The 144,179-nt window shown below is 39.1% G+C and overlaps 4 protein-coding genes across 4 annotated transcripts; all 4 read left to right on the top strand.

Moving 5' to 3' along the window:
• The first annotated feature begins 28,966 nt into the window (after positions 1 to 28,966).
• On the top strand, positions 28,967 to 32,558 carry LOC138199082 (chitotriosidase-1-like). The gene is made up of 11 exons (XM_069151003.1): positions 28,967 to 28,991; positions 29,082 to 29,108; positions 29,188 to 29,392; positions 29,617 to 29,673; positions 30,731 to 30,896; positions 30,973 to 31,097; positions 31,182 to 31,305; positions 31,392 to 31,574; positions 31,659 to 31,775; positions 31,862 to 31,994; positions 32,302 to 32,558. Exons 1-11 carry the CDS (start codon positions 28,967 to 28,969, stop codon positions 32,556 to 32,558), a joined length of 1,419 nt encoding a protein of 472 aa, XP_069007104.1.
• A 491-nt stretch (positions 32,559 to 33,049) lies between these two features.
• Positions 33,050 to 40,434, top strand: LOC138200096 (chitotriosidase-1-like). The gene is made up of 9 exons (XM_069152545.1): positions 33,050 to 33,085; positions 33,611 to 33,692; positions 34,072 to 34,276; positions 34,681 to 34,827; positions 35,758 to 35,865; positions 35,920 to 36,022; positions 36,579 to 36,684; positions 37,571 to 37,738; positions 40,382 to 40,434. Exons 1-9 carry the CDS (start codon positions 33,050 to 33,052, stop codon positions 40,432 to 40,434), a joined length of 1,008 nt encoding a protein of 335 aa, XP_069008646.1.
• Positions 40,435 to 42,732: 2,298 nt separating this feature from the next.
• Positions 42,733 to 52,149, top strand: arfrp1 (ADP-ribosylation factor related protein 1). The gene is made up of 7 exons (XM_069152854.1): positions 42,733 to 43,103; positions 45,013 to 45,100; positions 45,224 to 45,306; positions 49,702 to 49,783; positions 49,919 to 49,989; positions 50,233 to 50,333; positions 50,585 to 52,149. Exons 1-7 carry the CDS (start codon positions 43,011 to 43,013, stop codon positions 50,670 to 50,672), a joined length of 606 nt encoding a protein of 201 aa, XP_069008955.1. The 5' UTR covers positions 42,733 to 43,010; the 3' UTR covers positions 50,673 to 52,149.
• Positions 52,150 to 64,202: 12,053 nt separating this feature from the next.
• LOC138200264 (3'-5' exoribonuclease HELZ2-like) lies at positions 64,203 to 137,079 on the top strand. Its single transcript, XM_069152841.1, has 20 exons — positions 64,203 to 64,340; positions 67,832 to 69,293; positions 71,182 to 71,365; positions 94,330 to 94,437; positions 94,759 to 95,273; positions 95,640 to 96,266; positions 96,363 to 97,161; positions 97,861 to 97,936; positions 98,314 to 101,683; positions 101,812 to 101,897; positions 101,994 to 102,116; positions 102,199 to 102,354; positions 102,437 to 102,581; positions 102,656 to 102,787; positions 103,160 to 103,352; positions 104,000 to 104,146; positions 104,531 to 104,740; positions 111,248 to 111,404; positions 111,613 to 111,780; positions 135,686 to 137,079. The coding sequence occupies exons 2-20, from the start codon at positions 67,960 to 67,962 to the stop codon at positions 135,796 to 135,798; spliced, it is 8,643 nt and encodes a 2,880-aa protein (XP_069008942.1). The 5' UTR covers positions 64,203 to 64,340; positions 67,832 to 67,959; the 3' UTR covers positions 135,799 to 137,079.
• Positions 137,080 to 144,179: the final 7,100 nt, after the last annotated feature.

The following is a 144,179-nucleotide window of genomic DNA, read 5'->3' as shown; positions in this document are numbered from 1 at the left end:
GTAGTATGAAGTGTGTTGTATAAACAGTGTTGTATGAAGTGTGTTGTATGAAGTGTGTTGTATGAAGTGTGTTGTATGAAGCGTGTTGTATGAAGTGTGTTGTATGAAGTGTGTTGCATGAAGTGTGTTGTATGAAGTATGTTGTCTGAAGTGTGTTGTATAAAGTGTGTTGAATGAAGTGTGTTGTATGAAGTGTGTTGTATGAAGTGTGTTGTCTGAAGTGTGTTGTATAAAGTGTGTTGAATGAAGTGTGTTGTATGAAGTGTGTTGTATGAAGTGTGTTGTGTGAAGTGTGTTGTATAAAGTGTGTTGAATGAAGTGTGTTGTATGAAGTGTGTTGTATGAAGTGTGTTGTCTGAAGTGTGTTGTATAAAGTGTGTTGAATGAAGTGTGTTGTATGAAGTGTGTTGTATGAAGTGTGGTGTCTGAAGTGTGTTGTATGAAGTGTGTTGTATGAAATGTGTTGTCTGAAGTGTGTTGTATGAAGTGTGTTGTATGAAGCGTGTTGTCTGAAATGTGTCGTTTGAAATGTTTTGTATGAAGTGTGTGGTATAAACAGTGTTTTATGAATTGTGTTGTATGAAGGGTGTTGTTTGAAGTGTGTTGTCCGAAGTGTGTTGTATGAAATATGTTGTATGAAGTGTGTTGCCTGAAATGTGTTGTACGAAGTGTGTTGTATGAAGTGTGTTGTCTGAAGTGTGGTGTATGAAGTGTGTTGTGTGAAGTGTCTTGTATGAAGTGTGTTGTATAATCAGTGTTATATGAAGTGTGTTGTATAAACAGTGTTGTATGAAGTGTGTTATATGAAGTGTGTTGCATAAACAATGTTGTATATAAGATGTGTTGCATGAAGTGTGTTGCATGTAAGATTTGTTGTATGAATACGTGTTTTATAGACAGTGTTGTATGAAGAGTGTTTCTATGAATTGTGTTGTATGAAGTGTGTTGCATGAAGTGTGTAGTATGAAGTGTGTTGTATAAACAGTGTTGTATGAAGTGTGTTGTATGAAGTGTGTAGAATGAAGTGTGATGTATAAACAGTCTTGTATGAAACGTGTTGTATGAAGTGTGTCGTCTGAAGTGTGTTGTATGAAGTGTGTTGTATGAAACGTGTTTTATGAAGTGTTGTATGAACTGTGTTGTATGAAGTGTGTTGTATGAAACGTGTTTTATGAAGTGTTGTATGAACTGTGTTGTATGAAGAGTGTTGTATGAATTGTGTCGTATGAAGAGTATTGTATGAATTGTGTTGTATGAAGTGTGTCGCATAAACAGTGTTTTATGAAGTGTGTTGTATGAATTGTGTTGTGTGAAGTGTGTTGTGTGAAGTGTGTTGTCTGAAGTGTGTTGTGTGAAGTGTGTTGTGTGAAGTGTGTTGTGTGAAGTGTGTTGCATGAAGTGTGTTGTGTGAAGTGTGTTGTATGAAGTGTGTTGCATGAAGTGTGTTGTGTGAAGTGTGTTGTATGAAGTGTGTTGCATGAAGTGTGTTGTATGAAGTATGTTGTCTGAAGTGTGTTGTATGAAGTGTGTTGTCTGAAGTGTGTTGTATGAAGTGTGTTGTCTGAAGTGTGTTGTATGAAGTGTGTTGTCTGAAGTGTGTTGTATGAAGTGTGTTGTATGAAGTGTGTTGTATGAAGTGTGTTGCATGAAGTGTGTTGTATGAAGTATGTTGTCTGAAGTGTGTTGTATGAAGTGTGGTGTCTGAAGTGTGTTGTATGAAGTGTGTTGCATGAAGTGTGTTGTATGAAGTGTGTTGTCTGAAGTGTGTTATATGAAGTGTGTTGCATGAAGTGTGTTGTATGAAGTGTGTTGTCTGAAGTGTGTTATATGAAGTGTGTTGCATGAAGTGTGTTGCATGAAGTATGTTGTCTGAAGTGTGTTGTATGAAGTGTGTTGCATGAAGTGTGTTGTATGAAGTGTGTTGTCTGAAGTGTGTTATATGAAGTGTGTTGTCTGAAGTGTGTTGTATGAAGTGTGTTGTATGAAGTGTGGTGTCTGAAGTGTGTTGTATGAAGTGTGTTGTGTGAAGTGTGTTGTATGAAGTGTGTTGTATAAACAGTGTTGTATGAAGTTTGTTGTTTAAACAGTGTTGTATGAAATGTGTTGTCTGAAGTGTGTTGTATGAAGTGTGTTGTATGAAGCGTGTTGTCTGAAATGTGTCGTTTGAAATGTTTTGTGTGAAGTGTGTGGTATAAACAGTGTTTTATGAATTGTGTTGTACGAAGGGTGTTGTATGAAGTGTGTTGTCCGAAGTGTGTTGTATGAAATATGTTGTATGAAGCGTGTTGCCTGAAATGTGTTGTACGAAGTGTGTTGTATGAAGTGTGTTGTCTGAAGTGTGGTGTATGAAGTGTGTTGTGTGAAGTGTCTTGTATGAAGTGTGTTGTATAATCAGTGTTATATGAAGTGTGTTGTGTGAAGTGTGTTGTATGAAGTGTGTTGTATAAACAGTGTTGTATGAAGTTTGTTGTTTAAACAGTGTTGTATGAAATGTGTTGTCTGAAGTGTGTTGTATGAAGTGTGTTGTATGAAGCGTGTTGTCTGAAATGTGTCGTTTGAAATGTTTTGTGTGAAGTGTGTGGTATAAACAGTGTTTTATGAATTGTGTTGTACGAAGGGTGTTGTATGAAGTGTGTTGTCCGAAGTGTGTTGTATGAAATATGTTGTATGAAGCGTGTTGCCTGAAATGTGTTGTACGAAGTGTGTTGTATGAAGTGTGTTGTCTGAAGTGTGGTGTATGAAGTGTGTTGTGTGAAGTGTCTTGTATGAAGTGTGTTGTATAATCAGTGTTATATGAAGTGTGTTGTATAAACAGTGTTGTATGAAGTGTGTTATATGAAGTGTGTTGCATAAACAATGTTGTATATAAGATGTGTTGCATGAAGTGTGTTGCATGTAAGATTTGTTGTATGAATACGTGTTTTATAGACAGTGTTGTATGAAGAGTGTTTCTATGAATTGTGTTGTGTGAAGTGTGTTGTGTGAAGTGTGTTGTGTGAAGTGTGTTGCATGAAGTGTGTTGTGTGAAGTGTGTTGTATGAAGTGTGTTGCATGAAGTGTGTTGTGTGAAGTGTGTTGTATGAAGTGTGTTGCATGAAGTGTGTTGTATGAAGTATGTTGTCTGAAGTGTGTTGTATGAAGTGTGTTGTCTGAAGTGTGTTGTATGAAGTGTGTTGTCTGAAGTGTGTTGTATGAAGTGTGTTGTCTGAAGTGTGTTGTATGAAGTGTGTTGTATGAAGTGTGTTGTATGAAGTGTGTTGCATGAAGTGTGTTGTATGAAGTATGTTGTCTGAAGTGTGTTGTATGAAGTGTGTTGTCTGAAGTGTGTTGTATGAAGTGTGTTGTCTGAAGTGTGTTATATGAAGTGTGTTGTCTGAAGTGTGTTGTATGAAGTGTGTTGTATGAAGTGTGGTGTCTGAAGTGTGTTGTATGAAGTGTGTTGTGTGAAGTGTGTTGTATGAAGTGTGTTGTATAAACAGTGTTGTATGAAGTTTGTTGTTTAAACAGTGTTGTATGAAATGTGTTGTCTGAAGTGTGTTGTATGAAGTGTGTTGTATGAAGCGTGTTGTCTGAAATGTGTCGTTTGAAATGTTTTGTGTGAAGTGTGTGGTATAAACAGTGTTTTATGAATTGTGTTGTACGAAGGGTGTTGTATGAAGTGTGTTGTCCGAAGTGTGTTGTATGAAATATGTTGTATGAAGCGTGTTGCCTGAAATGTGTTGTACGAAGTGTGTTGTATGAAGTGTGTTGTCTGAAGTGTGGTGTATGAAGTGTGTTGTGTGAAGTGTCTTGTATGAAGTGTGTTGTATAATCAGTGTTATATGAAGTGTGTTGTATAAACAGTGTTGTATGAAGTGTGTTATATGAAGTGTGTTGCATAAACAATGTTGTATATAAGATGTGTTGCATGAAGTGTGTTGCATGTAAGATTTGTTGTATGAATACGTGTTTTATAGACAGTGTTGTATGAAGAGTGTTTCTATGAATTGTGTTGTATGAAGTGTGTTGCATGAAGTGTGTAGTATGAAGTGTGTTGTATAAACAGTGTTGTATGAAGTGTGTTGTATGAAGTGTGTAGAATGAAGTGTGATGTATAAACAGTCTTGTATGAAACGTGTTGTATGAAGTGTGTCGTCTGAAGTGTGTTGTATGAAGTGTGTTGTATGAAACGTGTTTTATGAAGTGTTGTATGAACTGTGTTGTATGAAGTGTGTTGTATGAAACGTGTTTTATGAAGTGTTGTATGAACTGTGTTGTATGAAGAGTGTTGTATGAATTGTGTCGTATGAAGAGTATTGTATGAATTGTGTTGTATGAAGTGTGTCGCATAAACAGTGTTTTATGAAGTGTGTTGTATGAATTGTGTTGTGTGAAGTGTGTTGTGTGAAGTGTGTTGTCTGAAGTGTGTTGTCTGAAGTGTGTTGTGTGAAGTGTGTTGTGTGAAGTGTGTTGTGTGAAGTGTGTTGCATGAAGTGTGTTGTGTGAAGTGTGTTGTATGAAGTGTGTTGCATGAAGTGTGTTGTGTGAAGTGTGTTGTATGAAGTGTGTTGCATGAAGTGTGTTGTATGAAGTATGTTGTCTGAAGTGTGTTGTATGAAGTGTGTTGTCTGAAGTGTGTTGTATGAAGTGTGTTGTCTGAAGTGTGTTGTATGAAGTGTGTTGTCTGAAGTGTGTTGTATGAAGTGTGTTGTATGAAGTGTGTTGTATGAAGTGTGTTGCATGAAGTGTGTTGTATGAAGTATGTTGTCTGAAGTGTGTTGTATGAAGTGTGTTGTCTGAAGTGTGTTGTATGAAGTGTGTTGTCTGAAGTGTGTTATATGAAGTGTGTTGTCTGAAGTGTGTTGTATGAAGTGTGTTGTATGAAGTGTGGTGTCTGAAGTGTGTTGTATGAAGTGTGTTGTGTGAAGTGTGTTGTATGAAGTGTGTTGTATAAACAGTGTTGTATGAAGTTTGTTGTTTAAACAGTGTTGTATGAAATGTGTTGTCTGAAGTGTGTTGTATGAAGTGTGTTGTATGAAGCGTGTTGTCTGAAATGTGTCGTTTGAAATGTTTTGTGTGAAGTGTGTGGTATAAACAGTGTTTTATGAATTGTGTTGTACGAAGGGTGTTGTATGAAGTGTGTTGTCCGAAGTGTGTTGTATGAAATATGTTGTATGAAGCGTGTTGCCTGAAATGTGTTGTACGAAGTGTGTTGTATGAAGTGTGTTGTCTGAAGTGTGGTGTATGAAGTGTGTTGTGTGAAGTGTCTTGTATGAAGTGTGTTGTATAATCAGTGTTATATGAAGTGTGTTGTATAAACAGTGTTGTATGAAGTGTGTTATATGAAGTGTGTTGCATAAACAATGTTGTATATAAGATGTGTTGCATGAAGTGTGTTGCATGTAAGATTTGTTGTATGAATACGTGTTTTATAGACAGTGTTGTATGAAGAGTGTTTCTATGAATTGTGTTGTATGAAGTGTGTTGCATGAAGTGTGTAGTATGAAGTGTGTTGTATAAACAGTGTTGTATGAAGTGTGTTGTATGAAGTGTGTTGTATGAAGTGTGTTGTATGAAGCGTGTTGTATGAAGTGTGTTGTATGAAGTGTGTTGCATGAAGTGTGTTGTATGAAGTATGTTGTCTGAAGTGTGTTGTATAAAGTGTGTTGAATGAAGTGTGTTGTATGAAGTGTGTTGTATGAAGTGTGTTGTCTGAAGTGTGTTGTATAAAGTGTGTTGAATGAAGTGTGTTGTATGAAGTGTGTTGTATGAAGTGTGTTGTGTGAAGTGTGTTGTATAAAGTGTGTTGAATGAAGTGTGTTGTATGAAGTGTGTTGTATGAAGTGTGTTGTCTGAAGTGTGTTGTATAAAGTGTGTTGAATGAAGTGTGTTGTATGAAGTGTGTTGTATGAAGTGTGGTGTCTGAAGTGTGTTGTATGAAGTGTGTTGTATGAAATGTGTTGTCTGAAGTGTGTTGTATGAAGTGTGTTGTATGAAGCGTGTTGTCTGAAATGTGTCGTTTGAAATGTTTTGTATGAAGTGTGTGGTATAAACAGTGTTTTATGAATTGTGTTGTATGAAGGGTGTTGTTTGAAGTGTGTTGTCCGAAGTGTGTTGTATGAAATATGTTGTATGAAGTGTGTTGCCTGAAATGTGTTGTACGAAGTGTGTTGTATGAAGTGTGTTGTCTGAAGTGTGGTGTATGAAGTGTGTTGTGTGAAGTGTCTTGTATGAAGTGTGTTGTATAATCAGTGTTATATGAAGTGTGTTGTATAAACAGTGTTGTATGAAGTGTGTTATATGAAGTGTGTTGCATAAACAATGTTGTATATAAGATGTGTTGCATGAAGTGTGTTGCATGTAAGATTTGTTGTATGAATACGTGTTTTATAGACAGTGTTGTATGAAGAGTGTTTCTATGAATTGTGTTGTATGAAGTGTGTTGCATGAAGTGTGTAGTATGAAGTGTGTTGTATAAACAGTGTTGTATGAAGTGTGTTGTATGAAGTGTGTAGAATGAAGTGTGATGTATAAACAGTCTTGTATGAAACGTGTTGTATGAAGTGTGTCGTCTGAAGTGTGTTGTATGAAGTGTGTTGTATGAAACGTGTTTTATGAAGTGTTGTATGAACTGTGTTGTATGAAGTGTGTTGTATGAAACGTGTTTTATGAAGTGTTGTATGAACTGTGTTGTATGAAGAGTGTTGTATGAATTGTGTCGTATGAAGAGTATTGTATGAATTGTGTTGTATGAAGTGTGTCGCATAAACAGTGTTTTATGAAGTGTGTTGTATGAATTGTGTTGTGTGAAGTGTGTTGTGTGAAGTGTGTTGTCTGAAGTGTGTTGTGTGAAGTGTGTTGTGTGAAGTGTGTTGTGTGAAGTGTGTTGCATGAAGTGTGTTGTGTGAAGTGTGTTGTATGAAGTGTGTTGCATGAAGTGTGTTGTGTGAAGTGTGTTGTATGAAGTGTGTTGCATGAAGTGTGTTGTATGAAGTATGTTGTCTGAAGTGTGTTGTATGAAGTGTGTTGTCTGAAGTGTGTTGTATGAAGTGTGTTGTCTGAAGTGTGTTGTATGAAGTGTGTTGTCTGAAGTGTGTTGTATGAAGTGTGTTGTATGAAGTGTGTTGTATGAAGTGTGTTGCATGAAGTGTGTTGTATGAAGTATGTTGTCTGAAGTGTGTTGTATGAAGTGTGGTGTCTGAAGTGTGTTGTATGAAGTGTGTTGCATGAAGTGTGTTGTATGAAGTGTGTTGTCTGAAGTGTGTTATATGAAGTGTGTTGCATGAAGTGTGTTGTATGAAGTGTGTTGTCTGAAGTGTGTTATATGAAGTGTGTTGCATGAAGTGTGTTGCATGAAGTATGTTGTCTGAAGTGTGTTGTATGAAGTGTGTTGCATGAAGTGTGTTGTATGAAGTGTGTTGTCTGAAGTGTGTTATATGAAGTGTGTTGTCTGAAGTGTGTTGTATGAAGTGTGTTGTATGAAGTGTGGTGTCTGAAGTGTGTTGTATGAAGTGTGTTGTGTGAAGTGTGTTGTATGAAGTGTGTTGTATAAACAGTGTTGTATGAAGTTTGTTGTTTAAACAGTGTTGTATGAAATGTGTTGTCTGAAGTGTGTTGTATGAAGTGTGTTGTATGAAGCGTGTTGTCTGAAATGTGTCGTTTGAAATGTTTTGTGTGAAGTGTGTGGTATAAACAGTGTTTTATGAATTGTGTTGTACGAAGGGTGTTGTATGAAGTGTGTTGTCCGAAGTGTGTTGTATGAAATATGTTGTATGAAGCGTGTTGCCTGAAATGTGTTGTACGAAGTGTGTTGTATGAAGTGTGTTGTCTGAAGTGTGGTGTATGAAGTGTGTTGTGTGAAGTGTCTTGTATGAAGTGTGTTGTATAATCAGTGTTATATGAAGTGTGTTGTATAAACAGTGTTGTATGAAGTGTGTTATATGAAGTGTGTTGCATAAACAATGTTGTATATAAGATGTGTTGCATGAAGTGTGTTGCATGTAAGATTTGTTGTATGAATACGTGTTTTATAGACAGTGTTGTATGAAGAGTGTTTCTATGAATTGTGTTGTATGAAGTGTGTTGCATGAAGTGTGTAGTATGAAGTGTGTTGTATAAACAGTGTTGTATGAAGTGTGTTGTATGAAGTGTGTTGTATGAAGTGTGTTGTATGAAGCGTGTTGTATGAAGTGTGTTGTATGAAGTGTGTTGCATGAAGTGTGTTGTATGAAGTATGTTGTATGAAGTGTGTTGTCTGAAGTGTGTTGTATGAAGTGTGTTGTCTGAAGTGTGTTGTATAAAGTGTGTTGAATGAAGTGTGTTGTATGAAGTGTGTTGTATGAAGTGTGGTGTCTGAAGTGTGTTGTATGAAGTGTGTTATGTGAAGTGTGTTGTCTGAAGTGTGTTGTATAAAGTGTGTTGAATGAAGTGTGTTGTATGAAGTGTGTTGTATGAAGTGTGGTGTCTGAAGTGTGTTGTATGAAGTGTGTTGTATGAAATGTGTTGTCTGAAGTGTGTTGTATGAAGTGTGTTGTATGAAGTGTGTTGTATAAACAGTGTTGTATGAAGTTTGTTGTTTAAACAGTGTTGTATGAAATGTGTTGTCTGAAGTGTGTTGTATGAAGTGTGTTGTATGAAGCGTGTTGTCTGAAATGTGTCGTTTGAAATGTTTTGTGTGAAGTGTGTGGTATAAACAGTGTTTTATGAATTGTGTTGTACGAAGGGTGTTGTATGAAGTGTGTTGTCCGAAGTGTGTTGTATGAAATATGTTGTATGAAGCGTGTTGCCTGAAATGTGTTGTACGAAGTGTGTTGTATGAAGTGTGTTGTCTGAAGTGTGGTGTATGAAGTGTGTTGTGTGAAGTGTCTTGTATGAAGTGTGTTGTATAATCAGTGTTATATGAAGTGTGTTGTATAAACAGTGTTGTATGAAGTGTGTTATATGAAGTGTGTTGCATAAACAATGTTGTATATAAGATGTGTTGCATGAAGTGTGTTGCATGTAAGATTTGTTGTATGAATACGTGTTTTATAGACAGTGTTGTATGAAGAGTGTTTCTATGAATTGTGTTGTATGAAGTGTGTTGCATGAAGTGTGTAGTATGAAGTGTGTTGTATAAACAGTGTTGTATGAAGTGTGTTGTATGAAGTGTGTTGTATGAAGTGTGTTGTATGAAGCGTGTTGTATGAAGTGTGTTGTATGAAGTGTGTTGCATGAAGTGTGTTGTATGAAGTATGTTGTATGAAGTGTGTTGTCTGAAGTGTGTTGTATGAAGTGTGTTGTCTGAAGTGTGTTGTATAAAGTGTGTTGAATGAAGTGTGTTGTATGAAGTGTGTTGTATGAAGTGTGGTGTCTGAAGTGTGTTGTATGAAGTGTGTTGTGTGAAGTGTGTTGTCTGAAGTGTGTTGTATAAAGTGTGTTGAATGAAGTGTGTTGTATGAAGTGTGTTGTATGAAGTGTGGTGTCTGAAGTGTGTTGTATGAAGTGTGTTGTATGAAATGTGTTGTCTGAAGTGTGTTGTATGAAGTGTGTTGTATGAAGCGTGTTGTCTGAAATGTGTCGTTTGAAATGTTTTGTGTGAAGTGTGTGGTATAAACAGTGTTTTATGAATTGTGTTGTATGAAGGGTGTTGTATGAAGTGTGTTGTCCGAAGTGTGTTGTATGAAATATGTTGTATGAAGTGTGTTGCCTGAAATGTGTTGTACGAAGTGTGTTGTATGAAGTGTGTTGTCTGAAGTGTGGTGTATGAAGTGTGTTGTGTGAAGTGTCTTGTATGAAGTGTGTTGTATAATCAGTGTTATATGAAGTGTGTTGTATAAACAGTGTTGTATGAAGTGTGTTATATGAAGTGTGTTGCATAAACAATGTTGTATATAAGATGTGTTGCATGAAGTGTGTTGCATGTAAGATTTGTTGTATGAATACGTGTTTTATAGACAGTGTTGTATGAAGAGTGTTTCTATGAATTGTGTTGTATGAAGTGTGTTGCATGAAGTGTGTAGTATGAAGTGTGTTGTATAAACAGTGTTGTATGAAGTGTGTTGTATGAAGTGTGTAGAATGAAGTGTGATGTATAAACAGTCTTGTATGAAACGTGTTGTATGAAGTGTGTCGTCTGAAGTGTGTTGTATGAAGTGTGTTGTATGAAACGTGTTTTATGAAGTGTTGTATGAACTGTGTTGTATGAAGTGTGTTGTATGAAACGTGTTTTATGAAGTGTTGTATGAACTGTGTTGTATGAAGAGTGTTGTATGAATTGTGTCGTATGAAGAGTATTGTATGAATTGTGTTGTATGAAGTGTGTCGCATAAACAGTGTTTTATGAAGTGTGTTGTATGAATTGTGTTGTGTGAAGTGTGTTGTGTGAAGTGTGTTGTCTGAAGTGTGTTGTCTGAAGTGTGTTGTGTGAAGTGTGTTGTGTGAAGTGTGTTGTGTGAAGTGTGTTGCATGAAGTGTGTTGTGTGAAGTGTGTTGTATGAAGTGTGTTGCATGAAGTGTGTTGTGTGAAGTGTGTTGTATGAAGTGTGTTGCATGAAGTGTGTTGTATGAAGTATGTTGTCTGAAGTGTGTTGTATGAAGTGTGTTGTCTGAAGTGTGTTGTATGAAGTGTGTTGTCTGAAGTGTGTTGTATGAAGTGTGTTGTCTGAAGTGTGTTGTATGAAGTGTGTTGTATGAAGTGTGTTGTATGAAGTGTGTTGCATGAAGTGTGTTGTATGAAGTATGTTGTCTGAAGTGTGTTGTATGAAGTGTGTTGTCTGAAGTGTGTTGTATGAAGTGTGTTGTCTGAAGTGTGTTATATGAAGTGTGTTGTCTGAAGTGTGTTGTATGAAGTGTGTTGTATGAAGTGTGGTGTCTGAAGTGTGTTGTATGAAGTGTGTTGTGTGAAGTGTGTTGTATGAAGTGTGTTGTATAAACAGTGTTGTATGAAGTTTGTTGTTTAAACAGTGTTGTATGAAATGTGTTGTCTGAAGTGTGTTGTATGAAGTGTGTTGTATGAAGCGTGTTGTCTGAAATGTGTCGTTTGAAATGTTTTGTGTGAAGTGTGTGGTATAAACAGTGTTTTATGAATTGTGTTGTACAAAGGGTGTTGTATGAAGTGTGTTGTCCGAAGTGTGTTGTATGAAATATGTTGTATGAAGCGTGTTGCCTGAAATGTGTTGTACGAAGTGTGTTGTATGAAGTGTGTTGTCTGAAGTGTGGTGTATGAAGTGTGTTGTGTGAAGTGTCTTGTATGAAGTGTGTTGTATAATCAGTGTTATATGAAGTGTGTTGTATAAACAGTGTTGTATGAAGTGTGTTATATGAAGTGTGTTGCATAAACAATGTTGTATATAAGATGTGTTGCATGAAGTGTGTTGCATGTAAGATTTGTTGTATGAATACGTGTTTTATAGACAGTGTTGTATGAAGAGTGTTTCTATGAATTGTGTTGTATGAAGTGTGTTGCATGAAGTGTGTAGTATGAAGTGTGTTGTATAAACAGTGTTGTATGAAGTGTGTTGTATGAAGTGTGTAGAATGAAGTGTGATGTATAAACAGTCTTGTATGAAACGTGTTGTATGAAGTGTGTCGTCTGAAGTGTGTTGTATGAAACGTGTTTTATGAAGTGTTGTATGAACTGTGTTGTATGAAGAGTGTTGTATGAATTGTGTCGTATGAAGAGTATTGTATGAATTGTGTTGTATGAAGTGTGTCGCATAAACAGTGTTTTATGAAGTGTGTTGTATGAATTGTGTTGTATGAAGTGTGTTGTCTGAAGTGTGTTGTATAAACAGTGTTGTTTGAATTGTCTCGTACGAAGTGTGTTGTATGAATCGTATTGTATGAAGTGTGTTGTATGAATTGTGTTGTATAAAGTATATTTGGCATCAGAGGAAGTTGTTTGGTGTTTTTTAAGGAGGTCTGAGGATCAACAGGAGAAGTGAATAAAAACGTGAATGAATTTTTTTTTATCACACTTCTGCACACGGCCTTTGAAACTGGCGATGAAGTTATTTTTTCGTGTCATTGATCAAACTGAGATTGATGCAGGCATCGAGGTTTTTAACGATGGTCTCACAGCTGCTGGGTTAATAAACCCGACAAGGAGATGAAAACACTTTGAACTATTTCCTCTTTATGTCATTTAATTGCAGTTCATTTAACCTGAGAGTCTGTCACACAAAGAGAACAGCAGAACCTCGCTGAGGTTCTCATACCAGGAAACTGATCAGGAACCCTGGTTTTAAGGATACGGATCTGAAGAAGAGATGAACGTAGGAGTAGACAAACAAATGTGATTTATAATTCATTTAAACTCGAATAAAAGACTAAGATAAGTCCTTGTCATGTCAATGAGTGTATCAGCCTGATCTGTCGGCCCTGTTTTAAAGAGGATCAAATATTTTATTGTTCAGATGAATGAGTTGTAAATTAATATTAATGCTGACCATGTTCCCTGAGCAACAACAACTTCATCACTTCTTTATCTAAAAAGATTTCTAACATATCAAACCTGAACAGGGAGCTGCTGGGATGTTTTACACTGCCGTAGTTTCGATACGTGTTTAGCGGGGCTGATAAGACGGACTGACTTCAAGGATTCATGTCCTCACTGCCTCACCCTGTTATCACGATTAATCATTCATATGTGTTATCAAACATGAAGCTTTATTCATTAATAAGAAGGCTTCTAATGATCATGTTCCGTGTGTTCGGTCTAACACGGCGAGACAGTCTTCATGTTGGCTCCAAACTTTACACATCAACACTTTTAGGGACAATCGATGGATGTGTGAAGACGTGATCAAATTATCTCCACGTCCTTGGACAGTCCAGCTTTTAGTCGTGTCCCGGAGACAACAGGAGCAGCGGAGTGTGTGTGTGTGTGTGTGTGTGTGTGTGTGTGTGTGTGTGTGTGTGTGTGTGTGTGTGTGTGTTTGTGGGTGGGGGGTGGGGGTGGGGGTTCTGAACATGACCCGAGCCATGCTAGCTGTTTATCCCCAACACCAGTCTTTATGCTAAGCTAGGCTAACTATGTCTTTACTGCTATATGAATCGAATCAGATGATGTCACCCTCAGAACAAACATCTGACCAGGTTTCCTTTAAAGCTGCACTGTAAAATATGGAAACCCTCAATGACTCCTGACAGGTGACCAGATGTTGGTTTGGGTTTGGTGATGGTGTTGAGAAGACAGTGAAGGATTATTGAACCCTTGTTTCTGTTGTTCTGAACACTGCAGAGTCCAGTTTGATCTCTCTGATTTACTTGATGAACATCAGAGTTCTGAGTTGTAAAAAAATGTTCTCGTTCTTTCCCCTCTCCTTATCGGAACACCGTATAACAAAGATTATCACTGTCTGTCACACTTATCTTATCCTTTTTGTTCCTATAGCAGTGCTTCCTCCAGGGGTATGTGAGGCTGACATACCCCCCCCCACACTCCCTCCTTCCCCCTCTATAAATACACCTGTTACACTCAGACACAATGGTTCCTGCTGAGGTCCAAAGCGGAGGACCTGTTGTTTCTGGACTGGAGAGGATTAATTCTCTGTATTAGTTTTAGTTCAACTTTAGTTTAGTTTTCATTAAGTCACTGTTATCTGTCCGGTTGGTTTTTATTGTATGAAAGGGAATTAAAAACTCCAACATCATCATCATTTGTAATGCTGGTGCTATGATTTTCTGAAACAAAGTAAAACAGTTTTATTTATGTCAGGAAACAGTCACACAGTGTTCCAGGGGTGTCAAACTCATTTTAGTTAAGGGGCTACATACTGCCCACTTTGATCTCAAGTGGGCCAGACCAGTAAAATCATAGCATAATAATGCAGACATAACAACAATATTTCTCTCTGTTTAAATCATTGGTGAAGTTTTTTGTGTGATAAACCCTATTTTAAGGTCTTTCTACAATAATCTAGAAACATAAAGACCAAAAACTCAGACATCAGTCCACTGTTTATCTGCCCCGGCTCTCCTCTGCAGATTCCCTCGCTTTGTGACGCGTTTGACGTCAAACGCGTCACAAAGTGAGCAGCGAGCGCTGCTGCCTGTGGCACCGAGCGCGTCTTCCTCCAGAGCAGACGTCGCATTTACGCTGTTTTTGAAGCAATTACTGGATCAATTAAAAAAATTACAAAACGTTTGTACTCATAAACCTCCATATTCTCAGAGAAATGCAATTTATGTCTTTCTGTAATTTTCACACTGAGCAAAGTCATCCGGCGGGCCGAGCTGGACCCACTGGCGGGCCAGATCCGGCCCGCGGGCCGTATGTTTGACACCCCTGCTCTATGCGTTGTACACTGTACCTGAATATCATGTGTACCAAGACTACATACAGTTGAAAAATGGACAAAGAAAGTAACTGTCTGAAAATGCATGTTGTTATATTGTTGAAAACTAAATAAAAAGTGAGTTAAAAAAACAAAAAAAAAACGGGAGTGTTCTGGTGTTAACCGTCACAGTCTAACACAGTGGGTTGAATTACAGGATATGCAGCATGCAGTCATGTGTGACTCCTCCTCTCCTCCTCCCTCAGGAATACGCCATGAAGTACTGGAGAGACAACGGCACCCCGGTGGAGAAGCTCCGGATGGGATTCGCTGCTTACGGCCGCACCTTCCGCCTGACATCATCAAATACCGGTGTTGGAGCTCCAGCTAGCGGCGCTGCCTCCGCTGGTCCATTCACCCGGGAGGCCGGGTTCTGGTCCTACTATGAGGTGGAGTCTCAACATGATGACACGAATATGAACACATGATGTACGAGGGACGGACCTTCAACAGCTTCTCTTTAATGTGACCCTTCAGATCTGCACCTTCCTAAAAGGAACCGCCGTCCAGTGGATCGACGACCAGAAGGTTCCCTATGCCAGCAAGAACAACGAGTGGGTCGTGTTCGACACCAAGGAGAACTACGAGATCAAGGTGGGCGGAACCTCAAATAAGATTGGCAGGTTGATGTGACGAGTTCCTGGTTCCTCACTGAGTTGTGTACTCCCTGTGCACAGGTCCAGTACATGAAGGACATGAAGGACATGAAGGACATGAAGTACGGCGGTGCCTTTGTGTGGGCTCTGGACCTGGACGACTTCAAAGGAGAGTTCTGTGGGGAGGGAAGCCATCCGCTGCTGGCACACCTGCGGTCACTGGTGGATGTTGGTACGTCTGGTCCTGATCTTTGTCATGAGCCAACACATTGAGGAGCGACGACATGAACGAGGTCATCAATGTGGAGATCCCTGGTGGCATCCTCTTATCAATAAACTTTTTGTCTTGTACTTCCCACAGAAACGCCTCCTCCTCCTTCGACCACCCCCAAACCCAGTGGGACCACCACCCCCAGACCCAGTGGGACCACTACTCCCAGACCCAGTGGGACCACCACTGCTCCGTCCACAAGGACCACCATCCCCATCCCAGGGAGAGGTTTCTGCAAGAACAAGCCCGATGGAACGTACGCCAACCCAGAGGACCGGACCAGCTTCTACGTGTGTGCAGGAAGACGGACCTACCTGAGGAAGTGTGGCGTCGGAACCGTCTTTGAAGACGGCTGCAAGTGTTGCGTGTGGCCCTGATGTGCCTTGATGTTCCCTCAAGACTGTCTCACTGACGTCTATCTGAAACATGTTTGTTCATTTTCACCATCAAGGTGACATTGCTGTTTTTATAAAGCAGCTCGTATAAAAGAAGTGAAATTCAAAATGTGAATGTTCCATCTTAATAAAGTTATTACTGACAGTTATGAATGTTGTTTTGACAAATAACTTTTAAAATGTGTTTTTATCTTCCCCACAATTCATTAAGTTGTACATTTGTATGATTTTCTGGGGCTGTCTCTGTCTCTCTGAGGGTGAACGCTCTTTGGTTACAACTCTTCACTTGTTGCACCTCACATGATGACCAATATTCAATATATATATTACATAATACATGACATATATTAAGGGCAAACTCTGATTCAGTGAAGATAGCCACCAGGTAGACAGTAAATCTTGTGATCTGCAGCGTATCATAACTGTGATTGTAGAAGTAGTGAGGTAGATATAACTTCATACAGTAGATATAACTTTATATATTAGATATATTTCATACAGTAGATATAACTTCATACAGTAGATAAAACTTTATATAGTAGATATATTTCACAGTAGATATAACTTTATATAGTAGATATATTTCATACAGTAGATATAACTTCATACAGTAGATATAACTTTATATAGTAGATATATTTCATACAGTAGATATAACTTCATACAGTAGATAAAACTTTATATAGTAGATATATTTCACAGTAGATATAACTTTATATAGTAGATATATTTCATACAGTAGATATAACTTCATACAGTAGATATAACTTCATATAGTAGATATATTTCATACAGTAGATATAACTTCATACAGTAGATATAACTTTATGTATTAGATATATTTCATACAGTAGATATAACTTTATACAGTAGATATATTTCATACAGTAGATATAACTTCATATAGTAGATATAACTTCATATAGTAGATATATTTCATACAGTAGATATAACTTCATACAGTAGATATAACTTTATGTATTAGATATATTTCATACAGTAGATATAACTTTATACAGTAGATATATTTCATACAGTAGATATAACTTCATACAGTAGATATAACTTCATATAGTAGATATATTTCATACAGTAGATATAACTTCATACAGTAGATATAACTTCATATAGTAGATATATTTCACACAGTAGATATAACTTTATACAGTAGATATATTTCATACAGTAGATATAACTTCATATAGTAGATATAACTTCATACAGTAGATATAACTTTACATAGTAGATATATTTCATACAGTAGATATAACTTTCAGTCAGATGTCTTCCCGGGGACAGAGCGGGCGACATTGAATCAAACCTGAAACTGCTGACTAAGGCTAATCGTCAATACAGTCAGATTGTTATTAACGTCGGCAGTAACGACACCCGGTTACACCAATCGGAGGTCACTAAAGTTAATGTGGAATCTGTGTGAAACTTTGCAAAAATGATGTGGGACTCTGTAGTTTTCTCTGGACTCCTTCCTAACCGGACCAGTGATGATATGTTTAGCCGTACGTCTTCACTTCACCGCTGGTTGTCGAGGTGATGTCCCGCTAACAATGTGGGCTTCATTGACAACTGGAATACTTTCTGGGGAAAACCTGGTCTGATCCGGAGAGACGGCATCCATCCTACTTTGGATGGTGCAGCTCTTCTTTCTAGAAACATGGCCATGTCTCTTAACAGCCCTAAAACCTGACATCCAGGGTTGAGGCCAGGACGCAGAGCTGCAGTCTTACAGCTCCTCTGCAGCTTCTTTAGAGCTGTCACTCACCCAAAACCTTCAACACCCTGTAGAGGTTGTGTCTGTACCCAGACCACCCATATTTAAAAAACTCAAGAAAAGATGTATCAATAAAAATTGATCTTACCAAATTAATGGATCAAAAAAATCTGACAATTAAAAGCGGACTATTAAATATGAGATCTCTCTGGTCTAAATCTCTGTTAGTAAATGACTTGATAACTGATCATCAGATTGATTTACTCTGTCTCACAGAGACCTGGCTGCAACAGGAAGAATATGGTAGGATTAATGAAGCAACTCCTCCCAGTCATATTCATTATCATATTCCTAGAGATTCAGGAGGAGGATGAGGACGAGGAGGAGGAGGAGGAAGAGGAGGAGGAGGAGGAGTGGCAGCAATCTTCCATCAAGTTTATCAATTAATCCAAAGCCTAAACTTAGTTATAAATCATTTGAGAGTCTGACTCTTCGTCTCTCACCCAAACTGGAAAGCAGAGAAACGGATTGTATTGTTGTTGTTTATCTCCCACCTGGTCCTTATTCAGAGTTTCTAACTGAATTCTGACTTTTGATCAGATTTAGTGCTGAGTTCAGATAAAGTGATGATAGTGGGAGACTTTAACATTCATGTTGACGTGGACAACGACAGCCTCAGTTCTACTTTCAGATCATTATTAGATTCTATAGGCTTTTATCAGGATGTAAATAAACCCCGTCGCCGTGGTAACCACACCCTCCATCTGGTTCTGTCGTATGGGATGGAAACTGAAAATGTAATTGTATTTCCTTAAAACCCTGTTTTCTCGGACCACTTCTTATTAACATCTGAAGTTCCAATAATGGACTACACAGCATGTGGGAATAAATCCCACTACAGTAGATGTCTGTCAGATGATGTCGTGGCCAAGTTTAAGGAAGCAGTTCCATGTTTATCCTCTTCGATGCCGTGTGTTAAAGCAGTGGAAGACATCTATGTTGATCTTAGTCCCACACAAGTGGATCATCTGGTAGAAAACACTGCAGTATCTCTGCTACAACTCTAGATGATGTCGCCCCTCTGAAGAAGAGAGTCATGAACCAGAGGAAGTTGTCTCCATGGTACAACTCAGAACAACGCTCTGCTAGGCAGCGACTAGAAAGATGGAAAGGAAATGGAGTTCCACTAATTTAGAAGAATTTCACCTGCCTGGAAGGATAGTCTAATATTATATAAGAAAGCTCTTGGTAAGGCCAGAACTTTATATTATTCATCATTAATAGAGGACAACAAGAACAACCCCAGGTTTCTTTTCATCACTGCAGCAGGCTGACAAAGAGTCCCAGTTCTGTTGAGCCCTCTATTCCTTCAGCTCTCAGCAGTAATGACTTCATTAACTTCTTTACTAATAAAATTCTTACTATCAGGGAGAGAATCGGGCCGATCCTTCCTGACACCATCACTGATGTGTTGCTAAGCAACAGCAGCCCTGAAAGCAACTGTAGGACCAGATGTAAACTTGGAACATTTCTCTCCTGTTGAGCTCTCTGAGTTAACTAGAATTATTTCTTCATCTGGATCCTCTAGCTGTCTGTTAGATCTCATCCCAACTAAACTTTTTAAGGGAGTCTTCCCTTTAATTAAAACTTCCATATTAGATCAGATCAACCTATCTATTGTAACTGGCTATGTACCGCAGGCTTTTAAAGTGGCTGTAATTAAATCTTTACTTAAAAAGCAGACTCTAGATCAGCTGTTTTAGGAAACTACAGACCAATTTCCAACCTGACGTTTATTTCTAAAATTCTTGAAAAAGTTGTTGCAAATCAACTTTGTGATCATTTACAAAGGAATGATCTGTTTGAAGATGTTCAGTCTTTAGAGTTCATCATAGCACAGAAACAGCTCTGGTGAAAGTTACTAACGACCTTTTATTAGCCTCAGATAATGGACTCGTCTCTGTACTTGTTCTTCTGGACCTCAGTGCTGCTTTTGATACGATTGATCATACGATCTTATTACAGAGATTAGATGATGTTACGAGGATCAAAGGAACTGCATTAGACTGGTTCAAATCCTACTTATCAGATAGATTCCAGTTTGTCCATGTCAACAATGAGTCTTCCAGACAAACAAGAGTTAGTTATGGAGTTCCACAAGGCTCAGTGTTAGGCCCAATACGTTTTACTTTGTACATGCTTCCATTAGGAGATGTCATCAGGAAGCACTGCATCAACTTCCATTGTTATGCAGATGACACTCAGCTATATCTTTCTATAAAACCAGATGAAACTAATCAGTTAGTAAAACTTGAAGCCTGTCTAAAAGACATAAAGGCCTGGATGACCAAAAACTTCCTGCTTCTAAATTCAGACAAAACAGAAGTTATTGTACTTGGTCCTAAACACCTCAGAAACTCTTTCTGTAATCACTTAGTTACTTTAGATCAGGGGTGTCAAACATACGGCCCGCGGGCCGGATCCAGCCCGCCAGTGGGTCCAGATCGGCCCGCCGGATGACTTTGCTAAGTGTGAAAATTACAGAAAGACATAAATTGCATTTCTATGAGAATATGGAGGTTTATGAGTACAAACGTTTTGTAATTTTTTTAATCGATCCAGTAATTGCTTCAAAAACAGCGTAAATGCGACGTCTGCTCTGGAGGAAGACGCGCTCGGTGCCACAGGCAGCAGCGCTCGCTGCTCACTTTGTGACGCGTTTGACGTCAAACGCGTCACAAAGCGAGGGAATCTGCAGAGGAGAGCCGGGGCAAATAAACAGTGGGCTGATGTCTGAGTTTTTGGTCTTTATGTTTCTAGTTTATTGTAGAAAGACCTTAAAATAGGGTTTATCAACCAAAAACCTTCACCAATGATTTAAACATAGAGAAATATTGTCGTTATGTGTGCTATGATTTTACTGGTCTGGCCCACTTGAGATCAAAGTGGGCAGTATGTGGCCCCTTAACTAAAATGAGTTTGACACCCCTGCTCTAGATGATGTTGTCTTGGCCTCCAGCAAAACTGTGAGGAACCTTGGAGTCATCTTTGATGAGGATTTGTCCTTTAGACACCATATAAAGCAAATCTCCAGAACTGCCTTCTTTCATCTACGTAATATTAATAAAATCAGGAAAATCCTTCCTCAGCGTGATGCAGAAAAACTCATTCATGCATTTGTTACTTCTAGGATAGATTAGATTAGATTAGATTAGATTAGATAGATAGATAGATAGATAGATAGATAGATAGATAGATAGATAGATAGATAGATAGATAGATAGATAGATAGATAGATAGATAGATAGATAGATAGATAGATAGATAGATAGATAGATAGATAGATAGATAGATAGATAGATAGATAGATAGATAGATAGATAGATACTTTATTAATCCCCAAGGGGAAATCTTTTTGCTACAGCAGCATTTATAGATACAGGAAATAAATAAAATAACAGTAAAAAACATCAAATATAAAAATGCACAATATATACAATAAAATAGAATAAAATAAAATAGAATAATTAAATTAAAACTAACTAAACAATAGTGCAAATTTTTTTTATTTTTTTTTTTATATTTAAACAACCAAGAAAAACAGACAACAGACAACGGTGTTATTGTTGTGTGATGGATTTTGCCAGAGGTGAGTTATTGTATACTCTTATTGCGGTCGGCAGGAATGATCTCCTGTATCTGGAATGATCTCCTGTATCAGGAATGATCTCCTGTATCAGGAATGATCTCCTGTATCTGGAATGATCTCCTGTATCTGGAATGATCTCCTGTATCTGTCCTTGTGACAGCAGCTGGAGGAATCTTTTGGAGAAAGTGCTCCGCTGTCTCTGTAGCAGGTGGTGGAGAGGGTGGTCAGGATTATCCAATATGGATAATAGTTTGTTCAGCGTCCTCCTCTCCACCACCTTTTCCAGGCTGTCCAGTTTGTAGCCGATGATGGAGCCGGCCTTCTTAACCAGTTTGTTAAGTCTGTTGGTGTCTCCGGCTCCGGCTTGTAATTCCTTGTTGTTAGGATGTCCAAATTACTCATTAAAAACCTGCAGCTGATCCAAAATGCTGCAGCAAGAGTACTGATGGGATTTAGCAAGAGAGATCATATTTTTCCAGTTGTATCTTCTCTTCACTGGCTTCCTGCTAAATCAAGAATAGAATTTAAAATTCTCTTGATGACTTACAAAGCTCTACATGACCAGGCTCCATCATATCTTAGAGATCTTATAGAACCATATAATCCCAGCAGAGCACTTCACTCTCAGTACGCTGGTCTACTTGTGGTTCCTAGAGTTTCCAGAAGTAGAATGGGAGGCGGAGCTTCAGTTTTCAGGCTCCTCCCCTGTGGAACCAGCTCCCAGTTTGTGTTGGAGGGGCAGAAACCCTCTCTAGCTTTAAGATTAGACTCAAAACATTCCTTTTTGATAAAGCCTATAGTTAGGGCTGGCTCAGGTAGACCTGAACCAACCCTTAGTTATGCTGTTATAGGCCGAGGCTGCTGGGGGACCTCGTTACATGCTGAGCTTCTTTTCTTTCCTCCTACTCTTTAACTGACTCATACCTCACCATCTTTTTCTCTCCCATAGTTTCTTCTTATTATCTGTTGTCTCCATTCAGTTCCCTCGTTTGTGTAGTTTCTGTTCTTTCTTTTGCAGATGTTCCATCACGGAGCTGCATGTCTCTGCTCTGCGCTTGTCGTCTCCACCAACAGTTCTTCTCTTCTATCTCTATGCTGTCCTTTTCTCTATCTGCTCTCCTCTCACCCCAACCGGTCGAGGCAGATGCTCCGCCCACCTCTGATCCTGGTTCTGTTAACAGATGCTCCGCCCACCTCTGAGCCTGGTTCTATTCACAGATGCTCCGCCCCCCTCTGAGCCTGGTTCTATCAGAGGTTTCTTCCTGTTAAAGGGAGTTTTTCTTCCCTCTGTTTGAATTGTTGAATTGTTGGTTTCTCTGCGTAATATTGTAAAGGCTTGCTGTAAGGACTTTAATGTGTTAAGTGCCGTGAAATAACCTATGTTGTGATTTGGCGCTATATAAATAAAGTTGAATTGAATTGAATTGAATTGAATTGAATTGAATTGAATAGATATAACTTTATATAGTAGATATATTTCATGCAGTAGATATAACTTCATACAGTAGATGTAACTTCATACAGTAGATATAACTTTATATATTAGATGTAACGTCATACAGGAGATATATTTCATACAGTAGGTATAACTTTATATGGTAGTTATAACTTCATACAGTAGATATAATTTTATATAGTAGATATATTTCATACAGTAGATGTAATTTTATATAGTAGATATAACTTCATACTGTAGATATAACTTTATATAGTAGATATATTTCATACAGTGGATATAGCTTCAGACAGTAGATATAACTTCATACATTAGATATAACTTTATATAGTAGATATAACTTCACACAGTAGATACAACTTTATAGAGTAGATGTAACGTCACACAGTAGATATAACTTCATACTTTAGATATAACTTTATATAGTAGATATAACTTCATACAGTAATTTTAACTTCATACGATAGATAGAACTTCATACAGTAGATATAACTTCACACGGTAGATATAACTTCATACAGTAGATATAACTTCACACGGTAGATATAACTTTATATAAAAGATATATTTCATACAGTGGATATAGCGTCATACAGTAGATATAACTTCACACAGTAGATATAACTTTATATTGTAGATTTAACTTTTTATAGTAGATATCACTTTTGACAGTAGATATAACTACATACAGTAGATATAACTTCACACAGTAGATATAACTTCATACAGTAGACATAACTTTATATAGTAGATATAACTTCACACAGTACATATAACATTATACAGTAGATATAACTTTATATAATAGATATATTTCATACAGTGGATATAGCTTCATACAGTAGATATAACTTCATACCTTAGATAAAACTTCATACAGTAGATATAACTATATAGTAGATATAACTTTACATCGTAGATATAACTTTATATCGTAGATACAACTACATACAACAGATATAACTTCATACAGTAGATATAAGTTCACAGTAGATATAACTTCATACAGTAGATATAACCTTATATAGTAGATATAACTTCATACAGTAGATATAACTTCACACAGTAGATATAACTTCATACTTTAGATATAACTTTATATAGTAGATATAACTTTACATAGTAGATATAACTTTATATTGTAGATGTAACTTTTTACAGCAGATATAACTTTTGACAGTAGATATAACTACATACAGTAGATATAACTACATACAGTAGATATAACTTCACACAGTAGATATAACTTCATACTTTAGATATAACTTTATATAGTAGATATAACTTTACACAGTAGATATATTTCATACAGGAGATGTAACTTTATATAGTAGATATACCTTCATACTGTAGATATAACTTTATATAATAGATATAACTTCATACGGTGGATATAACTTTATACAGTAGATGTATTTCATACAGTGGATATAGCTTCATACAGTAGATATAACTTCACACAGTAGATATAACTTCATACCTTAGATATAACTTCATATGGTAAATATAACTTCATACAGTAGATATAACTTCATACAGTAGATATAACCTTATATAGTAGATATAACTTCACATAGTAGATATAACTTTATACAGCAGATATAACTTCACACAGTCGATATAACTTCATACGTTAGGTATAACTTTATATAGTAGATACAACTTCATACAGTATATATAACTTCATACAGTAGATATAACTTCATAGAGTAGATATAACCTTATATAGTAGATATAACGTCATACAGTAGATATAACTTTAAACAGTAGATGTAACTTCACACAGTAGATATAACTTCATACATTAGATGTAACTTCATATACTAGATGTAACTTCATGCAGTAGATATAACTTCATACAGTAGCTATAACTTTAGATAGTAGATATAACTTTACATAGCAGATATAACTTTACATAGTAGATATAACTTTATATAGTAGATACAACTTCATACAGTAGATATAACTTCATACAGTAGATATAACTTCACAGTAGATATAAGTTCATACAGTAGATATAACTTTATATCATAGTTATACCTTCATACAGTAATTATAACTTCATACGATAGATATAACTTCATACAGTAGATATAACTTCATACAGTAGATATAACTTTACATAGTAGATATATTTCATACAGTAGATATAACTTTATATCATAGCTATAACTTCACACGGTAATTATAACTTCATACGGTAGATATAACTTCACATGGTAGATATAACTTTATATAATAGATATATTTCATACAGTGGATATATCTTCATACAGTAGATATAACTTTACATAGTAGATGTATTTCATACAGTAGATATAACTTTATGTAATAGATATAACTTCACACGGTAATTATAACTTCATAGGGTAGATATAACTTCATACAGTAGATATACAGTAACTTCACACGGTAGATATACATAACTTTATATAATAGATATATTTCATACAGTGGATATCGCTTCATACAGTAGATATAACTTTACATAGTAGATATATTTCATACAGTAGATATAACTTTATATCATAGATATAACTTCACACGGTAATTATAACTTCATACGGCAGATATAACTTCACACGGTAGATATAACTTTATATAATAGATATATTTCATACAGTGGATATAACTTCATACAGTAGATATAACTTTATATCGTAGCTATAACTTTATATAGTAGATATAACTTTACATAGTAGATATATTTCATACAGTAGATATAACTTTATATCATAGATATAACTTCACACGGTAATTATAACTTCATACGGCAGATATAACTTCACACGGTAGATATAACTTTATATAATAGATATATTTCATATAGTGGATATAACTTCATACAGTAGATATAACTTTATATCGTAGCTATAACTTTATATAGTAGATATAACTTTACATAGTAGATATAACTTCATACAGTAGATATAACTTCACACGGTAGATCTAACTTTATATAATAGATATATTTCATACAGTGGATATAGCTGTATACAGTAGATATAACTTTATATAGTAGATATAACTTTACACAGTAGATATAACTTTATATAGTAGATCTAACTTCACACAGTAGATATAACTTTATACAGTATATATAACTTGATATAGTAGATATAACTTTACTTGGTAGATATAACTTTATATAGTAGATACAACTTCATACAGTAGATATAACTTCGCACGGTAGATATAACTTTACACAGTCGATACATTTCATACAGTAGGTATAACTTTATATAGTAGATATACCTTCATACAGTAATTATAACTTCATACGATAGATATAACTTCATACATTAGATATATCTTCAGACAGTAGATATAACTTTACATAGTAGATATATTTCATACAGTAGATATAACTTTATGTAATAGATATAACTTCACACGGTAATTATAACTTCATAGGGTAGATATAACTTCATACAGTAGATATACAGTAACTTCACACGGTAGATATACGTAACTTTATATAATAGATATATTTCATACAGTGGATATCGCTTCATACAGTAGATATAACTTTATGTAATAGATATATTTCATACAGTGGATATCGCTTCATACAGTAGATATAACTTTATATGGTAGATATAACTTTACATAGTAGATATAACTTTATATAGTAGATACAACTTCATACAGTAGATATAACTTCATACAGTAGATATAACTTCACAGTAGATATAACTTCATTCAGCAGATATAACCTTATATAGTAGATGTAACTTCATACAGTAGATATAACTTCACACGGTAGATATAACTTTATATAGTAGATATAACTTTATATTGTAGAAATAACTTCACACAGTAGATATAACTTCATACAGTAGATATAACTTCACAAGGTAGATGTAACTTGATATAGTAGATATAACTTCATACAGTAGATATAACTTCATATAATAGATATATTTCATACAGTCGATATAGCTTCAGACAGTAGATATAACTTCACGCAGTAGATATAACTTTATACAGTAGATGTAACTTCATACAGTATATATAACTTGATATAGTAGATATAACTTTACTTGGTAGATATAACTTTATATAGTAGATACAACTTCATACAGTAGATATAACTTCACACGGTAGATATAACTTTACACAGTAGATATATTTCATACAGTAGATTTAACTTTATATAGCAGATATACCTTCATACAGTAATTATAACTTCATACGATAGATATAACTTCATACAGTAGATATAACTTCACACGGTAGATATAACTTTATATAATAGATATATTTCATACAGTGGATATAACTTCATACAGTAGATATAACTTTATATCGTAGATATAACTTTATATAGTAGATATACCTTCATACAGTAATTATAACTTCATACGGTAGATATAACTTCATACAATAGATATAGCTTTATATAGTAGATATAACTTCACAAGGTAGATGTAACTTGATATAGTAGATATAACTTCATACAGTAGATATAACTTCATATAATAGATATATTTCATACAGTCGATATAGCTTCAGACAGTAGATATAACTTCATACAATAGATATAACTTTATACAGTAGATGTAACTTCACACAGTAGATATAACTTTATACAGTAGATATAACTTCACACAGTAGATATAACTTCATACATTAGATATAACTTTACATAGTAGATATAACTTTATATAGTAGATACAACTTCATACAGTAGATATAACCTTATATCGTAGATATAACTTCAAACAGTAGATATAACTTTATATAATAGATATATTTCATACAGTGGATATAGCTTCAGACAGTAGATATAACTTCATACAGTAGCTATAACTTCATACAGTAGATGTAACTTCACACAGTAGATATAACTTCATACATTAGATATAACTTTATATAGTAGATATAGCTTCATACAGTAGATATAACTTCATACAGTAGATATAACTTTATGTAATAGATATATTTCATACAGTGGATATAACTTTATAATGGAGATATAACGTTACATAGTAGATATAACTTTATATGGTAGATACAACTTCATACAGTAGATATAACTTCATATAATAGATATGTTTCATACAGTGGATATAACTTCATACAGTAGATATAACTTTATATAATAGATATATTTCATACAGTGGATATAACTTCATACAGTAGATATAACTTTATATAGTAGATATACCTTCATACAGTAATTATAACTTCAGACGGTAGATATAACTTCATACAGTAGATATAACTTTATATCGTAGATATAACTTCACACAGTAGATATAACTTTAAATAGATATAAGTCTCCGCGTCATGTCTCTGTGTCTCTGTCTTTGTGTCTCTGTGTCTCCTTGTCTCTGTGTCATGTCCGTCCTGTCCTCCTTTTTGTGTCCATCCTTTCTTCCTCGTCTCTTATCTATACTATTACCGAAGGTTGCTTCAGATTGTCCTTCGGGGGAACATCTGAAGGTCGACCGTCGGTCGGCTCCACAAAGAGAGCGATAAAGTAATCAAGCTGTTATCATGGACGACAACAGGAGCGTCTTTCATGATGTTTATATGGACCTGTTATTGTCTCGTCAGCTGAATCATATCAGTCATCACTCATTAGTGCTTCATCTATTTTCTTATTAGTTATTTTATTTCATCACTCAATGCATCTGTAAGAATATTATCATATAAACTTTAAACTGGTGAAGTTACTGAAAGGAAACAAAACTGTAGTTACACTGTATATTTTTTACTGGTTGTCTAGTCATACAACATATTGTTATTGTGTTAATTTATCTTTGAATAACTGTATTCAATACAGGAGTATCTTAAAGTGTAGTACCACTGCGGACCATTAGGGGCTGTCTCCATGGACGCCATCTGTAGTACCACTGAGGACCACTAGGGGCTGTCTCCATAGACTACCATTAAAAAGTCATCAAATATTTCTATCATGGTGTCGTTAGATAAACTTCCTCCATCTGATCAGTGTTTCCTTCTGGAAATAATTCATCATTCATGACATATTAGTACTCACATATGTTTTGGGGCGGGGCTCTTTGATTGACAGGTTTGTTGTCCTGGACCAGCTGATGTTTAACTGGGTAAAGAAACCAGTGGAAGTTCTTATTGATTAAATATTGATTATCAGAGGATTGAATGTTCCTCTGGTCCTGTTGCCATGGCACCAGAAACAGTACGTTGCTTATCATCACTGAAGTACACAGGAGACTCTGACCCCGGGTCTGTGAGGTCGATCAGCTGACTGATGATGTCATGATAATGTCCAGCGACCTGGATCTCAACCATGTCGAGTGTTGAGGACACGCTGTGTGCTGCTCAGTAAATTGTCAGATGCTGCAGGATCTTATCATGTTCTAATAATCATTACATTTATTGCCCCAATTCATCACAGGCTGCCCCCCCTCCCCGCCCGCAGGTGTATAAAAGGCCAACCTGTGCTGCAGGTGCTCGGGTCTCTCATCTGGTCCCAAGGTGAGTTCCTGAAGAAAACAGGACGGTTTCTGAACGATCCGTTTAATTCTGATTTTATTCGTCATCGTTATTTTTTTGTTTTACAGTAAGTCGTTAAAATTTCTGACGATGACCAGGCTGACAATCCTCGCAGGTATTCAACACGTGTTTCATTTGTGTTATTCTTCATGAAGTCTTCGTGTGATAAACTGATTTCATTCTTCTGTCTGATGTTGTTTTTCAGGCTTATGTCTGGTGCTCTGCCACCTGGGTGAGTTCTCAAACCCTCAGATAAAATATCTTTCGATAAAACCCGTCCAGATCGTTAATCTTCCTCTGCTGCTTCACAGGCTCTGCCTCCCAGATGGTGTGCTACTTCACCAACTGGTCCCAGTACCGGCCCGGCGAGGGGAAGTACATGCCCCAGACCGTGGACCCCTTCCTGTGCACGCACCTCATTTACGCCTTCTCCATCATCAACAGTAACAACGAGCTGGTGACCTACGAGTGGAACGACGACGTCCTCTACAAGTCCTTCAACGGACTGAAGAGCAAGTGAGTGAGGAGAGAGGTCACAGGTCATAGGTCAGGCTACAGTTTCTCTGGAGAGAGAAGTAGTTCAGTGTCACGAAACACTTAATCATTAGAGTAACCTGCTGTCAGAAGTTTAAACAGAGTAATGTGGAGGACATAAGTCAGAAGTCAGAGGTCAGATGTCAGGCTACAATTCTTCTGTGTGGAGCTGTGTACCGTGTTGACTGTCCTCTCTCTGTTTCCAGGAACCCTCACCTGAAGACTCTGCTGGCTGTCGGGGGATGGAACTTTGGTTCTGCTCAGTACGTAACACCTTATAAATATTACTGTCATCATCAGTCCTGAAAACATCCTGAAAACATCTTGAAAATATCCTGAAACATCCTGAAACATCCTGAAAACATCCTGAAAACATCCTGCAAACATCCTGAAACATCCTGAAAATATCCTGAAAACATCCTGAAACATCCTGAAAATAGCCTGAAAACATCCTGAAACATCCTAAAAACATCCTGAAAACATCTTGAAACATTCTGAAACATCCTGAAAATATCCTGAAAACATCCTGAAACATCCTGAAAACATCCTGAAAACATCCTAAAAACATCCTAAAAACATCCTGAAACATCCTGAAAATAGCCTGAAACATCCTGAAACATCCTAAAAACATCCTGAAAACATCTTGAAACATTCTGAAACATCCTGAAAATATCCTGAAAACATCCTGAAACATCCTGAAAACATCCTGAAAACATCCTAAAAACATCCTGAAAACATCCTAAAACATCCTGAAACATCCTGAAAACATCCTAAAAATATCCTGAAAACATCCTAAAAACATCCTGAAACATCCTAAAAACAACCTGAAACATCCTGAAACATCCTGAAAACATCCTAAAAACATCCTGAAAACATCCTGAAACATCCTAAAAACATCCTGAAAACATCCTGAAACATCCTAAAAACAACCTGAAACATCCTGAAAACATCCTAAAAACATCCTGAAAACATCCTGAAAACATCCTGAAACATCCTGAAACATCCTGAAAATATCCTGAAAACATCCTGAAAACATCCTGAAACAATCTGAGTCCATTGAAGTCTTAAAAACAGTTTTGCTTTTTATCAGTTCACCAAAACTCAGTCACTTCTAATAGAGGTTCTACTTTCTTTAATTTCCACTGCATGTTTAGAATAACTTATAGAAATCCAGATCTGGTTTGGAAACTGTTAAACTTAAAAATTCAGACTGTATTAATGCTAACAGAAGTTTTCAAAAAAAAGATAGAGAACATGAATGACATTGCAGCAGCAGTTACCTAAAAGGGTTCTGACAGCAGACTTCAATCTGTGCTGCAGGTTCTCCATCATGGTGTCCACTCCGGCCAACCGTCAGAAGTTTATCCAGTCGTCCATCAAGTTCCTGAGGACTCACGGGTTCGACGGTCTGGACCTGGACTGGGAGTACCCTGGAGCCCGTGGAAGTCCCCCAGTGGACAAGCAGAGGTTCACTCTGCTCTGTAAGGTGGGTCCACCACTCGGTGTTCAGCTGTGTTGTTCATCACACTCGACTACCTTCTGACTTCACTTCCTGTGTTCAGGAACTCGTTGCTGCCTACAAAGCCGAAGCCAAGACCTCCAGCAATCGTCAGCTCATGCTGACTGCTGCAGTGTCTGCTGGGAAAGGAACCATCGACGCTGGATACGAGGTCGCTGAGATCGCCAAGTGAGTGTTCTGCTTTAAACTCTTCAGACAGAACCCGGAGTGTCCAAAGGTTCCTAAAGTGAACATTTGTGTTTGTGTCTCCAGAGAGTTTGACTTCATCAACGTGATGACTTACGACTTCCATGGAACCTGGGAGAGATTCACCGGACACAACAGCCCTCTGTTCCAGGGGTCCGAGGACTCTGGTGACCTCATCTACTTCAACACGGTAAGTGTCAGCGTGGACCGAAGAACCATCAACGGGAGGTTGTTTTTATTAAAGTCTGACCGGACCTGTTCCATCAACCTTCACAGGACTATGCCATGAAGTACTGGAGAGACAAGGGTACCCCGGTGGAGAAGCTCCGGATGGGATTTGCTACTTATGGCCGCACCTTCCGTCTGACATCCTCAAAAACCAGTGTTGGAGCTCCAGCGAGTGGCCCTGCAGCAGCTGGTCCATTCACCCGGGAGGCCGGGTTCTGGTCCTACTATGAGGTGAACTAAATAGTGATCACATGATGGACAGAGTGGTAATGTGAGGATCAGCTGCACAAGTCTTAGCATCCTGTTTTGTTGCAGATCTGCAACTTCCTCAAGGGAACAACCATCCAGTGGATCGATGACCAGAAGGTTCCCTACGCCACCAAGAACAATGAGTGGGTCGGGTTCGACACCAAGGAGAGCTATGAGATCAAGGTGGGTGGGACGGACCGGATCATCTGGATGTTGTTAACATGTTGACGACAGGTAGTAACCACTTGTCTTCTTTGGTGCCCCGACAGGTGCGCTACCTGCAGGAGCAGAAGTTCGGCGGTGCCTTCGTGTGGGCTCTCGATCTGGACGACTTCGCCGGACGGTTTTGCGGTCAGGGGAACCACCCTCTGATGGCTCACCTCCGCAAACTCCTCAACATCGGTACATGCAGAACTCACTCAGATGCTGTGGTCCTTTAATGCTCTTCATGGACCGGTCCGGATGTCTGTTGTCTTTATTATCAGAACCGTCAAATGACAGTCTGAACGACTGCAGTCATTTATAATAGAAACAGTTTACTGTCAGAATACTGAATCCTCACTGGAGACACACATAGATATATTAAATATTATTCTGTAAATATATTATTCTGTATATACATTAGATATTAATCTGTAGTTTCTGTTAAACGCTTTAATAGACATTTACTGTATCTCATTCATACATTTCCTCTCCTCCCACCATGCAGAGCTCCCCCCACTGCCCCCCACCACCACCCCCAGACCCGGTAACAGCACCACTTCTCCCACCACCACCACCACCACCACCACCACCACCACCCACGCTCCGGGATCCGGTTTCTGCAATGGTAAACCTGACGGCCTGTACCCCCACCCCGAGGACAAGAGCAGCTTCTACATGTGTGCCGGCGGCATCACACACGTGAGGAAGTGTGGCACCGGGTCCGTGTACAACGACGGCTGCAAGTGCTGCGCGTGGCCCTGAGCTGCAGAGTGTAACACAACTGATGCAAATGTCAGCTATTAAACATCCTGCAAAACTTCTCTGGTATCGACAATCATTTACCTTCTGGAGTGTGTCGTTGGTGTCGTGGAGATAATGTGTGTTTTATTGTTAAATATGTAAAATAGATATGAAAACAAAAGTGCTGGTTCATCATTTCATTTTATTCTTATTAGTCATAAACGTGCAAACATGTATTTCTCTATGCAAACATCTAAAAGAATAAATAGAGTTTAGTGTCATCACAATAAGAGCTCATCATGAAACAGTGAATAAGAGTTCATCACCCATTTAAAGGAGCTGTCCTCCAGATGGGTTTTTGAATTTCATTGTCTTTGTAGTATAAAATAAATTAATCTAATGTGACATAATAGAAAAAACTGAGATTTAAAACAACTATAACATATTTATTATCATGAAAATATAATAGGAGTGTGGTGTTGAGCTCCCAGAGACTGTTTGTTAAGGGAACAATGGTTGGAGGTGGAGACACCAGCCAGGCGGGTTATGTAACGTCCTGTGTGGTGACTTCAGGTCAATGAGCTGTCAACTTTAATAATGTGAACATAAAGAGCTTTTAATCTGTTTATCCCTGTAAAATGTTCTCATGTTTAATCCAACGTTTCTCCTGAAATCTGTTTCTATTTGAAGAAAAAGTTGTGATTTACATTTTCTATCAACGTAATGAGGAAATATGAATGAATGTCTTGGAGACAGAAAGGTTTCCTGCAGCATTCAGAGCTGAAAGAGACAGACGGAGTACCGATGTCTCCACAGCTCACCTGTCACCTGCTGCCACTCAACACCTGAGAGGACATGTTCTTTGTCTGTCCAACCCTGACAGCAGCTACATATCAGCTTTACATTGGTGAGTATTAAAAGATGCTGGTGTTGATTTTCAAACTTGGGTTTTATGTCAAAAAGGCTTTTGGATGGAAACGTAGAAGTGGGTCTTACCACGCCGGATGTATGTCACACGTTTTGTGAGGTTTCAAGCATCCTTTGACCTTAAACATCAAGTTCCTGTGTCACAGCGAGCGAGCCGTTTGGCCACGCCCCCTCGCAAAACAGATCAGATGTATCGTCTCACCACGCTGGATGTATGTGACAAGTTTCGTGAGGTTTCAAGCATCCTTTGACCTTAAACATCAACTTCCTGTGTCACGGCGAGCGAGCCATTTGGCCACGCCCACTCGCGACTCCACTAGAATACGAAATTTTTCGCCGGGAGACATATGTGTATCCACTTTCATGAGTTTTTGAATATGATAAAGCCTCCAAAAAGGCAAATCACTTTATGTAAGAATAAGAACGACGACTAACGACCAACATCTTTACGAAATACAATAGGGCTTTCGTACCGATGCTCGGTGCTCGGGCCCTAATAATTCCTTCAGTAACAATAGGGCTTTCGCACCATCGGTGCTCGGGCCCTAAAAAGAGTTTCATCATCTTCAGGACTGTGTGACTGAAAAACGTATTTTTCTTGATGCAGCTACAACAACCAAACTGGTGTGTTACTTAAGGAGCTCGGCACGGTACAGAACTGGAGAGGGGAGGTTCCTTCCAGAGGACATAGACCCTCACCTGTGCACTCACCTGGTTTACAGCTTCGCTGTCATCAACCATGCCAATGAGCTGGATGAGCACGAGTGGAACGACAGAAGTCTTTATAAATCCTTCACTGAGCTGAAGAACAGGTAACACAGGTGGATGGAATTACAACTTTAATGTGAGGTTTAAAATGTGCAGTTTGTTGATTTTCTGAACACCTTACTGTCAGCCAGAGAAGACAGCCACATATCTCAGTGAGTCTATTGTCCATCTGCTGATGGAGTCTGTTGTTTCATCATGTTGACTGTTGTACTGTTTCATTATTGGGACTGTTGGCTGTTAGCAATAATTATCTGCAATTATCTGCAGACTATTGAAGGACTGTAATTCTGAAGACATTTCAGTCTGTAACTTCTTATGAAGCTTCATACTTTAATATTCTTCAGTTCTCATATAGAGTAATATAATAATATAATATGTCAGTACAAAGTCATCGTCATCGTAAGTCCAAAGGTTTCAGTGGACGTTCTCCTCCTCCTCCTCTGTGCAGGTTCTTCATCATGGTGTCCACGCGGTCCAAACGTCAGAGGTTCATCCAGTCTTCCATCAGATTCCTGAGGACTCATGGGTTTGATGGTCTGGATCTGGACTGGGAGGACACTGGATCAGGTAGCAGTCCCCCAGATGACAAACAGAGGTTCAGTCTGCTCAGTAAGGTGGGCCTCATACTGACTTCTAATCTGTGTATCAGTGACCTGTGTGTGTGACTTTGTAACAGTCAATCAGAATGAGTCAGACGTACATGAGTCTCACTGTAGAGTCTCACTGTAGAGTCGATGTAGAGTCACTGCAAAGTCTCACTGTAGAGTCTCACTCTCACTGTAGAGTCACTGTATAGTCTCAGTGTAGAGTCTAAGTGTAGAGTCACTGCAGAGTAACTATAGAGTCTCACTGTAGGGTCTCACTGTAGACCCACTGTAGAGTCTCACTGTAGAATCTCACTGTAAATTCACTGTAAAGTCACTGTAAAATTCTCACTGTAGAGTCACTGTAGAGTCTCAGTGTGGAGTCTCACTGTAGCATCTACTATAGTGAGACTATAGTGACTCTAGAGTCTAGAGTCACTATAGTCTAGACTATAGTGACTAGACTAGACTAGACTAGACTATAGTATAGACTATAGACTATAGTCTAACCCTAACCCTAACCCTAACTCTAAAGTGAGTCTACAGTGACTCTTGGTTCACCGTTGGTTCTGACGGGTTTCTGGACGGAACGAGCACCAACAGGTGTCAGGAGGTCTGATGGAGATATTCACAGGGGTTGTCAGTATTAAACATACTAAACATACTAAACACATTAAAACATACTAAACATGATATCATCTGCTGTTCTCACTTCATTTCAAAGTGTAAATGATTTTCTGCCAATTTTCAGGAGCTCTCTGAGGCCTTTGAAGCTGAGAGCTGAGGAGGTGGGAACGCTCAACTGATGCTCTCTGCAGCTGTGGCAGCTCGTCCAGATGTTCTTCACACAGGATATGAAGTCTCTGAGATTTCAAAGTAAGACATGTGCTGCACGGACATTATTACCTGGTGCCTCAGGATGTGATGTGTGGTGTGTTCAGGTACCTGGACTTCATCAGTGTGAAGACCTTTGATCCCTGTGGTGGTGTGTTCAAGTACCTGTACTTCATCAGTGTGAAGACATTTGATCTCTGTGGTGGTGTGTTCAGGTACCTGGACTTCATCAGTGTGAAGACCTTTGATCTCTGTGGTGGTGTGTTCAGGTACCTGGACTTCATCAATGTGAAGACCTTTGATCTCTGTGGTAATGAAGATGGAGTGACAGCCCACTACATTCCTCTCTACAGGGACAACAATAAAAACATAGTAAGAGCACCTTTTTATTTTACATCACCAGTTTAAAGTTTTCAGTTTGAATGACATCAATATTTTATACAATATTTTAGCTGTATAAACCTGAAACTCTTGCATGTTACTACTGATGATTAATACAACATGTATGACACAGAGCAGAGGTTCATCACTTCACACACTGATAAATGACGTTGTTGACTTTAATTAATGACACTCAGCTTCAGCAGCAGCTTCTCTGCAGAAGATCTTCAACACGTCTGCATCAATGAGCCTGTTGCTGAACGCAGCGCAGTGATGCACACGCAGCAGGAGGATCAATACGTTCAGAGTGTTCCTGATCTTGTGTGTATCACTGTGCTGCGTTCAACAGTGTCTTGTGCTCCACATTATAAAAACCAAGCCCTCCCTCTCCAGGGGTCATAGTTCACCTGATGATCATGTGATCAGCTCCTGTGTTCTACTGTGTATGTTCCTTTTTAATGACAGGAACCTCTGATATGTGCAGCTCCAGTAGAACGTGTGAACAGTTCCTCTGAGGGAACGTCCTCCCTTCATGTGTCTCTGTCAGGATCATCTTCTACAGCAGTGGGTGGTGGGTGGAGCCTCACCTGGCAGGCTGCTGCTGGGTTTCCTCATCTACACCCGCTCCTTCACTGTCTCCACCACTGCAGCAGGTCTGAGTGCAGCAGTCAGCTACTGTATTAATACTGGATTAATACTCCATTACTACTATATTAATAGTGCATTAATACTGCATTGCTACCGTACTAACACTGCATTACTACTATATTAATACTGCATTACTACCATATTAATACTGCATTAATACTGCATTACTACCGTTTTAATAATGCATTAATACTGCTTTACTACCATATTAATACTGCATTACTACCATATTAATACTGCATTACTACCATATTAATGCTGCATTAATACTGCATTACTACAATATTAATGCTGCATTAATACTGCTTTACTACCATATTAATACTGCATTAATACTTCATTACTACTGTATTAATACTGCATCACTACTGCATTACTACATACTAATACTACATTACTACCATACTAATACTGCATTACTACTATATTAATACTGCATTACTACCATACTAATGCTGCATTACTACCATATTAGCACTGCATTACTACCATATTAATGCTGCATTAATACTGCATTAATACTGCATTACTACCATATTAATCCTGCATTAATACTGCATTACTACCATATTAATATTGCATTACTACCATATTTATACTGCATTACGACCATATTAATGCTGCATTAATACTGCATTACTACCATATTAATACGCCATTAATATTGCATTACTACCATATTAATATTGCATTACTACCATATTAATGCTGCATTAATACTGCATTAACACTGCATTACTACCATTTTAATACTGCATTACTACTATATTAATACTGCATTACTACCATATTAATACTGCGTTACTACTATATTAATACCCCGGTGTGTCTTCTGGATGGTGTGTCTCTGTGTCTCTGTCCCTGTGTCTCTGTGTCTCTGTGTCTCTGGAGGACACCTGAGTGAGGAGTCTCTGCTGGTGTTTCAGGTGGACTACCTGAGGAGAAGACAGCTGGGCGGAGCTTCTGTGTGGACTCCAGACATGGACGACTTCTCTGGACGGTTCTGTGGGCAGGGCCAATATCCACTCATATTATATGTTAAACAGAGACTCAGCGAAGGTGAGGCTACTGAACATCACTGCATTCACCTGGTTGCCTGACCTCTGACCTCTGTCTCCTAACACACTCTGCATCACCTGAGGAGACAGGTGTGGAATTACTGACCTTTAGAGCCCAGTCGCCGCAGAATGAAACACTGATCTACATGGAAACTTTACATTTGTACTGTGATGTGAAGTTTAACTTTCTGTTTGTTAAACAGATTTTATAATATAAATAATAATGTTCAGGGAGCGGTTCTGAAGTCCGGTGTGAAGAAGACACGGCCCTGCAGAGTGAAGACAGCAGACAGAGTCTGTAAATCAGACTGCATGTATCACTGAAGAACGTTTTATGGATCAGAACCCGACACATTAAAATCAGAAACTCTCCAATTCAACAACGGAATGTTTGTGTGAAACCTCATGACATTGATCCAACATCTGAACCAATCAGCTGTGAGTCAGGTGAGGTCCCGTCGGTTCCCATCATGTACTGAGGTCATCATGATGTTTGCATAATGTCAGAGCAGGTCAGGATCTAGTCAGTCAGTTCTACCAGGCGATCCGTTCTGCTCAGGTCCGGTTCTTCTGGTTGTGATTTAAAAGTCCCGGTGAGTTCTGACGCAGGTGTTCTGTTCAATGGTAGAGTTATGAATGCTGGTCTCAGGTAGGTCCTGAGGTCCGGTCTGATGTGGTCCAGAACCTCTGAGTGACACACATTATTCTGTGTTATTAGAACTGTAAGACTGATCTGAGTGCAGCTCCGTATCTGTTCCTCAGACTTGACCACCTCTGAACCACCTGGAGCAGACCGATGCAGGACATCCCAAACAGCACCAACCATCAGCGGTCTTTGTTCTTCATGTTGTCAGTGAATACTGTCTGAAGAGTTCTGTGATGAACCATGAACAGAACCAGAACCAGAACTTGACTCAGCAGCTTGTCTGTCCTGAACAGAGATCATCAGTAAGACTCACTGCTCTCATTATACAGTGGGTACGGAAAGTATTCAGACCCCTTTACATTTGTCACTCTTTGTTTCATTGCAGCCATTTGCTAAAATCAAAAAAGTTCATTTTATTTCTCATTAATGTACACTCAGCACCCCATCTTGACAGAAAAAAACAGAAATGTAGAAATTTGTGCAAATTTATTAAAAAAGAAAAACTGAAATATCACATGGTCATAAGTATTCAGACCCTTTGCTGTGACACTCATATTTAACTCACATGCTGTCCATTTCTTCTGATCCTCCTTGAGATGGTTCTACTCCTTCATTGGAGTCCAGCTGTGTTTAATTAAACTGATTGGACTTGATTAGGAAAGGCACACACCTGTCTATATAAGACCTTACAGCTCACAGTGCAAGTCAGAGCAAATGAGAATCATGAGGTCGAAGGAACTGTCCAAGGAGCTCAGAGACAGAATTGTGGCAAGGCACAGATCTGGCCAAGGTTACAAAATAATTTCTGCAGCACTCAAGGTTCCTAAGAGCACAGTGGCCTCCATAATCCTTAAATGGAAGAAGTTTGGGACGACCAGAACTCTTCCTAGACCTGGCCGTCCAGCCAAACTGAGCAATCGTGGGAGAAGAGCCTTGGTGAGAGAGGTGAAGAAGAACCCAAAGATCACTGTGGCTGAGCTCCAGAGATGCAGTAGGGAGATGGGAGAAAGTTCCACAAAGTCAACTATCACTGCAGCCCTCCACCAGTCGGGGCTTTATGGCAGAGTGGCCCGACGGAAGCCTCTCCTCAGTGCAAGACATATGAAAGCCCGCATAGAGTTTGACAAAAAACACATGAAGGACTCCCAGACTATGAGAAATAAGATTCTCTGGTCTGATGAGACCAAGATTGAACTTTTTGGTGTTAATTCTAAGCGGTATGTGTGGAGAAAACCAGGCACTGCTCATCACCTGCCCAATACAATCCCAACAGTGAAACATGGTGGTGGCAGCATCATGCTATGGGGGTGTTTTTCAGCTGCAGGGACAGGACGACCGGTTGCAATTGAAGGAAAGATGAATGCGGCCAAGTACAGAGATATCCTGGAAGAAAACCTCTTCCAGAGTGCTCTGGACCTCAGACTGGGCCGAAGGTTCACCTTCCAACAAGACAATGACCCGAAGCACACAGCTAAAATAACAAAGGAGTGGCTTCAGAACAACTCTGTGACCATTCTTGACTGGCCCAGCCAGAGCCCTGACCTAAACCCAATTGAGCATCTCTGGAGAGACCTGAAAATGGCTGTCCACCAACGTTCACCATCCAACCTGACGGAACTGGAGAGGATCTGCAAGGAAGAATGGCAGAGGATCCCCAAATCCAGGTGTGAAAAGCTTGTTGCATCATTCCCAAGAAGACTCATGGCTGTACTCGCTCAAAAGGGTGCTTCTACTCAATACTGAGCAAAGGGTCTGAATACTTATGACCATGTGATATTTCAGTTTTTCTTTTTTAATAAATTTGCACAAATTTCTACATTTCTGTTTTTTTCTGTCAACATGGGGTGCTGAGTGCACATTAATGAGAAATAAAATGAACTTTTTTGATTTTAGCAAATGGCTGCAATGAAACAAAGAGTGAAAAATGTAAAGGGGTCTGAATACTTTCCGTACCCACTGTATAATCCTTGAACCTTGAACCTCTCACTAAACCTGCAGAGAAGCTGGTTTCAGGAAAGACCGACAGGCTGAAGAACAAAGAACATCAGTAACTCAGAAACACACACACACACACCCGTACAGACAACACGCGCGCACATGCACACGCACACGCACGCACGCACGCACGCACGCACACACACACACACACACACACACACACACACACACACACACACACACACACACACACTCTGATGTTATCCAACCTTTTATCCTCTGGGCTTTTATTTTGAAATTCTGGGTCGCCCGTCTAACCTTCTTCATTGGTTACAGAATCAGACCTCTATTATTCTTATTATTATTCTTATTATTCTTATTATTCTTATTATTGTTATGACAGCAGAACAAACATTCACGAGTGGATTTCCAGCTGACCGAACAAACCTTCTCCCAAAATAAAAGGCTGTTCAGACTATAAATACACCTCCTATAATAAATGTATAATTTAAATGGCATTGTAGTTTATATTATTTACGTTGGTTGGTTTCGTTCTTTTCTGTTTATATTTTCTTTCTTATTGTGTCAACTTGAGTATTGTCACTTGTATCTTCTGTTGTCGTTCACTTGTTGTCATAAAACAAACCGCAATGCTCCTTTAATGTGACGACGCGCTCCAAATACTTTCTGGGAAATGTAGTTTTATATGAGCTGGCAGCCAGTGAACGCACGAGTGTCCTCCCGCTGGAGCAGGAGGTGGCGGTAGTGATGGTGAGATGAAGCCTCATGAGGCATCGAACCACTTCAGCCAATTGGTTCTAGAAAGGGTTCATTTCTCGAAGCTTCATGTGAACACGAAACCACCTACTGGCCAAGTGTATAATGACAGGCAGCTGTATCTGAACCACATGTGATGCATTGAATGTTTGTGTCTGTTATGGCTGTTGGGAATGACTATGAATTACAAAAATGTATGACCAAATAATTTCTGTACATAAATTATCACATATGTGCATAATAAAATATTTTTTGAATGTATTCTGTGTGTGTAAATTTTCCCAAAATGGTAGTATCATATGATATGGCAGGTTGTGTAATCATGTTTTTCTGTCACTTTAGGAAAATGTCATGAGCTTAAGCAGGCAGAGGACAGTGGAAGTGTTTGTGGAACTAGGAAGAGGGGACTGAATATGCTTGTGTAACTTGGACAATGATGTACAGGACAGGGGACATTTTATTCATTTTTATTCAGAAATAACAGTTTCTCAACAGTTTTTGGTTTTGTGGATGTCCACATGTCAGAAGTAAGGTTAACAGCAGCCACTTTTTCCACTTTAGCCTTCTCCTCAGCTGACTCATACTTGGCCTCCACCATGGCCTTCAGAGCCTAAAGGAAAAAAGATATAGTGCTGAACTGTGAGACACAATAAAGTACTCATTTGTTTCATGCATGCACCCATACATACCTGCCTTGTAGGGAGAACATAATTAGGATCCAGTTTGGACACAAATGCCCTGAATCCAACATCATCCACAATACTGAAGGGCTGTGTGTCCTTCACTATCATGGAGACGAGGGCTTCATCCAGCTCTTGTTTTCTGGTGGCTGGTTAAAAGAGAATAAATACAGTGTCTGTTACCTGTCTTTATTTGCACAATAAACAAAAGTGAACAGGGAAAAATTGTGATGGTGCATTTGTAATATTGTAATGACTTACCTTGGCTGGGTGAAGCTCCAGTTTCCTCCTTATTCTCATGCAAGGCACGGTAACGCCTCAGCATGGATGAGGTGTTGTTATTGTACCCCAACTCACCTTTGAATAAAATAAGAAACTGTGAAAAATACAGTTCTTGATAAGCAAACCTAATGTGTCTGAAATAGAGTTAGATTTAGCTTATTAGGAGTTATCAAATCAAAGTGTTCCCACAGGGGAAATCCTCCTCTTCCCAGCTGGCTCCATCTTATCACCTCCTTCTCTCCTCACTCTCCTACATCTCCAAACTATCTCTCTCTCTAACTTCTCCAAACTATCCAAACTCTCAACTGACCTCAACTCTCCACCAACAACCCACATTTTGAATGGAGCCTGAGGGGTTTATATTGCTGTCAAACCTCCAACCAAAATCTGAACCACTTCCCGAAGCAGTCACGTGGTACAGCCGGGCAGCGAGGCTTCGGACGTCATCATTTTTGGCTCCTCCCCTAAATGAAGCAAGCCTCGACACGCGCTTCGAGGACACGCCCCCTCCGTTACTCCACACACGCTTCGAAGCGTCGGCACACCTCGTGACGTCACTAGGTGGCGGTAATGCACCAATGCGCTGGATGACAACCGCCGAAAAACCGGAAGAAGAAGACACGTGACCACTTCATTTCCCATGATTCCTCGGGCCTCGCTTCCTGGTGAGAGCAGCGTCACTACTGTGTAGACTGGAGCACAAACTGCGCAGTTTACCGGCGACTTTTATCAAACTAAGGTTGTTTGTCTGTCGTGTTCACACCGTGTTTGTTTACACGGATGTTTGTGTACTCCTCTGTTTGTTTACATCGATTAGAATGCAGCCGGACTGGCGCGAACCTCTTTGTTTGGATTTCTCTTCATGCTAGGCTAATTTAGCGAGCTAACAGAGCCAGCGGAGAGGACCCGTGTTGTTTACAAACAGGACGGTGTTGTTTACAGTTTCCAACATGTACACCTTGTTATCAGGTTTATATAAATACATGTTCCAGAAGGACGAGTACTGTGTTCTGATTCTGGGGTTGGACAACGCCGGCAAGACGGTACGTCGGTCCACGTTAGTCTCACGGACAGAAATCAATCTGTCTCTGTCCTTCTGTCTGACTGACTCCTCCTTCTCTTCCTCCTCTTCCTCCTCTATCTCCTACTCCTCTACCTCCTCCACCTCTTCCTTCTCTTCCTCCTCCCCCTTTTTCTCCCCCTCCTTCTCTTCCTACACCTCTACCCCCCTCTTCCTCCTCCTTCTCTTCTTCCTCTACCTCCTTCTCTTCCTCCTCCCCCTCTTCGTCCTCCACCTTTTCCTTCTCTTCCTCCTCTACCTCCTACTCTTCCCCCTCCTTCTCTTCCTCCTTCTCTTCCTCATCCTTCCCCTTCCTCCACCTCTTCCTTCTCCCCCCATCTTCCTCCTCTACCTCCTACTCCTCTACCTCTTCTCCCCTCCTTCTCTTCCTCCTCTACCTCCTACTCCACCTCTTCTTCCTCTGCCTTCTCTTCCTCCTCTACCTCCTACTCCTCTACCTCCTCCACCTCTTCCTTCTCTTCCTCCTCTACCTCCTCCTCCTCCACCTTTTCCTTCTCTTCCTCCTCTACCTCCTACTCCTCCACCTCTTCTCCCCTCCTTCTCTTCCTCCTCTACCTCCTACTCCACCTCTTCTTCCTCTGCCTTCTCTTCCTCCTCTACCTCCTACTCCTCCACCTCTTCCTCCTCTGCCTTCTCTTCCTCATCTTCTTCCTCCTTCTCTTCCTCCTCTTCTTCCTCTACCTCCTACTCTTCCCCCACCCCTCTTCCTCCTCTTCCTTCTCTTCCTCTTCCTTCTCTTCCTCTTCCTCCTCTACCTCCTAATCCTCCTCCTCCACCACTTCCTTCTTTTCTTTCTCCCCCTCCTCCTTCTCTTCCTCCTATACCTCCTCCTCCACCTCTTCCTCCTTCTCTTCCTCCTCTTCTTCCTCTACCTCCTACTCTTCCCCCACCCCTCTTCCTCCTCTTCCTTCTCTTCCTCTTCCTTCTCTTCATCTTCCTCCTCTACCTCCTACTCCTCTACCTCTTCTCCCCTCCTTCTCTTCCTCCTCTACCTCCTACTCCACCTCTTCTTCCTCTGCCTTCTCTTCCTCCTCTACCTCCTCCACCTCTTCCTTCTCTTCCTCCTCTACCTCCTACTCCTCTACCTCCTCCACCTCTTCCTTCTCTTCCTCCTCTACCTCCTCCTCCTCCACCTTTTCCTTCTCTTCCTCCTCTACCTCCTACTCCTCCACCTCTTCTCCCCTCCTTCTCTTCCTCCTCTACCTCCTACTCCTCCACCTCTTCCTCCTCTGCCTTCTCTTCCTCATCTTCTTCCTCCACCTCTTCCTCCTTCTCTTCCTCCTCTTCTTCCTCTACCTCCTACTCTTCCCCCACCCCTCTTCCTCCTCTTCCTTCTCTTCCTCTTCCTTCTCTTCATCTTCCTCCTCTACCTCCTACTCCTCTACCTCTTCTCCCCTCCTTCTCTTCCTCCTCTACCTCCTCCACCTCTTCCTTCTCTTCCTCCTCTACCTCCTCCTCCTCCACCTTTTCCTTCTCTTCCTCCTCTACCTCCTACTCCTCCACCTCTTCCTCCTCTGCCTTCTCTTCCTCATCTTCTTCCTCCACCTCTTCCTCCTTCTCTTCCTCCTCTTCTTCCTCTACCTCCTACTCTTCCCCCACCCCTCTTCCTCCTCTTCCTTCTCTTCCTCTTCCTTCTCTTCCTCTTCCTCCTCTACCTCCTAATCCTCCTCCTCCACCTCTTCCTTCTTTTCTTTCTCCCCCTCCTCCTTCTCTTCCTCCTATACCTCCTCCTCCACCTCTTCCTCTTCCTTCTCTTCCTCCTCCCTCTACCCCCTCCTCCTCCTCTTTCTCCTCCTTCTCTTCCTCCTCTTCCTCCTCCTTCTCTTCCTCCTCCCCCCACCCCCCTCGTCCTCCTCCTCCTGTCCCTGCAGACCTTCCTGGAGCAGACTAAGACCCGGTTCAGTCGGACCTATAAGGGGATGAACCTGATGAAGATCACCACCACCGTGGGGCTGAACAGTGAGTGAACCTTTCAGTGTGTCATGTGATGAAGAGGCGGGACTCCTTCCTCTCCTCCTCCTGTGATTGGCTGCTGTGGTCGTCCTCTCCTCTCTCACTGTCCTCTTTGTCTGTCTTCCTCAGTCGGTACCATCGACGTGGGAAAGGCCCGTCTCATGTTCTGGGACCTGGGAGGACAGGACGAGCTGCAGTCTCTGTGGGACAAAGTGAGTTTAATGATCTCCGTCACACTGGAGGATGTCTGTCCTCAGCAGAGAGGACATGTGTCCGCTCTCTGTGTCCTCAGCAGAAAGGATGCGTGTCCACTCTGTGGGACAGATCTTACATCTGATGAGGTTATAAAGTAGAAACATTAAGAGAAAGAGTTACAGAATACAAACACCTGTTAAACAGGTAGAGCAGTCTGTTATATTAGGTGATGATGATGTTGGTGATGATGTCTCTGTGGGTTCACCTGTGAACTCCTCCTCCTCCTCCTCCTCTTCACAGTCTGACAACCTTTAAGAAGTGAATAAATCTCGTTCCTCCACTGGAGCTGCAGTAGAACACAAAGTGGGCGGGCCTTCTGATACATGGCAGCGTTGGACTTGTAGTTTTCTCAGCATGTTTCCAACAGCTGCCAACGTTTCAGTACCTGATCAGTGACCTTCCTCCTGTCTTCATCGTCTCTTTGTTGAGAGACATGACGAAGGGAAGTGAAGGGTTTGGTTGGTTGCAGTGCATTCTGGGACATGAAGTCTCCTCCTCCATCAACAGGAAACCTCTGAAAAATCCACATTGGTGTTTAATATAGCAGCAAGGCGGAGTTTAGAACTTCACAAGGTCCAGGTTCTGGTGTTGTCCTGTGGTCCAGGTTCTGAGGTTCTGGTGTTGTCCTGTGGTCCAGGTTCTGAGGTTCGGGTGTTGTCCTGTGGTCCAGGTTCTGAGGTTCGGGTGTTGTCCTGTGGTCCAGGTTCTGGGGTTCTGGTGTTGTCCTGTGGTCCAGGTTCTGGGGTTCTGGTGTTGTCCTGTGATCCAGGTTCTGAGGTTCTGGTGTTGTCCTGTGGTCCAGATTAGGTTAGGTTAGGTAGTTACTTTATTAATCCACGAGGGGAAAAAATTTTCACGACAGCAGCATACAGGAAGCAATAGATAATAATAGAATACCGTATTTTTCGGACGATAAACCGCACCGGATTATAAGGCGCATTAAGCAAAACAACACAGTCCGGTAAATCAAACTCCGGGTGCGGGCTGCCTCACATGAATGCACTTTTAGTTTAGACATTACATTCCTGTTACGGGCCGATCAGGTCGTGACACGGCGTACCGTAATGCTCCGAATAGCCACTGAGCAGAGCGGCTTCGTTGCTTATCAAAGTCGTACTTACACGTTTCTACAGATTTTTGAGCGCATTGTACGACATAAAATCGATCAATAAGCACAACAAGTAACCATACATAAGGCGCGCTGGATAATAAGGCGCACTGTCAATTTTTGAGAAAATTTAAGGATTTTAAGTGCGCCTTATAGTCCGAAAAATACGGTAATAGAAAGCAATAAAATAGCAGTAAAATAGCAGTACAAATATAAAATGCACAGTTTATACAGTACAGTATATATCTATATATATTATATACAAACAACCAAGAACACAGTCAACAGTGTTATTGTTATATGATGGATTTTGCCAGAGGTGAGTTATTGTACAGTCTTATTGCAGTCGGCAGGAATGATCTCCTGTATCTGGAATGATCTCCTGTATCAGGAATGATCTCCTGTATCAGGAATGATCTCCTGTATCTGGAATGATCTCCTGTATCAGGAATGATCTCCTGTATCTGGAATGATCTCCTGTATCTGGAATGATCTCCTGTATCAGGAATGATCTCCTGTATCTGGAATGATCTCCTGTATCTGGAATGATCTCCTGTATCTGGAATGATCTCCTGTATCAGGAATGATCTCCTGTATCTGGAATGATCTCCTGTATCAGGAATGATCTCCTGTATCTGGAATGATCTCCTGTATCTGGAATGATCTCCTGTATCTGGAATGATCTCCTGTATCAGGAATGATCTCCTGTATCTGGAATGATCTCCTGTATCAGGAATGATCTCCTGTATCTGGAATGATCTCCTGTATCTGGAATGATCTCCTGTATCAGGAATGATCTCCTGTATCAGGAATGATCTCCTGTATCTGGAATGATCTCCTGTATCAGGAATGATCTCCTGTATCTGGAATGATCTCCTGTATCTGGAATGATCTCCTGTATCAGGAATGATCTCCTGTATCAGGAATGATCTCCTGTATCTGGAATGATCTCCTGTATCTGGAATGATCTCCTGTATCAGGAATGATCTCCTGTATCTGGATTGATCTCCTGTATCTGGAATGATCTCCTGTATCTGGAATGATCTCCTGTATCTGGATTGATCTCCTGTATCTGGATTGATCTCCTGTATCAGGAATGATCTCCTGTATCTGGATTGATCTCCTGTATCTGGAATGATCTCCTGTCTCTGGAATGATCTCCTGTATCTGTCCTTGTGACAGCGGAGCTGGAGGAGTCTTTTAGAGAACGTCCTCCTCTGTCCCTGCAGCAGGTGGAGAGGGTGGTCAGGATTATCCAATATGGACAATAGTTTGTTCAGCGTCCTCCTCTCCACCACCTTTTCCAGACTGTCCAGTTTGTAGCCGATGATGGAGCCGGCCTTCTTAACCAGTTTGTTAAGTCTGTTGGTGTCTCCGGCTCCAATGCTGCTCCCCCAGCAGACTACTAGAAGTACCGTTCACTGGCCACAACAGATGGTAGAACATCTCCAACATCTTGCTGCACACATTGAAGGATCAAAGTTTCCTCAAGAAAAAGAGTCGACTCATCCCCTTCTTGTAGACAGCGTTGATGTTGGTCTTCCAGTTCAGTCTGTTGTCATGGAGACACCAGGTATTTGTACTCCTCCACCATGTCCACCTCCTCTCCCAGAACTCTCAGCGGTTGTGAAGCTGTCGCCTTCCTCCTGAAGTCAACCACCATCTCTCTGGTCTTGGCCACATTCAGGAGCAGATGATTTCTTCCTGCCCACTCCACAAAGTCCTCCACTACTGCCCTGTACTCCTCCTCCCATCCATCCCTTATACACCGTCCACTGACTCCTCCTCCCGTCCATCTTTTATACATCCGACCACTGCAGAGTCATCAGAGAACTTCTGCAGATGTCTTGACTCTGAGTTGTTCTGGAAGTCAGTGGTGTAGAAGGTGAACAGGAAGGAGACAGAACAGTTCCCTGAGGAGCTCCAGTACCACTGACCACCGTATCAGACAGCACACTGCCCAGACGGACAAACTCTGGTCTGCCTGTCAGGTAGTCAGTGGTCCAGGAGACGGTGGACATGTCCACCCCCCTCCACCCGCAGCTTCTCACTCAGCAGCAGTGGTTGGATGGTGTTAAATGCACTGGAGAAATCAAAGAAAGTGATTCTCACAGAGTCACCGATTCCATCCAGGTGAGACTGAGCTCGTTGCAGCAGGTAGATGATGGCATCGTCCACTCCCACATGAGGCTGGTACGCAAATTGTAGAGGGTCCAGAGAAGATTTCACCAGCGGCCTGAGGTGGGCCAAGACCAGCCTCTCCAGCACCTTCATCACGAGATGTGAAGGCAACCGGTCGGTAGTCGTTGAGGCCAGATGGAGTCGTCTTCTTAGGGACTGGAACCAGACAGGACGTCTTCCAAAGCACCGGGACCTCCTCCTGCTTCAGGCTCAGGTTGAAGAGGTGTTGTAGGACCTCAGCCAGCTGGACGGTACAGGTCTTCAGGACCACGGGGCTGATGCCGTCAGGTCCTGCAGCCTTGCGCTGGTGGAGTCTCTCCAGCTGTCTCCTAACCTGGCCAGTCGTCACAGAGAGGAGGGTGGGGGGGTCATGGTGTCGATGGAGGAAGAGCCCTTTGAGATTGAGGGCTCTATGCAGTTCACCAGGAGGGGCAGAGGGGGGAGGAGGGAGAGGCAGCAGAGGTGTTTGGGAGGTGTGGTGTGTGGAGGAGACATATGAGGGTGGTGAACTAAACCTGTTGAAGAAACAGTTTAGCTCATTGGACCTCTCCAGGTTCCCCCTGGTTGTTCCTCTCCAGGTTCCCCCTGGTTGTTCCTCTCCAGGTTCCCCCTGGTTGTCTCTCCCTCCCCTTGAACCCAGTAATCTCCTTCATACCGGTCCACACCTCCCTCACGTTGTTCTGCTGGAGTTTATCCTCCAGCTTCCTCCTGTAGGAGTCCTTGCACTCCCTGAGCTTCTCCTTCAGGTGGCGCTGCACTCTCCTGATTTCCTCCCTGTCCCCAGACCTGAAGGCTGCTTTCTTCTTATTAAGAAGCACCTTCAGGTCACTGGTGATCCACGGCTTATTGTTGGGGAATTCTGATTCTGAGATTCTGGTGTTGTCCTGTGGTCTAGGTTCTGGGATTCTGGTGTTGTCCTGTGGTCTAGGTTCTGGGATTCTGGTGTTGTCCTGTGGTCTAGGTTCTGGGATTCTGGTGTTGTCCTGTGGTCTAGGTTCTGGGATTCTGGTGTTGTCCTGTGGTCTAGGTTCTGAGATTCTGGTGTTGTCCTGTGTGTCTGCAGTACTACGCTGAGTCCCACGGAGTCATCTACGTGATCGATTCTACTGATGAAGAACGTCTGTCAGAGTCCAAGGAGGCCTTCGGTGAGATGATGATGATGATGTGGTGTCTGATAGATGATGATGATGATGTGACTGATAGATGATGATGATGATGATGATGATGTGACTGATAGATGATGATGATGATGTGACTGACAGCTGGTTGTCTCCTCTCAGAGAAGATGATCAGCAGCGAGGTTCTGGACGGGGTTCCTCTCCTGGTTCTGGCCAACAAGCAGGATGTTCCGGTACGTTCCACACGTTCCCTTCACAACACGTCTGGCTTCATATTAAAGGAACGTTTCCTTTTATTTCAGTTTTTTATTGGACGTCATGAGAAAAAAATTTTTTTTTTAATTTGTTCTGTTTTTATTTTCATCATTAAATGTTTGTTCAAAATCATCTGATTGGTTAAAAAGAAAAGCAGGAAGTTGTGTCTGGTGTGGGCGTGTCCTCCTGTCCATCATGTCCTGTGTGTCCTCTGTTCTCAGAACTGTCTCTCGGTGCCGGACATTAAGACATCCTTCAGTGACTGTGCCCCGAAGATCGGAAAGAGAGACTGTCTGGTGCAGCCGTGTACGGCCCTCACAGGGTAAGACCAACAGAACCCAACAGAACCCAACATGTTGTGGTTCCAGAGGGTGAAGTAATTAGTTTGTATTTTACAACTGTTCCTGAACGCAGCACGGTGATCAATCAGAGCAGGATCAATACGTTCATGAGGAAGTATTCAGAGTTCATCAGCATCTTTTGTGTTGTTGATCTTCCTCCTGCTCTGATTGACATGTTGATGAGCTGTGATGTCATCCTCTCTACTTCCTGTTTCCTCCTGATGTGATTCAGGGACGGAGTGAATGAGGGCATTGAGTGGATGGTGAAGTGTGTTGTGAGGAACATCCACCGGCCGCCCCGACAGAAGGACATCACCTAAGACCTCCTCGTCCCCTCTGCTTCTGGACGTTGTTTCCTGGAGGACGTTCACCTGGAGTAAGTTGTCTCCTGGAGGACGTTCTCCTGGAGGACGTTCACCTGAAGGACGTTGTCTCCTGGAGGACATTGTCTCCTGGAGGACGTTCTCCTGGAGGACGTTCACCTCGAGGACGTGGTCTCCTGCAGGACGTTCACCTGGAGGACGTTTACTTGGAAGACGTTCACCTGGAGTACGTTGTTTCCTGGAGGACGTTCACCTGGAGGACGTTGTCTCCTGGAGGACGTTCTCCTGGAGGACGTTCACCTCGAGGACGTGGTCTCCTGCAGGACGTTCACCTCGAGGACGTGGTCTCCTGCAGGACGTTCACCTGGAGGACGTTTACTTGGAAGACGTTCACCTGGAGTACGTTGTCTCCTGGAGCACGTTCACCTGGAGCATGTTGTCTCCTGAAGGACGTTGTGTCCTGGAGCACATTCACCTGGAGGACGTTGTCTCCTGGAGAATGTTCACCTGGAGGACGTTGTCTCCTGGAGGACGTTCACCTGGAGGACGTTGTCTCCTAGAGGACGTTCACCTGGAGGATGTTGTCTCCTGAAGGACGTTCACCTGGAGGACGTTGTCTCATGGAGGATGTTGTCTCCTGGAGGACGTTCTCCTGGAGGACGTTCACCTCGAGGACGTGGTCTCCTGCAGGACGTTGTCTCCTGCAGGACGTTCACCTCGAGGACGTGGTCTCCTGCAGGACGTTCACCTGGAGGACGTTTACTTGGAAGACGTTCACCTGGAGTACGTTGTCTCCTGGAGCACGTTCACCTGGAGCATGTTGTCTCCTGAAGGACGTTGTGTCCTGGAGCACATTCACCTGGAGGACGTTGTCTCCTGGAGAATGTTCACCTGGAGCATGTTGTCTCCTGAAGGACGTTGTGTCCTGGAGCACGTTCACCTGGAGGACGTTGTCTCCTGGAGGACGTTCACCTGGAGCACGTTGTCTCCTGGAGCACGTTCACCTGGAGCATGTTGTCTCCTGAAGGACGTTGTGTCCTGGAGCACGTTCACCTGGAGGACGTTGTCTCCTGGAGAATGTTCACCTGGAGGACGTTGTCTCCTGGAGGACGTTCACCTGGAGGACGTTGTCTCCTAGAGGACGTTCACCTGGAGGATGTTGTCTCCTGAAGGACGTTCACCTGGAGGACGTTTACCTGGAGTACGTTGTCTCCTGGAGGACGTTCACCTCGAAGACGTGGTCTCCTGCAGGACGTTCACCTGGAGGACGTTGAGCACGTGGTCTCTTGGAGGACATTCACTTGGAGGACGTTGTCTCCTGGGGGACGTTGCCTCGCCTCCATACTCACAGGACGACCTTTGACCTCTGTAAAGTGATTTGTAAATGTTGGTTTTCAGCTGGCAGCAACGAAAGAGTTAAAAACTGTCAGTATTATTACACTTTATAATAAATCCTCATTTACAGCAAATAAAACCTGTCATGTGACAAAGTTTGTCTTCAGGTCACATGATCAACTTTATACTGGACAGCACACACACACCATTCAGACAACACGCACACACAAACACACCATTCAGACAACAACACACACAAACACACCATTCAGACAACAACACACACAAACACACCATTCAGACAACAACACACACAAACACACCATTTAGACAACAACACACACACCATTTAGACAACAACACACACACCATTCAGACAACAACACACACACACACCATTTAGACAACAACACACACAACATTCAGACAACAACACACACACCATTTAGACAACAACACACACACCATTCAGACAACAACACACACACCATTTAGACAACAACACACACACCATTCAGACAACAACACACACACCATTTAGACAACAACACACACACCATTCAGACAACAACACACACACCATTTAGACAACAACACACACACCATTTAGACAACAACACACACACCATTCAGACAACAACACACACACCACTCAGACAACACACACACACACCATTTAGACAACACACATACAGACACACCTTTCAGACAACAACACACACCATTCAGACAACACGCACACACAAACACACCACTCAGACAACACACACACACACCATTTAGACAACAACACACACACCATTCAGACAACAACACACACACCATTCAGACAACACGCACACACAAACACACCATTCAGACAACACACACACACACCATTGAGACAACAACACACACACACACACACACACCTTTCAGACAACAACACACACACCATTCAGACAACAACACACACACCATTCAGACAACAACACACACACCATTCAGACAACACACACACACACCATTTAGACAACACACACACACACCATTCAGACAACAACACACACACACACACCATTTAGACAACAACACACACAACATTCAGACAACAACACACACACCATTTAGACAACAACACACACACCATTCAGACAACAACACACACACCATTTAGACAACAACACACACACCATTCAGACAACAACACACACACCATTTAGACAACAACACACACACCATTCAGACAACAACACACACCACTCAGACAACACACACACACACCATTTAGACAACACACATACAGACACACCTTTCAGACAACAACACACACACCATTCAGACAACAACACACACACCATTCAGACAACACGCACACACAAACACACCACTCAGACAACACACACACACCATTTAGACAACAACACACACACCATTCAGACAACAACACACACCATTCAGACAACACGCACACACAAACACACCATTCAGACAACACACACACACACCATTGAGACAACAACACACACACACACACACACACCTTTCAGACAACAACACACACCATTCAGACAACACGCACACACAAACACACCACTCAGACAACACACACACACACCATTTAGACAACAACACACACACCATTCAGACAACACACACACACACCATTTAGACAACAACACACACACCATTCAGACAACACGCACACCATTTAGACAACAACACACACACCATTCAGACAACAACACACACACCATTTAGACAACAACACACACACCATTCAGACAACAACACACACACCATTTAGACAACAACACACACACCATTCAGACAACAACACACACACCATTTAGACAACAACACACACACCATTCAGACAACAACACACACACCATTTAGACAACAACACACACACCATTCAGACAACAACACACACACCACTCAGACAACACACACACACACCATTTAGACAACAACACACACACCATTCAGACAACACGCACACCATTTAGACAACAACACACACACCATTCAGACAACAACACACACACCATTTAGACAACAACACACACACCATTCAGACAACAACACACACACCATTTAGACAACAACACACACACCATTCAGACAACAACACACACACCATTTAGACAACAACACACACACCATTCAGACAACAACACACACACCATTTAGACAACAACACACACACCATTCAGACAACAACACACACACCACTCAGACAACACACACACACACCATTTAGACAACACACATACAGACACACCTTTCAGACAACAACACACACACACACACACACCTTTCAGACAACAACACACACCATTCAGACAACACGCACACACAAACACACCACTCAGACAACACACACACACCATTTAGACAACAACACACACACCATTCAGACAACAACACACACCATTCAGACAACACGCACACACAAACACACCATTCAGACAACACACACACACACCATTGAGACAACAACACACACACACACACACACACCTTTCAGACAACAACACACACCATTCAGACAACACGCACACACAAACACACCACTCAGACAACACACACACACACCATTTAGACAACAACACACACACCATTCAGACAACACGCACACCATTTAGACAACAACACACACACCATTCAGACAACAACACACACACCATTTAGACAACACACACACACACCATTCAGACAACAACACACACACCATTCAGACAACAACACACACACCATTTAGACAACAACACACACACACCATTTAGACAACACACATACAGACACACCTTTCAGACAACAACAACACACACACACACACACACCATGTAGACAACAACACACAAACACTCCACTCAGACAACATACACACACATACATACACACACACACACCATTTAGACAACACACTCACACAGACACCTTTCAGACAACACAAACACACACCATTCAGACAACAACACACACACACACACACACACACACACACACCATTTAGACAACACACACCTTTCAGATAACACACACACACACCATTGAGACAACAACACACACACAAACACACCATTCAGACAACAACACACACACCTTTCAGACAACAACACACACACACACACACCATTCAGACAACACACACACACACCATTGAGACAACAACACACACACACACACACACACCTTTCAGACAACACAAACACACCATTCAGACGACAACAACACACACACCATTTAGACAACAACACACACAAACACACCACTCAGACAACACACACACACACCATTCAGACAACACACACACACACCATTGAGACAACAACACACACACACACACACACACCTTTCAGACAACACAAACACACCATTCAGACGACAACAACACACACACCATTCAGACAACACGCACACACAAACACACCACTCAGACAACACACACACACACCATTCAGACAACAACACACACACCATTCAGACAACAACACACACACCATTCAGACAACACGCACACACAAACACACCACTCAGACAACACACACACACACACACCATTCAGACAACAACACACACACCATTCAGACAACACGCACACACAAACACACCACTCAGACAACACACACACACAAACACACCACTCAGACAACACACACACACACCATTTAGACAACAACACACACACCATTCAGACAACAACACACACACCATTCAGACAACAACACACACACCATTCAGACAACAACACACACACCATTCAGACAACACACACACACAAACACACCATTCAGACAACACACACACACACCATTGAGACAACAACACACACACACACACACACACCTTTCAGACAACAACACACACACACACACACACACACACACACACACACACACACACACACACACCTTTCAGACAACAACACACACCATTCAGACAACACGCACACACAAACACACCACTCAGACAACACACACACACACCATTTAGACAACAACACACACACCATTCAGACAACAACACACACACCATTCAGACAACAACACACACACCATTCAGACAACAACACACACACCATTCAGACAACACGCACACACAAACACACCATTCAGACAACACACACACACACCATTGAGACAACAACACACACACACACACACACACCTTTCAGACAACAACACACACACCATTCAGACAACAACACACACACCTTTCAGACAACAACACACACACCATTCAGACAACACGCACACACAAACACACCATTCAGACAACACACACACACACCATTGAGACAACAACACACACACACACACACACACCTTTCAGACAACAACACACACACACACACACACACACACACACACACACACACACACACACACACACACACCTTTCAGACAACAACACACACCATTCAGACAACACGCACACACAAACACACCACTCAGACAACACACACACACACCATTTAGACAACAACACACACACCATTCAGACAACAACACACACACCATTCAGACAACACGCACACACAAACACACCATTCAGACAACACACACACACACCATTGAGACAACAACACACACACACACACACACACCTTTCAGACAACAACACACACACCATTCAGACAACAACACACACACCATTCAGACAACAACACACACACCATTCAGACAACAACACACACACACCATTTAGACAACACACATACAGACACACCTTTCAGACAACACAAACACCATTCAGACAACAACACACACACACACACACACACACACACACACACACACACACACACACACACACACACACACACACACACACACACACACACCATTTAGACAACACACACCTTTCAGACAACACACACACACACCATTGAGACAACAACACACACACACATACACCTTTCAGACAACAACACACACACCTTTCAGACAACAACACACACACCATTCAGACAACACGCACACACAAACACACCATTCAGACAACACACACACACACCATTCAGACAACAACACACACACCATTCAGACAACAACACACACACCATTCAGACAACAACACACACACCATTCAGACAACAACACACACACCATTCAGACAACACACACACACAAACACACCATTCAGACAACACACACACACACCATTGAGACAACAACACACACACACACACACACACCTTTCAGACAACAACACACACACACACACACACACACACACACACACACACACACACACACACACACACACCTTTCAGACAACAACACACACCATTCAGACAACACGCACACACAAACACACCACTCAGACAACACACACACACACCATTTAGACAACAACACACACACCATTCAGACAACAACACACACACCATTCAGACAACAACACACACACCATTCAGACAACAACACACACACCATTCAGACAACACGCACACACAAACACACCATTCAGACAACACACACACACACCATTGAGACAACAACACACACACACACACACACACCTTTCAGACAACAACACACACACCATTCAGACAACAACACACACACCTTTCAGACAACAACACACACACCATTCAGACAACACGCACACACAAACACACCATTCAGACAACACACACACACACCATTGAGACAACAACACACACACACACACACACACCTTTCAGACAACAACACACACACACACACACACACACACACACACACACACACACACACACACACACACACACACACACACACACCTTTCAGACAACAACACACACCATTCAGACAACACGCACACACAAACACACCACTCAGACAACACACACACACACCATTTAGACAACAACACACACACCATTCAGACAACAACACACACACCATTCAGACAACACGCACACACAAACACACCATTCAGACAACACACACACACACCATTGAGACAACAACACACACACACACACACACACCTTTCAGACAACAACACACACACCATTCAGACAACAACACACACACCATTCAGACAACAACACACACACCATTCAGACAACAACACACACACACCATTTAGACAACACACATACAGACACACCTTTCAGACAACACAAACACCATTCAGACAACAACACACACACACACACACACACACACACACACACACACACACACACACACACACACACACACACACACACACACACACACACACACCATTTAGACAACACACACCTTTCAGACAACACACACACACACCATTGAGACAACAACACACACACACATACACCTTTCAGACAACAACACACACACCTTTCAGACAACAACACACACACCATTCAGACAACACGCACACACAAACACACCATTCAGACAACACACACACACACCATTCAGACAACAACACACACACCATTCAGACAACACACACACACACCATTCAGACAACAACACACACACCATTCAGACAACACGCACACATAAACACACCATTCAGACAACACACACACACACCATTGAGACAACAACACACACACACACACACACACCTTTCAGACAACACAAACACACACCATTGAGACAACAACACACACACCTTTCAGACAACAACACACACACCATTCAGACAACACGCACACACAAACACACCATTCAGACAACACACACACACACACCATTGAGACAACAACACACACACACACACACCTTTAAGACAACACAAACACACCATTCAGACGACAACAACACACACACACACCACTCAGACAACACACACACACACACCATTTAGACAACAACACACACACCATTCAGACAACAACACACACACCATTCAGACAACAACACACACACCATTCAGACAACACGCACACACAAACACACCACTCAGACAACACACACACACACCATTTAGACAACAACACACACACCATTCAGACAACAACACACACACACCATTCAGACAACAACACACACACCATTCAGACAACAACACACACACCATTCAGACAACACGCACACACACCATTCAGACAACACACACACACACCATTTAGACAACAACACACACACCATTCAGACAACAACACACACACCATTCAGACAACAACACACACACCACTCAGACAACACACACACACACACCATTTAGACAACACACATACAGACACACCTTTCAGACAACACAAACACCATTCAGACAACAACACACACACACACCATTTAGACAACAACACACAAACACACCACTCAGACAACACACACACACATACACACACACACACCATTTAGACAACACACACACACAGACACCTTTCAGACAACACAAACACACACCATTCAGACAACAACACACACACACTATTCAGACAACAACACATACACACACACACACACACACACACACACACACACACACACACACACACACACACACACACACACACACACACACCATTTAGACAACAACACACACACACACACACCATTTAGACAACAACACACACACACACACACCAGAAAAAGAGGAACCAGAACAGGAGGAACACTAACCCTGTCCTGCCCTGTCCTGTCCTGTCCTGTCCTGTCCTGCCCTGTCCTGTCCTGTCCTGTCCTGCCCTGTCCTGTCCTGTCCTGTCCTGTCCTGTCCTGTCCTGTCCTGCCCTGTCCTGTCCTGTCTCTGTAGAACTGTAAACACTCAGATTCTGTTCATCAGAACCAGCACCAGTCTGAACGGAGGGACACTCAAGACACTGTGGAGCTGGAGACGTGATTTCCTCTACTATCACATGTTCAGTATAATGTCCCAGAACAGCCAGGTGATCCTCCTGCAGTTGTGTTGTTTGTGGTGACGAGGCAGTCCATTACACAACTGCCATGATGTCACCATGGCAACACCCACAGGGGCCATGACAGGCTTCATTTATTTCAGGCTTATCAACACACACAGGCACAATATATCGTACACACACACACACACACACACACACACACACACACACACACACACACACACACACACACACACACACACACACACACACACACACACACACACACACACACACACACACACACACACACACACACACACAGGGTGCAGAAAGGGATAAGGACACATGAATTCAGGGTCACTTGAGGACAACAAGCCTTGTTAAACAGTGATGGTTGATTTAAAGCTGTTGTCTGAGGACATTGAACACATCACCTGAAGAAGCTGCAGCGTCCCTCCTGATCCACCCTGATCCCCCAGAACAGCTGGGTTCGGTGTGGTTCTGTGATGGAGGGAGAACAGATGGGTTCTGTGTGGTTCTGTGATGGAGGGAGAACAGCTGGGTTCTGTGTGGTTCTGTGATGGAGGGAGAACAGCTGGGTTCTGTGTGGCTCTGTATGAAATGACTCCTGAGATGGTTCCTAAAGTTGATTCCAGTTTAATCAGTTCTGTGAGTCCAGTCTGGAGCGTCTGCAGAACATCATTCATTCACTCAGATTTTATGTGTGTGAAAGTTCATCTTCAGTGTTAATAATTAATTCATTCTTCTATAAATACGATGAACTGGAGTTTCAGTCACGCAAATCTCGTGATGTTTACACGTCTTTATGATTCATGTAAACACCGTGTCCTCACGTCCTCCTGCAGTAACACGGTGTGTCCTCACGTCCTTCTACAGTAACACGGTGTCTTCACGTCCTCCTGCAATAACACGGTGTGTCCTCACGTCCTCCTGCAGTAACATGGTGTCCTCACGTCCTCCTGCAGTAACACGGTGTCCTCAAGTCCTCCTGCAGTAACACGGTGTGTCCTCACGTCCTCCTGCAGTAACACGGTGTCCTCACGTCCTCCTGCAGTAACACGGTGTGTCCTCACGTCAGCTGCTCACCAGTTTCCTTTTCTGCGTGTAATGATGGACATGATTTCTTCAGATGGGGACACGTCTGGACTGCATGCGGGCCGGTTCCTTTAAAACTGTCCACAGTCCGTCCCTGCAGCATGTCCAGGATGTGACTGGGGGTTTTCACTGATGGTCAGAACAACGTGTCATTAACTGTGTTGATGTTTCTGGATCCACAGAAAGTTCTGTTCATGGTTTCTCTCACTTTCCCTGAGTTCAGTCCTCAGAGCTGAGTCAGCGTCTTCTTCTGTCTCTCAGCCTGCAGAGACAAGATCAAGGAGACGTCCATGTTGTCTCTGCTTCTCCACACAGACACATCCAACAGCCTCCATCAGTACGAAGGTCAATCTGTCTGTCAGACTGTCAATCTGTCTCTCTGCCCGTCTGTCTGTCTGTCTGTCAATCTGTCCCTGGAGGAGCTCCAGAAGAGGCTGGAGGCAGCAGAGGACAGGAGGAAGGTGAGTGGACGGAAGGACGGACAGAGACACAGACAGACAGACAGACAGATGGACTAGCACTCGCACAACTATATGTTCCCGTGTTATGCGATAATTGTCTATATCAATGAGAGCATCATTAATGAGGATTAATAAGAATATAATGTAGTTTCTGCTTGTTATAGTTCTATTAAATGACCCATTTGGTGAAGTCGGGTCTCTTTTGGTCCTTTTTGGTCGCTCCGAGCACCCGTACCGTAACACCACAGATAGTCACGCACTTACAGTCCTAGAGGAGGCTAGCTGGACCGGTTTGGTTTGAACACATGACACGGAGCTAAAATGTTAAAAACACATGAGAACATGGATATCTTTGTTCATCAGATATCTTTGTTCATCAGATATCTTAGTTCATCAGATACCTTTGTTCATCAGATATCTTAGTTCATCAGATACCTTTGTTCATCAGATATCTTTGTTCATCAGATATCTTTGTTCCAACCAGACTGAACTAGCTGATCAGTTTAGTGTTTCTGTGTTCTGTATTTATTCAGTTGGAGACTAGAACTCCTCTCTGTTGCTAGGTGGTTGCTAAGGGTGCGACTACTTCCTGGAGTAGGAAACATTGCGTACATTACATAAGAGTCTACTGATTGTTTTCCAGTTGTTAGTCATACCCCAAAAAGCTTGATATTTTTAAGAGTGAATTCTTCCACAATATGAACACATTACATTTTTTAATTAGATGGTAACTTGTTGTCTATTCACACTGGAGGGAATTTTTAACTTCAGTGATGCTAATCGATCATCACGTTAAAGCTCCACCCTCTTCTGTAATGTTGCTTCAGGAAACAGTGACAGTAAATGTTCCATATGACACGCGTACTGCCAGGAGTCCAGTTTTTTCCTCCGTTTTGCCCCCGATCACCTCTCCTCCTGTGTCCCCTGTCTTTGTCTGTGGCCACGCCCCTCACCTCCCGTGGCCACGCCCCTCACCGGTCCCAGCAGATGCAGCCACTCACCCCTGATCACCACCTGCAGGTGTGCTGCATCTCCCTGATCACCTCCCCAGACTATATGTAACCTGCCCCTGCACAACTCTGGTTGTCGGTTCATTTTTGTTAGCCACCCGTCTGTCCTCCGTCTGCTCTCCGTCTGTTCTCCATCAGTCCTCCGTCAGTCCCGTTCCTCCGGCCTCTGTGCCTCCTGCGGATATTCCCTGTCAAAGTCACCAGTCGGTGGAGTTGCCCTCCCGGCTCCGAGGATTGTTGACGCCGTCCCTTCCGCTGGTCTGCCGGCTGCCCTGTCGGCCGTGTCCCCCTGGAGCTGTCGGTCGAGTTGCCCTCCCGACTGGAAGTAAGTGGACACGCTCGGTGCCACCTTTTGGTTTGTTGTTTTTGTTTTTTGTTTATTACAAATAAAGACTGTACTTTGGAACTTATACCTCGAGTCTGTGAGCTTGCATTTGGGTCCTGGAAAAACACCCACCACATAACACGTAGAACTGAAGCAGTTCCATCCGAAGGTGAAGAGACTCATTAAAGGTTATTTGAGGTGAGTCGAAACTGGAGGAACAGGTTTTTATTTCAAAGTGAGAGGATCAGTAAATGTTGGAGGTTGTTTAGTGCCACGGAGGCTGTCGGAGGGTAACGGGTTAGGGTTGATCTAACCCTAACCCAACCTCTCCAACTGCACATGTCTGAGGAGGCGACCTTTGACCTTTCTGTTCCTGATGTTCAGTACTCACCAGTCTCACCCTGCAGTCACCTTTAAAAGGACTCCTGTTTGTTAAATTAAAAAATAAAGTATATACCTACCTACCTACCTACCTACCTTGTTTCTGTGACCTCAAATTTGGCGATCTGAATTATTCTGACAGCAGAGCTGAAATAAAGTCGTGAGCTGCACCTGATCTGATGATGTCATCAGAACCATCACGCACGCACTGGGAGAAATAGCAAAGGAGAGGTGAGCAGGAGTCGGTTCTGGAGTTAGGTTCTGGACTTCACACCTGAACTGATGCTTCCTCACTGGGTTTTAAATGGAGTTGTTACATGTAATGAAATGGTCGGGTCAAGTTTGGACACACACACACACACACACACACACACACACACACACACACACACGTGTACCAGGGGATAGCAACATGCTAACCTTTATATGCTAACACCTGTTCAAAACGTGGGTGAAACTATACGAATAAAAAGAAATGGGTTTTAAACTTATTAGTTAACAGCTCTTCATCTATCTGCCAGGTGACAGATCCACAGGGTTCAGAGGTCAACCAAAAGAAGCACAGATTTAGACTTTAACTTGCTGAACTTCTCTGAAACATGTTGCAGGTGCATCAGTGCTTCCTGAGATGGAGGGACTGTGTTGTACTTCAGCCCTGAGTGCTGTCTGGCAGGCAGCACCGCCTCCCAGCTGTCTGAGGAGAGGTGCTGCAGCTCCACTGCTGATGTCCTGATGATCATTTAAACTGAGTTATTTAAACTGAGTTACTCTCACACACTTTCACTACATTCATGGACCTGCAGTGTTTTCAGGACTTTTCACTGGCTGGACATGAAAACACACTTGAACACTTTTAATTAAACATGATTAGAGACAGAAGATAAAACGGTGAATAGTTTATGTCCTTCTAAGTATATTTCACCCTGATTACACTGCTCTGCATACTGGGAGGATTACACCCCCCCCCCCCCCCCCCCCCCACACACACACACACACACCGGAAACAACCAAGTAAATAAAGAGTGGATGGCGACAGATTTCCTGAAGTAACGAACAGGAAGATCCTCAGTGCGCATGCCTATCATGTCTAACCTGAAACTGACTCACAACACCAGAAACGAAACTTAAGTGAGGCGGTGTCCCGGTGATAGTAAGACGGTCCCACTTCGACAATAAACTGCAGGAGAGCCGCCAACAAGCTCCAGCTGTAATCCGAGTCACGGAGGTTCCACTGGGTCCACTCGGTGCTGCTTCGAACCCCGCTGCAAGTCTGAGGTGAGCTGCTGGTACCGCGGAGGATCAAAGTCCGCAGCATTAACGATCCGCCGGACGGCACTCAGTATAATTATGACAACTAGTCGTATGATTGGAACGAGCAGTGTTATAATTACGAGTATCATTAGAACGAGTAGTGTTATTATTACTGGTATTGTTATTATTACTGGTGTTATCATCAGAACTAGTAGTGTTATTATCACGAGTATTATCATCAAAACTAGTAGTGTTATTATTACTTGTAGTGTTATTACGAACTTGTATTATCATCAGAACTAGTAGTGTTATTATTACTGGTGTTATCATCAGAACTAGTAGTGTTATTATCACGAGTATTATCATCAAAACTAGTAGTGTTATTATTACTGGTGTTATCATCAGAACTAGTAGTGTTATTATCACGAGTATTATCATCAAAACTAGTAGTGTTATTATTACTTGTAGTGTTATTACGAACTAGTATTATCATCAGAACTAGTAGTGTTATTATTACTTGTAGTGTTATTATGAACTAGTATTATCATCAGAACTAGTAGTGTTATTCTCACTAGTAGTGTTATTATTACGAGTATCATTAGAACGAGTAGTGTTATTATTACTGGTATTATCATCAGAACTAGTAGTGTTATTATTACCAGTATTATCATCAGAACTAGTAATGTTATTATTACTGGTAGTGTTATTATGAACTAGTATTATCATCAGAACTAGTAGTGTTATCACTAATATTATCATCAGAACTACTAGTGTTATTATTACTGGTATTATCATCAGAACTAGTAATGTTATTATTACTAGTAGTGTTATTATGAACGAGTATTATCATCAGAACTAGTAGTGTTATTATTACCAGTATTATCATCAGAACTAGTAATGTTATTATTACCACTAGTGTTATTATGAACTAGTATTATCATCAGAACTAGTAGTGCTATTATAACTAGTATTATCATCAGAACTCGTAGTGTTATTATTACCAGTATTATCATCAGAACTAGTAATGTTATTATTGCTAGTAGTGTTATTATGAAATAGTATTATCATCAGAACTAGCAGTGTTATTATAACTAGTATTATCATCAGAACTGGTAGTGTTATTATTACTGGTATTATCATCAGAACTAGTGATGTTATTACTAGTAGTGTTATTATTACTGGTATTATCATCAGAACTAGTAATGTTATTATTACTGGTATTATCATCAGAACTAGTAGTGTCATTATTACTAGTAGTGTTATTATCACTAGTATTATCATCAGAACTAGTAGTGTTATTATTACTGGTATTATAATGAGAACTAGTAGTGTTATTACTAGTATTATCTTCAGAACTAGTAGTGTTATTATTACTAGTAGTGCTATTATTACTGGTATTATCATCAGAACTAGTAGTGTTATTATGAACTGGTATTATCATCAGAACTAGTAATGTTATTACTAGTAGTGTTATTATTACCAGTATTATCATCAGAACTAGTAATGCTATTATTGCTAGTAGTGTTATTATGAAATAGTGTTTTCATCAGAACTAGTAGTGTTATTATTACTAGTAGTGTTATTATTACTGGTATTAGCATCAGAACTAGTAGTGTTATTATCACTAGTATTATCATCAGAACTAGTAGTGTTATTATTACTGGTATTGTAATGAGAACTAGTAGTTATTATCACTAGTATTATCATCAGAACTAGTAATGTTATTATAACTAGTATTATCATCAGAACTGGTAGTATTATCACTAGTATTATCATCAAAACTAGTAGTGTTATTATTACTAGTAGTGTTATTATTACTGGTATTATCATCAGAACTAGTGATGTTATTATTACTAGTAGTGCTATTATTACTGGTATTATCATCAGAACTAGTAGTGTTATTATGAACTGGTATTATCATCAGAACCAGTGATGTTATTACTAGTAGTGTTATTATTACCAGTATTATCATCAGAACTAGTAATGCTATTATAACTAGTATTATCATCAGAACTGGTAGTATTATCACTAGTATTATCATCAAAACTAGTAGTGTTATTATTACTAGTAGTGTTATTATTACTGGTATTATCATCAGAACTAGTGATGTTATTATTACTAGTAGTGCTATTATTACTGGTATTATCATCAGAACTAGTAGTGTTATTATGAACTGGTATTATCATCAGAACTAGTGATGTTATTACTAGTAGTGTTATTATTACCAGTATTATCATCAGAACTAGTAATGCTATTATTGCTAGTAGTGTTATTATGAAATAGTGTTATCATCAGAACTAGTAGTATTATTATTACTGGTATTATCATCAGAACTAGTAATGTTATTATTACTGGTATTATCATCAGAACTAGCAGTGTTATTATTACCAGTACTGTTATTATTACTGGTATTATCATCAGAACTAGTAGTGTTATTATCACTAGTATTATCATCAGAACTAGTAGTGCTATTATTACTAGTAGTGCTATTATTACTGGTATTATCATCAGAACTAGTGATGTTATTATTACTGGTATTATAATCAGAACTAGTGATGTTATTACTAGTAGTGTTATTATTACTGGTATTATCATCAGAACTAGTAGTGTTATTATTACTAGTAGTGCTATTATTACTGGTGTTATCATCAGAACTAGTCGTGTTATTATTATTAGTAGTGGTATTTGTACTAATATTATCAGAACTAGTAGTGTTATTATTAATAGTATTATCAGAACTAATAGTGGTATCATTACTAGTAGTGCTATTATTACTAGTATTATCATCAGAACTAGCAGTGTTATTATTACTAGTATTATCATCAGAACTAGTCGTGTTATTATTACTAGTAGTGTTATTTATTACTGGTATTATCATCAGAACGAGTAGTGTTATTATTACTAGTAGTAGTATTATTACAAGTAGTGTTATTATTATTAATATTATCAGAACTAGTAGTGGTATTGTTAATAGTATTATCAGAACTAATAGTGGTATCATTACTAGTAGTGTTATTATTACTGGTATTATCATCAGAACTAGTAGTGTTATTATTATAAAGAAATAATAAAAAATAAAAAAACTTTGCACTATTGTTTAGTTAGTTTTAATTTAATTTAATTATTCTATTTTATTTTATTCTACTTTATTGTATATACTGTGCATTTTTATATTTAATATATTTTACTGTGATTTTACTGCTTTCCTGTATCTATAAATGCTACTGTAGCGAAAAAATTTCCCCTTGTTGATTAATAAAGTAACTACCTACCTCCCTTCCCTGCCTACCTTACTAGTAGTGTTATTATTACTGGTAGTCTTCAGTCTGTCTCCTGTCACATATGTTACTGAAACCTGAGTGTCCCACTCAGGTCGGAGATGTTCAGGTGCATCAGGTAACTCAGCAGTGTGACGTGAAAACCTGAAGAACTGAAATCAAAACATAATAAAAAGTCTGTCTTCACCTTCAGCTTCCTGTCTGACGATCTAAACTGTCCTCTGTCTTTTCTTCCAGACACGGTGGATGGAGGTGGACAGAGGTAGACGGAGGTGGACAGAGGTGGACGGAGGTGGACAGAGGTAGACGTTCCTGGGACTCTGAACACGTTCCCAGTGTGTCTTTAGCGTTGTCAACGCAGCACCATGTCTCTGTCTCCTCTCCTGCTGACGGTCGACCTGCAGCTCGTCTGTCCTCTCTGCTGCTTCAGAGATTCTCTCATCAGCTACCGGCTGAAACCCGTCCAGCACCAGTGTGGACGCAGCGTCCTGCTCTGCAGGACCAAAGGGGACACCAGGTGGAGGCCTGTTTCCAAACGGCCCGCCTTCCCAAACCCGAGTCAGTATGAGGTTTGTTGGTTCTTTGATGAGATTCTCGGTTGCACACAGCACCAGAACCGATGCACGTTTGCCAGAAGTTCTGAGGAGGCTGCAGTTTGGATGTTCGAGAGGCAGGAGGGACTGAACCACATGAACCTCTGTAGCCTCGTCGCTCGGGCTGAGACAGGACCGGCTCAGCAGAACCAGGCCGAGCCTCTGGGTCAGCTCTTGGCAGAGGTTGATATGAAGGTGGTGTGCGATTTGTGCTCGATCAGGCAGAAGGACAGCACTTACTCTCTGCAGTCAGTGGTCCACAGGTGTGGCAGAAAGGTGCTTCTAGCCAAAGGCAAAGGTTCTGACAAGTGGACGCCCATCTCTGAGCGTCCCACAGGGGGACACATGGGTCCGAACGTCCAGTACAAAGTCTGTCACTACTTTGTGGAGGGATCCGGGTGTCCACAGCACACACCCACCTGCAGCTACGCTAAGAGCGACCAAGAGGTGGCTGTGTGGAACTTTGTTAGAGAGAGAAAACTGGACCGAGCTGGGCTCATGAGACTCGTAGCTGAGTTGGAGTCGGCTGACATCAAACCTGAACCTGCAGCTCACAGTATCCTCCAGCAGTTCTCAGGTGAGTTCATGGAGCTCTGTAAAACCTGCTTTCATGAACGTCCACAGAAACTAACAGGTAAAAGGTGGAGTGACAGCTGTGCAGCAGACGCAGCGCACACCTGGGACCCGGTTCTGATCCATCACCTATCAGACAGCAGGAAGCACGTCTACAGCCAGGTGCGCCCTCTTCCCCTCAATTGTCTCTTCAGTTACTGCAGTCATGTCAGGCAGGGAAAGCCCTGTTGGCACCAGGCAGGCCACTGCCAGGCGGCCCAGAGCGAGGTGGAGATGGCCGTGTGGAAGGCGGAGCACAGCGGGCTGTTTGTCCGGACTCACCTCCTCCAGCTGAGCCGGGCCGAGCTGACGCCGAGCCGACAGGTCACCATGTACTGCAAAGTGTGCTTCCTGGTCCTGTCCTCCCCGGAGAGCTTCTACAAGCACTGCTCCTCTGTGGGACACGCTCAGTTACTGGCCGAGGACACCACCACCAGGTGGAGAGGCCGGCAACCTCCACACGACCGCCGGGCCGAGTTCTGGATCTGTGACAGGTGAGACAGCACAAACCCGAACCCTAAACTAACCTAACCCTAACCCTCTAACCCTAACCCTAACCCTAACCCTCTAACACTCTAATCCTCTAACCCTCTAACCCTCTAATCTTCTAACCCTAACCCTCTAACCCTCTAATCCTCTAACCCTCTAACCTTAACCCCAACCCTCTAAGCCTCTAACCCTCTACTCTTCTAACCCTAACCCTAACCCTCTAACACTCTAATCCTCTAACCCTCTAACCCTCTAATCTTCTAACCCTAACCCTCTAACCCTCTAATTCTCTAACCCTCTAACCTTAACCCCAACCCTCTAAGCCTCTAACCCTCTACTCTTCTAACCCTAACCCTAACCCTAACCCTCTAATCCTCTAATCCTCTAACTCTAACCCTAACCCTCTAACCTAACCCTCTAAACCCTCTAATCCTCTAACCCTCTAACCTTAACCCCAACCCTCTAAGCCTCTAACCCTCTAACCCTCTACTCTTCTAACCCTAACCATAACCCTCTAAGCCTCTAACCCTCTACTCTTCTAACCCTAACCCTCTAACCCTAACCCTCTAATCCTCTAATCCTCTAACTCTAACCCTCTAACCTAACCCTCTAAACCCTCTAATCCTCTAACCCTCTAACCTTAACCCCAACCCTCTAAGCCTCTAACCCTCTAACCCTCTACTCTTCTAACCCTAACCATAACCCTCTATTCCTCTAACCCTAACTCTCTAACCCTCTAACCCTAACCCTCTAATCCTCTAACCCTCTAACCCTAACCCTCTAATCCTCTAACTCTAATCTTCTAACCCTAACCCTCTAATCCTCTAACCCTAACTCTCTAACCCTCTACTCTTCTAACCCTAACCCTCTAACCCTCTACTCTTCTAACCCTAACCCTAACCCTCTAATCCTCTGACCCTAACCTTCTAATCCTCTAACCCTCTAACCCTCTAATCCTCTAACCCTCTAACCCTAACCCTCTAATCCTCTAACTCTAATCTTCTAACCATAACCCTCTAATCCTCTAATCCTTTAATCCTCTAACTCTAACCCTCTAATCTTCTAACCCTAACCCTCTAATCCTCTAACTCTAATCTTCTAACCCTAACCCTCTAATCCTCTAATCCTCTAATCCTCTAACTCTAACCCTCTAATCTTCTAACCCTAACCCTCTAATCTTCTAACTCTAACCCTCTAACCCTCTAACTTTAACACTCTAACCCTCTAATCCTCTAACTCTAACCCTCTAACTCTAACCCTCTAACTCTCTAAATCCTTTCAGCTGAAATAGATTGACTCTGTAATTCTTACTGGCTGTAATATTTCTATATTATCTTGTTAAATGAACAAATAAAAGCTTTTGTCATTGTTTACTTGTTGATTTCTCACAACGAAATACATCATTTCCACAACAGTGAGCAGCTCCGCCCCCTTCACACACCTCTGGTTCCATCTGAACCTGGAGCGTTAGTGTCAAACTCCAGACTCAAGAAGCTTTCAGGGGCATTACTGCCAACTTCTGACGGGAGTAACACATTACAGCCGGGTGCTGGTAAAATCACGAGGAACCACAGTCCAATATAGAATTCATGTTTTAAATTTTAAAGACTATTTAAATATTCAAAAAATGTTTCCTCACAAGTATGTACTGATTTGATTTTCATGTTGCACGGAAGAGTCATGTTACAAAAAAATACAATACAGTCAGTTCTCATGTCCTCATTTACTTTAGTGAAAGTACACATGTAAAGATATGTATTAAACATGATTTCATTTGTTTTAATCTGGGAGGGGGGCAGGAACAGATTATATGAGTAGTGTATATGAGTATATATTTGCACGAGACTAAAGTGTCTGTGGCTGATAAACTGCATGTTCTTGTTTTGTTGGTAGACCACAAACATGTGAGTACGGTGTGAAGTGCCCTAAAGCTCACAGTGAGGAAGAGCTGCAGGAGTGGATGATGCGCGCTGCAGAGGAGCAGCAGATCAGACACATCATGGAAGATCAGGGGCTCATGAGTTACAGCGAGCGGCTGCTGGACGAGTACAAGAACTGCAGCAATGAAGTGCACGTGGTGAGTTTGAGTCTGCTGTGTTCTGTCTTTGTGTTGACACCAGCCGACCGACACCAACAGTGTTCCCTTTAAATCACATTATATTGGCTATAATAGAATGATAGATAGAATGATAAATAGAACATGATAAATAGAACATGTCTTAATGATAAATAGAACATGATAAATAGAACATGTCTAAATGCTAAATATAACATGATAAATAGAACATGATAGATATAGCATGTCTTAATGATAAATAGAACATGATCAAAAGAACATGTCTTAATGATAAATAGAACATGATAACTAGAACATGATAAATATAACATGTCTTAATGATAAATAGAGCATGTCTTAATGATAAATAGAACATGATAAATAGAACATGTCTTAATGATAAATAGAACATGATAAATAGAACATGTCTAAATGCTAAATATAACATGATAAATAGAACATGATAGATATAGCATGATAGATATAGCATGTCTTAATGATAAATAGAACATGATGAATAGAACATGATAAATAGAACATGTCTTAATGATAAATAGAACATGATGAATAGAACATGATAAATAGAACATGTCTTAATGATAAATAGAACATGATAACTAGAACATGATAAATATAACATGTCTTAATGATAAATAGAGCATGTCTTAATGATAAATAGAACATGATAAATAGAACATGTCTTAATGATAAATAGAACATGATGAATAGAACATGATAGATATAGCATGATAGATATAGCATGTCTTAATGATAAATAGAACATGATGAATAGAACATGATAAATAGAACATGTCTTAATGATAAATAGAACATGATGAATAGAACATGATAAATAGAACATGTCTTAATGATAAATAGAACATGATAACTAGAACATGATAAATATAACATGTCTTAATGATAAATAGAGCATGTCTTAATGATAAATAGAACATGATAAATAGAACATGTCTTAATGATAAATAGAACATGATGAATAGAACATGATAGATATAGCATGATAGATATAGCATGTCTTAATGATAAATAGAACATGATGAATAGAACATGATAAATAGAACATGTCTTAATGATAAATAGAACATGATAAATAGAACATGATAAATAGAACATGTCTTAATGATAAATAGAACATGATAAATAGAACATGTCTTAATGATAAATAGAACATGATAAATAGAACATGTCTTAATGATAAATAGAACATGATGAATAGAACATGATAAATAGAACATGTCTTAATGATAAATAGAACATGATAAATAGAACATGATAAATAGAACATGTCTTAATGATAAATAGAACATGATAAATAGAACATGTCTTAATGATAAATAGAACATGATAAATAGAACATGTCTTAATGATAAATAGAACATGATAAATAGAACATGTCTTAATGATAAATAGAACATGATGAATAGAACATGATAAATAGAACATGTCTTAATGATAAATAGAACATGATAAATAGAACATGATAAATAGAACATGTCTTAATGATAAATAGAACATGATAAATAGAACATGTCTTAATGATAAATAGAACATGATAAATAGAACATGATAGATATAGCATGATAGATATAGCATGTCTTAATGATAAATAGAACATGATGAATAGAACATGATAAATAGAACATGTCTTAATGATAAATAGAACATGATAAATAGAGCATGTCTTAATGATAAATAGAACATGATAAATAGAACATGTGCTTAATGATAAATAGAACATGATAAATAGAACATGTCTAAATGCTAAATAGAACACGATAAATAGAACATGATAGATATAGCATGTCTTAATGATAAATAGAACATGATAAATAGAACATTATAAATAGAACATGATAAATAGAACATGTCTAAATGCTAAATAGAACACGATAAATAGAACATGATAGATATAGCATGTCTTAATGATAAATAGAACATGATAAATAGAACATTATAAATAGAACATGATAAATAGAACATTTCTGAACGATAAATAGAACATGATAAATAGAACATGATAAATATTACACGTCTGAATGATAAATAGAACATAATAAATAGAACATGTCTTAATTATAAAATGAACAATAAATAATGTCTTAATAATAAATATAACATGATAAATATAACATGTCTTAAGGATAAATAGAACATGATAAATAGAACATGTCTTAATGATAAATAGAACATGATAACTAGAACATGATAAGTATAACACATCTTAATGATAAATAGAACATGTCTTAATGATAAATAGAACATGATAAATAACATGTCTTAATGATAAATAGAACATGATAAATAGAACATGTCTTAATGATAAGTAGAACATAATAAATAGAACATGTCTTAATTATAAAAAGAACAATAAATAATGTCTTAATAATAAATATAACATGATAAATATTACACGTCTTAATGATAAATAGAACATGATAAATAGAACATGATAAATAGAACATGTCTTAATGATAAATAGAACATGATAACTAGAACATGATAAGTATAACACATCTTAATGATAAATAGAACATGTCTTAATGATAAATAGAACATGATAAATAACATGTCTTAATGATGAGTAGAACATAATAAATAGAACATGTCTTAATTATAAAAAGAACAATAAATAATGTCTGAATAATAAATATAACATGATAAATATTACACGTCTTAATGATAAATAGAACATGATAAATAGAACATTATAAATAGAACATGATAAATAGAACATTTCTGAACGATAAATAGAACATGATAAATAGAACATGATAAATATTACACGTCTGAATGATAAATAGAACATAATAAATAGAACATGTCTTAATTATAAAATGAACAATAAATAATGTCTTAATAATAAATATAACATGATAAATATAACATGTCTTAAGGATAAATAGAACATGATAAATAGAACATGTCTTAATGATAAATGGAACATGATAACTAGAACATGATAAGTATAACACATCTTAATGATAAATAGAACATGTCTTAATGATAAATAGAACATGATAAATAACATGTCTTAATGATAAATAGAACATGATAAATAGAACATGTCTTAATGATAAGTAGAACATAATAAATAGAACATGTCTTAATTATAAAAAGAACAATAAATAATGTGTTAATAATAAATATAACATGATAAATATTACACGTCTTAATGATAAATAGAACATGTCTTAATGATAAATAGAACATGATGAATAGAACATGATAAATAGAACATGTCTTAATGATAGATAGAACATGATAAATAGAACATGATAAATAGAACATGTCTTAATGATAAATAGAACATGATAAATAGAACATGTCTTAATGATAAATAGAACATGATTAATAGAACATGATAGATATAGCATGATAGATATAGCATGTCTTAATGATAAATAGAACATGATGAATAGAACATGATAAATAGAACATGTCTTAATGATAAATAGAACATGATAAATAGAGCATGTCTTAATGATAAATAGAACATGATAAATAGAACATGTGCTTAATGATAAATAGAACATGATAAATAGAACATGTCTAAATGCTAAATAGAACACGATAAATAGAACATGATAGATATAGCATGTCTTAATGATAAATAGAACATGATAAATAGAACATTATAAATAGAACATGATAAATAGAACATGTCTAAATGCTAAATAGAACACGATAAATAGAACATGATAGATATAGCATGTCTTAATGATAAATAGAACATGATAAATAGAACATTATAAATAGAACATGATAAATAGAACATTTCTGAACGATAAATAGAACATGATAAATAGAACATGATAAATATTACACGTCTGAATGATAAATAGAACATAATAAATAGAACATGTCTTAATTATAAAATGAACAATAAATAATGTCTTAATAATAAATATAACATGATAAATATAACATGTCTTAAGGATAAATAGAACATGATAAATAGAACATGTCTTAATGATAAATAGAACATGATAACTAGAACATGATAAGTATAACACATCTTAATGATAAATAGAACATGTCTTAATGATAAATAGAACATGATAAATAACATGTCTTAATGATAAATAGAACATGATAAATAGAACATGTCTTAATGATAAGTAGAACATAATAAATAGAACATGTCTTAATTATAAAAAGAACAATAAATAATGTCTTAATAATAAATATAACATGATAAATATTACACGTCTTAATGATAAATAGAACATGATAAATAGAACATGATAAATAGAACATGTCTTAATGATAAATAGAACATGATAACTAGAACATGATAAGTATAACACATCTTAATGATAAATAGAACATGTCTTAATGATAAATAGAACATGATAAATAACATGTCTTAATGATGAGTAGAACATAATAAATAGAACATGTCTTAATTATAAAAAGAACAATAAATAATGTCTGAATAATAAATATAACATGATAAATATTACACGTCTTAATGATAAATAGAACATGATAAATAGAACATTATAAATAGAACATGATAAATAGAACATTTCTGAACGATAAATAGAACATGATAAATAGAACATGATAAATATTACACGTCTGAATGATAAATAGAACATAATAAATAGAACATGTCTTAATTATAAAATGAACAATAAATAATGTCTTAATAATAAATATAACATGATAAATATAACATGTCTTAATGATAAATAGAACATGATAAATAGAACATGTCTTAATGATAAATAGAACATGATGAATAGAACATGATAGATATAGCATGATAGATATAGCATGTCTTAATGATAAATAGAACATGATGAATAGAACATGATAAATAGAACATGTCTTAATGATAAATAGAACATGATAAATAGAACATGATAAATAGAACATGTCTTAATGATAAATAGAACATGATAAATAGAACATGTCTTAATGATAAATAGAACATGATAAATAGAACATGTCTTAATGATAAATAGAACATGATGAATAGAACATGATAAATAGAACATGTCTTAATGATAAATAGAACATGATAAATAGAACATGATAAATAGAACATGTCTTAATGATAAATAGAACATGATAAATAGAACATGTCTTAATGATAAATAGAACATGATAAATAGAACATGTCTTAATGATAAATAGAACATGATAAATAGAACATGTCTTTATGATAAATAGAACATGATGAATAGAACATGATAAATAGAACATGTCTTAATGATAAATAGAACATGATAAATAGAACATGATAAATAGAACATGTCTTAATGATAAATAGAACATGATAAATAGAACATGTCTTAATGATAAATAGAACATGATAAATAGAACATGATAGATATAGCATGATAGATATAGCATGTCTTAATGATAAATAGAACATGATGAATAGAACATGATAAATAGAACATGTCTTAATGATAAATAGAACATGATAAATAGAGCATGTCTTAATGATAAATAGAACATGATAAATAGAACATGTGCTTAATGATAAATAGAACATGATAAATAGAACATGTCTAAATGCTAAATAGAACACGATAAATAGAACATGATAGATATAGCATGTCTTAATGATAAATAGAACATGATAAATAGAACATTATAAATAGAACATGATAAATAGAACATGTCTAAATGCTAAATAGAACACGATAAATAGAACATGATAGATATAGCATGTCTTAATGATAAATAGAACATGATAACTAGAACATGATAAGTATAACACATCTTAATGATAAATAGAACATGTCTTAATGATAAATAGAACATGATAAATAACATGTCTTAATGATGAGTAGAACATAATAAATAGAACATGTCTTAATTATAAAAAGAACAATAAATAATGTCTGAATAATAAATATAACATGATAAATATTACACGTCTTAATGATAAATAGAACATGATAAATAGAACATTATAAATAGAACATGATAAATAGAACATTTCTGAACGATAAATAGAACATGATAAATAGAACATGATAAATATTACACGTCTGAATGATAAATAGAACATAATAAATAGAACATGTCTTAATTATAAAATGAACAATAAATAATGTCTTAATAATAAATATAACATGATAAATATAACATGTCTTAAGGATAAATAGAACATGATAAATAGAACATGTCTTAATGATAAATGGAACATGATAACTAGAACATGATAAGTATAACACATCTTAATGATAAATAGAACATGTCTTAATGATAAATAGAACATGATAAATAACATGTCTTAATGATAAATAGAACATGATAAATAGAACATGTCTTAATGATAAGTAGAACATAATAAATAGAACATGTCTTAATTATAAAAAGAACAATAAATAATGTGTTAATAATAAATATAACATGATAAATATTACACGTCTTAATGATAAATAGAACATGTCTTAATGATAAATAGAACATGATGAATAGAACATGATAAATAGAACATGTCTTAATGATAGATAGAACATGATAAATAGAACATGATAAATAGAACATGTCTTAATGATAAATAGAACATGATAAATAGAACATGTCTTAATGATAAATAGAACATGATTAATAGAACATGATAGATATAGCATGATAGATATAGCATGTCTTAATGATAAATAGAACATGATGAATAGAACATGATAAATAGAACATGTCTTAATGATAAATAGAACATGATAAATAGAGCATGTCTTAATGATAAATAGAACATGATAAATAGAACATGTGCTTAATGATAAATAGAACATGATAAATAGAACATGTCTAAATGCTAAATAGAACACGATAAATAGAACATGATAGATATAGCATGTCTTAATGATAAATAGAACATGATAAATAGAACATTATAAATAGAACATGATAAATAGAACATGTCTAAATGCTAAATAGAACACGATAAATAGAACATGATAGATATAGCATGTCTTAATGATAAATAGAACATGATAAATAGAACATTATAAATAGAACATGATAAATAGAACATTTCTGAACGATAAATAGAACATGATAAATAGAACATGATAAATATTACACGTCTGAATGATAAATAGAACATAATAAATAGAACATGTCTTAATTATAAAATGAACAATAAATAATGTCTTAATAATAAATATAACATGATAAATATAACATGTCTTAAGGATAAATAGAACATGATAAATAGAACATGTCTTAATGATAAATAGAACATGATAACTAGAACATGATAAGTATAACACATCTTAATGATAAATAGAACATGTCTTAATGATAAATAGAACATGATAAATAACATGTCTTAATGATAAATAGAACATGATAAATAGAACATGTCTTAATGATAAGTAGAACATAATAAATAGAACATGTCTTAATTATAAAAAGAACAATAAATAATGTCTTAATAATAAATATAACATGATAAATATTACACGTCTTAATGATAAATAGAACATGATAAATAGAACATGATAAATAGAACATGTCTTAATGATAAATAGAACATGATAACTAGAACATGATAAGTATAACACATCTTAATGATAAATAGAACATGTCTTAATGATAAATAGAACATGATAAATAACATGTCTTAATGATGAGTAGAACATAATAAATAGAACATGTCTTAATTATAAAAAGAACAATAAATAATGTCTGAATAATAAATATAACATGATAAATATTACACGTCTTAATGATAAATAGAACATGATAAATAGAACATTATAAATAGAACATGATAAATAGAACATTTCTGAACGATAAATAGAACATGATAAATAGAACATGATAAATATTACACGTCTGAATGATAAATAGAACATAATAAATAGAACATGTCTTAATTATAAAATGAACAATAAATAATGTCTTAATAATAAATATAACATGATAAATATAACATGTCTTAATGATAAATAGAACATGATAAATAGAACATGTCTTAATGATAAATAGAACATGATGAATAGAACATGATAGATATAGCATGATAGATATAGCATGTCTTAATGATAAATAGAACATGATGAATAGAACATGATAAATAGAACATGTCTTAATGATAAATAGAACATGATAAATAGAACATGATAAATAGAACATGTCTTAATGATAAATAGAACATGATAAATAGAACATGTCTTAATGATAAATAGAACATGATAAATAGAACATGTCTTAATGATAAATAGAACATGATGAATAGAACATGATAAATAGAACATGTCTTAATGATAAATAGAACATGATAAATAGAACATGATAAATAGAACATGTCTTAATGATAAATAGAACATGATAAATAGAACATGTCTTAATGATAAATAGAACATGATAAATAGAACATGTCTTAATGATAAATAGAACATGATAAATAGAACATGTCTTTATGATAAATAGAACATGATGAATAGAACATGATAAATAGAACATGTCTTAATGATAAATAGAACATGATAAATAGAACATGATAAATAGAACATGTCTTAATGATAAATAGAACATGATAAATAGAACATGTCTTAATGATAAATAGAACATGATAAATAGAACATGATAGATATAGCATGATAGATATAGCATGTCTTAATGATAAATAGAACATGATGAATAGAACATGATAAATAGAACATGTCTTAATGATAAATAGAACATGATAAATAGAGCATGTCTTAATGATAAATAGAACATGATAAATAGAACATGTGCTTAATGATAAATAGAACATGATAAATAGAACATGTCTAAATGCTAAATAGAACACGATAAATAGAACATGATAGATATAGCATGTCTTAATGATAAATAGAACATGATAAATAGAACATTATAAATAGAACATGATAAATAGAACATGTCTAAATGCTAAATAGAACACGATAAATAGAACATGATAGATATAGCATGTCTTAATGATAAATAGAACATGATAAATAGAACATTATAAATAGAACATGATAAATAGAACATTTCTGAACGATAAATAGAACATGATAAATAGAACATGATAAATATTACACGTCTGAATGATAAATAGAACATAATAAATAGAACATGTCTTAATTATAAAATGAACAATAAATAATGTCTTAATAATAAATATAACATGATAAATATAACATGTCTTAAGGATAAATAGAACATGATAAATAGAACATGTCTTAATGATAAATAGAACATGATAACTAGAACATGATAAGTATAACACATCTTAATGATAAATAGAACATGTCTTAATGATAAATAGAACATGATAAATAACATGTCTTAATGATAAATAGAACATGATAAATAGAACATGTCTTAATGATAAGTAGAACATAATAAATAGAACATGTCTTAATTATAAAAAGAACAATAAATAATGTCTTAATAATAAATATAACATGATAAATATTACACGTCTTAATGATAAATAGAACATGATAAATAGAACATGATAAATAGAACATGTCTTAATGATAAATAGAACATGATAACTAGAACATGATAAGTATAACACATCTTAATGATAAATAGAACATGTCTTAATGATAAATAGAACATGATAAATAACATGTCTTAATGATGAGTAGAACATAATAAATAGAACATGTCTTAATTATAAAAAGAACAATAAATAATGTCTGAATAATAAATATAACATGATAAATATTACACGTCTTAATGATAAATAGAACATGATAAATAGAACATTATAAATAGAACATGATAAATAGAACATTTCTGAACGATAAATAGAACATGATAAATAGAACATGATAAATATTACACGTCTGAATGATAAATAGAACATAATAAATAGAACATGTCTTAATTATAAAATGAACAATAAATAATGTCTTAATAATAAATATAACATGATAAATATAACATGTCTTAAGGATAAATAGAACATGATAAATAGAACATGTCTTAATGATAAATGGAACATGATAACTAGAACATGATAAGTATAACACATCTTAATGATAAATAGAACATGTCTTAATGATAAATAGAACATGATAAATAACATGTCTTAATGATAAATAGAACATGATAAATAGAACATGTCTTAATGATAAGTAGAACATAATAAATAGAACATGTCTTAATTATAAAAAGAACAATAAATAATGTGTTAATAATAAATATAACATGATAAATATTACACGTCTTAATGATAAATAGAACATGTCTTAATGATAAATAGAACATGATGAATAGAACATGATAAATAGAACATGTCTTAATGATAAATAGAACATGATAAATAGAACATGATAAATAGAACATGTCTTAATGATAAATAGAACATGATAAATAGAACATGTCTTAATGATAAATAGAACATGATAAATAGAACATGATAGATATAGCATGATAGATATAGCATGTCTTAATGATAAATAGAACATGATGAATAGAACATGATAAATAGAACATGTCTTAATGATAAATAGAACATGATAAATAGAGCATGTCTTAATGATAAATAGAACATGATAAATAGAACATGTGCTTAATGATAAATAGAACATGATAAATAGAACATGTCTAAATGCTAAATAGAACACGATAAATAGAACATGATAGATATAGCATGTCTTAATGATAAATAGAACATGATAAATAGAACATTATAAATAGAACATGATAAATAGAACATGTCTAAATGCTAAATAGAACACGATAAATAGAACATGATAGATATAGCATGTCTTAATGATAAATAGAACATGATAAATAGAACATTATAAATAGAACATGATAAATAGAACATTTCTGAACGATAAATAGAACATGATAAATAGAACATGATAAATATTACACGTCTGAATGATAAATAGAACATAATAAATAGAACATGTCTTAATTATAAAATGAACAATAAATAATGTCTTAATAATAAATATAACATGATAAATATAACATGTCTTAAGGATAAATAGAACATGATAAATAGAACATGTCTTAATGATAAATAGAACATGATAACTAGAACATGATAAGTATAACACATCTTAATGATAAATAGAACATGTCTTAATGATAAATAGAACATGATAAATAACATGTCTTAATGATAAATAGAACATGATAAATAGAACATGTCTTAATGATAAGTAGAACATAATAAATAGAACATGTCTTAATTATAAAAAGAACAATAAATAATGTCTTAATAATAAATATAACATGATAAATATTACACGTCTTAATGATAAATAGAACATGATAAATAGAACATGATAAATAGAACATGTCTTAATGATAAATAGAACATGATAACTAGAACATGATAAGTATAACACGTCTTAATGATAAATAGAACATGATAAATAGAACATTATAAATAGAACATGATAAATAGAACATTTCTGAACGATAAATAGAACATGATAAATAGAACATGATAAATATTACACGTCTGAATGATAAATAGAACATAATAAATAGAACATGTCTTAATTATAAAATGAACAATAAATAATGTCTTAATAATAAATATAACATGATAAATATAACATGTCTTAAGGATAAATAGAACATGATAAATAGAACATGTCTTAATGATAAATAGAACATGATAACTAGAACATGATAAGTATAACACATCTTAATGATAAATAGAACATGTCTTAATGATAAATAGAACATGATAAATAACATGTCTTAATGATAAATAGAACATGATAAATAGAACATGTCTTAATGATAAGTAGAACATAATAAATAGAACATGTCTTAATTATAAAAAGAACAATAAATAATGTGTTAATAATAAATATAACATGATAAATATTACACGTCTTAATGATAAATAGAACATGATAAATAGAACATGATAAATAGAACATGTCTTAATGATAAATAGAACATGATAACTAGAACATGATAAGTATAACACATCTTAATGATAAATAGAACATGTCTTAATGATAAATAGAACATGATAAATAACATGTCTTAATGATGAGTAGAACATAATAAATAGAACATGTCTTAATTATAAAAAGAACAATAAATAATGTCTGAATAATAAATAGAACATGATAACTAGAACATGATAAGTATAACACATCTTAATGATAAATAGAACATGTCTTAATGATAAATAGAACATGATAAATAACATGTCTTAATGATGAGTAGAACATAATAAATAGAACATGTCTTAATTATAAAAAGAACAATAAATAATGTCTGAATAATAAATATAACATGATAAATATTACACGTCTTAATGATAAATAGAACATGATGAATAGAACATGATAAATAACATGTCTTAATGATAAATAGAACATGATAAATAGAACATTTCTTGATGATAAATAGAACATGATAAATAGAACATGTCTTAATGATAAATAGAACATGATAAATAGAACATGTCTTAATGATAAATAGAACATGATAAATAGAACATGTCTTAATGATAAATAGAACATGATGAATAGAACATGATAGATATAGCACGATAGATATAGCATGTCTTAATGATAAATAGAACATGATAAATAGAACATGTCTTAATGATGAATAGAACATGATAGATATAGCACGATAGATATAGCATGTCTTAATAATAAATAGAACATGATGAATAGAACATGATAAATAGAACATGTCTTAATGATAAATAGAACATGATAAATATTACACGTCTGAATGATAAATAGAACATAATAAATAGAACATGTCTTAATTATAAAAAGAACAATAAATAATGTCTTAATAATAAATATAACATGATAAATATAACATGTCTTAAGGATAAATAGAGCATGATAAATAGAACATGTCTCAAAGATAAATAGAACATGATAAATAGAACATGTCTTAATGATAAATAGAACATGATAAATATAACATGTCTTAATGATAAATAGAACATGATAAATATAACATGTCTTAAGGATAAATAGAACATGATAAATAGAACATGTCTTAATTATAAAAAGAACAATAAATAATGTCTTAATAATAAATATAACATGATAAATATAACATGTCTTAATGATAAATAGAACATGATAAATATTACACGTCTTAATGATAACTAGAACATGGTAAATAGAACATGTCTTAATGATAAATAGAACATGATAAATATAACATGTCTTAATGATAAATAGAACATGATAAATATTACACGTCTTAATGATAACTAGAACATGGTAAATAGAACATGTCTTAATGATAAATAGAACATGATAAATATAACATGTCTTAATGATAAATAGAACATGATAAATATAACATGTCTTAAGGATAAATAGAACATGATAAATAGAACATGTCTTAATTATAAAAAGAACAATAAATAATGTCTTAATAATAAATATAACATGATAAATATAACATGTCTTAATGATAAATAGAACATGATAAATATTACACGTCTTAATGATAACTAGAACATGGTAAATAGAACATGTCTTAATGATAAATAGAACATGATAAATAGAACATGTCTTAATGATAAATAGAACATGATGAATAGAACATGATAGATATAGCACGATAGATATAGCATGTCTTAATGATAAATAGAACATGATGAATAGAACATGATAAATAGAACATGTCTTAATGATGAATAGAACATGATAGATATAGCACGATAGATATAGCATGTCTTAATGATAAATAGAACATGATGAATAGAACATGATAAATAGAACATGTCTTAATGATAAATAGAACATGATAAATAGAACATTTCTTAACGATAAATAGAACATGATAAATAGAACATGATAAATATTACACGTCTGAATGATAAATAGAACATAATAAATAGAACATGTCTTAATTATAAAAAGAACAATAAATAATGTCTTAATAATAAATATAACATGATAAATATAACATGTCTTAAGGATAAATAGAGCATGATAAATAGAACATGTCTCAAAGATAAATAGAACATGATAAATAGAACATGTCTTAATGATAAATAGAACATGATAAATAACATGTCTTAATGATAAATAGAACATGATAAATATAACATGTCTTAATGATAAATAGAACATGATAAATATAACATGTCTTAAGGATAAATAGAACATGATAAATAGAACATGTCTTAATGATAAATAGAACATGATAAATAACATGTCTTAATGATAAATATAACATGAATAATATAACATGTCTTAATGATAAATAGAACATGATAAATATTACACGTCTTAATGATAAATAGAACATAATAAATAGAACATGTCTTAATTATAAAAAGAACAATAAATAATGTCTTAATAATAAATATAACATGATAAATATTACACGTCTTAATGATAAATAGAACATGATGAATAGAACATGATAAATAACATGTCTTAATGATAAATAGAACATGATAAATAGAACATTTCTTGATGATAAATAGAACATGATAAATAGAACATGTCTTAATGATAAATAGAACATGATAAATAGAACATGTCTTAATGATAAATAGAACATGATAAATAGAACATGTCTTAATGATAAATAGAACATGATGAATAGAACATGATAGATATAGCACGATAGATATAGCATGTCTTAATGATAAATAGAACATGATAAATAGAACATGTCTTAATGATGAATAGAACATGATAGATATAGCACGATAGATATAGCATGTCTTAATAATAAATAGAACATGATGAATAGAACATGATAAATAGAACATGTCTTAATGATAAATAGAACATGATAAATATTACACGTCTGAATGATAAATAGAACATAATAAATAGAACATGTCTTAATTATAAAAAGAACAATAAATAATGTCTTAATAATAAATATAACATGATAAATATAACATGTCTTAAGGATAAATAGAGCATGATAAATAGAACATGTCTCAAAGATAAATAGAACATGATAAATAGAACATGTCTTAATGATAAATAGAACATGATAAATAACATGTCTTAATGATAAATAGAACATGATAAATATAACATGTCTTAATGATAAATAGAACATGATAAATATAACATGTCTTAAGGATAAATAGAACATGATAAATAGAACATGTCTTAATTATAAAAAGAACAATAAATAATGTCTTAATAATAAATATAACAAGATAAATATAACATGTCTTAATGATAAATAGAACATGATAAATATTACACGTCTTAATGATAACTAGAACATGGTAAATAGAACATGTCTTAATGATAAATAGAACATGATAAATAGAACATGTCTTAATGATAAATAGAACATGATAAATAGAACATGTCTTAATGATAAATAGAACATGATGAATAGAACATGATAGATATAGCACGATAGATATAGCATGTCTTAATGATAAATAGAACATGATGAATAGAACATGATAAATAGAACATGTCTTAATGATGAATAGAACATGATAGATATAGCACGATAGATATAGCATGTCTTAATGATAAATAGAACATGATGAATAGAACATGATAAATAGAACATGTCTTAATGATAAATAGAACATGATAAATAGAACATTTCTTAACGATAAATAGAACATGATAAATAGAACATGATAAATATTACACGTCTGAATGATAAATAGAACATAATAAATAGAACATGTCTTAATTATAAAAAGAACAATAAATAATGTCTTAATAATAAATATAACATGATAAATATAACATGTCTTAAGGATAAATAGAGCATGATAAATAGAACATGTCTCAAAGATAAATAGAACATGATAAATAGAACATGTCTTAATGATAAATAGAACATGATAAATAACATGTCTTAATGATAAATAGAACATGATAAATATAACATGTCTTAATGATAAATAGAACATGATAAATATAACATGTCTTAAGGATAAATAGAACATGATAAATAGAACATGTCTTAATTATAAAAAGAACAATAAATAATGTCTTAATAATAAATATAACATGATAAATATAACATGTCTTAATGATAAATAGAACATGATAAATATTACACGTCTTAATGATAACTAGAACATGGTAAATAGAACATGTCTTAATGATAAATAGAACATGATAAATAGAACATGTCTTAATGATAAATAGAACATGATAAATAGAACATGTCTTAATGATAAATAGAACATGATGAATAGAACATGATAGATATAGCACGATAGATATAGCATGTCTTAATGATAAATAGAACATGATGAATAGAACATGATAAATAGAACATGTCTTAATGATGAATAGAACATGATAGATATAGCACGATAGATATAGCATGTCTTAATGATAAATAGAACATGATGAATAGAACATGATAAATAGAACATGTCTTAATGATAAATAGAACATGATAAATAGAACATTTCTTAACGATAAATAGAACATGATAAATAGAACATGATAAATATTACACGTCTGAATGATAAATAGAACATAATAAATAGAACATGTCTTAATTATAAAAAGAACAATAAATAATGTCTTAATAATAAATATAACATGATAAATATAACATGTCTTAAGGATAAATAGAGCATGATAAATAGAACATGTCTCAAAGATAAATAGAACATGATAAATAGAACATGTCTTAATGATAAATAGAACATGATAAATAACATGTCTTAATGATAAATAGAACATGATAAATATAACATGTCTTAATGATAAATAGAACATGATAAATATAACATGTCTTAAGGATAAATAGAACATGATAAATAGAACATGTCTTAATGATAAATAGAACATGATAAATAACATGTCTTAATGATAAATATAACATGAATAATATAACATGTCTTAATGATAAATAGAACATGATAAATATTACACGTCTTAATGATAAATAGAACATAATAAATAGAACATGTCTTAATTATAAAAAGAACAATAAATAATGTCTTAATAATAAATATAACATGATAAATATAACATGTCTTAAGGATAAATAGAACATGATACATAGAACATGTCTTAATGATAAATAGAACATGATAAATATTACACGTCTTAATGATAACTAGAACATGGTAAATAGAACATGTCTTAATGATAAGTAGAACATAATAAATAGAACATGTCTTAATTATAAAAAGAACAATAAATAATGTCTTAATAATAAATATAACATGATAAATATTACACGTCTTAATGATAAATAGAACATGATAAATAGAACATGTCTTAATGATGAATAGAACATGATAAATAGAACATGTCTTAATGATTAATAGAACATGATAAATAGAACATGTCTAAATGCTAAATAGAACACGATAAATAGAACATGATAGATATAGCATGTCTTAATGATAAATAGAACATTATAAATAGAACATGATAAATAGAACATGATAGATATAGCATGTCTTAATGATAAATAGAACATGATAAATAGAACATGTCTTAATGATGAATAGAACATGATAGATATAGCACGATAGATATAGCATGTCTTAATAATAAATAGAACATGATGAATAGAACATGATAAATAGAACATGTCTTAATGATAAATAGAACATGATAAATATTACACGTCTGAATGATAAATAGAACATAATAAATAGAACATGTCTTAATTATAAAAAGAACAATAAATAATGTCTTAATAATAAATATAACATGATAAATATAACATGTCTTAAGGATAAATAGAGCATGATAAATAGAACATGTCTCAAAGATAAATAGAACATGATAAATAGAACATGTCTTAATGATAAATAGAACATGATAAATAACATGTCTTAATGATAAATATAACATGATAAATATAACATGTCTTAATGATAAATAGAACATGATAAATATAACATGTCTTAAGGATAAATAGAACATGATAAATAGAACATGTCTTAATTATAAAAAGAACAATAAATAATGTCTTAATAATAAATATAACATGATAAATATAACATGTCTTAATGATAAATAGAACATGATAAATATTACACGTCTTAATGATAACTAGAACATGGTAAATAGAACGTGTCTTAATGATAAATAGAACATGATAAATAGAACATGTCTTAATGATAAATAGAACATGATAAATAGAACATGTCTTAATGATAAATAGAACATGATGAATAGAACATGATAGATATAGCACGATAGATATAGCATGTCTTAATGATAAATAGAACATGATGAATAGAACATGATAAATAGAACATGTCTTAATGATGAATAGAACATGATAGATATAGCACGATAGATATAGCATGTCTTAATGATAAATAGAACATGATGAATAGAACATGATAAATAGAACATGTCTTAATGATAAATAGAACATGATAAATAGAACATGATAAATATTACACGTCTGAATGATAAATAGAACATGTCTTAATTATAAAAAGAACAATAAATAATGTCTTAATAATAAATATAACATGATAAATATAACATGTCTTAAGGATAAATAGAGCATGATAAATAGAACATGTCTCAAAGATAAATAGAACATGATAAATAGAACATGTCTTAATGATAAATAGAACATGATAAATAACATGTCTTAATGATAAATAGAACATGATAAATAGAACATGTCTTAATGATAAATAGAACATGATAAATATAACATGTCTTAAGGATAAATAGAACATGATAAATAGAACATGTCTTAATGATAAATAGAACATGATAAATAACATGTCTTAATGATAAATATAACATGAATAATATAACATGTCTTAATGATAAATAGAACATGATAAATATTACACGTCTTAATGATAAATAGAACATAATAAATAGAACATGTCTTAATTATAAAAAGAACAATAAATAATGTCTTAATAATAAATATAACATGATAAATATAACATGTCTTAAGGATAAATAGAACATGATACATAGAACATGTCTTAATGATAAATAGAACATGATAAATATTACACGTCTTAATGATAACTAGAACATGGTAAATAGAACATGTCTTAATGATAAGTAGAACATAATAAATAGAACATGTCTTAATTATAAAAAGAACAATAAATAATGTCTTAATAATAAATATAACATGATAAATATTACACGTCTTAATGATAAATAGAACATGATAAATAGAACATGTCTTAATGATGAATAGAACATGATAAATAGAACATGTCTTAATGATTAATAGAACATGATAAATAGAACATGTCTAAATGCTAAATAGAACACGATAAATAGAACATGATAGATATAGCATGTCTTAATGATAAATAGAACATTATAAATAGAACATGATAAATAGAACATGATAGATATAGCATGTCTTAATGATAAATATAACATGATAAATAACATGTCTTAATGATAAATAGAACATGATAAATAGAACATTTCTTAATGATAAATAGAACATGATAAATAGAACATGATAAATATTACACGTCTTAATGATAAATAGAACATAATAAATAGAACATGTCTTAATTATAAAAAGAACAATAAATAATGTCTTAATAATAAATATAACATGATAAATAGAACATGTCTTAATGATAAATAGAACATGATAAATAACATGTCTTAATGATAAATAGAACATGATAAATAGAACTTGTCTTAATGATAACTAGAACATGGTAAATAGAACATGTCTTAATGATAAGTAGAACATAATAAATAGAACATGTCTTAATTATAAAAAGAACAATAAATAATGTCTTAATAATAAATATAACATGATAAATATAACATGTCTTAAGGATAAATAGAACATGATAAATAGAACATGTCTTAAGGATAAATAGAACATGATAAATAGAACATGTCTTAATGATAAATAGAACATAATAAATAGAACATGTCTTAATGATAACTAGAACATTGTAAATAGAACATGTCTTAATGATAAGTAGAACATAATAAATAGAACATGTCTTAATTATAAAAAGAACAATAAATAATGTCTTAATAATAAATATAACATGATAAATATAACATGTCTTAAGGATAAATAGAACATGATAAATAGAACATGTCTGAATGATAAATATAACATGATAAATAACATGTCTTAATGCAGGGGTCTCAAACGATATTTTGTGGCCCCCACCTTAATATGAAAGTTTAATGTTAGTGCGACCCGCGAGTTTTATATGAATGGCACTTTACAGTGTTGTGTGCGGAGCTGAATGAACCTACCAATCACGGTGGGGTATATGGATCTCGGGGGCGGGACATCGACCGGGCTCGATGCAATCAGAGCAACATTTCTCAATGAGTGACAGTTACAGCAGCGTTGCCATGGAGAGTTTACTTCCGTGCCTGGCTGGCTGTCTCGTTTCTATTAGGCAAATGCGGACATTCGTCCCAGCGCGCTGCGTTCACAACACTTCCAAAAAAAAGTTTTTTAAGTTGCTGCCCAGCGGGACATTATACGTATATATGTCTCTCTCTGACAAAATAAATCAAAGTGATGCGTACGCGGCGAGATAAAAGAAAGGAAATAATGTAGCCTAATGTGGTCTGCAGTCACATACCGACACCTGTCCGTCGGCAATAACAGTCCCCGATAACCCGGACCAATTATAGGGTCGCACCGTTATTTGGGGGTCATTATTTTTTTATTTGCATTGCCTCACACGATGAACACTACATATATTTCTATATGATGTCATAAACACGGCTAAACACGACAGTGACACCAAGTGGAATTAAAATATATTCCACAGCCCCAAACATGTCTTTTTCAAAGCCTGCAGTGAAGAGAAAGGTTGGTGATGAGCACAGACAATTCCAGGGAAAGTGGGAGATGCAATATTTCTTTGTTGAGCACAGGGGCACCCCAACGTGTCTTATTTACACAGAGAAAGTTGGGGTGCACAAGGAATACAATTTGAAACGTCATTACACAACTAGACATGCTGAGGAGTATGTAAAATACCAGGGATGCTATGCGAGAGGAAGCGCTGCCAGGTTTCCAGCAGCAAGGAGTAGGCAAGAGAAGCCATGTTCAGAAGAACAGTTCATGTTCTTCAATGTTCCATTCATGTTCAGGACAATTCATGTTCAGAAGAACCCATTGAGGTTAAAGAACTGTTAATAAAGACGTTTAAATCTGAATACAGCAGATATAGAAGACTGAAGAAACCACACATAGTTGCTGACTAGAGAAATCTAATTATTATTATTTTATTTATTACTGATTTATTTACTTATTTACTTATTAATTCTTAATTTGTTTATTTATTTTTTCATCTTATTTTGTGTTAAAAAAATAAAAATAAAGACATTTGAGAAGATTGGAATTTTTTTAACAAAGCTTTTCTTGTGGAATACCCGATGTGGCCCAGCCTCACCCAGACTCTGCCTCCAGCGGCCCCCAAGTAAATTAAGTTTGAGACCCTTGTCTTAATGATAAATAGAACATGATAACTCGAACATGATAAATATAACACGTCTTAATGATAAATAGAACATAATAAATAGAACATGTCTTAATGATAAATAGAACATGATAAATAGAACATGTCTTAATGATAAGTAGAACATAATAAATAGAACATGTCTCAATTATAAAAAGAACAATAAATAATGTCTTAATAATAAATAGAACATGATAAATATACTGTAACATGTCTAAATGCTAAATATAACATGATAAATAGAACATGGTAGATATAACATGATAGATATAGCATGTCTTAATGATAAATAGAACATGATAAGTATAACACGTCTTAATGATAAATAGAACATGATAAATAGAACATGTCTTAAGGATAAATAGAACATGATAAATAGAACACGTCTTAATGATAAATAGAACATAATAAATAAAACATGTCTTAATTATAAAAAGAACAATAAATAATGTCTTCATAATAAATATAACATGATAAATATAACATGTTTTAATGATAAATAGAACATGATAACTAGAACATGATAAATATAACACGGCTTAATGATAAATAGAACATAATAAATAGAACATGTCTTAATGATAAATAGAACATAATAAATAGAACATGTCTTAATGATAAATAGAACATGATAAATATTACACGTCTTAATGATAAATAGAACATAATAAATAGAACATGTCTTAATTATAAAAAAGAACAATAAATAGTCTTAATAATAAATATAACATGATAAATATAACATGTCGTAAGGATAAATAGAACACGATAAATAGAACATGTCTTAATGATAAATAGAACATGATAAATATTACACGTCTTAATGATAAATAGAACATAATAAATAGAACATGTCTTAATTATAAAAAGAACAATAAACAATGTCTTAATAACAAATATAACATGATAAATATAACGTCTTAAGGATAAATAGAACATGATAAATAGAACATGTCTTCATGATAAATAGAACATGATAAATATTACACGTCTTAATTATAAATAGAACATAATAAATAGAACATGTCTTAATTATAAAAAAGAACAATAAATAATGTCTTAATAACAAATAGAACATTTTAACTATAACATGTCTTAAGGATAAATAGAACATGATAAATAGAACATGTCTTATTGATAAATAGAACATGATAACTAGAACATGATAAATATAACACGTCTTAATGATAAATAGAACATGATAAATAGAACATGTCTTCATGATAAATAGAACATGATAAATAACATCTTAATAATAAATATAACATGATAAATAGAACATGTCTTAAGGATAAATAGAACATGATAAATAATACATGTCTTAATGATAAATATAACATGATAGATATAACATGTCTTAATAATAAATATAACATGATAAATATAACATATCTTAGGGATAAATATAACATGTCTGAATGATAAATATAACATGTCTTCATGGTAAATATAAAATCTCTTAATGATAGATATAACATGATAAATATAACATGTCTTAATGATAAATATAACATGATAAGTATAACATTTCTTAACGGTAAATATAGCATGGTAAATATAACATGTCTTGATGGTGGTTGAGGTGGAATCATTTTTTTTATCTCATCAACCTAAATGATGTTTTCACAACTCTGAACAGATGTCTGAACACGTGGATGATGTCATCGTGTCCTGTGATGAAGATATCAGCGTGATGTGTGAGAAGACCAACGAGATGCTGAAGTGGAGCTTCCACGTTGAGACCGAGGTTCTTTTATTTGGATGTTCAGTCTTTTTTCCTGTGTGAGTGACAGTAAGTCCTTCTGACCGCCGTCTCTTCAGTCAGCTGGTCCAGAGGCACCTGACTCCTGACACCTCTCACAGTAACCACGGAAATGTGTTCCTGTGAGAAAACCTTCTGGATCTCATGGGGAACCAACAGAACAGAACCTGTGGGCTGTGTGTCAGCAGGACAGAGACATGCTCATTATAAAGTGAACATTTGTGTTTTAATGATCATTTCCCATCAGCCCCACAGAGCTGCGGGCTGAGTGTTCTGGTGTTCTGACCTGCCTCTCTGTGCCTCCAGAGGACTCTGGTCCATGTGGCGCTGCTGAAGCAGGAACCTGGAGCCTCCTTCTTCCTCGGCGACAGCCCCTCTGACCCCTGCATCTACTCCCCCGGGGAGCGCTTCCTCACTGAGGACACCACCTACACCATCCCCCTGTCCTTCATCTCCATCCACCCGGGCCGGTACCAGCAGTGGTTAGTAATGGACTTTGACATAAGACCGGTTCTCCTGAAGAAACTCCAGGTCAGAGTGGGCCAGCTGTCATGTGACGACCCGTCAGAGCCAACTGTGAACCACGGAACCACCTTTCAGCCCGCAGAGCGCTGGCACCGAGGGAACCGGGTCATCATCCCGTGTTCGTCCAGGACGGAGGAGGAGGAGCAGCTGCTGAACAACTACAAACCTCCACAGATCAACTTCCTGTTTACATCCTCCAGTAGCGACCACAAACCTCTGAACAAGGACAACTACCGGGAACGGATGCACCGGTTCCTTTATGACGAGGAGCAGGCAGAGGACCGGCTGGTGTCAAGGTAACGGAACCAAGGTGGTGGGAAGGTTCAGAGAGTTCTTGAACGCAGCACGATGATCAATCAGAGCAGGATCAACAAGCTTCATGAGGAAGTTATGTGCTTCCTCCTGCTGTGTGTGCATCACCGTGCTGTGTTCAGGAACACTCTTTGATGTTGTTCTGCTGTGTGTGCATCACCATGCTGCGTTCAGGAACATTCTCTGATGTTGTTCTGCTGTGTGTGCATCACTGTGCTGTGTTCAGGAACACTCTCTGATGTTGTTCTGCTGTGTGAGCATTGGCGTGCTGTGTTCAGGAACACTTTCTGATGTTGTTCTGCTGTGTTTTGAATCTCTACAAACTTCTGTCTCTGCTGGTTTTCTTTCAGACTAAATGTTTGTGGAGAAGTTTCTACACGGGACATTCTGTCCAGTCCTCAGTCTGGGATGGACGTGTCTCCTCGGGGACATCTCTTCTGTGTCGTCCCGACTCGTTGTCCTCTGACAGTGGACAGTCCTGAGGGACAGGTCTTGAAGCGGAGCGTCCACTGTGGCCTGATCGCTCCTTCCCCGTCCAGCGGTCCGAAGGTGTATGAAGCCAGCATGCTGAGAACCACCGAGAACCAGATGTTCCTGCTGCTGTCCAAACAGTGTTGCTCTGACCTGTCACTCAGAGCCGACGGGTTGTACCAGATGGAGGTCCAGTTCCAGCTGGACCGCCACAGCTTCTGCACCCTGCACAAGGCCGTGGACCTGCTGCCTGACACACGCAGAGTTCTACCGGACCTGCACAACTGTGCGGTTCCCATCAGTGATGTTCTCTATGAGAAGCTGAACACCAAGCAGCAGTCGGCGGTCCACTTCATCACTGGGAGGTCCGGCGCCCAACAGTTTGTGGCTCCGCTCCTCATCTACGGCCCGTTTGGAACCGGGAAGACGTTGACGTTGGCGACAGCAGCCAGAGAGCTGATTAGGCAGCCGCACAACAAGGTTCTGATCTGCACGCACACCAACAGGTAAATATTCACTCATTCATCGTCAGTCTGAACCAACAGGTAAACGTTCACTCGTTCATTCTCAGTCTGTTTCATGAACGAGGTGTTCCCTGTCAGTTCTGCAGATCTGTACGTCAGAGATCACTTTCATCCCTTCATCAGCGGTGACAACGATTCACTGAAGCCTCTTCGGATCAAAGCCAACAAACACGGAACCGCCGTTTCTGCCACCGACAAGGTCACTCTCAAATACTGTTTCCGGTCTGAAGATGGAACATCTTTTCTCCCACCGACCAAAGCTGCGTTGGATCGCCACAACGTCGTCATAACGACCACAATGATGGCCCGACACGTTCAAGAGCTGCAGCTGGCCGAAGGATTCTTCAGCCACATCCTCATCGACGAAGCCTCCCAGATGCTCGAGTGTGAAGCTCTGATGGCGCTTGGTCTCGGCGGTCCAAACACCCGGCTGGTTCTGGCCGGAGATCACATGCAGATGGGTCCGAGGCTTTTCTCCGTGGAGGACGACCAGCGCTCACATCACACTCTCCTCACCCGCCTGTTCCACTTATACCAGGGCCAGCGGTGTGAAGCAGCCCTCAGCAGCCGCATCATCTTCAGTGAAAACTACCGCTCCACCGCCGAGATCGTACACTTTGTCTCCACCAACTTCTACGTTGGGAAGAACGATGTCATCAAAGCTTCGGGAAATATTCCAGCTCCTGCAGACGGCCACGCCCTCAAGTTTACCCACGTCAGAGGAGAGTGTCTCCTGGACACGGCGTCCATGTCCTGGTACAACAGACAGGAAGTGGACGCAGTGATCGAAGCAGTGAAAGACGTCCTTGAACGATGGCCGCCAACGTGGGGACTGAAAGACCAGACATCAGTGTGTGTTCTGTCGGAGGGGGTTCAGGTAAACCTCTAGCTTACCTCTAACTAACCTCTAACAACTAATCCCTAACTAACCTCTAACCTCTAATGAACCTGTAACTTCTAACCGCTAACAAACCTTTAACCTCTAACTAACCTCTAACAGACCTCTAACTTACCTCTAACCTCCAATGAACCTCTAACCTCTAACTTACCTTTAACCTCTAATGAACCACTAACCTCTAACCTATAACTAACCTCTAACAACTAACCTCTAACTAACCACTAACAAACCTCTAACCTCTAACAAACCTCTAACGTACATCTAATGACTAACCTCTAACTAACCTTTAAGGTCTAACCTCTAATGAACCTCTAACGAACCTCTAACCTCTAACGACTAACCTCTAATGAACATCTAACATCTAACTAACCTCTAACCTCCAACAAACCTCTAACCGCTAACTAACCGCTAACTAACCGCTAACCTCTAACTAACCTGTAATGACTACTAACCAACTTCAAACTAACCTCTAACAACTAACCTCTAATGACTAACTTCTAACCAACCTCTAACTAACCTCTAACCAACCTCAAACTAAGCTCTAACTAACCTCTAACAACTAACGTCTAACCAAACTCTAACCAACCTCAAACTAAACTCTAACTAACCTCTAACAACTAACCTCTAACCAACCTCAAACTAAACTTTTTAATAACAGGATTCTGATTCGTGTTTCAGGTGCGACGGATCCGAGCAGCTCTCTCTAAGAAAAGCTTCAGCCGAGTCCACGTGGAGAACCTGGCCAACGTTCAGGGTAATTTTCTTATTGAGACCTGCTGCAGGATTATTATTATTATTATATTATTATTATGTCAGACATAAAGTGAAGCTGACCTGAACAACTGTCTTACTGTTCAAATGTTGTAATGCTACGAGGGAGAGAGTGTCCCTGAACGCAGCACGGTGCTGCACACGGAGCAGGACGATCAGTCACCTTCATCAGAATGTGTTAAGCGTTCCTAATGTTCTGGTTCCGGCGGTTCCGTTAACGTGTGGATCTGCCGGTCTTGATCAGTAACTCTACTTCCTGCAGGATCCGTTCCGTCTCAGACCTTTTTATCTGCCATTTGATTTCCTTTTATAGACGCTTCTATAATTTTACATCCGAAAATTCTCCTCGTCTGTCACCAGGAAAACAGTTCCGAGCGGTCGTCATGACGGCCGTGCAGACCCGCGACAGCCTGAACCCGTCCCACCTGGCCGGCTTGGAGCTCTTCAACGACGCCCGCGTGTTGAACACGGCGATGACCCGGGCTCAGTCCCAGGTTCTGGTGGTGGGAGACGCTGCTGCTCTCTGCTGCTTTGGGAAGTGTTCAGGAATCTGGAAGAGCTTCATTGACCACTGCATCAGCAGCGGCAGCGCCGCGCCGCAACACTTCACCAAACAGTTCTTCGAGAGAGATGTTCTGGAAACGACCCGGTTTCAGAGGCCGCAGCGTGTTGAGGAGACACTCACGGCCAGCGACGCCATCCTTCAGGAGCTCGAAGATGAATATGAACAGCTGAAGGAGAAATACAGTTGTGATGAAGAGGAGTCTGAAGACCAGAATCAGAACCGGTCCAGAGCATCCCACGCTGACGGGGGCGTTTCAGAGCTGCTTAGAAAACAACCGCACAACTTCCAGCAGGGGACGATGTTCAGAGAGTCGCACAAGAGAGGCTATGTGGTTCCCTTCCACGACCCCAGCAGACACATTGCAATCAAGGGGAGGGAGAACCTGGGGAAGGCCTTCACCGGAGACCAGGTGGTCCTCCAGACAGCCCGGGTGGTCAACATCACCAGGAAAGAAGAGTCGGCCCGGGTTCTGGTGTGTCAGCTGGAGGACGAAGATCATAGCAAGCCGAGGAGGCCGAACTGTAACAGTAAATTCATCAAAAGGACGATGATACCGCTGACAAGAACTGAGCCCAAAATACGCATCCTGATCCACAAGCGGAGGCGCCACTTCCTGCCCATATGGAGGCAGGTGGAGGGACAGTGGGAGATTGAAGGTGAGGAGCGCCTCAAGGAGAACCTGAGGCTGAACTACGTGTTCATGGTGCAGGTGATCTCCTGGAAGGAGACCTGTTTCTACCCGCTGGGCTACGTGCTGCGTGTCCTCCCGGTCGCAGCGAGTCTGATGAACGGACTCCAGATCCTGAACGAAGAGTTCAAAGTTACACACAACACACACAGATCAGACAAAGCCACATCCTTAACCAATGAAGACGAAGACGAAGCGCTCAGACTGGACCTGCGTGACGTCATCACGTTCACTGTGGATCCAAACGGAGCAGAAGACCTGGACGACGCCATCAGCATCCGGGAGGACGGAGACCGCTACGAGCTCGGAGTCCATATCGCCGACGTGGCTAGTTTTGTGAGTCCAGACGGGGAATTAGATCGTGAGGCCAAACAACGTGGGTCCTCGTTCTACCCTGGGAGACACAGGCCGGTCCACATGTTCCCCCAGGACCTGAGCACGGGACACTTCAGTCTGCGGGCGGGAGCCGAGCGCAGGGTGGTGTCTCTGATGTTCACCGTGGACAAGGACACACAGCGGGTGGTCGAAGCGCCAACCTTCCAGCTGTCTCTCATCACCTCCGACCGGCAGCTGACGTATGAGGAGGCAGAAGTCTTCATCTCCGACAGGTACCAGCAGGGACGCAGGTTCGAGTCGGTGCCAGACTGCGTCACCGCCGCTTACTGTTTTGCTAAAGCTCAGCGGAAGGCCCGGCTGGTGGACTGGGCGTACGCTCAGCCAGACGACGACAGGGTGGCGGGGAAACGTAAAGCTCACCTGATGATCGAAGAGCTGAGCATCTTATTTAACAAACATGCATCTGAGACTCTGATCGACTCCCCAAAGACCCGTTACCACACGCCGCTGCGCTGTCAGGCCCCACCTGAGAGGCTGCAGGAGTTCCAGGAGAATTGCGGGGACCTCATCCCTCTCTCGTTTTATCTGCGCCACAGATTTCACCACGACAACCAAAGCCCGAGCTGTGAAACCTTCCGCGTCCTCACCGAAGTGTGGCGAGACATCCAGTCCGCTGCCAGAGCGGGAGACACGGACAAAATGGTGGACCTCGTTGCTGCAGACGACCTCCACCCTCTGCTGCAGCCTGTCATGGAGCAGTTCAGACGCTACTACAGTAAAGCTTACGTCACCCGTTCCAAGTCTGGCCACAAAGCAGAAGTGGGTCACTACTCTCTGAACCTGCCGTCCTACACGTACGCCTCCTCCCCCATCCGGCGCTACATGGACATCATCCTGCAGAGACTCCTCCACGCCGTCATCCGGAACGGGAGCGTCCACTACTCTCGGACAGACATCTCCACGCTGTGCAGTCAGTTTGAACAAACCTTCAAGAAAACCAAGGAGTACGAGCAGAAGGCCGAGCAGATGTCCTACGCAGTGAGCGTGAAGAAACAGAGCGCTTCCAAGCTGGCCTTCGTTGTTGGCGTGGAGCCCGAAGGAGATGGGTTCTCTGTGTCCTTCCCTTTCAACAAGAACATATTCTCTGTGAGTCTGTCCGTCATGTACAAAGACTTACAGCTCGAGGACCAGCCAGTTTATGATAAAGAGCATCGCAGCATCTGTCTGAGGTGGAGGAGGAGAATTTACGCAGCAGACGCCATGCAGATCCACCAGCAGCTGAAACTGATGTCCGACTGGGGTCCCTGCTCCGAGATCCCTCTGACCACGTGGAGGGCGATTGTCGAGGCCATCGACGGAGACAAGCTGGACGATGCAAAGTCTCTCATCCTTGAGGCCAAACCGAAGCAGTTGGAGAGACCGACCGCTGCTCCGGAGTCGCCTGCGGTTCCTGTCGGTCCGACCGAGTCCTCTGAGGAGCAGAGCAAGCACTGGGTGGACATCCAGCACCCTCTGCAGCCCGGGGACACCCTCCACATGCAGATGACCTCGGAGGTGAGGAGAGGGTACCACGTGCCCGCCGTGCAGCTGCTGCACATCAAACCAAAGTTTGAGATCTGCGTGGAGCACGTCCACAGCCCCATCACCTGCTTCTCCACGTCTGCAGACGACCCAACCAGGATCCAGTACAGCGACACGCAGGAGTACATTCGCATCTGGAAACCGCTGTGTGACATGGAGTCAGCCGCCACCGCAGTGGACGAGAGCGACGGCATCATCATTGAGAACCTGGTGGTGGCGTTCAGTCAGGTGCAGGAAGGAATGCTGACAGGAAGCTTCTTCCTCCCGGTGGAGTGGACCGAGCAATGGGCAATCGAATGTGACCTGGCAAAGTGTTTCCTGTGTATCCGGAGACGAGGTCTGAAGCTGAGTCCGACCCTGGAACATTCGACCGCGGTGGACCCGCCTATGTTCACCTGGGTGGCCCATTGCGTCACCACCACGGCACAACCACGTGACCAGAACGGACATCAAGTGAACTTCTTTGTCAGGCACCTGGCAATGGAGACGATTCCTGAGTGCGTGTTTCAGAGGAACACTCGTTTCACGGTGGAAATCATCCCTAAGCTGCTGCCCAACATGTAAGTTCAAAGGTCGTAAGTTCAAAGGTCGTTCATGTGATCTCTTAAGCTCACATCCTCCTGCTCTGACAGACACTTTACAGACAGATTCAGTTGCTGACACTTTCTTTCATTCATTTATTTCGTAGCCGGAAGGAGAGCGCGGTGGTCAACATCACATCCGCCTGTGAACTGGTCCAGAGCGTCGCGCTGGGCCAAAGGATTCCCAGAGAGGGTACGTTCACCAGCAACACTCATCCACCAGCAAATATTCTCTGAGACTGAACACAGACCTACCAACAGATGCTCATTTGTCTTCTTGTGCTTGCAGTACAAGCAGGGTGGCGTGGTGTGAGGGGGGAGCTGGACGGACTCCCGAACCTCAACCCAAGTCAGCACCGTGCTGTGGATAAAGCTCTCCATAGCACCTTCACACTGATCCAGGGCCCGCCTGGTAGGACCAGAACCTCAGCTGCATCTTGATGCTGCAGATTCTCTGCAGAGACTTTAATCCTGTTTCTCCGTTTCTCTCTCAGGAACCGGAAAGACCGTTGTGGGCGTTCACATCGTGTTCCGCTTCTTTCAGCAGAACTCTCAGAACTTAAGGAAGGTTTCCGACCCAAAGGACAAGAACAAGCAACAGGTGATTCTGTACTGCGGCCCGTCCAACAAGTCTGTGGATGTTGTAGCAGGTGAGTGACTGTCTGTGTCTGCTGACCTCTGACCCCTCTGTGTGGTACTCATGTTGTTCTCTGTGTGTCTGTTGTAACACAGAGTACCTGATGAGGTTTAAGGACCGCCTCCGGCCCCTCCGGGTCTACAGCCAGCAGGTGGAGATGCTGGACTACCCATTTCCAGACCCTACGCTACAGTTCTCCCAGAGGACGCTTCGCCAGGACCGTTCCAAACAGGAGCTCAGGTACCGAGTTCGCCCTCCGAGACTCTGAAACATCTCCTTCATGATGAACTAACGCTGTCGTATTTCACATTCAGGAGCATCACTCTGCATCACCGCATGCGACAGGACCACAACATCTTCTCGGAACCAATCAAAGCTTTTGACGAACGCATCAAACTGGCCCAAGAGAAGAAAGGACCACAGCTGATGGCTTCGGAGGTCAAAATGTAAGTTCACATGAACTACATGTCTCTTTCAGTTTTTAAAATGAAAATGTTCAAAAAATCTGTTTGTCAGTAAAAAAAAAAAAAAAAAAAAAAAAAGGAAGATTCCAGCTTGGTGTTCCTGCTTTCACCTCTTTAAACAGGATTTTTAATATTAACATAATATAATAATATGTATATATATATATATATATATATTATATTAATATTTTTGATAAATGTTGGAAAGTGTTTATCAAACTATTTAAGCAGCATCAGACTGTAGTTAGTCAAACTTCACATGTTGTCATTCTGATTATTCTCTGGATTTATCTGCAGGCTGGACGGATGTTTGAAGAACTTTATTCTAACTACATGCATTGTTTCTCCTCTCAGATACAAAAAACTTCTGAGAGATGCTCGGGAGTTTGAGCTTCGGCAGCATGACATCATTCTGTGCACATGTACTCAGGCTTCCACTCCGAGTCTCACCAAGACCGTCAGCGCTCGTCAGATCCTCATTGATGAATGTGCGATGGCCACTGAACCTCAGGCCATGATCCCACTGGTCTGCAACAAACCTGAGAAGGTATGCTCTTCTTCAGGTCAGCTCCCGGTGCAGCTTATTTACCAACAACACCATATTATTTACTAACAACACCACCTTATTTACGAACAACAACAGTCTATTTACTAACAACATCAGTCTATTTATTAACACAACATCGGTGATGTTTGGAGCACCTTGCTCTTCATCAGTGTTGTTAATAAATGAGTTGCATCGGGAGCTTTAAGTGTGAATAATTTACTTGTGTGGAGGGCAACTGTAGAACCATGAATTCAGAGATCAGAGCCTGAACCTCCAGACCAGTCGGTCAGGTTCCTCCTGGTTAAAGTCTGGATGATGTCGGCCGGCTCCTTCTTCACTCATTACCAACTGACAACACGCTGCAGCACAGAGGCTTTAAAGGAGGAGAGATGATCTGATTGGCTGATTGAAGTCAGCTGTGACACACCTTCTAACTGGACTCTAAGGTTTTAAGGGTTCTCAGTTCTTCACTTGACGTTGGTTTCAGTAACTTTGGGGATCTTAAAGGATCCTTCAGTGAGATAAAAGCCTTCATGAAGACGACCACCAGAGTTTGGAGCTCTGCAACGCTGCCTTGTGAAGCTCATTTATTGATCATCTCTTGATCGTCTCTTATGATTTATTAATCTCTTTAATATGTCTTTCAGATCGTTTTGATTGGCGACCACAAACAGCTGCGACCCATCGTGAGGAACGAGCGTGTGAAGAAGCTTGGGATGGCCAAGTCCCTGTTTGAGCGCTACTACACCATGCACGAGAGCCGCGCTGTGATGCTGGAGACGCAGTACAGGATGGTGAGAACACGCGTGTGCTACTGTGTCATATGTACAATAAGAAGTATGTGTCAGGTTTCCATGGAAACTGAAATGCTCAGAAAGTTTAGACTCATTTCAAAACACAAAATATTCTTAAAAAAAACTTTTCAGATCAGAGGTATTGATCAGCTGTTAGAAACAGGGCCATGGAGGAGTTCTCAGGTGTGGATAGACTCCATGGTGCTGTCAGTCAAACACTGAGAGCCAGTCGGGGACGTTCCTCACTCCGTCTGCATCTCACTGAGATGATGTCATCGTTAACATTATGATATAAAAATGATAAGAAGAATGTTCAAGGGGTCTTCTGATCTGTATCGACCTACCACATGTTTATTTACATTTTATTAATCATGTCCTTCACAGCATGAGGACATCTGTGAGTTCCCATCCAACGAATTTTACGATGGAAAGCTGGAGACTGGTGTCCAGCAGCCTGCCAGCGTCCTGCGTGTGGACGGAAGGACGGTGTCCATCGTCTTTGGGAACGTCAAAGGAAAAACCGTCAGTCTGGTTGTCAGCACCAACAAGGGCAACGAGAACTCAAAGGCCAACCAGGAGGAGAGAGACAGAGTGGTAACGGACCAACACTCAGTATCACATTAAAAAACACAGATAGTACTAACCATCAGTATTACCTTAATATGCACAGATAATACTAACCCACAGTATCACATTAATATGCACAGACAGTACTAACCCTCAGTATCACATTAAAAAACACAGATAGTACTAACGCTCAGTATCACATTAAAAAACACAGATAGTACTAACCCTCAGTATCACATTAAAAAACACAGATAGTACTAACCCACAGTATCACATTAATATGCACAGATAGTACTAACCCTCAGTATCACATTAATATGCACAGATAGTACTAACCCTCAGTATCACATTAATATGCACAGATAGTACTAACCCTCAGTATCACATTAATATGCACAGATAGTACTAACCCACAGTATCACATTAATATGCACAGACAGTACTAACCCTCAGTATCACATTAAAAAACACAGATAGTACTAACCCTCAGTATCACATTAAAAAACACAGATAGTACTAACCCTCAGTATCACATTAAAAAACACAGATAGTACTAACCCTCAGTATCACATTAATATGCACAGATAGTACTAACCCTCAGTATCACATTAATATGCACAGATAGTACTAACCCTCAGTATTACATTAATATGCAGATAGTACTAACCCTCAGTATCACATTAATATGCACAGATAGTACTAACCCTCAGTATCACATTAATATGCGCAGATAGTACTAACCCTCAGTATCACATTAAAAAACACAGATAGTACTAACCCACAGTATCACATTAATATGCACAGATAGTACTAACCCTCAGTATCACATTAATATGCACAGATAGTACTAACCCTCAGTATCACATTAATATGCGCAGATAGTACAAACCCTCAGTATCACATTAAAAAACACAGATAGTACTAACCCACAGTATCACATTAATATGCGCAGATAGTACTAACCCTCAGTATCACATTAATATGCACAGATAGTACTAACCCTCAGTATCACATTAATATGCACAGATAGTACTAACCCTCAGTATCACATTAAAAAACACAGATAGTACTAACCCACAGTATCACATTAATATGCACAGATAGTACTAACCCTCAGTATCACATTAATATGCACAGATAGTACTAACCCACAGTATCACATTAAAAAAGACAGATAGTACTAACCCTCAGTATCACATTAATATGCACAGATAGTACTAACCCTCAGTATTACATGAATATACACAGATAGTACTAACCCTCAGTATCACATTAATATGCACAGATAGTACTAACCCTCAGTATCACATTAAAAAACACAGATAGTACTAACCCTCAGTATCACATTAAAAAACACAGATAGTACTAACCCTCAGTATCACATTAAAAAACACAGATAGTACTAACCCTCAGTATCACATTAATATGCACAGATAGTACTAACCCTCAGTATCACATTAATATGCACAGATAGTACTAACCCTCAGTATCACATTAATATGCACAGATAGTACTAACCCTCAGTATTACATGAATATACACAGATAGTACTAACCCTCAGTATCACATTGATATACACAGATAGTACTAACCCTCAGTATCACATTAAAAAACACAGATAGTACTAACCCTCAGTATCACATTAATATGCACAGATAGTACTAACCCTCAGTATCACATGAATATGCACAGATAGTACTAACCCACAGTATCACATTAATATACACAGATAGTACTAACCCTCAGTATCACATTAAAAAACACAGATAGTACTAACCCTCAGTATCACATTAATATGCACAGATAGTAATAACCCTCAGTATCACATTAATATGCACAGATAGTACTAACCCACAGTATCACATTAATATGCACAGATAGTACTAACCCTCAGTATCACATTAATATGCACAGATAGTACTAACGCTCAGTATCACATTAATATGCACAGATAGTACTAACCCTCAGTATCACATTAATATGCACAGATAGTACTAACCCTCAGTATCACATTAATATACACAGATAGTACTAACCCTCAGTATCACATTAAAAAACACAGATAGTACTAACCCTCAGTATCACATTAAAAAACACAGATAGTACTAACCCTCAGTATCACATTAAAAAACACATAGTACTAACCCTCAGTATCACATTAATATGCACAGATAGTACTAACCCACAGTATCACATTAATATGCACAGATAGTACTAACCCTCAGTATCACATTAATATGCACAGATAGTACTAACCCTCAGTATCACATTAATATGCACAGATAGTACTAACCCTCAGTATCACATTAAAGAACACAGATAGTACTAACCCTCAGTATCACATTAAAAAACACAGATAGTACTAACCCACAGTATCACATTAATATGCACAGATAGTACTAACCCACAGTATCACATTAATATGCACAGATAGTACAAACCCACAGTATCACATTAATATGCACAGATAGTACTAACCCTCAGTATCACATTAATATGCACAGATAGTACTAACCCTCAGTATCACATTGATATACACAGATAGTACTAACCCTCAGTATCACATTAAAAAACACAGATAGTACTAACCCTCAGTATCACATTAATATGCACAGATAGTACTAACCCTCAGTATCACATGAATATGCACAGATAGTACTAACCCACAGTATCACATTAATATACACAGATAGTACTAACCCTCAGTATCACATTAAAAAACACAGATAGTACTAACCCTCAGTATCACATTAATATGCACAGATAGTAATAACCCTCAGTATCACATTAATATGCACAGATAGTACTAACCCACAGTATCACATTAATATGCACAGATAGTACTAACCCTCAGTATCACATTAATATGCACAGATAGTACTAACGCTCAGTATCACATTAATATGCACAGATAGTACTAACCCTCAGTATCACATTAATATGCACAGATAGTACTAACCCTCAGTATCACATTAATATACACAGATAGTACTAACCCTCAGTATCACATTAAAAAACACAGATAGTACTAACCCTCAGTATCACATTAAAAAACACAGATAGTACTAACCCTCAGTATCACATTAAAAAACACATAGTACTAACCCTCAGTATCACATTAATATGCACAGATAGTACTAACCCACAGTATCACATTAATATGCACAGATAGTACTAACCCTCAGTATCACATTAATATGCACAGATAGTACTAACCCTCAGTATCACATTAATATGCACAGATAGTACTAACCCTCAGTATCACATTAAAGAACACAGATAGTACTAACCCTCAGTATCACATTAAAAAACACAGATAGTACTAACCCACAGTATCACATTAATATGCACAGATAGTACTAACCCACAGTATCACATTAATATGCACAGATAGTACAAACCCACAGTATCACATTAATATGCACAGATAGTACTAACCCTCAGTATCACATTAATATGCACAGATAGTACTAACCCTCAGTATCACATTAATATACACAGATAGTACTAACCCTCAGTATTACATGAATATACACAGATAGTACTAACCCTCAGTATCACATTAATATGCACAGATAGTACTAACCCTCAGTATTACATTAAAAAACACAGATAGTACTAACCCTCAGTATCACATTAAAAAACACAGATAGTACTAACCCTCAGTATCACATTAAAAAACACAGGTAGTACTAACCCACAGTATCACATTAATATGCACAGATAGTACTAACCCTCAGTATCACATTAAAAAACACAGATAGTACTAACCCACAGTATCACATTAATATGTACAGATAGTACTAACCCTCAGTATCACATTAAAAAACACAGATAGTACTAACCCACAGTATCACATTAATACGCACAGATAGTACTAACCCTCAGTATCACATTAATATGCACAGATAGTACTAACCCACAGTATCACATTAATATACACAGATAGTACTAACCCTCAGTATCACATTAATATGCACAGACAATACTAACCCTCAGTATCACATTAAAAAACACAGATAGTACTAACCCTCAGTATCACATTAATATACACAGATAGTACTAACCCTCAGTATCACATTAATATGCACAGACAATACTAACCCTCAGTATCACATTAAAAAACACAGATAGTACTAACCCACAGTATCACATTAATATGCACAGACAATACTAACCCTCAGTATCACATTAAAAAACACAGATAGTACTAACCCTCAGTATCACATTAAAAAAAACAGATAGTACTAACCCTCAGTATCACATTAATATGCACAGATAGTACTAACCCACAGTATCACATTAAAAAACACAGATAGTACTAACCCTCAGTATCACATTAAAAAATACAGATAGTACTAACCCACAGTATCACATTAATATGCACAGATAGTACTAACCCACAGTATTACATTAATATGCACAGATAGTACTAACCCTCAGTATCACATTAAAAAACACAGATAGTACTAACCCTCAGTATCACATTAATATACACAGATAGTACTAACCCTCAGTATCACATTAATATGCACAGACAATACTAACCCTCAGTATCACATTAAAAAACACAGATAGTACTAACCCTCAGTATCACATTAAAAAAAACAGATAGTACTAACCCTCAGTATCACATTAATATGCACAGATAGTACTAACCCACAGTATCACATTAAAAAACACAGATAGTACTAACCCTCAGTATCACATTAAAAAATACAGATAGTACTAACCCACAGTATCACATTAATATGCACAGATAGTACTAACCCACAGTATTACATTAATATGCACAGATAGTACTAACCCTCAGTATCACATTAATATGCACAGATAGTACTAACCCTCAGTATCACATTAAAAAACACAGATAGTGCTAACCCACAGTATCACATTAATATGCACAGATAGTACTAACCCACAGTATCACATTAATATGCACAGATAGTACTAACCCTCAGTATCACATTAATATGCACAGATAGTACTAACCCACAGTATCACATTAAAAAACACAGATAGTACTAACCCTCAGTATCACATTAATATGCACAGATAGTAATAACCCTCAGTATCACATTAATATGCACAGATAGTACTAACCCTCAGTATCACATTAAAAAACACAGATAGTACTAACCCTCAGTATCACATTAATATGCACAGATAGTAATAACCCTCAGTATCACATTAATATGCACAGATAGTACTAACCCACAGTATCACATTAAAAAACACAGATAGTACTAACCCTCAGTATCACATTAATATGCACAGATAGTACTAACCCTCAGTATTACATTAATATGCACAGATAGTACTAACCCACAGTATCACATTAAAAAACACAGATAGTACTAACCCTCAGTATCACATTAAAAAACACAGATAGTACTAACCCACAGTATCACATTTATATGCACAGATAGTACTAACCCTCAGTATCACATTAAAAAACACAGATAGTACTAACCCACAGTATCACATTAATATGCACAGATAGTACTAACCCACAGTATCACATTAATATGCACAGATAGTACTAACCCTCAGTATCACATTAATATGCACAGATAGTACTAACCCACAGTATCACATTAAAAAACACAGATAGTACTAACCCTCAGTATCACATTAATATGCACAGATAGTACTAACCCTCAGTATCACATTAAAAAACACAGATAGTACTAACCCTCAGTATCACATTAATATGCACAGATAGTACTAACCCTCAGTATTACATTAATATGCACAGATAGTACTAACCCTCAGTATCACATTAAAAAACACAGATAGCACTAAACCACAGTATCACATTAATATGCACAGATAGTACAAACCCACAGTATCACATTAATATGCACAGATAGTACTAACCCTCAGTATCACATTAATACACACAGATAGTACTATCCCTCAGTATCACATTAATACACACAGATAGTACTAACCCTCAGTATCACATTAAAAAACAGAGATAGTACTAACCCTCAGTATCACATTAATATGCACAGATAGTACTAACCCTCAGTATCACATTAAAAAACACAGATAGTACTAACCCTCAGTATCACATTAAAAAATACAGATAGTACTAACCCTCAGTATCACATTAATATACACAGATCGTACTAACCCTCAGTATCACATTAATATGCACAGATAGTACTAACCCACAGTATCACATTAATACACACAGATAGTACTATCCCTCAGTATCACATTAATACACACAGATAGTACTAACCCTCAGTATCACATTAAAAAACAGAGATAGTACTAACCCTCAGTATCACATTAATATGCACAGATAGTACTAACCCTCAGTATCACATTAAAAAACACAGATAGTACTAACCCACAGTATCACATTAAAAAACACAGATAGTACTAACCCTCAGTATCACATTAATATACACAGATCGTACTAACCCTCAGTATCACATCAAAAAACACAGATAGTACTAACCCTCAGTATTACATGAATATACAGATGTCCTTGTCTCCGTCTCTGTCTCCGGTCCTTTGCAGGTTGCCGTAGCTCAGCAGCTCGTGCAGACTGCCAACATTGACCAGCAGAGTATCGTGATTCTGTCGCCATACAACGCACAAGTTTCAGAAATCAGAGACGAGCTGAAGAAGAAGAAGTTAAACAACGTCGGTGTCAACACAATCACAAAGAGCCAAGGTGAGGTCACATTCGATGTTTGTAGTTGTTTTAATGTTGTAGTTTGTTGTAGTTTGTCATTTGGTAATTTGGTGAAGAACTGAAAGATGTCGTGAAATTAATTAACCTTTAACATATCGTTGAGGTACTCCAGCTGACTCTCTTCCAGAGAACACGCGTGTGATTTAAAGGAACAGCTCATCATGTCCCGCCTCCCTTTGCATTCCAGGAAGTGAGTGGCGTTACGTGCTCATATCGACAGTGTGCTCTCTACCAACGGAGGAGATCGACACTGAGCCGGACCGAGCCTGGCTGTCCAAACATCTGGGCTTCGTGGGCGATCCCAACCAGATCAATGTGGCCATCACACGGGCCAAAGAGGGACTCTGCATCATCGGTGAGGACGCAGATCGTCTTTTCAACTGTTCACATCCCATAATGTCACTTCCTGTTAGAGATTTCATTTAACATCAAATTATTATTTTCATTCAATTTACACTCAGTCATGTAGATACCAGTGGTCCTCAAGGATTTATGAAAAACGTGTGTGAAGACGTGTGTGTCCTTTGTGCAGCATCATAACGTGTGTGTCCTTTGTGTAGCATCATAACATCTGTGTTTCTTTTCTGTACCATAACGTGTGTGTCCTTTGTGTAGCATCATAACATCTGTGTGTCCTTTGTGTAGCATCATAACATCTGTGTGTCCTTTGTGTAGCATCATAACATCTGTGTGTCTTTTCTGTACCATAACGTGTGTGTCCTTTGTGTAGCATCATAACATCTGTGTGTCCTTTGTGTAGCATCATAACATCTGTGTGTCCTTTGTGTAGCATCATAACATCTGTGTGTCTTTTCTGTAGCATAATGTGTGTGTCCTTTGTGTAGCATCATAACGTGTTTGTCCTTTGTGTAGCATCATAATGTGTGTGTCCTTTGTGTAGCATCATAACATGTGTGTGTCCTTTGTGTAGCATCATAACATGTGTGTGTCCTTTGTGGAGCATCATAACATGTGTGTGTCCTTTGTGTAGCATCATAACATGTGTGTGTCCTTTGTGGAGCATCATAACATGTGTGTGTCCTTTGTGTAGCATCATAACATGTGTGTCCTTTGTGTAGCATCATAACGTGTGTGTCCTTTTGTAGCATCATAACATGTGTGTGTCCTTTGTGTAGCATCATAACATGTGTGTCCTTTGTGTAGCATCATAACGTGTGTGTCCTTTTGTAGCATCATAACATGTGTGTGTCCTTTTTGTAGCATCGTAACGTGTGTGTCCTTTTGTAGCATCATAACATGTGTGTGTCTTTTCTGTAGCATTATAACGTGTGTGCTTTTTGTAGCATCATAACATGTGTGTGTCTTTTCTGTAGCATTATAACGTGTGTGTGTCTTTTCTGTAGCATCATAACGTGTGTGTGTCCTTTGTGGAGCATCATAACGTGTGTGTCCTTTTGTAGCATCATAACATCTGTGTGTCCTTTGTGGAGCATCATAATGTGTGTGTGTCTTTTCTGTAGCATCATAACATGTGTGTCCTTTGTGGAGCATCATAACATGTGTGTGTCCTTTGTGTAGCATCATAACGTGTGTGTGTCCTTTGTGTAGCATCATAACGTGTGTGTGTCCTTTGTGTAGCATCATAACGTGTGTGTGTCCTTTGTGGAGCATCATAACATGTGTGTGTCCTTTGTGTAGCATCATAACGTGTGTGTGTCCTTTGTGTAGCATCATAAAGTGTGTGTGTCCTTTGTGTAGCATCATAACGTGTGTGTGTCCTTTCTGTAGCATCATAACGTGTGTGTGTCTTTTCTGTAGCATCATAATGTGTGTGTCCTTTGTGTAGCATCATAACGTGTGTGTGTCCTTTCTGTAGCATCATAATGTGTGTGTCCTTTGTGTAGCATCATAACGTGTGTGTGTCCTTTCTGTAGCATCATAACGTGTGTGTGTCCTTTGTGGAGCATCATAGCGTGTGTGTGTCCTTTGTGGAGCATCATAACATGTGTGTGTCCTTTGTGGAGCATCATAACGTGTGTGTGTCTTTTCTGTAGCATCATAACGTGTGTGTCCTTTGTGTAGCATCATAACGTGTGTGTGTCTTTTCTGTAGCATCATAACGTGTGTGTGTCCTTTGTGTAGCATCATAACGTGTGTGTGTCCTTTGTGGAGCATCATAACATGTGTGTGTCCTTTGTGGAGCATCATAACATGTGTGTGTCCTTTTTGTAGCATCAAAACGTGTGTGTGTCCTTTGTGGAGCATCATAACGTGTGTGTGTCCTTTGTGGAGCATCATAACATGTGTGTGTCCTTTTTGGAGCATCATAACGTGTGTGTGTCCTTTGTGGAGCATCATAACATGTGTGTGTCCTTTGTGTAGCATCACAACGTGTGTGTCCTTTGTGGAGCATCATCACATGTGTGTGTCCTTTGTGTAGCATCATAACGTGTGTGTGTCCTTTGTGGAGCATCATAACGTGTGTGTGTCCTTTTTGTATCATCAAAACGTGTGTGTGTCTTTTCTGTAGCATCATAACGTGTGTGTCTTTTCTGTAGCATCATAACACGTGTGTGTGTCCTTTGTGTAGCATCATAACGTGTGTGTGTCCTTTGTGTAGCATCATGACGTGTGTGTGTCCTTTGTGGAGCATCATAACGTGTGTGTGTCCTTTGTGGAGCATCATAACATGTGTGTGTCCTTTCTGTAGCATCATAACGTGTGTGTGTCCTTTGTGGAGCATCATAGCGTGTGTGTGTCCTTTGTGGAGCATCATAACATGTGTGTGTCCTTTGTGGAGCATCATAACGTGTGTGTGTCTTTTCTGTAGCATCATAACGTGTGTGTCCTTTGTGTAGCATCATAACGTGTGTGTGTCTTTTCTGTAGCATCATAACGTGTGTGTGTCCTTTGTGTAGCATCATAACGTGTGTGTGTCCTTTGTGGAGCATCATAACATGTGTGTGTCCTTTGTGGAGCATCATAACATGTGTGTGTCCTTTTTGTAGCATCAAAACGTGTGTGTGTCCTTTGTGGAGCATCATAACGTGTGTGTGTCCTTTGTGGAGCATCATAACATGTGTGTGTCCTTTTTGGAGCATCATAACGTGTGTGTGTCCTTTGTGGAGCATCATAACATGTGTGTGTCCTTTGTGTAGCATCACAACGTGTGTGTCCTTTGTGGAGCATCATCACATGTGTGTGTCCTTTGTGTAGCATCATAACGTGTGTGTGTCCTTTGTGGAGCATCATAATGTGTGTGTGTCCTTTTTGTATCATCAAAACGTGTGTGTGTCTTTTCTGTAGCATCATAACGTGTGTGTCTTTTCTGTAGCATCATAACACGTGTGTGTGTCCTTTGTGTAGCATCATAACGTGTGTGTGTCCTTTGTGTAGCATCATGACGTGTGTGTGTCCTTTGTGGAGCATCATAACGTGTGTGTGTCCTTTGTGGAGCATCATAACATGTGTGTGTCCTTTGTGGAGCATCATAACATGTGTGTGTCCTTTTTGTAGCATCAAAACGTGTGTGTGTCCTTTGTGGAGCATCATAACATGTGTGTGTCCTTTGTGGAGCATCATAACGTGTGTGTGTCCTTTGTGGAGCATCATAACATGTGTGTGTCCTTTGTGGAGCATCATAACGTGTGTGTGTCCTTTGTGGAGCATCATAACATGTGTGTGTCCTTTGTGTAGCATCACAACGTGTGTGTCCTTTGTGGAGCATCATCACATGTGTGTGTCCTTTGTGTAGCATCATAACGTGTGTGTGTCCTTTGTGGAGCATCATAACGTGTGTGTGTCCTTTGTGGAGCATCATAACGTGTGTGTGTCCTTTTTGTAGCATCAAAACGTGTGTGTGTCTTTTCTGTAGCATCATAACGTGTGTGTCTTTTCTGTAGCATCATAACACGTGTGTGTGTCCTTTGTGTAGCATCATAACGTGTGTGTGTCCTTTGTGTAGCATCATGACGTGTGTGTGTCCTTTGTGGAGCATCATAACGTGTGTGTGTCCTTTGTGGAGCATCATAACATGTGTGTGTCCTTTTTGTAGCATCAAAACGTGTGTGTGTCCTTTGTGGAGCATCATAACATGTGTGTGTCCTTTGTGTAGCATCATAACGTGTGTGTGTCCTTTGTGGAGCATCATAACGTGTGTGTGTCCTTTGTGGAGCATCATAACATGTGTGTGTCCTTTGTGTAGCATCACAACGTGTGTGTCCTTTGTGGAGCATCATCACATGTGTGTGTCCTTTGTGTAGCATCATAACGTGTGTGTGTCCTTTGTGGAGCATCATAACGTGTGTGTGTCCTTTGTGGAGCATCATAACGTGTGTGTGTCCTTTTTGTAGCATCATAACGTGTGTGTCTTTTCTGTAGCATCATAACACGTGTGTGTGTCCTTTGTGTAGCATCATAACATGTGTGTCCTTTGTGGAGCATCATAACATGTGTGTCCTTTGTGGAGCATAATAACATGTGTGTCCTTTGTGGAGCATCATAACGTGTGTGTGTCCTTTGTGGAGCATCACAATGTGTGTGTGTCCTTTGTGGAGCATCACAACGTGTGTGTGTCCCTTGTGGAGCATCATAACATGTGTGTGTCCTTTGTGGAGCATCATAACGTGTGTGTGTCCTTTTTGTAGCATCAAAACGTATGTGTGTCTTTTCTGTAGCATCATAACGTGTGTGTCTTTTCTGTAGCATCATAACACGTGTGTGTGTCCTTTGTGTAGCATCATAACGTGTGTGTGTCCTTTGTGTAGCATCATGACGTGTGTGTGTCCTTTGTGGAGCATCATAACATGTGTGTCCTTTGTGGAGCATCATAACATGTGTGTCCTTTGTGGAGCATCATAACATGTGTGTGTCCTTTGTGGAGCATCATAACATGTGTGTGTCCTTTGTGGAGCATCATAACGTGTGTGTCCTTTGTGGAGCATCATAACGTGTGTGTGTCCTTTGTGGAGCATCATAACATGTGTGTGTCCTCGTGTAGCATCATAACATGTGTGTGTCCTCGTGTAGCGTCATAACGTGTGTGTCCTTTGTGGAGCATCATGACGTGTGTGTGTCCTTTGTGGAGCATCATAACATGTGTGTCCTTTGTGGAGCATCATAACATGTGTGTCCTTTGTGGAGCATAATAACATGTGTGTCCTTTGTGGAGCATCATAACATGTGTGTGTCCTCGTGTAGCATCATAACATGTGTGTGTCCTCGTGTAGCATCATAACATGTGTGTGTCCTCGTGTAGCATCATAACGTGTGTGTCCTTTGTGGAGCATCATAACATGTGTGTGTCCTCGTGTAGCATCATAACGTGTGTGTCCTTTGTGGAGCATCATAACGTGTGTGTGTCCTTTGTGGAGCATCATAACATGTGTGTGTCCTTTCTGGAGCATCATAACATGTGTGTGTCCTTTGTGGAGCATCTTAACGTGTGTGTGTCTTTTCTGTAGCATCATAACATGTGTGTGTCTTTTCTGTAGCATCATAACACGTGTGTGTCCTTTGTGTAGCATCATAACGTGTGTGTGTCCTTTGTGGAGCATCATAACGTGTGTGTCCTTTGTGTAGCATCATAACGTGTGTGTGTCCTTTGTGTAGCATCAAAACATGTGTGTGTCCTTTGTGGAGCATCATAACATGTGTGTGTCCTTTGTGTAGCATCATAACGTGTGTGTCCTTTGTGGAGCATCATAACATGTGTGTCCTTTGTGGAGCATCATAACATGTGTGTGTCCTTTGTGGAGCATCATAACATGTGTGTGTCCTTTGTGTAGCATCATAACGTGTGTGTGTCCTTTGTGGAGCATCATAACATGTGTGTCCTTTGTGGAGCATCATAACGTGTGTGTGTCCTTTGTGTAGCATCATTATTACGTGTGTGTGTCCTTTGTGTAGCATCATAACGTGTTGTGTCTTTTCTGTAGCATCATAACATGTTTGTGTCCTTTGTGGACCATCATAACATGTGTGTGTCCTTTGTGGAGCATCATAACGTGTGTGTCCTTTGTGGAGCATCATAACGTGTGTGTCCTTTGTGTAGCATCATAACGTGTGTGTGTCCTTTGTGGAGCATCATAACATGTGTGTGTCCTTTGTGGACCATCATAACATGTGTGTGTCCTTTGTGGAGCATCATAACATGTGTGTGTCCTTTGTGGAGCATCATAACATGTGTGTCCTTTGTGGAGCATCATAACATGTGTGTGTCCTTTGTGTTGCATCATAACATGTGTGTGTCCTTTGTGGAGCATCATAACATGTGTGTGTCCTTTGTGGAGCATCATAACGTGTGTGTCCTTTGTGGAGCATCATAACATGTGTGTGTCCTTTGTGGAGCATCATAACGTGTGTGTCCTTTGTGTAGCATCATAACGTGTGTGTTCTTTGTGGAGCATCATAACATGTGTGTCCTTTGTGTAGCATCATAACGTGTGTGTGTCTTTTCTGTAGCATCATAACATGTTTGTGTCCTTTGTGGACCATCATAACATGTGTGTGTCCTTTGTGTAGCATCATAACATGTCTGTCCTTTGTGGAGCATCATAACGTGTGTGTCCTTTGTGGAGCATCATAACATGTGTGTGTCATTTGTGGAGCATCATAACTTGTGTGTGTCCTTTGTGGAGCATCATAACATGTGTGTCCTTTGTGGAGCATCATAACATGTGTGTGTCCTTTGTGTTGCATCATAACATGTGTGTGTCCTTTGTGGAGCATCATGACATGTGTGTGTCCTTTGTGGAGCATCATAACATGTGTGTCCTTTGTGGAGCATCATAACGTGTGTGTCCTTTGTGGAGCATCATAACATGTGTGTCCTTTGTGGAGCATCATAACGTGTGTGTCCTTTGTGGAGCATCATGACATGTGTGTCTTTTGTGGAGCATCATAACATGTCTGTCCTTTGTGGAGCATCATAACATGTGTGTCCTTTGTGGAGCATCATAACATGTGTGTGTCCTTTGTGGAGCATCATAACATGTGTGTGTCCTTTGTGGAGCATCAAAACATGTGTGTCCTTTGTGGAGCATCATAACGTGTGTGTCCTTTGTGGAGCATCATGACATGTGTGTCTTTTGTGGAGCATCATAACATGTCTGTCCTTTGTGGAGCATCATAACATGTCTGTCCTTTGTGGAGCATCATAACATGTCTGTCCTTTGTGGAGCATCATAACATGTCTGTCCTTTGTGGAGCATCATAACATGTGTGTGTCCTTTGTGGAGCATCATAACATGTGTGTCCTTTGTGGAGCATCATAACATGTGTGTGTCCTTTGTGGAGCATCATAACATGTGTGTGTCCTTTGTGTAGCATCATAACGTGTGTGTGTCCTTTGTGGAGCATCATAACGTGTGTGTCCTTTGTGGAGCATCATAACGTGTGTGTGTCCTTTGTGGAGCATCATAACATGTGTGTGTCCTCGTGTAGCATCATAACATGTGTGTGTCCTCGTGTAGCGTCATAACGTGTGTGTCCTTTGTGGAGCATCATGACGTGTGTGTGTCCTTTGTGGAGCATCATAACATGTGTGTCCTTTGTGGAGCATCATAACATGTGTGTCCTTTGTGGAGCATAATAACATGTGTGTCCTTTGTGGAGCATCATAACATGTGTGTGTCCTCGTGTAGCATCATAACATGTGTGTGTCCTCGTGTAGCATCATAACATGTGTGTGTCCTCGTGTAGCATCATAACGTGTGTGTCCTTTGTGGAGCATCATAACATGTGTGTGTCCTCGTGTAGCATCATAACGTGTGTGTCCTTTGTGGAGCATCATAACGTGTGTGTGTCCTTTCTGGAGCATCATAACATGTGTGTGTCCTTTGTGGAGCATCTTAACGTGTGTGTGTCTTTTCTGTAGCATCATAACATGTGTGTGTCTTTTCTGTAGCATCATAACACGTGTGTGTCCTTTGTGTAGCATCATAACGTGTGTGTGTCCTTTGTGGAGCATCATAACGTGTGTGTCCTTTGTGTAGCATCATAACGTGTGTGTGTCCTTTGTGTAGCATCAAAACATGTGTGTGTCCTTTGTGGAGCATCATAACATGTGTGTGTCCTTTGTGTAGCATCATAACGTGTGTGTCCTTTGTGGAGCATCATAACATGTGTGTCCTTTGTGGAGCATCATAACATGTGTGTGTCCTTTGTGGAGCATCATAACATGTGTGTGTCCTTTGTGTAGCATCATAACGTGTGTGTGTCCTTTGTGGAGCATCATAACATGTGTGTCCTTTGTGGAGCATCATAACGTGTGTGTGTCCTTTGTGTAGCATCATTATTACGTGTGTGTGTCCTTTGTGTAGCATCATAACGTGTTGTGTCTTTTCTGTAGCATCATAACATGTTTGTGTCCTTTGTGGACCATCATAACATGTGTGTGTCCTTTGTGGAGCATCATAACGTGTGTGTCCTTTGTGGAGCATCATAACGTGTGTGTCCTTTGTGTAGCATCATAACGTGTGTGTGTGTCCTTTGTGGAGCATCATAACATGTGTGTGTCCTTTGTGGACCATCATAACATGTGTGTGTCCTTTGTGGAGCATCATAACATGTGTGTGTCCTTTGTGGAGCATCATAACATGTGTGTCCTTTGTGGAGCATCATAACATGTGTGTGTCCTTTGTGTTGCATCATAACATGTGTGTGTCCTTTGTGGAGCATCATAACATGTGTGTGTCCTTTGTGGAGCATCATAACGTGTGTGTCCTTTGTGGAGCATCATAACATGTGTGTGTCCTTTGTGGAGCATCATAACGTGTGTGTCCTTTGTGTAGCATCATAACGTGTGTGTTCTTTGTGGAGCATCATAACATGTGTGTCCTATGTGTAGCATCATAACGTGTGTGTGTCTTTTCTGTAGCATCATAACATGTTTGTGTCCTTTGTGGACCATCATAACATGTGTGTGTCCTTTGTGTAGCATCATAACATGTCTGTCCTTTGTGGAGCATCATAACGTGTGTGTCCTTTGTGGAGCATCATAACATGTGTGTGTCATTTGTGGAGCATCATAACTTGTGTGTGTCCTTTGTGGAGCATCATAACATGTGTGTCCTTTGTCGAGCATCATAACATGTGTGTGTCCTTTGTGTTGCATCATAACATGTGTGTGTCCTTTGTGGAGCATCATGACATGTGTGTGTCCTTTGTGGAGCATCATAACATGTGTGTCCTTTGTGGAGCATCATAACGTGTGTGTCCTTTGTGGAGCATCATAACATGTGTGTCCTTTGTGGAGCATCATAACGTGTGTGTCCTTTGTGGAGCATCATGACATGTGTGTCTTTTGTGGAGCATCATAACATGTCTGTCCTTTGTGGAGCATCATAACATGTGTGTCCTTTGTGGAGCATCATAACATGTGTGTGTCCTTTGTGGAGCATCATAACATGTGTGTGTCCTTTGTGGAGCATCAAAACATGTGTGTCCTTTGTGGAGCATCATAACGTGTGTGTCCTTTGTGGAGCATCATGACATGTGTGTCTTTTGTGGAGCATCATAACATGTCTGTCCTTTGTGGAGCATCATAACATGTCTGTCCTTTGTGGAGCATCATAACATGTCTGTCCTTTGTGGAGCATCATAACATGTGTGTGTCCTTTGTGGAGCATCATAACATGTGTGTCCTTTGTGGAGCATCATAACATGTGTGTGTCCTTTGTGGAGCATCATAACATGTGTGTGTCCTTTGTGTAGCATCATAACGTGTGTGTGTCCTTTGTGGAGCATCAAAACATGTGTGTCCTTTGTGTAGCATCATAACGTGTGTGTGTCCTTTGTGGAGCATCATAACATGTGTGTGTCCTTTGTGTAGCATCATAACGTGTGTGTGTCCTTTGTGTAGCATCATAAAGTGTGTGTTCTTTGTGGAGCATCATAACATGTGTGTGTCTTTTCTGTAGCATCATAATGTGTGTGTCCTTTGTGTAGCATCATAACGTTTGTGTGTCCTTTCTGTAGCATCATAACGTGTGTGTGTCCTTTGTGTAGCATCATAACGTGTGTGTGTCTTTTCTGTAGCATCATAACATCTGTGTGTCTTTTCTGTAGCATCATAACGTGTGTGTGTCCTTTGTGGAGCATCATAACGTGTGTGTGTCCTTTGTGGAGCATCATAACATGTGTGTGTCCTTTGTGGAGCATCACAACGTGTGTGTCCTTTGTGGAGCATCATAACGTGTGTGTCCTTTGTGGAGCATCATAACATGTGTGTGTCCTTTGTGGAGCATCACAACATGTGTGTGTCCTTTGTGTAGCATCATAACGTGTGTGTCCTTTGTGGAGCATCATAGCGTGTGTGTGTCCTTTGTGTAGCATCATAACGTGTGTGTGTCCTTTGTGGAGCATCATAACGTGTGTGTCCTTTGTGGAGCATCATAGCGTGTGTGTGTCCTTTGTGGAGCATCATAACGTGTGTGTGTCCTTTGTGGAGCATCATAACATGTGTGTGTCCTTTGTGGAGCATCACAACGTGTGTGTCCTTTGTGGAGCATCACAACGTGTGTGTGTCCCTTGTGGAGCATCATCACATGTGTGTGTCCTTTGTGGAGCATCATAACGTGTGTGTGTCCTTTGTGGAGCATCATAACATGTGTGTGTCCTTTGTGGAGCATCATAACGTGTGTGTGTCCTTTGTGGAGCATCATAACGTGTGTGTGTCCTTTGTGGAGCATCATAACATGTGTGTGTCCTTTGTGGAGCATCACAACGTGTGTGTCCTTTGTGGAGCATCACAACGTGTGTGTGTCCCTTGTGGAGCATCATCACATGTGTGTGTCCTTTGTGTAGCATCATAACGTGTGTGTGTCCTTTGTGGAGCATCATAACGTGTGTGTGTCCTTTGTGGAGCATCATAACGTGTGTGTGTCCTTTTTGTAGCATCAAAACGTGTGTGTGTCTTTTCTGTAGCATCATAACGTGTGTGTCTTTTCTGTAGCATCATAACACGTGTGTGTGTCCTTTGTGTAGCATCATAACGTGTGTGTGTCCTTTGTGTAGCATCATGACGTGTGTGTGTCCTTTGTGGAGCATCATAACATGTGTGTCCTTTGTGGAGCATCATAACATGTGTGTCCTTTGTGGAGCATAATAACGTGTGTGTGTCCTTTGTGGACCATCATAACATGTGTGTGTCCTTTTTGTAGCATCAAAACGTGTGTGTGTCCTTTGTGGAGCATCATAACGTGTGTGTGTCCTTTGTGGAGCATCATAACATGTGTGTGTCCTTTGTGGAGCATCATAACGTGTGTGTGTCCTTTGTGGAGCATCATAACATGTGTGTGTCCTTTGTGGAGCATCATAACGTGTGTGTGTCCTTTGTGTAGCATCACAACGTGTGTGTCCTTTGTGGAGCATCATCACATGTGTGTGTCCTTTGTGTAGCATCATAACTTGTGTGTGTCCTTTGTGGAGCATCATAACGTGTGTGTGTCCTTTGTGTAGCATCATAACTTGTGTGTGTCCTTTGTGGAGCATCACAACATGTGTCTGTCCTTTGTGGAGCATCATATCGTGTGTGTGTCCTTTGTGGAGCATCATAACGTGTGTGTGTCCTTTGTGGAGCATCATAACATGTGTGTGTCCTTTGTGGAGCATCACAACGTGTGTGTGTCCTTTGTGGAGCATCACAACGTGTGTGTGTCCCTTGTGGAGCATCATAACATGTGTGTGTCCTTTGTGGAGCATCATAACATGTGTGTGTCCTTTGTGGAGCATCATAACGTGTGTGTGTCCTTTATGTAGCATCAAAACGTGTGTGTGTCTTTTCTGTAGCATCATAACGTGTGTGTCTTTTCTGTAGCATCATAACACGTGTGTGTGTCCTTTGTGTAGCATCATAACGTGTGTGTGTCCTTTGTGTAGCATCATGACGTGTGTGTGTCCTTTGTGGAGCATCATAACATGTGTGTCCTTTGTGGAGCATCATAACATGTGTGTCCTTTGTGGAGCATAATAACGTGTGTGTGTCCTTTGTGGAGCATCATAACATGTGTGTGTCCTTTGTGGAGCATCATAACGTGTGTGTCCTTTGTGGAGCATCATAACGTGTGTGTGTCTTTTCTGTAGCATCATAACACGTGTGTGTGTCCTTTGTGTAGAATCATAACGTGTGTGTCCTTTGTGTAGCATCATAACTTGTGTGTGTCTTTTCTGTAGCATCATAACGTGTGTCTTTTCTGTAGCATCATAACACGTGTGTGTGTCCTTTGTGTAGCATCATAACGTGTGTGTGTCCTTTGTGTAGCATCATAACGTGTGTGTGTCCTTTGTATAGCATCATAACGTGTTGTGTCTTTTCTGTAGCATCATAACATTTGTGTGTCCTTTGTGGACCATCATAACATGTGTGTGTCCTTTGTGGAGCATCATAACGTGTGTGTCCTTTGTGGAGCATCATAACATGTGTGTGTCCTTTGTGGAGCATCATAACATGTGTGTGTCCTTTGTGGAGCATCATAACATGTGTGTCCTTTGTGTAGCATCATAACATGTGTGTGTCCTTTGTGGAGCATCATAACGTGTGTGTCCTCTGTGGAGCATCATAACGTGTGTGTGTTCTTTGTGGAGCATCATAACGTGTGTGTCCTCTGTGGAGCATCATAACGTGTGTGTCCTTTGTGGAGCATCATAACGTGTGTGTCCTTTGTGGAGCATCATAACATGTGTGTGTCCTTTGTGGAGCATCATAACGTGTGTGTCCTCTGTGGAGCATCATAACGTGTGTGTCCTTTGTGGAGCATCATAACGTGTGTGTCCTCTGTGGAGCATCATAACGTGTGTGTCCTTTGTGGAGCATCATAACATGTTTGTCCTTTGTGTAGCATCATAACATGTGTGTGTTCTTTGTGGAGCATCATAACATGTGTGTCCTTTGTGGAGCATCATAACGTGTGTGTCCTTTGTGGAGCATCATAACATGTGTGTGTCCTTTGTGGAGCATCATAACATGTGTGTGTCCTTTGTGTAGCATCATAACATGTGTGTGTCCTTTGTGGAGCATCATAACATGTGTGTGTCCTTTGTGTAGCATCATAACATGTGTGTGTCCTTTGTGGAGCATCATAACATGTGTGTCCTTTGTGGAGCATCATAACGTGTGTGTCCTTTGTGGAGCATCATAACGTGTGTGCTTTGTGGAGCATCATAACATGTGTGTCCTTTGTGTAGCATCATAACGTGTGTGTCCTTTGTGTAGCATCATAACGTGTGTGTCTTTTGTGGAGCATCATAACATGTGTGTGTCCTTTGTGTAGCATCATAACATGTGTGTGTCCTTTGTGGAGTATCATAACATGTGTGTGTCCTTTGTGGAGCATCATAACATGTGTGTCCTTTGTGGAGCATCATAACATGTGTGTCCTTTGTGGAGCATCATAACGTGTGTGTCCTTTGTGGAGCATCATAACGTGTGTGTCCTTTGTGGAGCATCATAACATGTGTGTGTCCTTTGTGGAGCATCATAACATGTGTGTCCTTTGCGGAGCATCATAACGTGTGTATCCTTTGTGGAGCATCATAAAATGTTTGTCCTTTGTGGAGCATCATAACGTGTGTGTCCTTTGTGGAGCATCATAACGTGTGTGTCCTTTGTGGAGCATCATAACATGTGTGTGTCCTCTGTGGAGCATCATAACATGTGTGTCCTTTGTGGAGCATCATAACGTGTGTGTCCTTTGTGGAGCATCATAACGTGTGTGTCCTTTGTGTAGCATCATAACATGTCTGTCCTTTGTGGAGCATCATAACATGTGTGTCCTTTGTGGAGCATCATAACATGTGTGTCCTTTGTGTAGCATCATAACATGTGTGTGTCCTTTGTGGAGCATCATAACATGTGTGTCCTTTGCGGAGCATCATAACGTGTGTATCCTTTGTGGAGCATCATAAAATGTTTGTCCTTTGTGTAGCATCATAACATGTGTGTGTCCTTTGTGGAGCATCATAACGTGTGTGTCCTTTGTGGAGCATCATAACATGTGTGTGTCCTTTGTGGAGCATCATAACGTGTGTGTCCTTTGTGGAGCATCATAACATGTGTGTCCTTTGTGGAGCATCATAACGTGTGTGTCCTTTGTGGAGCATCATAACATGTGTGTGTCCTTTGTGGAGCATCATAACATGTGTGTGTCCTTTGTGGAGCATCATAACATGTGTGTGTCCTTTGTGGAGCATCATAACATGTGTGTGTTTTTTGTGGAGCATCATAACGTGTGTGTCCTTTGTGGAGCATCATAACATGTGTGTCCTTTGTGTAGCATCATAACGTGTGTGTCCTTTGTGTAGCATCATAACGTGTGTGTCTTTTGTGGAGCATCATAACATGTGTGTGTCCTTTGCGTAGCATCATAACATGTGTGTGTCCTTTGTGGAGTATCATAACATGTGTGTGTCCTTTGTGGAGCATCATAACATGTGTGTCCTTTGTGGAGCATCATAACATGTGTGTCCTTTGTGGAGCATCATAACGGGTGTGTCCTTTGCGGAGCATCATAACGTGTGTGTCCTTTGGGGAGCATCATAACATGTGTGTCCTTTGTGGAGCATCATAACATGTCTGTCCTTTGTGCAGCATCATAACGTGTGTGTCCTTTGTGGAGCATCATAACGTGTGTGTGTCCTTTGTGGAGCATCATTACGTGTGTGTCCTTTGGGGAGCATCATAATGTGTGTGTCCTTTGTGGAGCATCATAAAATGTTTGTCCTTTGTGGAGCATCATAACGTGTGTGTCCTTTGTGGAGCATCATAACGTGTGTGTCCTTTGTGGAGCATCATAACATGTGTGTGTCCTCTGTGGAGCATCATAACATGTGTGTCCTTTGTGGAGCATCATAACGTGTGTGTCCTTTGTGGAGCATCATAACGTGTGTGTCCTTTGTGTAGCATCATAACATGTCTGTCCTTTGTGGAGCATCATAACATGTGTGTCCTTTGTGGAGCATCATAACATGTGTGTCCTTTGTGTAGCATCATAACATGTGTGTGTCCTTTGTGGAGCATCATAACATGTGTGTCCTTTGCGGAGCATCATAACGTGTGTATCCTTTGTGGAGCATCATAAAATGTTTGTCCTTTGTGTAGCATCATAACATGTGTGTGTCCTTTGTGGAGCATCATAACGTGTGTGTCCTTTGTGGAGCATCATAACATGTGTGTGTCCTTTGTGGAGCATCATAACGTGTGTGTCCTTTGTGGAGCATCATAACATGTGTGTCCTTTGTGGAGCATCATAACGTGTGTGTGTCCTTTGTGGAGCATCATAACATGTGTGTGTCCTTTGTGTAGCATCATAACATGTGTGTGTCCTTTGTGGAGCATCATAACATGTGTGTCCTTTGTGGAGCATCATAACGTGTGTGTGTCCTTTGTGGAGCATCATAACATGTGTGTGTCCTTTGTGTAGCATCATAACATGTGTGTGTCCTTTGTGGAGCATCATAACATGTGTGTGTCCTTTGTGGAGCATCATAACATGTGTGTGTCCTTTGTGTAGCATCATAACATGTGTGTGTCCTTTGTGGAGCATCATAACATGTGTGTGTTTTTTGTGGAGCATCATAACATGTGTGTGTCCTTTGTGGAGCATCATAACATGTGTGTGTCCTTTGTGGAGCATCATAACATGTGTGTCCTTTGTGGAGCATCATAACGTGTGTGTCCTTTGTGGAGCATCATAACATGTGTGTCCTTTGTGTAGCATCATAACGTGTGTGTCCTTTGTGTAGCATCATAACGTGTGTGTCTTTTGTGGAGCATCATAACATGTGTGTGTCCTTTGCGTAGCATCATAACATGTGTGTGTCCTTTGTGGAGTATCATAACATGTGTGTGTCCTTTGTGGAGCATCATAACATGTGTGTCCTTTGTGGAGCATCATAACATGTGTGTCCTTTGCGGAGCATCATAACGTGTGTGTCCTTTGGGGAGCATCATAACATGTGTGTCCTTTGTGGAGCATCATAACATGTCTGTCCTTTGTGCAGCATCATAACGTGTGTGTCCTTTGTGGAGCATCATAACGTGTGTGTGTCCTTTGTGGAGCATCATTACGTGTGTGACCTTTGGGGAGCATCATAACAGGTGTGTCCTTTGTGGAGCATCATAACGTGTGTGTGTCCTTTGTGTAGCATCATAACGTGTGTGTCCTTTGGGGAGCATCATAATGTGTGTGTCCTTTGTGGAGCATCATAACATGTCTGTCCTTTGTGCAGCATCATAACGTGTGTGTCCTTTGTGGAGCATCATAACGTGTGTGTGTCCTTTGTGGAGCATCATTACGTGTGTGTCCTTTGTGGAGCATCATAACAGGTGTGTCCTTTGTGGAGCATCATAACGTGTGTGTCCTTTGTGTAGCATCATAACAGGTGTGTCCTTTGTGGAGCATCATAACGTGTGTGTGTCCTTTGTGTAGCATCATAACGTGTGTGTCCTTTGTGGAGCATAATAACGTGTGTGTGTCCTTTGTGGAGCATCATAACGTGTGTGTCCTTTGTGGAGCATCATAACGTGTGTTTGTCTTTTCTGTAGCATCATAACACGTGTGTGTGTCCTTTGTGTAGAATCATAACGTGTGTGTCCTTTGTGTAGCATCATAACTTGTGTGTGTCTTTTCTGTAGCATCATAACGTGTGTGTCTTTTCTGTAGCATCATAACACGTGTGTGTGTCCTTTGTGTAGCATCATAACGTGTGTGTGTCCTTTGTGTAGCATCATAACGTGTGTGTGTCCTTTGTGTAGCATCATAACGTGTGTGTCCTTTGTGGAGCATCATAACATGTGTGTGTCCTTTGTGGAGCATCATAACGTGTGTGTCCTCTGTGGAGCATCATAACGTGTGTGTCCTTTGTGGAGCATCATAACGTGTGTGTCCTCTGTGGAGCATCATAACATGTGTGTGTCCTTTGTGGAGCATCATAACGTGTGTGTCCTCTGTGGAGCATCATAACGTGTGTGTCCTTTGTGGAGCATCATAAAATGTGTGTGTCCTTTGTGGAGCATCATAACATGTGTGTGTCCTTTGTGTAGCATCATAACATGTGTGTGTCCTTTGTGGAGCATCATAACATGTGTGTCCTTTGTGGAGCATCATAACGTGTGTGTCCTTTGTGGAGCATCATAACGTGTGTGTCCTTTGTGGAGCATCATAACATGTGTGTCCTTTGTGTAGCATCATAACGTGTGTGTCCTTTGTGTAGCATCATAACGTGTGTGTCTTTTGTGGAGCATCATAACATGTGTGTGTCCTTTGTGTAGCATCATAACATGTGTGTGTCCTTTGTGGAGTATCATAACATGTGTGTGTCCTTTGTGGAGCATCATAACATGTGTGTCCTTTGTGGAGCATCATAACATGTGTGTCCTTTGTGGAGCATCATAACGTGTGTGTCCTCTGTGGAGCATCATAACATGTGTGTCCTTTGTGGAGCATCATAACGTGTGTGTCCTTTGTGGAGCATCATAACGTGTGTGTCCTTTGTGTAGCATCATAACATGTCTGTCCTTTGTGGAGCATCATAACATGTGTGTCCTTTGTGGAGCATCATAACATGTGTGTCCTTTGTGTAGCATCATAACATGTGTGTGTCCTTTGTGGAGCATCATAACATGTGTGTCCTTTGCGGAGCATCATAACATGTGTGTACTTTGTGTAGCATCATAACATGTGTGTGTCCTTTGTGGAGCATCATAACATGTGTGTCCTTTGTGGAGCATCATAACGTGTGTGTCCTTTGTGGAGCATCATAACATGTGTGTGTCCTTTGTGGAGCATCATAACATGTGTGTGTCCTTTGTGTAGCATCATAACATGTGTGTGTCCTTTGTGGAGCATCATAACATGTGTGTGTTTTTTGTGGAGCATCATAACATGTGTGTGTCCTTTGTGGAGCATCATAACGTGTGTGTCCTTTGTGTAGCATCATAACGTGTGTGTCTTTTGTGGAGCATCATAACATGTGTGTGTCCTTTGCGTAGCATCATAACATGTGTGTGTCCTTTGTGGAGTATCATAACATGTGTGTGTCCTTTGTGGAGCATCATAACATGTGTGTCCTTTGTGGAGCATCATAACATGTGTGTCCTTTGTGGAGCATCATAACGTGTGTGTCCTTTGCGGAGCATCATAACGTGTGTGTCCTTTGGGGAGCATCATAACATGTCTGTCCTTTGTGGAGCATCATAACATGTCTGTCCTTTGTGGAGCATCATAACATGTCTGTCCTTTGTGGAGCATCATAACATGTCTGTCCTTTGTGGAGCATCATAACGTGTGTGTCCTTTGTGGAGCATCATAACATGTCTGTCCTTTGTGCAGCATCATAACGTGTGTGTCCTTTGTGGAGCATCATAACGTGTGTGTGTCCTTTGTGGAGCATCATTACGTGTGTGTCCTTTGGGGAGCATCATAACAGGTGTGTCCTTTGTGGAGCATCATAACGTGTGTGTGTCCTTTGTGTAGCATCATAACGTGTGTGTCCTTTGGGGAGCATCATAATGTGTGTGTCCTTTGTGGAGCATCATAACAGGTGTGTCCTTTGTGGAGCATCATAACATGTCTGTCCTTTGTGCAGCATCATAACGTGTGTGTGTCCTTTGTGGAGCATCATTACGTGTGTGTCCTTTGTGGAGCATCATAACAGGTGTGTCCTTTGTGGAGCATCATAACGTGTGTGTCCTTTGTGTAGCATCATAACAGGTGTGTCCTTTGTGGAGCATCATAACGTGTGTGTGTCCTTTGTGTAGCATCATAACGTGTGTGTCCTTTGTGGAGCATCATTACAGGTGTGTCCTTTGTGGAGAATCATAACAGGTGTGTCCTTTGTGTAGCATCATAACGTGTGTGTCCTTTGTGGAGCATCATAACATGTGTGTGTCCTTTGTGGAGCATCATAACGTGTGTGTCCTTTGTGTAGCATCATAACAGGTGTGTCCTTTGTGGAGCATCATAACGTGTGTGTGTCCTTTGTGGAGCATCATTACGTCTGTGTCCTTTGTGTAGCATCATAACAGGTGTGTCCTTTGTGGAGCATCATAACATGTGTGTGTCCTTTGTGGAGCATCATAACATGTGTGTCGTTTGTGGAGCATCATAACAGGTGTGTCCTTTGTGTAGCATCATAACGTGTGTGTCCTTTGTGGAGCATCATAACGTGTGTGTCCTTTGTGTAGCATCATAACAGGTGTGTCCTTTGTGGAGCATCATAACGTGTGTGTCCTTTGTGGAGCATCATAACATGTGTGTGTCCTTTGTGGAGCATCATAACGTGTGTGTCCTTTGTGTAGCATCATAACAGGTGTGTCCTTTGTGGAGCATCATAACATGTGTGTCGTTTGTGGAGCATCATAACAGGTGTGTCCTTTGTGTAGCATCATAACGTGTGTGTCCTTTGTGGAGCATCATAACGTGTGTGTCCTTTGTGTAGCATCATAACAGGTGTGTCCTTTGTGGAGCATCATAACGTGTGTGTGTCCTTTGTGGAGCATCATAACGTGTGTGTCCTTTGTGTAGCATCATAACAGGTGTGTCCTTTGTGGAGCATCATAACGTGTGTGTGTCCTTTGTGGAGCATCATTACGTGTGTGTCCTTTGTGGAGCATCATAACATGTGTGTCCTTTGTGGAGCATCATAACGTGTGTGTGTCCTTTGTGTAGCATCATAACGTGTGTGTCCTTTGTGGAGCATCATAACATGTGTGTGTCCTTTGTGTAGCATCATAACATGTGTGTGTCCTTTGTGGAGTATCATAACATGTGTGTGTCCTTTGTGGAGCATCATAACATGTGTGTCCTTTGTGGAGCATCATAACATGTGTGTCCTTTGTGGAGCATCATAACGTGTGTGTCCTTTGTGGAGCATCATAACGTGTGTGTCCTTTGTGGAGCATCATAACATGTGTGTGTCCTTTGTGGAGCATCATAACATGTGTGTCCTTTGCGGAGCATCATAACGTGTGTATCCTTTGTGGAGCATCATAAAATGTTTGTCCTTTGTGGAGCATCATAACGTGTGTGTCCTTTGTGGAGCATCATAACGTGTGTGTCCTTTGTGGAGCATCATAACATGTGTGTGTCCTCTGTGGAGCATCATAACATGTGTGTCCTTTGTGGAGCATCATAACGTGTGTGTCCTTTGTGGAGCATCATAACGTGTGTGTCCTTTGTGTAGCATCATAACATGTCTGTCCTTTGTGGAGCATCATAACATGTGTGTCCTTTGTGGAGCATCATAACATGTGTGTCCTTTGCGGAGCATCATAACGTGTGTATCCTTTGTGGAGCATCATAAAATGTTTGTCCTTTGTGTAGCATCATAACGTGTGTGTCCTTTGTGGAGCATCATAACGTGTGTGTCCTTTGTGGAGCATCATAACGTGTGTGTGTCCTTTGTGTAGCATCATAACGTGTGTGTCCTTTGTGGAGCATCATAACGTGTGTGTGTCCTTTGTGGAGCATCATAACGTGTGTGTGTCCTTTGTGTAGCATCATAACGTGTGTGTCCTTTGTGTAGCATCATTACACGTGTGTCCTTTGTGGAGCATCATAACAGGTGTGTCCTTTGTGGAGCATCATAACGTGTGTGTCCTTTGTGTAGCATCATAACGTGTGTGTCCTTTGTGGAGCATCATTACAGGTGTGTCCTTTGTGGAGCATCATAACAGGTGTGTCCTTTGTGTAGCATCATAACATGTGTGTCCTTTGTGGAGCATCATAACAGGTGTGTCCTTTGTGTAGCATCATAACATGTGTGTCCTTTGTGGCGCATCATAACGTGTGTCCTTTCTGGAGCATCATAACATGTGTGTGTCCTTTGTGGAGCATCATAACGTGTGTGTCCTTTGTGGAGCATCATAACGTGTGTGTCCTTTGTGGAGCATCATAACATGTGTGTGTCCTTTGTGGAGCATCATAACATGTGTGTCGTTTGTGGAGCATCATAACAGGTGTGTCCTTTGTGTAGCATCATAACGTGTGTGTGTCCTTTGTGTAGCATCATAACATGTGTGTGTCCTTTGTGGAGCATCATAACATGTGTGTGTCCTTTATGTAGCATCATAACATGTGTGTGTCCTTTGTGGAGCATCATAACGTGTGTGTCCTTTGTGGAGCATCATAACATGTGTGTGTCCTTTGTGGAGCATCATAACAGGTGTGTCCTTTGTGTAGCATCATAACGTGTGTGTGTCCTTTGTGTAGCATCATAACATGTCTGTCCTTTGTGGAGCATCATAACATGTCTGTCCTTTGTGGAGCATCATAACGTGTGTGTCCTTTGGGGAGCATCATAACATGTGTGTCCTTTGTGGAGCATCATAACATGTCTGTCCTTTGTGCAGCATCATAACGTGTGTGTCCTTTGTGGAGCATCATAACGTGTGTGTGTCCTTTGTGGAGCATCATTACGTGTGTGTCCTTTGGGGAGCATCATAACAGGTGTGTCCTTTGTGGAGCATCATAACGTGTGTGTCCTTTGTGTAGCATCATAACAGGTGTGTCCTTTGTGGAGCATCATAACGTGTGTGTGTCCTTTGTGTAGCATCATAACGTGTGTGTCCTTTGGGGAGCATCATAATGTGTGTGTCCTTTGTGGAGCATCATAACATGTCTGTCCTTTGTGCAGCATCATAACGTGTGTGTCCTTTGTGGAGCATCATAACGTGTGTGTGTCCTTTGTGGAGCATCATTACGTGTGTGTGTCCTTTGTGGAGCATCATAACGTGTGTGTCCTTTGTGTAGCATCATAACAGGTGTGTCCTTTGTGGAGCATCATAACGTGTGTGTGTCCTTTGTGTAGCATCATAACGTGTGTGTCCTTTGTGGAGCATCATAACATGTGTGTCCTTTGTGGAGAATCATAACAGGTGTGTCCTTTGTGTAGCATCATAACGTGTGTGTCCTTTGTGGAGCATCATAACGTGTGTGTCCTTTGTGTAGCATCATAACAGGTGTGTCCTTTGTGGAGCATCATAACGTGTGTGTGTCCTTTGTGGAGCATCATAACGTGTGTGTCCTTTGTGTAGCATCATAACACGTGTGTCCTTTGTGGAGCATCATAACAGGTGTGTCCTTTGTGGAGCATCATAACTTGTGTGTCCTTTGTGTAGCATCATAACGTGTGTGTCCTTTGTGGAGCATCATTACAGGTGTGTCCTTTGTGGAGCATCATAACAGGTGTGTCCTTTGTGTAGCATCATAACATGTGTGTCCTTTGTGGAGCATCATAACAGGTGTGTCCTTTGTGTAGCATCATAACATGTGTGTCCTTTGTGGCGCATCATAACATGTGTGTCCTTTGTGGAGCATCATAACATGTGTGTGTCCTTTGTGGAGCATCATAACATGTGTGTGTCCTTTGTGGAGCATCATAACGTGTGTGTCCTTTGTGGAGCATCATAACATGTGTGTGTCCTTTGTGGAGCATCATAACAGGTGTGTCCTTTGTGTAGCATCATAACGTGTGTGTGTCCTTTGTGTAGCATCATAACATGTGTGTGTCCTTTGTGGAGCATCATAACAGGTGTGTCCTTTGTGTAGCATCATAACAGGTGTGTCCTTTGTGGAGCATCATAACAAGTGTGTCCTTTGTGTAGCATCATAACATGTGTGTCCTTTGTGGAGCATCATAACAGGTGTGTCCTTTGTGGAGCATCATAACAGGTGTGTCCTTTGTGGAGCATCATAACATGTGTGTCCTTTGTGGAGCATCATAACATGTGTGTCCTTTGTGGAGCATCATAACATGTGTGTCCTTTGTGGAGCATCATAACAGGTGTGTCCTTTGTGGAGCATCATAACATGTGTGTCCTTTGTGGAGCATCATAACAGGTGTGTCCTTTGTGGAGCATCATAACATGTGTGTCCTTTGTGGAGCATCATAACAGGTGTGTCCTTTGTGTAGCATCATAACATGTGTGTCCTTTGTGGAGCATCATAACAGGTGTGTCCTTTGTGGAGCATCATAACATGTGTGTCCTTTGTGGAGCATCATAACAGGTGTGTCCTTTGTGTAGCATCATAACATGTGTGTCCTTTGTGGAGCATCATAACAGGTGTGTCCTTTGTGTAGCATCATAACATGTGTGTCCTTTGTGGCGCATCATAACATGTGTGTCCTTTGTGGAGCATCATAACATGTGTGTGTCCTTTGTGGAGCATCATAACATGTGTGTGTCCTTTGTGGAGCATCATAACGTGTGTGTCCTTTGTGGAGCATCATAACATGTGTGTGTCCTTTGTGGAGCATCATAACAGGTGTGTCCTTTGTGGAGCATCATAACAGGTGTGTCCTTTGTGTAGCATCATAACGTGTGTGTGTCCTTTGTGTAGCATCATAACATGTGTGTGTCCTTTGTGGAGCATCATAACAGGTGTGTCCTTTGTGTAGCATCATAACAGGTGTGTCCTTTGTGGAGCATCATAACAAGTGTGTCCTTTGTGTAGCATCATAACATGTGTGTCCTTTGTGGAGCATCATAACAGGTGTGTCCTTTGTGGAGCATCATAACAGGTGTGTCCTTTGTGGAGCATCATAACATGTGTGTCCTTTGTGGAGCATCATAACATGTGTGTCCTTTGTGGAGCATCATAACATGTGTGTCCTTTGTGGAGCATCATAACAGGTGTGTCCTTTGTGGAGCATCATAACATGTGTGTCCTTTGTGGAGCATCATAACAGGTGTGTCCTTTGTGGAGCATCATAACATGTGTGTCCTTTGTGGAGCATCATAACAGGTGTGTCCTTTGTGTAGCATCATAACATGTGTGTCCTTTGTGGAGCATCATAACAGGTGTGTCCTTTGTGGAGCATCATAACATGTGTGTCCTTTGTGGAGCATCATAACGTGTGTGTCCTTTGTGGAGCATCATAACATGTGTGTCCTTTGTGGAGCATCATAACGTGTGTGTCCTTTGTGGAGCATCATAACAGGTGTGTCCTTTGTGGAGCATCATAACAGGTGTGTCCTTTGTGTAGCATCATAACGTGTGTGTGTCCTTTGTGGAGCATCATAACATGTGTGTGTCCTTTGTGGAGCATCATAACGTGTGTGTGTCCTTTGTGGAGCATCATAACGTGTGTGTCCTTTGTGGAGCATCATAACGTGTGTGTCCTTTGTGGAGCATCATAACATGTGTGTGTCCTTTGTGGAGCATCATAACGTGTGTGTCCTTTGTGGAGCATCATAACGTGTGTGTCCTTTGTGGAGCATCATAACATGTGTGTCCTTTGTGGAGCATCATAACATGTGTGTCCTTTGTGGAGCATCATAACAGGTTTGTGTCCTCCAGGTGACCAGGAGCTGCTGAGCTGCAGTCCAACATGGAACCATGTCTTGAAACACTACCGGCTGCAGCGCTCCGTCACCGAGGCCGAACACATCTCAGTGCAGCGTGTCAGCTGATGTCCTCTGTCCACTGGAGATGATGTCACTGACGCAGCTTCTTATTTGATAAATGATTTTACATTCTTGTGTTTTTATCTCTTTTGTCTTAAAGCACATTCAGGGTTTACAGTTCCTTCTTGATGCTGTTGTTTTTGTTTGACATACACTTTTATTTTTACTTGATTTGATTTGATTTATTCATAAAAAGGAGACACTGGGAGGAGCCAAGCAGCAGGAAACTGGAGATGTACACTTGTTCTGGTTGATGTGTTCATTTTGATTTACTCTGATTAACAATGTGTTGTACCTCACAGAGCTGATCTGATCTGATCTGATCTATTCTGATCTGATCTGTTCTGATCTGATCTGATCTGATCTGTTCTGTTTTGATCTGATCTGTTCTGTTCTGATCTGATCTGTTCTGATCTGATCTGATCTGATCTGATCTGTTCTGTTTTGATCTGAACTGATCTGTTCTGTTCTGTTCTGTTCTGATCTGATCTGATCTGATCTGATCTGTTCTGTTCTGTTTTGATCTCATCTGTTCTGATATGATCTGATCTGATCTGATCTGTTCTGTTCTGTTCTGTTTTGATCTGATCTGTTCTGTTCTGATCTGTTCTGATCTGATCTGATCTGATCTGTTCTGTTCTGTTCTGTTCTGATCTGATCTGATCTGTTCTGTTCTGTTCTGTTCTGTTCTGATCTGATCTGTTCTGTTCTGTTGTTCTGTTCTGTTCTGATCTGATCTGATCTGTTCTGTTTTGATCTGATCTGTTCTGTTCTGTTCTGATCTGTTCTGTTGTTCTGATCTGATCTGATCTATTCTGTTCTGTTCTGTTGTTCTGTTCTGTTCTGTTCTGATCTGATCTGATCTGTTCTGTTTTGATCTGATCTGTTCTGTTCTGATCTGATCTGATCTGATCTGTTCTGTTCTGTTCTGATCTGATCTGTTCTGTTCTGTTGTTCTGTTCTGTTCTGTTCTGATCTGATCTGATCTGTTCTGTTCTGATCTGATCTGTTCTGTTCTGTTGTTCTGTTCTGATCTGATCTGATCTGATCTGATCTGATCTGTTCTGTTTTGATCTGATCTGTTCTGTTCTGTTGTTCTGTTCTGTTCTGATGTGATCTGATCTGATCTGATCTGATCTGATCTGATCTGTTCTGATCTGATCTGATCTGATCTGATCTGTTCTGTTTTGATCTGAGCTGTTCTGTTCTGATCTGTTCTGTTGTTCTGATCTGATCTGATCTGATCTGATCTGTTCTGATCTAATCTGATCTGATCTGTTCTGTTTTGATCTGATCTGTTCTGTTCTGATCTGATCTAATCTGATCTGATCTGATCTGTTCTGATCTGATCTGATCTGATCTGTTCTGTTTTGATCTGATCTGTTCTGTTCTGATCTGTTCTGTTGTTCTGATCTGATCTGATCTGATCTGATCTGATCTGATCTGATCTATTCTGTTCTGTTCTGTTGTTCTGTTCTGTTCTGTTCTGATCTGATCTGATCCGATCCATTCAGATCTGATCTTCTTCTGGATCTTGATTCTCAGGTGCAGTTTACTGCTGAATGAAGCAACATGTTTCCTGAACACGTTTAGTGCCTTCACCTTCAGAGTCTGTTTTTATGAAGCACCTCTCGTAGGATTATCTATGATTTCCTATTGTGTGTTCAGGGAAGGTTTAAATTTTTTAATGTGTGGAGATCTCAGGAAGCTTCTCAGTAAACACTTAAAATAAAGATTAAAGCACATCTTTACTTGAAGCGCTGCAGTTTGAACTACTTTAAAAGTCTTCAGCTTTATTCTATATTATATAATATAGAATTTTATTAATGTGTTGTCTTGTGTACATTTTCCTGTTTTTATCTTTCTTTACATCTGGTTTTATGCACTGCACTGTATGAAATTAGGTTTTTATTATTATTGATATATTATATACACAATCATTGTTTGTAATATTGTTTGTTTTATTGCCTTTACATTCCATGATTTTAATCAAATGTTTTTACAAAAAGATTAAATAAATATTTTAATGCTTTGCATATTTTTGTCCTGTTAAATAGAATTTATGGGACTTTTATCAAATTTATTTTGTTTTTTGAAGCTGTAATCTCATTTATAAAATAATCTTGACTTTATAAATGCTTGTTATGAACATGATATCATGTATCCACAGAGCTCCTAATATTTCTAGACAAAATGATGAAATCAGCTGGATTTATATTTGTATATATTTAGTCAACAAACATTCACAACAAATATTACAAAAAAAGAAGAAAACATTCAGTTTTCAGATGTCTGTGACTTCAGACGTGTGTGTCCTTTGTGGAGCATCATAACGTGTGTGTCCTTTGTGTAGCATCATAACAGGTGTGTCCTTTGTGGAGCATCATAACGTGTGTGTGTCCTTTGTGGAGCATCATTACGTGTGTGTGTCCTTTGTGGAGCATCATAACATGTGTGTCCTTTGTGGAGCATCATAACGTGTGTGTGTCCTTTGTGTAGCATCATAACGTGTGTGTCCTTTGTGGAGCATCATAACGTGTGTGTGTCCTTTGTGGAGCATCATAACATGTGTGTCCTTTGTGGAGCATCATAACGTGTGTGTGTCCTTTGTGTAGCATCATAACGTGTGTGTCCTTTGTGGAGCATCATAACGTGTGTGTCCTTTGTGGAGCATCATAACGTGTGTGTCCTTTGTGGAGCATCATAACGTGTGTGTGTCCTTTGTGGAGCATCATAACAGGTGTGTCCTTTGTGGAGCATCATAACAGGTGTGTCCTTTGTGGAGCATCATAACGTGTGTGTGTCCTTTGTGTAGCATCATAACATGTGTGTCGTTTGTGGAGCATCATAACAGGTGTGTCCTTTGTGGAGCATCATAACGTGTGTGTGTCCTTTGTGTAGCATCATAACGTGTGTGTCCTTTGTGTAGCATCATAACACGTGTGTCCTTTGTGGAGCATCATAACAGGTGTGTCCTTTGTGGAGCATCATAACGTGTGTGTCCTTTGTGTAGCATCATAACGTGTGTGTCCTTTGTGGAGCATCATTACAGGTGTGTCCTTTGTGGAGCATCATAACAGGTGTGTCCTTTGTGTAGCATCATAACATGTGTGTCCTTTGTGGAGCATCATAACAGGTGTGTCCTTTGTGTAGCATCATAACATGTGTGTCCTTTGTGGCGCATCATAACATGTGTGTCCTTTGTGGAGCATCATAACATGTGTGTGTCCTTTGTGGAGCATCATAACAGGTGTGTCGTTTGTGGAGCATCATAACAGGTGTGTCCTTTGTGTAGCATCATAACGTGTGTGTGTCCTTTGTGTAGCATCATAACATGTGTGTGTCCTTTGTGGAGCATCATAACATGTGTGTCGTTTGTGGAGCATCATAACATGTGTGTCGTTTGTGGAGCATCATAACAGGTGTGTCCTTTGTGTAGCATCATAACGTGTGTGTGTCCTTTGTGTAGCATCATAACATGTGTGTGTCCTTTGTGGAGCATCATAACATGTGTGTCGTTTGTGGAGCATCATAACAGGTGTGTCCTTTGTGTAGCATCATAACGTGTGTGTGTCCTTTGTGTAGCATCATAACATGTGTGTCGTTTGTGGAGCATCATAACAGGTGTGTCCTTTGTGTAGCATCATAACATGTCTGTCCTTTGTGGAGCATCATAACGTGTGTGTCCTTTGTGGAGCATCATAACAGGTGTGTCCTTTGTGTAGCATCATAACATGTGTGTCCTTTGTGGAGCATCATAACAGGTGTGTCCTTTGTGGAGCATCATAACATGTGTGTCCTTTGTGGAGCATCATAACGTGTGTGTCCTTTGTGGAGCATCATAACATGTGTGTCCTTTGTGGAGCATCATAACGTGTGTGTCCTTTGTGGAGCATCATAACAGGTGTGTCCTTTGTGGAGCATCATAACAGGTGTGTCCTTTGTGTAGCATCATAACGTGTGTGTGTCCTTTGTGGAGCATCATAACATGTGTGTGTCCTTTGTGGAGCATCATAACGTGTGTGTGTCCTTTGTGGAGCATCATAACGTGTGTGTCCTTTGTGGAGCATCATAACGTGTGTGTCCTTTGTGGAGCATCATAACATGTGTGTGTCCTTTGTGGAGCATCATAACGTGTGTGTCCTTTGTGGAGCATCATAACGTGTGTGTCCTTTGTGGAGCATCATAACAGGTGTGTCCTTTGTGGAGCATCATAACATGTGTGTCCTTTGTGGAGCATCATAACATGTGTGTCCTTTGTGGAGCATCATAACATGTGTGTCCTTTGTGGAGCATCATAACAGGTTTGTGTCCTCCAGGTGACCAGGAGCTGCTGAGCTGCAGTCCAACATGGAACCATGTCTTGAAACACTACCGGCTGCAGCGCTCCGTCACCGAGGCCGAACACATCTCAGTGCAGCGTGTCAGCTGATGTCCTCTGTCCACTGGAGATGATGTCACTGACGCAGCTTCTTATTTGATAAATGATTTTACATTCTTGTGTTTTTATCTCTTTTGTCTTAAAGCACATTCAGGGTTTACAGTTCCTTCTTGATGCTGTTGTTTTTGTTTGACATACACTTTTATTTTTACTTGATTTGATTTGATTTATTCATAAAAAGGAGACACTGGGAGGAGCCAAGCAGCAGGAAACTGGAGATGTACACTTGTTCTGGTTGATGTGTTCATTTTGATTTACTCTGATTAACAATGTGTTGTACCTCACAGAGCTGATCTGATCTGATCTGATCTATTCTGATCTGATCTGTTCTGATCTGATCTGATCTGATCTGTTCTGTTTTGATCTGATCTGTTCTGTTCTGATCTGATCTGTTCTGATCTGATCTGATCTGATCTGATCTGATCTGTTCTGTTTTGATCTGAACTGATCTGTTCTGTTCTGTTCTGTTCTGATCTGATCTGATCTGATCTGATCTGTTCTGTTCTGTTCTGTTTTGATCTCATCTGTTCTGATATGATCTGATCTGATCTGATCTGTTCTGTTCTGTTCTGTTTTGATCTGATCTGTTCTGTTCTGATCTGTTCTGATCTGATCTGATCTGATCTGTTCTGTTCTGTTCTGTTCTGATCTGATCTGTTCTGTTCTGTTCTGTTCTGTTCTGATCTGATCTGTTCTGTTCTGTTGTTCTGTTCTGTTCTGATCTGATCTGATCTGTTCTGTTTTGATCTGATCTGTTCTGTTCTGTTCTGATCTGTTCTGTTGTTCTGATCTGATCTGATCTATTCTGTTCTGTTCTGTTGTTCTGTTCTGTTCTGTTCTGATCTGATCTGATCTGTTCTGTTTTGATCTGATCTGTTCTGTTCTGATCTGATCTGATCTGATCTGTTCTGTTCTGTTCTGATCTGATCTGTTCTGTTCTGTTGTTCTGTTCTGTTCTGTTCTGATCTGATCTGATCTGATCTGTTCTGTTCTGATCTGATCTGTTCTGTTCTGTTGTTCTGTTCTGATCTGATCTGATCTGATCTGATCTGATCTGTTCTGTTTTGATCTGATCTGTTCTGTTCTGTTGTTCTGTTCTGTTCTGATGTGATCTGATCTGATCTGATCTGATCTGATCTGATCTGTTCTGATCTGATCTGATCTGATCTGATCTGTTCTGTTTTGATCTGAGCTGTTCTGTTCTGATCTGTTCTGTTGTTCTGATCTGATCTGATCTGATCTGATCTGTTCTGATCTAATCTGATCTGATCTGTTCTGTTTTGATCTGATCTGTTCTGATCTGATCTGTTCTGTTCTGTTCTGTTCTGTTCTGATCTGATCTAATCTGATCTGATCTGATCTGTTCTGATCTGATCTGATCTGATCTGTTCTGTTTTGATCTGATCTGTTCTGTTCTGATCTGTTCTGTTGTTCTGATCTGATCTGATCTGATCTGATCTGATCTGATCTATTCTGTTCTGTTCTGTTGTTCTGTTCTGTTCTGTTCTGATCTGATCTGATCCGATCCATTCAGATCTGATCTTCTTCTGGATCTTGATTCTCAGGTGCAGTTTACTGCTGAATGAAGCAACATGTTTCCTGAACACGTTTAGTGCCTTCACCTTCAGAGTCTGTTTTTATGAAGCACCTCTCGTAGGATTATCTATGATTTCCTATTGTGTGTTCAGGGAAGGTTTAAATTTTTTAATGTGTGGAGATCTCAGGAAGCTTCTCAGTAAACACTTAAAATAAAGATTAAAGCACATCTTTACTTGAAGCGCTGCAGTTTGAACTACTTTAAAAGTCTTCAGCTTTATTCTATATTATATAATATAGAATTTTATTAATGTGTTGTCTTGTGTACATTTTCCTGTTTTTATCTTTCTTTACATCTGGTTTTATGCACTGCACTGTATGAAATTAGGTTTTTATTATTATTGATATATTATATACACAATCATTGTTTGTAATATTGTTTGTTTTATTGCCTTTACATTCCATGATTTTAATCAAATGTTTTTACAAAAAGATTAAATAAATATTTTAATGCTTTGCATATTTTTGTCCTGTTAAATAGAATTTATGGGACTTTTATCAAATTTATTTTGTTTTTTGAAGCTGTAATCTCATTTATAAAATAATCTTGACTTTATAAATGCTTGTTATGAACATGATATCATGTATCCACAGAGCTCCTAATATTTCTAGACAAAATGATGAAATCAGCTGGATTTATATTTGTATATATTTAGTCAACAAACATTCACAACAAATATTACAAAAAAAGAAGAAAACATTCAGTTTTCAGATGTCTGTGACTTCAGACGTGTGTGTCCTTTGTGGAGCATCATAACGTGTGTGTCCTTTGTGTAGCATCATAACAGGTGTGTGTCCTTTGTGGAGCATCATTACGTGTGTGTGTCCTTTGTGGAGCATCATAACATGTGTGTCCTTTGTGGAGCATCATAACGTGTGTGTGTCCTTTGTGGAGCATCATTACGTGTGTGTGTCCTTTGTGGAGCATCATAACATGTGTGTCCTTTGTGGAGCATCATAACGTGTGTGTGTCCTTTGTGTAGCATCATAACGTGTGTGTCCTTTGTGGAGCATCATAACGTGTGTGTGTCCTTTGTGGAGCATCATAACATGTGTGTCCTTTGTGGAGCATCATAACGTGTGTGTGTCCTTTGTGTAGCATCATAACGTGTGTGTCCTTTGTGGAGCATCATAACGTGTGTGTCCTTTGTGGAGCATCATAACGTGTGTGTCCTTTGTGGAGCATCATAACGTGTGTGTGTCCTTTGTGGAGCATCATAACAGGTGTGTCCTTTGTGGAGCATCATAACAGGTGTGTCCTTTGTGGAGCATCATAACGTGTGTGTGTCCTTTGTGTAGCATCATAACATGTGTGTCGTTTGTGGAGCATCATAACAGGTGTGTCCTTTGTGGAGCATCATAACGTGTGTGTGTCCTTTGTGTAGCATCATAACGTGTGTGTCCTTTGTGTAGCATCATAACACGTGTGTCCTTTGTGGAGCATCATAACAGGTGTGTCCTTTGTGGAGCATCATAACGTGTGTGTCCTTTGTGTAGCATCATAACGTGTGTGTCCTTTGTGGAGCATCATTACAGGTGTGTCCTTTGTGGAGCATCATAACAGGTGTGTCCTTTGTGTAGCATCATAACATGTGTGTCCTTTGTGGAGCATCATAACAGGTGTGTCCTTTGTGTAGCATCATAACATGTGTGTCCTTTGTGGAGCATCATAACGTGTGTGTGTCCTTTGTGTAGCATCATAACGTGTGTGTCCTTTGTGGAGCATCATAACGTGTGTGTGTCCTTTGTGGAGCATCATAACATGTGTGTCCTTTGTGGAGCATCATAACGTGTGTGTGTCCTTTGTGTAGCATCATAACGTGTGTGTCCTTTGTGGAGCATCATAACGTGTGTGTCCTTTGTGGAGCATCATAACGTGTGTGTCCTTTGTGGAGCATCATAACGTGTGTGTGTCCTTTGTGGAGCATCATAACAGGTGTGTCCTTTGTGGAGCATCATAACAGGTGTGTCCTTTGTGGAGCATCATAACGTGTGTGTGTCCTTTGTGTAGCATCATAACATGTGTGTCGTTTGTGGAGCATCATAACAGGTGTGTCCTTTGTGGAGCATCATAACGTGTGTGTGTCCTTTGTGTAGCATCATAACGTGTGTGTCCTTTGTGTAGCATCATAACACGTGTGTCCTTTGTGGAGCATCATAACAGGTGTGTCCTTTGTGGAGCATCATAACGTGTGTGTCCTTTGTGTAGCATCATAACGTGTGTGTCCTTTGTGGAGCATCATTACAGGTGTGTCCTTTGTGGAGCATCATAACAGGTGTGTCCTTTGTGTAGCATCATAACATGTGTGTCCTTTGTGGAGCATCATAACAGGTGTGTCCTTTGTGTAGC

This window comes from Embiotoca jacksoni, unplaced genomic scaffold (assembly GCF_022577435.1).
Source record: "Embiotoca jacksoni isolate LCO1_2020_lvr unplaced genomic scaffold, fEmbJac1.0.p SCAF_1, whole genome shotgun sequence".
Lineage (NCBI taxonomy): Eukaryota > Metazoa > Chordata > Actinopteri > Embiotocidae > Embiotoca > Embiotoca jacksoni.
Note: the sequence above shows the minus strand (reverse complement) of the source record. Positions and strands in the feature narration are given on the sequence as shown.

Bases quoted from the DNA above. Each gene is read 5' to 3' on its own strand.
- LOC138199082 (XM_069151003.1), top strand. From the start codon at position 28,967: ATGACCAGGCTGACAATCCTCGCAG. The intron at 29,393-29,616 runs GTGAGTGAGGAG...CTCTGTTTCCAG, and splicing joins TTCAACGGACTGAAGAGCAA to GAACCCTCACCTGAAGACTC. The intron at 30,897-30,972 runs GTGGGTCCACCA...TCCTGTGTTCAG, and splicing joins GGTTCACTCTGCTCTGTAAG to GAACTCGTTGCTGCCTACAA.
- LOC138200096 (XM_069152545.1), top strand. From the start codon at position 33,050: ATGGTTGGAGGTGGAGACACCAGCCAGGCGGGTTAT. The intron at 34,277-34,680 runs GTAACACAGGTG...TCCTCTGTGCAG, and splicing joins TTCACTGAGCTGAAGAACAG to GTTCTTCATCATGGTGTCCA. The intron at 36,685-37,570 runs GTCTGAGTGCAG...GTGTCTCTGGAG, and splicing joins TGTCTCCACCACTGCAGCAG to GACACCTGAGTGAGGAGTCT.
- arfrp1 (XM_069152854.1), top strand. From the start codon at position 43,011: ATGTACACCTTGTTATCAGGTTTATATAAATACATGTTCCAGAAGGAC. The intron at 45,307-49,701 runs GTGAGTTTAATG...GTGTGTCTGCAG, and splicing joins TGCAGTCTCTGTGGGACAAA to TACTACGCTGAGTCCCACGG. The intron at 49,784-49,918 runs GTGAGATGATGA...GTCTCCTCTCAG, and splicing joins AGAGTCCAAGGAGGCCTTCG to AGAAGATGATCAGCAGCGAG.
- LOC138200264 (XM_069152841.1), top strand. From the start codon at position 67,960: ATGTCTCTGTCTCCTCTCCTGCTGACGGTCGACCTGCAGCTCGTCTGT. The intron at 101,684-101,811 runs GTAAGTTCAAAG...TTTATTTCGTAG, and splicing joins CCTAAGCTGCTGCCCAACAT to CCGGAAGGAGAGCGCGGTGG. The intron at 104,741-111,247 runs GTAACGGACCAA...GGTCCTTTGCAG, and splicing joins AGGAGGAGAGAGACAGAGTG to GTTGCCGTAGCTCAGCAGCT.